Raw genomic sequence first — 105,514 nt, 5'->3', positions numbered from 1 at the left:
CCTCACCCCTCTCTTCAATCCCCCAGAGCCGCTTCCGCTCATTCCTGCCCGGCCTTGGGAAGACAGCAGCCAGCAGGAGAGACCCTGAGTCCTCCCGGCCCTGCTCCACGCCCCCGACCTGCCCGCCCAGCGCAGGCGCCCCTGTGCAGCAGGTGCAGCTCCGCGTCTCTCCACTGGGCGTTCCCGTCTGTATCAAACGTGCTTTATTGCTCTTCTTTTATTAAAAAAAAAAAAAAAAAATTCTGTATCCCAGTTGCTTCCCTGCTTCCTAGCTATCACTCATTTCTTTTTCAAGATTGATTTATGGGGCCGGCGCTGTGGCGGGTAAAGCCGCCGCCTGTAGTGCCAGCATCCCACATGGGCGCCGGATTGAGTCCCGGCTGCTCCACTTCCGATCCAGCTCTCTGCTGTGGCCTGGGAAAGCAGAAGATGGATCAAGTCCTTGGGCCCTGCACCTGCGTGGGAGACCCGGAGAAGGCTCCTGGCTCCTAGCTTTGTATTGGCACAGCTGTGCCCATTGCAGCCATCTGGGGAGTGAACCAGTAGATGGAAGACCTCTCTCTCTCTCTCTCTCTCTCTCCTTCTCTCTGTGTAACTGTGACTTGATTTATTTGAGAAGCAGAGTGAAATTCCGCTGCCCTGGGCCCTTGCCCCTCAGCGAGAGGGGGCCCTGTCGCCACATCACCCACGCAGCGGCCTCGTCGCTGAGCCCGTCGGAGCCGTGGGGCGTCCCTGTTCACTCCCTGCCCCTCCCAGACTCAGGACTTCCTGCTCAGTCCCTGCTGGTTGTGCAGGCACCGCAAGGGCTGGCCGGGGAAGAGCCAGGAGGCCGGCGTGTGGCACCGAGGACCGGAGCCGGCCTCGCCTCACGCTGCTTTTCACCACTCGCCGCCCACTCGCCGGTGACCTCATGCAGGCTCACCGCTTTCAATGCCGCCCGGGTAATGACGGCCCCAAGGGCACGCCGTCTGCCCAGACCTCTGCCCACAGGTGCAGACCGCACACAGGGCAGCAAAGGAGCCGGTGTTGGGGCGCAGCGGGTTAGCCGGGTTCCAGTCTGGCTGCTCCGCTTCCCAGCCAGCTCCCCCATGTGCCTGGGAAAGCAGCCGAAGGTGGCCCGAGCGCGGGGGGCCCTGCCACCCACACGGGACACCAGGGAGGAATTCTAGCCCCTGGTCCACACCTGGCTGTCGTGGCCACCCAGGGAGCGAACCAACAGTCGGAAGCTCTCTCTGTCTCTCCCTTGGTCATTCTGCCTTTTGAATAAATGAATAAATCTTTTTTTTAAAAAGTTCATACAAGTGGAATTAACAGATCAGTTTATGTTGGTGCAAAACAATTTGAAATCCATGCATAGCGTTGTGGGTTTTTTTTTTTTTTTAAACATTTTATCCGCCTAGCGGCGCCGGCACCCCGGGTTCTAGTCCCGGTCGGGGCGCTGGATTCTGTCCCTCTTCCAGGCCAGCTCTCTGCTGTGGCCAGGGAGTACAGTGGAGGATGGCCCAAGTGCTTGGGCCCTGCACCCCATGGGAGACCAGGAGAAGCACCTGGCTCTTGGCTCCTGCCATCGGATCAGCGCAGCGCGCCGGCCGCGCCGGCCATTGGAGGGTGAACCAACGGCAAAGGAAGACCTTTCTCTCTGTCTCTCTCTCTCACTGTCCACTCTGCCTGTAAAAAAAAAAAAAAAAAAAAATTATTTGAAAGACTTCCCGAGAGGGAGAGGCAGAGGCCGATAGAGATCTTCCATCCGCTGGTTCACTCCCCAGATGGCCGCCGTGGCCAGGCAGAAGCCAGCAGCTAGAGCTTCATCCAGGTCTCCCAGGGTCCCCCTCGTGGGTGCAGGGCCCCAGCACCTGGGCCCCATGGTGTTTTCTTTCCCATCAACTATTTGAAGACCTCCTTCCTTCTAAGTTCATCTCTGCCTGGACCCAGTGGGCCACTGGGGCTCGGTGCGTTCACCCACAAACACCTAAACGAGGCCCACAAACTGCTCTTCCTGCTGTCCTTCTAAGGCCACGGGGGTGGGGCTGGCGCTGTGGCACAGCAGGTTAAGCCATGGCCTGCAGCACCAGCATCCCATATGGGCACCAGTTCAAGTCCCGGCTGCTCCACTTCCAATCCAGCTCCCTGCTGATGGCCTGGGAAGGCAGTGGAAGATGGCCCAAGTGCCTGAGCCCCTGCACCCACGTGAGAGACCCGGATGAAGCTCCTGGCTCCTGGCTTCAGCCTGGCTCAGCCCTGGTTGTTGCAGCCATTTGGGGAGTGAACCAGCGGATGGACAATCTCTGTCTCTCCTCTCTCTAACTCCGCCTTTCAAATAAATAATTAAATATTAAAAAAAAAAAACCTAGGGTTATGCCTGAACACTCTCACACCCCACATTTAATCTACAAGTCCCTGTGGCCTCTACCGTCTTCGTTTTTAAAGATTTATTTATTTGAAAATCAGAGTTTGGGGCCAGTGCTGTGGTGTAGAAGTAAAGCTCCCGCCTGTAGTGCTGGCATCCCAGATGGGTGCTGGTTCGAGTCCCGGCTGCTCCACTTCTGATCCAGCTCTCTGCTATGGCCTGGGAAAGCAGCAGAAGATGGCCCAAGTCCTTGGGCCCCTGCACCTGCGTGGGAGACCTGGAAGAAGCTCCTGGCTTCAGATTGGCCCAGCTCCAGCTGTTGCAGCCATTTGGATTTGGGGAGTGAACCAGCAGGTGGAAGACCTCTCTCTCTCTGCCTCTCTCTAAACCTGCCTTTCAAGTAAATAAATAAACCTTTGGAGGAAAAGTTACAGAGAGAAGGGGTAGAGATCAGTCTTCTATCTGCTGGTTCAGCCCCCAAATGGCCGCAACGGCCAGCCCAGAGCCAGGAGCTTCTTCTGGGTCTCCTACGTGGGTGGCAGGGGCCCAACTGCTGGGCCATCTTCCACTGCTTTATTAGCAAGGACATTAGCAGGGAGCTGGATCAGAAGTGGAGCAGCTGGGACTCGAACCAGAGCCTTACCCACTACACCACAGCGCCGGCCCCTGGCCTCTGTCTTCAAGATGCACATAGCCAGTGCGCAGCCACTTCTTACCACCCCAGTCCAAGCCTCCGTCCCTGCTCCGCGTTCCTGGGAAAGCCTCCAACCCTGGTTTTCTTCCCTGGGGCGGATCCTCAGCAGAGCTGCAGGACACCACTGTGGAAGCACCCACGGCCTCCCTTTTCAAACTTTTCCTTCCTGCAAGCCGGGCGCCCGGCGCTGTGGCGCAGAAGTTTAAGCTGTGCCAGTTCCAAGTCCCGGCTGCTCTCGTCCCATCCAGCGCTCGCCAACAGCCTGGGCAAGCAGCAGGGGATGGCCCAAGCGCTGGGGCCCCTGCCACCCGCGTGGGAGACCCCGAGTTCCAGTCTCCTGGCTGCAGACTGGACCAGCCAGGGCTGTTGTGGTCATCTGGGGGAGTGAACCAGCTGAAGGAAGACCTCTAACTCTTTCAGAAAGTCGCTTTTAAAAAAACAGGAAGTGTCCCAGCGCGGTACAGGGTATAGGGCGCCGGCTCTGCACCCCTTTCCTCTCCCTGCCCATCTGCTGCGCATGCCCCACAGTGGTCTCTGGGCCATTCTGCAACCGTCCACTAATCCCGCTCTGATCCTGGCCCCGTGGATTCGGGCATCAGCTTCCCCACCAATCCCAAAACGGAGCCACAGCCTCGTCGCCCACCTCCCTGCCTGGTTTTCCCCACAGCGCTGATCACTATCTAAGGCACGGTTCACTTGTTTATCTCCTTCCTTAACTCCCTCCTCCTAAGAGGGAGTTAAGAGCCACGAGACAGGACCTCCTGCCCTTGCTGCTGTAGATCGCGCAGCTCCAACTCCGTGGCCACTCATTGCCCGCCGCTGTGGACGCTCCCCGCGTCAGATCCACGGTCGGCCGCTGGCCGCGGGATTGCTGCTCACGTGACTGCGGAGGCCCCGCCCCGCCGGCTAGGAAGGGAAGATGGCGGCGCCCCAGGTGCCTTCGTAGAGAGGGCAACCAGCGAGAGGACGCCGGGCTGCCAGAGCGCCCACGTCGCCGCGGTTTCTCTGCGGTTGCGTCCTGGGAAGGCGCGAATTCCGGGGCTACGTGCTGGTCCTCCTTTCCACCATTTTTCCAGAGAGGGGGAAAAAAACACAACTATTAGAGGCTGCTTGGTCTGAGCTGCCCGTCTCCTCCCCAGGATTCTCCGGAATCCTAGGCGTGTAGGAGAAGGTTGTCGAATTCATATCCTGGGTTTTCTCCTCTGCTGTCAACGAACTGGGTGACTTGAGCCCAGCGTCCAGTTTTCGGGGTCCCCCCCCACACACACCTGGCCTCTTAGGAGACAGGGACGTGCAGTCCGCCCCGCCCCCGTGCTAATTCCCGGGCGGGCGGCCCCGCCCCCCAGCTCCCGCAGCAGGCTCCCCCCATTAGACTCGAGAACCTGCCCCCCCACCCCCCAGGTCCCTGGGGCAGATGAGCCCTGGGCCACCGCCCCTACAATTTCCTGCAGACCCGGCAAACAAAAGGCTGGGGAAGAAAGGCGAGGCCGAGCCGGGCGCCCTTCCTGCGGGAACAGCTGATGGAGCAGAAAGGCGCGGGAGGGAGCGGGGGGGCGGGGGGGATGCGACGCGACTCCGGGGTTCCCAGCGGGCGGCTGCGGGGGCCAGGGCCCTGGCGAGGGGGGCCTCCCAGGCCGCTGGACGCGGAGGGCGCAGGCGGGACTTGTGGGCTTGCTGCTGCCCTGCTGGGGTGATGTCAACCTTAGGGAATGGAGGGGGTGGGGGGCCCGGGCTCCAGGTGAGCTCTCTGGCCCCTGGGCTGGAAAGTGGGGGCTGGGAGAGGCCTGCAGCCCTGCGTCATCTCCTCCGGGGCCCAGCCTAGCTCCCCCTGGCCCGACCTGCCACCCTCGGCGCTGGCCCCACCCAGGTCTGGCTTCCTGCTCCTCTTCCCCGCCCCCCACTCACACAGCTTTCCCTGCGGAGCCCCACGAACCGGCCCAGGTCTCCTGTCCCTGCAGGACCCTGGGGGAGCCCAGCCCCAGCTAGTGCCCCGTCCCCCTGCCTGCCCCGCCCCCATTCCCATCAAGGACACAATGGTGAGGAAAGGACCACGTTCAGTGGGTGGGGGGATGCTGGCATGGGGTGGGGGGGGCTCGGCCTCATATCCTGTCAGGCTGCCAGGGGAAGAGAGGAAACAAACGACTTCCCCCCCGCTGGGACAATGAGCCCCCCTGCCTCTCCCGCACCCTCCCACCTTTCCAGCCCGGCTCGGCCCCTGGCCCCTTAGCCTGGCTGCGCTCCACCTCCGTGCCCGGGCCTCTGCGGCGAGCTCTGCCCTTCCCCTTCCCGGCCCTATCAGCTGAGCGGACGTCGGCGCCCAGGGGCCTGCCCCCACTGCCAGCGCGGGGTTGGGGGGCAGGGTGGGCGGGGTGCAAGTGTGGCCCCAAGGCAGAGGGAGACCTGGGCCCCGCGAGAGATGGAGGAGGCGGCATTGAGGGGGTCTTCCCTTGCGGGGGGGGGAGCCCGTTCTGCACGCAGGGTGCAGGGGACACCAGTGTGCCTGTGACGGGTCACTAACCCTCCAGACCTGTCTCTGCTCCCCGTGGGCGCCCTCCCACTCCCCATCCTGCCTCCCCAGCAGGTCCTGATGCTGCCTTGGGCGGGATGACGTTTGTTTCATGTAGAAGTGCAGTGGTGAAGCCTTCCTGGGTCTGGCTGTGCCCGCCGCCCCCTACCCCAGATCCCCAGCCTGGGGCGGCCTTGGAGCACTCCTGGGCTGTGCCGCCTGGCAGGTGCAGGGCGACCCCACACCCAGTGCGCCCCCGTTTTAGCCGTCCTCCTTGGTTTCAGTCTTGCATTCCGCAGCCATGGCTCCAGGTCCTGGCCGCGGTGGCCCGGGCAGGCCCGTGCTCCCCTCTCTGGTCCGGAGCAGCCGCCGAGCTTCCGAGCTTCCGTATTTGCCGTTCCTCCTGTCTTACACCCCCTCCCCTTCCCCAGAGAACGCCCTGGAGGCTGCAGGCTGGGTGAGCCCTGCCTCCTCCCGGATCCCACGGCCTTCATTCAGGCACGCGGTAAAGGCTGCTGAATTAATGAAAGAATGATGAGCCAGGAAAGGAATCATCACCCACTCTCCGTGGGCGGGGCCTGCATCACAGGGGAGCCGGGAGCAGCGTCCACAAGGCTGCTTTCCTGAAACCTGGAGCCACACACGAGAGATGTGCAGTGACCACTGGACTCACAGAGCCCGCGCACGCCTCGATGGTGACAAGTCCTGGAAGCCTCGCAATACTCACACCAGGGCACGGTCTGCGTCCGTAGACTCTCAGGTTTACACAGTTTTGGAGCCTGTCCTTAGGGAGGCGTGATGGCTAAGATGCAGATCGGGACGCCCACGTCCTATATGGGAGTGCCTCGGCTCCACTCCCAGCTCCACTCCCGGTTCCAGCTTCCTGCTAACGCAGGCCCTGGGAGGCAACAGGTGTGATGATGGCTCAAGTCCTTGGGCCCCTGCCACCGGTGTGGGAGAACCAGAGGGAGCTGCTGGCTCCCGCCTTCAGCCTGGCCCAGCCCTGGCTGTTGCATGCAATTGAGGGAGTAAACCAGAAGATGGAAGATCTCATGTCTCTCTCTCTCTCTCCCTTCAAAATAAAAATTGATTATTTAAAATCTAAAAAAAAAAGTGGAAACTGTTATGAATAAAGCTAGGAATGAAAATTAATATATCTAGATTGATAAAAGAAAGCACAGCCGTTGGCACCTGCTCAAAAGGGGGCCGGCGCTGTGGCGCAGTGGGTTAAAGCCCCTGTCTGCAGGGCGGCATCCCATATGGGCACCGGTTCTAGTCTCGGTTGCTCCTCTTCCAGTCCAGCTCTCTGCTGTGGCCCGGGAAGGCAGTGGAAGATGGCCCAGGTGCTTGGGCCCTGCACCCACATGGGAGACCAGGAGAAGCACCTGGCTCCTGGCTTCAGATTGGCACAGCCTTGACCGTTGCAGCCATTTGGGGAGTGAACCAGCAGATGAAAGACCTCTCCCTCTCCCTCTCCCTCTCTGTAACTCTGCTTTTCAAATAAATAAAATCAATCTTTAATTTAAAAAAAAGTGACAAATAACTATTACGAGAGCTAAATAAGGACCACCGCTTGCCATAAATGAGCTTCGTAACCCCGCCACTGGGCTGCTGTACTTCTACCTTCCTACTTGGAGGTGTACGGTTCCGCCCCCTCTTCCTGTGATAACGTCTTTATGGTGTCATGTTATGTATGAATTCTGAAAGGCAGAAAGAGCACAGGAACACGGAGTTCCCAGCCCCTGTGTCACTCCCCAAGGGCGTGGGTGCCCCAGGGGTCGCAGCTCCGACAGCCGGGGCATCCCTGGGGCAAGGGCTGGAGGCCAGGGCGGGGCGTGGAGCCCATGTCCTCCTGGGGTCTTCATCTCCCCCCACCCCCAACATTCTTTTCTGTTTTCTGTGTGTTTCCGCCTTGCTCTGGTGTGGCTGACTAAATTTCTCTCTTACTGAGGGGTTTATACACCTGCCGCAGGACTCCAGGTCCCATCAGCACCTGGGCTTTTGGACCAGTGCGGGTTGTCGCTCGGCTGTGCCTCCGCTCAGATCCTTGCTACAGAAGCCGATGGCACTCATTAACCAGGGCCCTGGAAGGAGCCAGGCAGGTGAGGGGCGCTGAAGCTTAAGAACCTGAGCTTGGAGTTGAACTTGAACTTTGGACACAGCAGAGTTAGGTAGCCCAGAAGAGGGAAGGCTGGAATTTGAAGTTACAAGTTCAGCCATTTATGGTAAAAGGGGATAATGCGTCGTGTGTCATTTATGATAGACAGCAAAAGTCGTAAACCCGAGATCGCTCAGGAAGGCCCGGCACCCCGTGAATGGCAAGAAGCCAGCGGCTGTTCAGGGAGGCTTCCAAAATTCCTGTGGAAAAGTGGAATTAAAGGATATGTATATTTTGATGCAAAAAGAAATGTTTGCAATCTTCCATAGGCGGCAGCTTCAGAAAGTGTGTGGGAAATGCATACTATGAAAAAACCAGGCATGGATTTAAAACAAAACCTTTTGTACAAGTGCTGGTGGTGTGTGGCTCTGGTCACAGCCCAACAGATGAGGAAGGGGGACACTGGCGTGCGCCGAGTGCCCCAAGGATGTGGTGGGGAGGCCCCAGGGTTGGTTTGGGTTTGCGGAACAAGAACGGTGAAGGGGTGGCAGATTAAGCAGCTGCTAATGCTGGCGTACCACCCGAGCGCCGGTTCGAGTCCCGCCCGCTCCTGCCCCTGGGAAGGCAGCAGAAGATGGCCCCAGTGGCTCCAGCCCCTGCCACCCCTGTGGAAGACCCTGCTGATGGGGCTCCTGTCTCCTCCTGGCTTTGGCCGGGCCCAGCCCTGGCTCTCGTGGCCTTCTGGGGAGTGGACCAGCTGCTGGAAAATCTCTCTGACATTCTGCCTTCCGAATATTTATATATAGAGAAAAAGGATAGGTTCGGGTAGTGACGGGCACCTTCACCTGTGACAGGTGACACGCGGCCAGGAACGTGGTCCCAGGGGTCTGAGGGTGGAGAAGTGGTCTCATACCGCCCCCGGCTGGGTGGTGGGCACTGGCGGCCTGCCGTGGGATGAGTGCTTGTTTTCTAATGGAGGGGCCTGGTCCCCAGGGGACAGACACAAGGGGTCTGAATCCCAGGTGAGCAGCCCCTCTGCCTCATCAACCCCTCCCTTGTTCTCTGGGCGGGCAACAGGACCACTTCTCTCTGCAGCCCCCTCCCCATCAAACTTGTATCCCCCACTAAACGAGAAAAAACAAGCAATCAAGGGGGAGATGGAAGACCCCCTCTGGAGGCAGGGGGCTGGGTGCAGAAAGCCGCCCCCCCAAGGAGAGGTGGGGTGGGTGTGTGTGGAAAACCTGGAGGGCCGAGCTGCCCTACAGACCGGGGAGGGAGGAGGGGATTCCCGGCCCGGCCGGTCTGCCTGGCTCCAGCTCGGCCGGCTGTTTCCTGCCCTCGCTGACCCCCCACCCCGGAGCAGGACCCAGTCCGGAGGACGAGGAAGGGCAGGGGTGTGGGGGGCACCTCTTGCGACAGGAAGATAAGTGCGCTGGGACAAGGGGTCACTGCAGCCTCGCTGTCCTCCCCGGGGGCTCAGGGTGCCTGGCAGCCCCCCAAGTATGCAGGCCTCCTCCCTCCGTCCCTGGGCGCCTCAGCTCCCCCTGACTGGTCCCCCTTAAGGACTTTTTAGGTCTAAGCCTTTCCTTCCAAGTCCGCGGGTGACCCACGCGCTAGGTGCCTCGGGGGAGAAGGGGGGCTGGCGGCAGGAGCACGGCTTTTCCGCACCCTCCCCCCAAGTGATGGATGGGGGGCGTTGGCAAAGAGGAAGGGCCCCTCCCAGCCAACCCGAGGGCCCCCAGGAGCCAGACAGGAAGCAGCCTCAGGAAAGACAGCCGGAGTAGACCCAGCTCCAGCCCCTGGGGTCACGGCTGCAGGCGGCGGGGGAGCCCCCGAAACGTGGCGGTGAGAGTGCGAGGGGGGACGTGGAACCCCGCCAGGGCCCCTCGCCCTCCCGACACACCCACCTTCCGTGCACCTCGCTCCCTCGACTTTTCCCTCTCCCCACCTTGGCCCACGCCCCAGCGTCTCTGCGCCGGGGTGCGCGCACAGCGGGTTCCCTGCACTTAATTTTATGCAACGCTGCTGGCACTGCTGTCGCGGGGTCTGTTGGGCGATCCTCCCCCTTCCAAACAGCTTGCACCAGTTTCCCCCAGAACGCAGCCCCCTGCGCCAACTAGGGGCAGTGGGAGCACCTGGGCGCGCGGTCTCGCAAGATTAGAGTGGGCTTTGTGCGTGCAGCGCACACGCACGCGTGCCCGCGCGGCCCTCCGCGTCGCGGAACGTACTTCCCCGCTCCGTGGTGCCTGCGGGACTCGGGCCTTTCCCAGGGGTTCCCGGGGCCCCGGCCCCAACACGCGCCGTCCGGGGCAGGGCGCACGGCTGCCGGGCACGTCTGGGCGGTCCCCCGGCTCCTCGCCAGCCGCCCCTCCCCCCTCGCCAAACTTTCTCCCAACTTCCCGACCTGCTCCGCTCGGCGCCCCGCTCCGCTTCCCTCATGAATTATTCAGCAGCGCGCGCTCCAATCAGCGCGCCCGAGCCCCTCTGGCTGAGCCCGGGCTGGGGGGGGGAGCTGCCCCGCCCCCCCGAGCGCCCCTCCCTCCCGGGCCAGGCGCCGCCCGGCCCAGTCCCGGCCCGGCCCAGCCCCGGCTCGGCCCGCCCGGCTCCGCGCCGCAGTCTCCCTCCCTCCCACTCCGTCGGCGCTCGGGCTCCCACCCTCCCCGTCCGCGCACTCGGCCCAGCTGCGCGAGCGGCGCCACTCCAGGGAGGGGGGGAGACCGCGAGCGGCCGGCCCACCCCCAGCCAGCCGGGGCGGGACCCCGAGGCCCCGGGGGGACCCCGACTCCAGCCACGTCTTGCGCTGCGCCCGCCCGCCCGCCCGGCGCGACCACTGCCAGGACGCCCCCCGGCCGGCCGGGCGCCCGCGCGCGCGCGGCGGAGACGCGGGGCCACACCTGGGCGCCGCCGCCCGGTGCCCGGCGCGCCCGCATGGGCCCGCGCTGAGGGCCCCGACCGAGAGTCCCGCGCGGGAAGTCGGCGTCCGCCCGCCCAGGGAGGGCTCAGAACTGGGGGGGCTAGGGCCCCCCAAACTCGGATCGGATCCAGCTCGGAGTGCGGCGGCGCCATGGAGCTCCGGGCGCTGCTCTGCTGGGCTTCCCTCGCCGCCGCGTTGGAAGGTGAGTTTCCCTAGGGGCGTCCCGCCACTTCTGGGCCCCCCAAAGTTGGGCTTGGGAGTCGAGGGGCCGCGCTCTCCGCATCCCGATCCCGGCACCCCCATTCCCAAACACTTGGGACCAATAGCGCAGGGGCGGGAGGGGGCGGGGAGGAGGCGCCCGGCGGGGAGTGGAGCTTTCTTTTGTTTGGGAGAGAGATGGAGTCGCGCTGCAGCCCGGGACGTGCCCCTGCCGCGGCTCCCCCAGACTTAACTCCCGATGCCAACGGCGCTCGGCAGCCGCCCCTTCCTCCCCACCCCAGGCTCCCAAACTATCCCCAAAGTTTCTGCCTCCCTCCCCTCCTCTCCCGCACCCCGCCGGGGCTCCTTGGGGCTGGAGGGCAGGCGTGCAGAACTTCACGCTGGGCCTTTTCATTAGCGTCCACACCTGGGGCTGCAGCCGGCGCCGGGGCCCCTTCCAAAGCTCCAGGCTGCACCCCACCCCGCTGAATGCCACCAAGACCCCAGTCCTAGGAGCCCCGTGCGGCCCTCCCTCGGGCTGGCCACCACCTCCTGGGCTCTCCAAATTGCTACTTCTTCCTGCACTTGCCCCTTTTCCCCAGCGGGGTCCCCTGGAGGGGGTGGGGGGGCCAAGAGCACTTCCAGACCTCCCCTGGCCCTAATCACCATGAGCTGCCTCCCCTGTCCCCCGCCCCCTCCACTGCCTGGAATCAAAGGGGTCTCTGGGGGGTGGGCCATGGGGGGCTGCCCAAGGGAAGGAATCAAAAGCGGTTGGAAGGCTCCTCTCCTGCAGGGCTGGGGCTGGGAAGCTCTGCTCCGGGCCAGGGATCAAAGGCAGGGTGTGGGGCCGAGCAAGGCGAGGCCTGTGCAGCTCCCAGGAGAGAACAGGGGGCAGAGGCGGCACCGGGATGAACCTGTGGCTGGGAGCAAAGATGCCAAGTTCAGGAAATGCAGTTCTGAAACTGTTATCTGAGTGCATCCCAAGCCCAGTGTAAATGTTACTTTACTGCAGGGGGTGGGAGATAGGATTGTCCCATTTCACAGATCAGGAAACTGAGGCTTGGACATGTTAATGTATCCAAAGTCATGTGACCCCCTCCAAGGAAGGCGAGGGGTGGGAAGCAGAAGAGGAAGGAGAGGTGGTGACAGGAACAAGAAGGGAGGGGGGCCGAGCCAAGAGAGGCAGGTGAACTGACAGTGAGGCCGGAGCCAGCTGGAGTGGGAGAGAAAGTGAGGTAGGGAAGACAGCCCTGAGCAGAGACAGTGTGCAAATCAGAGACAGGAAAACGCTATCCAGGCCGAACAATGGAGGGTGGAGACAGCAGCCTCTTTCCACCCCCTTCCCAGAACCCGGGCATCCTGTCCCCAGCATGCCGGGCTGTCTCCTGACACCCATGGGGGCCCCCGGGCCTCACCTCGGGCTGGCTGGCTTCCCACCCAGCCCCTACCCGGTGGCCACCTGGCCAGCGCCTGGGCCCTGGGAGGAGGTCACCCCACCCACCTTGCCTGCAGCCTTCATGGGGAGGGTGTGTGCCCGGGCCCAGCTGTGCTGCTAAGTCCCCTGGGTGCCGCCTCTCCCTCTCCGTGCCCATCCTCCTGCCCCCCGCCCTCCACTGCCAGGGCCCGTGGGGCTCCTCCTCGGCCCCCGACCCCTCCCTGCCCGCCACTGCTGCCGCAGGGCCAGGTGTGCTCATGCCCCCCCCCCCAGCCGCTCGTGCACACCCCTGCAGCCTCCTCCCCTCTCCCTTCCCGTAACCAAATCCAGATGTGAGGCCTTTGCAGGGGCCGGGCCGGGCTGGGCCGGGAACCCAAGCGTCCCAGCCCCCTGCACTTCCTCCGAAGGTGGCACGCTGCTGGGGGAGGCGGGAATGAGAGGAGGGGGCTCCACCGCTGTGAGGGAGGGAGAGACTGGGCTGTGGCTGCGGGAGGGGGTTGGGGCTGGGAGAGGAGCAGGGTGGGGATGGCCTGAGTTGGACTTTGGGACAGGCATGTGGGGCGTGAGATGGACGTGTGCGTGACAGCAGCCCCCTGGCCGGGGCAGGGCAGGGCTCGGGCAAGACCCGTGTCTGAGCCGCCGACCCATGTTCCCTTGCAGGCTGCTGCTCTCCACTCCTCCCACAGGACACAGCCTCTCTGGGGGTGTCCTGAGGGCCTGCTGGTGCCCGCCAGCTGCCGGGGGTGGAGCTGACACTCAGAGCAGAGGCTTGGGCGGGGTGGGGGCGGTGCAGAGGGCAGGTCCCCCCCTGCTCTGGGAGCCGGGGTGCTGCACCTGTCTCATCCCCCAGCAGCCCTGTCTGCCCGACCCAGACTGACTGTCTCCCTGTCGTCTTAGAAACCCTACTGAACACCAAGATGGAAACTGCCGATCTGAAGTGGGTGACGTTCCCGCAGGTGGAGGGGCAGGTACGAGCTGGACCTGGGAGCTGGGGCTGTGGAGGGAAACCGAGGCAGGAGGGAATACCCCTCACCACCACCACCTGTGCCCGCTGCCCCCCCCAGCCTAGCAGGTGTCCCCGTGGGCCCCTCCCCAGGGACCCCCATGCCCACGCACGCCCTTCCCCTGTGCAGTGGGAGGAGCTGAGCGGCCTGGACGAGGAGCAGCACAGCGTGCGCACCTACGAGGTGTGCGACGTGCAGCGCGCGCCGGGGCTGGCGCACTGGCTACGCACGGGCTGGGTCCCTCGCCGCGGCGCCGTGCACGTGTACGCCACCTTGCGCTTCACCATGCTGGAGTGCCTATCGCTGCCCCGCGCCGGCCGCTCCTGCAAGGAGACCTTCACCGTCTTCTACTACGAGAGCGACGCCGACACGGCCACGGCCCTCACGCCGGCCTGGATGGAGAACCCCTACATCAAGGTGCGCAGGCGTCCCCCCTCCCCCCACCCCTGGGGCTGGGCCATGGCCTCCAGGGAATGGGTCGGGCTTCCTGGGAGCAGGTGCACCCCTGGACAGGCTGCCCGGGAAGCCCTCCCCGTCCTGTGCCAAGGCCAGGCCTTCAAGCTGCTCCCGTGGTCACCTGGGCCCCGCTGTGCTCCGGCCCCGCTGCCTCCCCCCACTCCTTGGCTGCCTCGGCTTTTTGCAGCCCCCGCCCTAGCTGCCCCCTCCCCGACTCTCGCGCCAACCCTGCCTGTGCGCCGCGTCCCCGCGCCATGGCGGATTCTCCCACCCTGGTCTCATCAGACTCCATCACTCCTCTGTGGTTCTCTGAGGTCAGGGCCCAGCGGGGCAGGTGCGCAGGACAGAGGCTGGGATTAGCGGAGGAGGCCAAGGGGAGGGTGAGCCGGGAGGATGGCGCCCTGGGTCCTTGCGGAAGTGTGGACTGCAGCAGAGTCTGTCCCGGCCCCTGCAGGTGGACACGGTGGCCGCAGAGCACCTGACCCGGAAGCGGCCCGGGGCCGAGGCCACTGGGAAGGTGAACATCAAGACGCTGCGTCTGGGCCCGCTCAGCAAGGCCGGCTTCTACCTGGCCTTCCAGGACCAGGGCGCCTGCATGGCCCTGCTGTCCCTGCACCTCTTCTACAAGAAGTGCGCCCAGCTCACTGTGAACCTGACCCGCTTCCCGGAGACCGTGCCCCGGGAGCTCGTGGTGCCCGTGGCGGGCAGCTGCGTGGCCGACGCTGTCCCTGCCCCTGGGCCCACCCCCAGCCTGTACTGCCGGGAGGACGGCCAGTGGGCCGAGCAGCCGGTCACGGGCTGCAGCTGTGGCCCCGGGTATGAGGCCGCCGAGGGAAACACCAAGTGCAGAGGTAAGGGCCGGAGCCTGCCCGTGAGGACGCCTGTGGCGGAGGTTGGGGGTTCTGTCCCCTGCTGTTGGACCAACATACGGGCCTCTCTGGAGCATCCTTGGTGTTCCCAGAGCCCCCGGCAGAGTTCGAAGCCCCCTCTCACTTCCAGACCACCCCCCCCCCCAGCTCCTCTGCTTCTTGCATTCTTCTCAAGGCTGGTCCAGGATGCAGGACGGTCCTTGGGCAGGGGACGCCTTGTCAGGCTCGGGACAGAGGTGTCGTGGGCTCTGCGCTTTTTAATTTATTTTATTGATTTGAAAGGCAGAGTTAGAGGGAGAGACACAGAGAGAGATCTCCATCCACTGCTTCGCGTCTTAAGCTGGATTTTGTAAAATTGTAGGGAACCCTTGAGCTTTGTTGCAGGGGACAGGTGCCTCCCTTGTCACTCATTCTCCACCTGAACTTGACCACTCGTTCCACCCGGGGCGCCAACAGCGCAGGGCCTGAGGCTTGGGCATCGGCCACGTTGCCGTCACCGGCACTGACAACCCACTCCGGGTGTCCCCAGAACCGCAGGGCGTGGTTCTCGCTCACCGTGAATTTGATGTCACAGAAGCTTCTATGTCTTGTTACTAAAGAAACGCACCTGCTCCTCCATCCTGACCTTGTCTGTTCACCTTTTGCTCTCTGCGTCTCAGCTTCCTTTGTAGTCCTGGGTATTTAATGATGCCCATTTACTTATTCAGAAGGTTTTCCTTTAAAATTTTATTTTGTTTATTTGAAAAGAGTTAGGTAGAGCCAGAGAAAGAGAGGTCTTCCATCCATTGTTTCACTCCCCAATTGCCCACAACAGCCGGAGCTGCGCCAATCTGAAGCCAGGAGCTTCTTCCGAGTTTCCCACACAGGTGCAGGAGCCCAAGGACTGGATCCAGCTGGATCAGAAGTGGAGCAGCCGGGACTCCAACCAGCGCCCACATGGGATGCCAGCACTGCCGGCCATGCGCCAGCCGCTTAATTACTTTTTTGAAAGGCAGAGTTACAGGGATAGAGGGAGAGAGCGCGCGAGAGATCTTCCATCTGCTGGTTCACTCCCCAAGTGGCTGCAACGGGTGGGGCTGAGCCAGGCTGAAACCAGAAGCCTGGAGCTCTGTGCAGGTCTCCCAGGTGGGTGGCCAGAGCCCTCTGCTGCTCTCTCAGGCGCATTAGCAGGAGCCGGTTCAGAGGCAGAGAAGCCAGGACTGACTGGCGCCCACATGGAATCCCGGCATTGATGTAACTCACTACGCTGCCGTCCCAACCCTGTGCTGTCCGTTTAAAGTCATTGTTCTGAGCGGGGGCTTCACCAGGCGGCCAAGGTCAGAGTCAGAAAGGGGCTGGGGCCGCTGCTGTGTCGTGGTGAGTTAGCTGCAGCCTGCCGTGCCAGCATCCATCTGGGTGCCGGTTCGAGTCCTGGCTGTTCCACTTCCCAATCCAGCTCCTTGCTAATGCACACGGGGAAGCGGTGGAAGATGGCCCAAGCGCTCGGGCCCCTGCACCTGCATGGGAGACCCAGAAGAAGCTTTGGCTTTGGCCTGGACACTGTGGCCCCTTGGGGAGTGAACCAGCAGATGGAAGATCTCTCTCTGTCTCTGTCTCTCTGTAACTCTGCCTTTCAAATACATAAATCTTAGGAAAAGAAAGGGTAGACGCTGTGCTGGGGAGGGAGGGTCGCCTTCTCCTCCCAGCGGGGAGGATTCTGTGAGATCTTTCGCCTCTTTTCCCCCTTGGCACTTCATGCAGCATTAAAAGCAGCTTTTTTCCCCCTGATACTTAGAACTTTATTGCTACATTAGAAACAAAGCTGTAACCATGCAAGTTCCCGAGGAGGAAGTCATGGAAGGCTCTGGCTCTGTTGCAGAGGTTAAAGCCCCTTTGTCCTGTAGGGGGTGCAAGGACACACAGAGGTCATCAGGGGTGACACAGTGGGTGCCATCCAGAACATACGGACAAACGGGACGTTTAAAAAGGAACCTTAGGGAGGCCGGCGCCGTGGCTCAATAGGCTAATCCTCCACCTTGCGGCGCCGGCACACCGGGTTCTAGTCCCGGTTGGGGCGCCGGATTCTGTCCCGGTTGCCCCTCTTCCAGGCCAACTCTCTGCTGTGGCCAGGGAGTGCAGTGGAGGATGGCCCAGGTGCTTGGGCCCTGCACCCCATGGGAGACCAGGAGAAGCACCTGGCTCCTGGCTCCTGCCATCAGATCAGTGCGGTGCGCCGGCTGCAGCGGCGGCCATTGGAGGGTGAACCAACGGCAAAAGGAAGACCTTTCTCTCTGTCTCTCTCACTGTCCACTCTGCCTGTCAAAAAAAAAAAAAAAAAAGAAAAAAGGAACCTTAGGGAACCAGGGCTACTCTGAGCTCTCTGCAAGGGAGCGTGGGTGGTAAGAAATCAGAACGTGCCTAGAACCTGCAAAGACATAGGTGTACGAAAGAATCCCAAAACCAAGACTCTTTTTTTATTTTTAAAGATTTATTTATTTATTTGAAAGAGTTATACAGAGGAGAGGCAGAGCGAGAGAGAGAGAGAGGTCTTCCATCCGCTGGTTCACTCCCCAGTTGGCTGCAACAGCCGGAACTGTGCCGATCCGAAGCCAGGAGTCAGGAGCTGCTTCTGGGTCTCCCGCACAGGTGCAGGGGCCCAAGGACTTGGGCCACCTTCTACTGCTTTCCCAGGCCGTAGCATAGCAGAGAGTTGGATCAGAAGTGGAGCAGCCAGGACTAGAACCAGCGCCTATATGAGATGCCGATGCTGCAGGCGGCGGCCTGACCCGCTGCGCCACAGCGCCAACCCCCAACCAAGACCCTTGAGCTGTGTTGAAATTCGCCGTTGGAGGAGACCTGCGTTTGTGACGGGAGCGACCCTCCTGCTGGATGGTTTCCTTTGCGGGGGAGCACTGCTCTCCAGTGTCCGGCTTCAGCTTTGATTTGTCAGACTTCTGCTAAGCCTGGCCTGTCGCTCACCTAGCCTAAGGCGAGGCAAGGAGACTGCGTAAAAGCCGTCCGCTGGGCGTTCACTGCTGCTGTCTCTGGACCAGGCTAAGAGCAGCTTTGATGATCCTCTCTCTCTGTCTCTCTGTCTCAGCCTGTGGCCAGGGCACCTTCAAGCCCCTGTCGGGCGAGGGCTCCTGCCAGCCGTGCCCGGCCAACAGCCACTCCAACACCATCGGGTCAGCTGTCTGCCAGTGTCGCATTGGGTACTTCCGGGCGCGCACAGACCCCCAGAGCGCACCCTGCACCAGTAAGTGACCAGCACCGCGGGCCGGGTGGAACAGGCCGTCGCCGCGGGGAGAGGTCCAGGCTGCCCCATCCGCCGCCCCCTCCCCGCCCTGAGGCTCTGGTGGTCTCCGCAGCCCCTCCCTCCGCCCCACGGAGCGTGGTTTCCCGCCTGAACGGCTCCGCCCTGCACCTGGAGTGGAGCGCGCCCCTCGAGTCCGGCGGCCGGGAGGACCTCACCTACGCCGTCCGCTGCCGCGAGTGCCGCCCGGGAGGCTCCTGCACGCCCTGCGGGGGGGACCTGACCTTCGACCCTGGCCCCCGGGACCTGGTGGAGCCCTGGGTGGCGGTCCGCGGGCTGCGTCCTGACTTCACCTATACGTTTGAGGTCTCCGCCTTGAACGGGGTGTCCTCCTTAGCCAGCGGGCCTGTCCCGTTTGAGCTGGTCAATGTCACCACTGACCGCGAAGGTGAGACGGCCGGAGGGGGCGGGGTGGGGCATGGGCATAGGGAGGACCCGGGCTTCCCAGGCAGGGGGCAAGGGGCAGAGCGCGTGAGGAAGACACCAAGGCAGGCTGCCCGGAGAGCCGAGGAGGGAAGTCAGGAGATAGCCGGAGGGCGGGGACAGGTGCGGGGCCCCATGCGTCTGTCTCCCCATCCCGCAGTGCCTCCCGCGGTGTCCGACATCCGGGTCACGCGCTCCTCGCCCAGCAGCCTGAGCCTGGCCTGGGCCGTGCCCCGGGCACCCAGCGGCGCTGTGCTGGACTATGAGGTCAAGTACCACGAGAAGGTGAGGCCACGCTCGGGCCCGGCGGTCTGGGCGGGCCGGGGGCGCCTGGGTGTCGGGGCTGCTGCCCGCGGGCGGTGGGACCTCTGGCCGGCTCCTGGCGGGCTGCTCTGTAGAATAGAGGACTCACCCGGAGCTGCTGCCGGACGTCCTGCAGATACGGACGCGTATCTGGAACCTTCAGAGCACGGTGGAGAGTTCTGTACCTGGGCCGGAACACAGGCGCCAGCGCTGCCCTTTAGAGTTGCTTGCTGGTTATGTATATGAAGTGTAAATGAAACATACGTGAATGTCCTGGTTAGACCTGGATTTCAACCCCAAGACAGCTCATGGTTGTCTATGCAAATATTCCCAAACCACACCGTAGTCCCCGGCGCTCGGGCTGTGCACTGAGTGCCAAACACAGCCGGTGCCTGCACGCTGGAGCTCAAGGCCTCTTCGGCCTCAACAGCACGTGACGCTGGTGATGGACCCGGGGTGTCGGGGGGCAGGGCAAGGAGAGCAGACACTGGGGGCCCTGGCTGACCCCCGACCCCTCCTCCTCCTGGACAGGGTGCCGAGGGCCCCAGCAGCGTGAGGTTCCTGAAGACATCGGAAAACCGGGCGGAGCTGCGGGGGCTGAAGCGGGGAGCCAGCTACCTGGTGCAGGTGCGCGCGCGTTCTGAGGCCGGCTACGGGCCCTTTGGCCAGGAGCACCACAGCCAGACCCAGCTGGACGGTGAGCCTGGGGGGACGCGGTGGGGGTGGGAGGCCTCGCCTCTGTCCCACAAAAAAAGCCACGACCTCACACCTCTCCTCCTCCTCCTCCTCTTACTCCTCCTCCTCCTCCTCCTCCTCTTGGCCAGGAGGCACGGCCCAGCAGGGCAGCGTAGGCGGCTGGGTGTGAAGTCCACCTTGGCTGCTTGCTGGCCTCAGTGACCTTGAACAGCAACTTGAGCCCAGGCCCCCGCCCCCACCCCCTCATCCGGTCAAATGGGGGCGTCTTGAAGCCCCAGTGGGAGGAGCTTTGAGGATGGAGTGGGCAGGCCCCGAAGTGTGCTGCACCGGCTTCTTATTTATTTTATTTGAAAGGCAGAATTATAGAGGCAGAGAGAGAGGTCTTCCATCCACTGCTTCACTCCCCAAATGGCTACAATGGCCAGGAGCTTCTTCCGGGTCTCCCATGCGGGTGCAGGAGCCTAAGGACTTGGGCCATCCTCTACTGCTTTCCCAGGCAATAGCAGAGAGCTGGATGGGAAGTGGAGCAGCCAGGACTCAAACTGGCACCCACATGGGATGCTGGCACTGCAGGCTGCGGCTTTACCCGCTACGCCACAGCGCCGGCCGCACGCACCGCTCCTTCTCTAAGCCTTGCTGCTGTTTCTAAGTATGCAACTGAGATGTAATTCCCACCCATTTAAAGTACACAAATTTTTTAAGATTTATTTATTTATTTGCAAGGCAGAGTTAGAGAAAAAGAGAGAAACAGAGACAGATCTTCCATCTACTGGTTCATTCCCCAAATGGCTGCAACAGCCTGGACTGGGCCAGGCTGAAGGCAGGAGCCAGGAGCTTCATCCAGGTCTCCCACGTGGGTACAGGGGCCCAAGGACTTGGGCCATCCTCCACTGCTTTCCCAGGCCACAGCAGGGAGCTGGATCGGAAGTGGAGCAGCCAGGTCTCGAACCGGCGCCCATATGGGATGCCGGCACTGCAGGCAGAGGCTTAGCCCACTACGCCACAGCGCCGGCCTCCTGGGAGCATTTAGTACACTCACAGAATGATGCAAGCCTCACCATAGTTCATCACGGGTGCTTTTCTGCACCCCCAAAAAGAGACGGCGTATCCCTCGGCCTCCTCCCAGTACCACCAGACCCGGGCAAACCCTCACCTGCTTCTGTCCGTATGGAGTGGGATATTCTGGGGTGTCCTAAACAGAGGCGTGCGCCACGCGGCCTTGCCTGCAGGGGCTTTCATTCAGCCCGAGTGTGCGAGGCCCCCGCGTGTCGGCCATGTGTGAGGTCGTCTCTTCTGATATGGCTGAGCCCTCCCCGCGGCATTGGTACAGCGCGTCGTCCTCATCTTCATTTTCCCACCGGGTGGTTTTCCACCTTGGGCTCTGCATCCTTTTTAATTCTTTGCCTGTGGGACCCCTCATGCAAACGAGACTTAGTGTACGACGGATCTTCAAAATGTTCATGCAGGATTCGTATTTGGGGCCGCGTTGTGCAGCCGGTTACGCCATGGCTCATGACACTGGGATCCCACGTCCGAGCGCTGGTTCTTGGCTGCTCCGCTTCCCATCCAGCTCCCTGCTGGTGCACGAGGGCAGGCCGCACAGATGACCCAGGCTCTCGGGCCGCTGCAGCCGTGTAGGAGACACGGAAGGAGTTCCTGGCTCCTGGCTTCAGCGCGGCGCAGCCCCAGCTGTTGTGGCCATTTGGAGAGTGAACCAGTGGATGGAAGGTCTCGCTCCCTCTCTCTCTGATGCTCTTTCAAATAAATATTTTTAAAAGTCTCGTATTTTTAAAAAAAACTGCAGGGATTTATGTTAGGAAAGATTTATTGGAGAGGCAGAGTTAGAGAAAGATCTTCATCTGCTGGTTCACTCCCCAAATGGCCACGGCGGCTGGAGCAGAGCTGATCCGAAGGCAGGAGCCAGGAGCTTCTTCCAGGTCTCCCATGCAGGTGCAGGGGCCCAAGGACTTGAGCCACCCTCCACTGCCTTGCCACCTGGGAAGCCGAGGTGGGATGCCAGCACCCAACCAGAGGCGTAGCCTGCTACTCCAGAGCGCCGGCCCTGATGAGCTTATCTCTTCTTTCCGTTTTGCCGTGAGCTTTCTGAAGTCCCCTCATATCGCTCACTGGACAAAATCCAAGCTGTTCTGGGAGTGATAAGGTTGGGAACTGGGGCGGCGCCCACAGCCCGTAGGGGAAGAGTTTGCCGTCCACTGTCGGCTCCACACTCTGCCCCGCCCCGCCGTGTCCTCGGGAGCCCTCAGCTCCCGGGGGGCCCGAGTCGCCTGCTGAGCAGCCCCTCCTCCACAGAGACGGACAGCTGGCGGGAGCAGCTCGCCCTGATCACGGGCACGGCGGTCGTGGGCGTGGTGTTGGTGCTGGTGGTCATCATCATCGCCATTCTCTGCCTCAGGTGAGGCCCCGGAGGCCCCCAGAGGCCCTGCGCCTTCTCCCTCCCTGCCCCTCCCTGCCCCGGGCTCCTCTGCGGGGGCGTGGGGACCGGCGCCTGGGTTTACCCCGTGCTGCTTTCCCGTCCCCAGGAAGCAGAGCAGCGGTAGAGATGCGGAATACTCGGACAAACACGGGCAGTATCTCATCGGGCACGGTGGGTCAGGCCGTCCTCGGGGCTGCAGGGGCGGGGGACCGTCCCAGGTGGGGGGGCCGTCCCCGCCCAGCTCACGGGCCCAGCATCATTCCGCAGGTACTAAGGTCTACATTGACCCCTTCACTTACGAAGACCCCAATGAGGCTGTGCGGGAGTTTGCCAAAGAGATCGACGTCTCCTATGTGAAGATCGAAGAGGTGATTGGCGCAGGTAAGAGGAAGGGTCCCGGGCGCAGCGGCGGGGGTGGGGCCGCGCCGGGCGGGAGGTGGCTGAGCCCTGCCCTGCCTGCCGCAGGTGAGTTTGGAGAGGTGTGCAGGGGGCGGCTCAAGGCCCCCGGGAAGAAGGAAAGCTGCGTGGCCATCAAGACCCTGAAAGGCGGCTACACGGAGCGCCAGCGGCGGGAGTTCCTGAGCGAGGCCTCCATCATGGGCCAGTTCGAGCACCCCAACATCATTCGCCTCGAGGGCGTGGTCACCAACAGCGTGCCCGTCATGATCCTCACGGAGTTCATGGAGAACGGCGCCCTGGACTCCTTCTTGCGGGTGAGCTGCCTGCCGTGCTGGCCTGGGCGGCCAGCAGCAGAGGCCAGGCGGGCTCGGGGCCCACAGCCCCTTCCCCGCCCTGCAGTCTGCTGCCCTTGGGTTCCTGTGAGGGAGAGGCCGAGTTCCTGGGAACCCCCTTTTCCCTCGGCCTCCTTGGGAAGCTCCGCTGACCCATCCAGCAGGTGTTTGTCATTCTTCCGTTTTTAAGAAATTGGGTTCTCACGCTTGTCTGAAAGCAGAGAGGTGGAGATCTCTCTGCTGGTTCATCCCTGGGCTAGGTCAGGCCAGAGCCAGGAGCTGCAACTCCCTCCAGGTCTCCCGTGTGGCTAGCAAGGACCCAAGTACTCGAGCCATCCCCTGCTGCCTCCCGGAGTGCATGTTAGCAGGGAGCCGCAGGGGAGGCAGCGCTGGGGTTCAAACCCAGGCCCTCCTGCGTGCGGACGCGAGCGTCAGCCAAGCGCCTGCCCCGTTCTTTCGGCAAATATTTACCGAGTGCCTCCTGTGTGTGTGCTAGCCGCCGTCCTGGCCCTGGGAGGCGAGCCAAGGACGTGGTGCACGGGGTTTCTGCTCTGAAAGTTAACGAGTAGACAAAGCAGCTCAGACAGGCAGACGGCAAACAGAATCGTGGAAGTGACGGGTCGGCGTGGGAAGGGCCTGTTGATCTCTGTCTTAATGGGTTTTACTGAGTTCTGGTCTTTTTTTAACTTTACTGGGTGTATTTCTTGAAAACATTCTCCTACATAGAACAGCACTGCATGTAACGGGATACCTAGGTCAGGGCTAGGCTTAACAGCTGATGATTTTTTTTTAAAGATTTATTTATTTGGAAGTTGGAGTCACAGATAAAGAGCGAGAGACAGAGAAAGATTCTCTCTGCTGATTCATTCTCCAAACGGCTGCAATGGCCAGGGCTGGGCCAGGCCGAAGCCAGGCACTTCATCCGGGACTCCCATGCAGGTGCAGGGGCCAAGCACTCGGGCTACTATTCACTGCTTTGCCCAGGTGAATTAGCAGGGAGCCGGGTCGGAAGTGGCACAGCCGGGACTGCACTGCAGGTGGCAGCTTAACCCGCTGGGCCACACCCCCCGCCCCTCAGCCCCTGGGAAATGTATTTTTAAGCCTCTCTAAATCCCAAGCACCTCCTAGTCTGGACCCTCGTCCCCTTGTTCTTAGAAACGTCATGGGGTCGTTTCGTTTCTGTTACTCCTCACCAGAGCGGCTCTAATGTCTTGATGAGTTTGCAATTAAACGTCTGGGGCTGTACTACATTTGGGGGGTGCTGCTTCACGTGGTTCCCATCAGGAGTCACCAGCTCTCTCCGGCCCGGTCCCTCCCTGGTGGTCCCAGGAGTCTGTGTTGTGACGCTGGTACCTCCTGAAGGGGGACAGTGGTCGCTGGGAGATCAAGGGACACCTGGGTGGATGAGCAAGGGCCGGAGGTGAGAAGAGGGGAGAGCCGAGTGGGCAGAACTCGGCACACTAAGACACAGGAGGCCCATGTGGCTGAACCTTGGCCACAGAGCAGAGGGGCGATGGTGGGTTGTGACGGGGGGTGCTGGGGCAAGCTTTTGGAGGGATGGGGTGAAAGAGGGAGATGACTGAAGTCCCTTTGGCTGGGTGCTGGGGGCGCGTGTCACCGCTGTCATCCGGGGGTGTGGAGAAGTGGATCTGGGACAGGTGTGGGAGGCTGGACTAGCTGGCAGGTGAGAGGGAGGGTCCGGGAGAGAGCGAGGTCTCCACGGAACGTGTCCAGTGCTGTTCCCACGCGTCTGTACGCTCCCAAGGCCCAGGGAAGGCGCAGGTGTGGAGGACAGATTTGGAATGTGCTCTGTAGACTCGGTGTCTCTGGCCCTGTGGGGCTGCTGAGGGTCCCCTGCACCCTAGCTGAACCCGGAATATGGGGTCAGTTGACTGCGTGGGACAGATTGGTTTGTTTACCTGGTCAAGGTTGGGTTGGCGCTGTGGTCACTGGTCACCCCCGAATTCCTCACCGCTCACCAGTCCTGGAGGGCTGGGTGAGAGTACTGTTGGCAGTCATACACAAGTACACTGATCTAACACATCAAAGCATCAGCTGGACATTTCCTGAGTGTAAAAATGTCGCGTGGTACAAAAACCTTTAAATCTTCATATAGTGGAGGCCAAACGCATAGTAAGAGGTGCGAGTCCGTGGGTGAGACAGGAGGGCTCACCTGGGAGTAGGGAGAGGACTCCGCATGTGACAGGGCGAACCGGTGGTGGGCTGCCCTAACCACACCCCTTTCTCTGTGCGCCCTGCAGCTCAACGACGGGCAGTTCACGGTCATCCAGCTGGTGGGCATGTTACGGGGCATCGCCTCGGGCATGCGGTACCTCGCAGAGATGAGCTACGTGCACCGAGACCTGGCCGCGCGCAACATCCTGGTCAACAGCAACCTAGTGTGCAAGGTCTCCGACTTCGGCCTCTCCCGCTTCCTGGAAGAGAACTCCTCCGATCCCACCTACACGAGCTCGCTGGTGAGGCTGGGGCGCCGGGGGCTGAGCTAGGTTCTTGGGGCGGAGGAGGGTGGGGTCCCGGGGGCCTGGTTCGGGGCAGCATGGCGGGTCCCCCGAGTCCCTCGGCCCACCTGTACCTCCCCCTTCGGCAGGGAGGGAAGATCCCCATCCGATGGACAGCCCCTGAGGCCATTGCTTTCCGGAAGTTCACATCGGCCAGCGACGCCTGGAGCTATGGGATTGTGATGTGGGAGGTGATGTCCTTCGGGGAGCGGCCCTACTGGGACATGAGCAATCAGGATGTAAGTGTGTCCCAGGCCCTACCGGGTTTCCCTGGGGTGGGGGTTCCCAGCAAGTCACCAGTGTTGGGTTCTTGGGATGGGGGGTGGCAGAGTTGATATTTGAGTCAAAATGTCTGACACAGTCCAAGAGCCGCTGGGGTATCTGGCCGTAGCCAGCCTCAGCCCTGGCCAGGGGGGACTGTGGCTCCCAACCCGGCAGTCAGTCGGGGCTCCCTGTGACTTTGCCCCGGCACCTCTTCCCTTCATTCCAGGTGATCAATGCCATTGAACAGGACTACCGGCTGCCCCCGCCCCCAGACTGTCCCACCTCCCTGCACCAGCTCATGCTGGACTGTTGGCAGAAGGACCGGAACGCCCGGCCTCGCTTCCCCCAGGTGGTCAGCGCCTTGGACAAGATGATCCGGAACCCTGCCAGCCTCAAAATCGTGGCCAGGGAGAATGGCGGGTGAGGACCCCAGAGCGAGGGCCCTCCTTGCTGCGCTCAGCTACCACTGAGAGCCCAAACCCCCACTCACCCAGGGGTCCCATCCCTTTGGGGGTGGGTGGGGGCATCCCCAGGCTCACTGTTCTTCCCCACCCTTGCCCGCAGTGCCTCCCACCCACTCCTGGACCAACGGCAGCCTCACTACTCAGCCTTTGGCTCGGTGGGCGAGTGGCTTCGAGCCATCAAGATGGGAAGATACGAGGAGAGCTTCGCAGCTGCTGGGTTTGGCTCCTTCGAGCTCGTCAGCCAGATCTCCACAGAGTAAGTGGTGGCGGGAGGGCAGGGCGAGGCCTCACTTCCCACAAGAACGCTGCTCTACACCACGGCCAGGGGAGCCCTCAGAGCAGTCGCGGCTGCCGGCCCGCGGTGCCCAGCTTGGCCCCTGGTGCCTTCCAGCCTCTCCATCTGTATCTCTGTGCCTCGATCTACATTCCACAGCCGGCTCTCACATTAACAACGCCTGGACTCTGCTTCTGTCTTCCCACCCATAAAAGGAGAAGACGGGCCTGGGTTTGGGAGATGCCTTCCAGCTTTAATGTTAAATGGTTTTACGAGTCCACTGCCTCCCAAATACTGTTTTCCTCCAGGCTTGGCTGAGCTGTTTCTCACTGGGTTTGAAGAAACGGTAGAAGGAATAGAAACCTGGGACAGAGGGGCCCCGACCAGTCTGCCCCAGGGGGGGGAGGCTCCACTCGCACCTGCTCTCTTGTGGCAGGTGCCCCGCCCTTCTACGGCTCCTTCCCCGGCAAAGGGATCTCTGCGGTCCCCTTCTTATCCCCACCTCCTCTCTGGCTGCGCAGGGCTGCCACAGGGCTCCTAAACCCTCAGGAAACTGCTTCCCCACTGTTGACATCAGCTGCACGCTCCTGATTGGCTGGTGCTGCTGAGGCCCGGGAGTGCTCTGCAGCCAGCCAGGGGAGCGCCCCCCGTGTGGCTCACCGGGCCCTCTTCCTTCACAGAGACCTACTCCGGATTGGAGTCACCTTGGCGGGACACCAGAAGAAAATCCTGGCCAGTGTCCAGCACATGAAGTCCCAGGCCAAGCCCGGAGCCCCAGGCGCGTCAGGAGGACCAGCGCCGCAGTTCTGACCTGCAGGAGCCCCCACCCCGGGGACACGGCCTCCCGTTCTTCCTGGGGCAGAGCCGGGAGGGGGACTTGGCAGAGGTCTCCACCCTGGGCCCCGCTGGATTGCACTTTGAACCCATGGGAGTGGGGAGTTGGCAGTTTAGAGACAGGATGTGGGGGTCTTGCCTGCCTGTGGGAGTGGAGAAATCATTCCCCGCCACCCTGGGCGGAGACCCCCAGACCCAGGGTGTGACCTGAGGGACAGGAAGTTCCGCCCCAGGTGCTGCCCTCACCTTGCAGACCAAAGAGCGGGGGCGACTGGCCTGCCCACCGGGCGTGGACGCAGGAGGGGCGTCGGCCCAGTGATGAAGTCATTGGGCTCTGAGGCCCCTGCTTGCTGCTGTCGTCCCCACCTCAATCATTCTCCCTTGTAAATGCCCCTCCCCCATCGGCTGCCTTCATATTGAAGGTTTGGAGTCTTACGTGTTGTTCTCAGTCTTGTTTTTCTGCTTCCCCTTTTGTTTTCGTTCTGTTTCCTGTCTGCTTTCTGTGTTGGAGGGCACCGGTTTCACCATCACCTCCTTTGCCCAAGGTGAAACGGGCCCAGCCGTCGTCTTTCCTGAACGGAGCCTCACTCTCCCCCTGTGCCCCAAGAGTCCCCATGCCGAGTCCCGGCGGGGAGGGGGGTCGAGTGGAGTGAGGCAGTGCAAGGGGCCGGGTGATGGGGATGGTAGCAGCCAGAGAAACATGCCGGTGCTTGGCGGGGTTCTTAAATTATATTTAAAAAGAAACTTTTGTATAAATAAAAGGACAAGGGCCATGTCCCAACTCAGGGTGTCTGGGAGCCAAGGGTGGAGAGTGGGTTCTGGGACTGGGCCCTGGGTTCCCAGCCTCCCCCACTTGCTATTTGGGGGTAGTGGGGTAGGGGCCGGGATGAGTCACTGGCAGCTGCTTCTAACGGCTCCAGCTGCCTCTGCCAAGCGCCTGAGGCACCTCCGGGGTGGGGCTGCCCCCTCCTGCCCCTCCCCTGGCTCCTCGGGCCTGGCAGGGGCTGTGTGAGGGAGAGGAGGCCTGGAGCTCGGGCCCTGCCCTGCAGCTCCCTGAGAACGAGGTAGGGGAAGCAGACAGATGTGAAACAGATGTTGACAGCCGGGATTGGTTTAGCAGGAGGGGAGCAGGCCAGCCTTGGCTGGGGGAGGGGGGCTGGGAATGGCAGGAGACCCCCCACTGCCAGCTGGGCTGGGCAGGGCCTGGGCAGGACAATTCCTCCATTCAGGATGCTGCCCAGGCAGGTTCTCCCGGACTCAGGAAGGGGCGGGAAAACAGTTTATCTTCCCCCAGCTTCTCCCTCCCACCAGGAAGAGGAGGGGGTCGGTCCCATTTTCTTCCAGGCACCTTTTTGGTCCACTCCCTCTGCCCCCACTCGGGGACAGTGGCAGCAGCCTGTGTAGCTGCTTCTCTGTCGCCCCCTGCTGGCAGGTGAGGGTCACTGCACAGTCCAGGACACTGCAACCTCTGCAGGCCCCCAGCCCCCTCTCCCGTGGTGACAGCCCCAGTATTGTACCCTCAGAAGGGGCCGGGAGGGTCCAAGTCCGGACCGAGTGCAGCCCGAGAAGGGTTCTATCTGGAGGATGCCGCTCAGATAAGGCGGCCTGCAGAGCTGGGGCAGGGAGGAGACGGAGCAGGTGTGGGGAGCTCGGAGCCTGCCGACCGTGCTAGCCCCAGGGACGCAGCAGCCGCACTGGGCAGGGCAGCCTGGCCAAGCGCTCCCTCTGTCACCACCCCAGGTTGGGTCTCACTTCATGTTACAGGCTGGGCACAGCACCACCTGAGGCACCCCGTCATCTCAAGCTCCAGTTCCCTGTCCCTCGGCTCTTGCATCCTGAGCCCGCCTTTCCTTCTCAGAGCCCAGACTAGAAGCCCCAACCCCCCCAGGAGCTGCCCGGTGGGAGGCACAAGCCCTGGACTAGGGGCGACAAGCGAGCCCCGTGGCCTCAGGCCGGGGTGGGTCTCCTGCTTGGGTAGAGGTCAGAACTGCACAGGCCACCCCTCGTCCCGATCCCGGAGCAGCCCCTAAGACCTTTTGGCAAGTGAATGAGCAACACAGGGTAGGGGCCGCCTCAGGCTCACTCACCCTTTGGAAAAAACCCAGTTCTGGTTCTCCGTGTCTGCGCGGTGCTTCATCTCATCGCTAGATAGGAAGAGGCCGTCACGTAGCCCAGTGGGGAAGCCCCCCGTGAGGATGCCTGGGGCCCTGTGTCCGTGCCCAGTTCAACACCGGACCCCAGCTTCCAAAGAGGCCCCTGGGAAGCAGCGGTGATGACCCAGATAATGGGGTTCCCAGCTCCCGGTTCAGGCCTGGCCCGGCCCTGGCTGTTGAGGGCATTTGGGAAGTGAACCAGTGGATGGGAGCTTCCTGTTGGCCTCAAATTCAAACAACCAAATAAGACTCCCCAAGACTCAACCTCTCACCACCCTGGTGGGGAGCTCAGAAGCCACAAGAGCAGGCGGGGTTCCTGGGTGAAGCCCCTCCGTGCCCCAGGAGCCAGGGGTGTGGGGCTGCACGTGCCACCCCCAGGTGTTCTAGGGGACGGTCCCCCTCCCCTCTGGGCAGTTTGTGCACCCTCCTTCCTGTAAAACTTGCCTGCCAGACCCAGCCCTGGCCTACCCCATGACCACGTGGAAGTTCACATCTCAAAAATAAGTGATTTTATTGCTTCTCCTTGTCTGGGACAACTCAGAACTGGGCGCCTTTGAGGACACCTGGCTCGGAAGCAGGCTGGGCTCCAGGCTGCCGAGGTGCTGCTGGGTGGCGGGGCTGCTGCTCACCTGCGCCCAGGAGCCGATCTCGGCTCAGACTCTGCGTCTTCTCCCTGGGAGTGGTGCGGGCACAGATGCATCTGCGTGTGGCCCTCTGGGTGCCCTTAGGCCCCAGCCCCCTCCTATTCACTCATCACCCTGGCGCTCCCTGCACCAGCACTCACCTCCACCGCCGCCTCTTCCTGGAGACACACTTTCTGGCCAGCACAGGCACAGTGACCACCAGGGACACGAGCATTCCCAGCAGGATGGCCACCAAGTTGGACGTGTCTGGGAGCCAGGAAGAGAATCAGAGATGTGGGAAAGGAAGAGGTAGGGCCTCTTCCTGGTCTGCAGTTGCCACCCTAGAGGGACCTTCTTCCCCTAAATCGCGGGTGCTCCCCCCTCCCCACAAGGGTGCTGTCACCCTGGGTCCCCTGAGGTAGCCAGGAGATCACTGCTATCAGGCAGGCCCTCGGTGCTTGCTGGAGACGAGGATTTCTGGGCCCACTCCTGACCCACCCAGTTCCAGCCCTTGGGTAAGTCCTGAAATGTGCAGGTCAGACACCCCCCCCCCCAACCTGAGGCAGGATAAAGGTGGAGAACCCCTGGCCCAAAAGCTCAAGGGGATTTGAATTTTGGGGGAAAACCAACAGCAAAAGGTGCCCGAAGCACAGAGGGGCACAGGGGGAGTAATGACAGACCCAGGCACGTAGGGCAGCAAAGTGGAGAGCCAGGTTCGGAAAGAAAATTCCAGAACGCGGCACGGGGACTGAGAGAGTCCATCTCTAGGAACCATAACCTGATCCCTCTGGTAACAATACACATAGGGACAGGTGTTCAGCACGGTGGTTGGGACACTTGCATCCTGAGTCGGTGTCTGGGGTCAAGTCCCAGCTCTGCTCCCGATTCCAGCTTCCTGCTTATGTGCACCCCATTCAAGTAATTAGTTGGTCCCTGACCCCCAGTGGGAGACCTGGACTGAGTTCCTGGCTTGCAGCTTCAGTACAGCCTGACTGTTGTGAACCTGCAAAGAGGAGCTATTTTCTGTCTCTCAAAATACATAAAATAAATTCTTAAAATAATGCACATAACACAGGCTGTATTCATCTGTACAGATGTGCCTTGGCTTCTGTTAGGGTTGTGTTTGATAAGGCCCTCATCACTTGAAAACAGAATGGGGGGCTGGTGTTGTGACATAAGGGATTAAGCTGCCACCTGCAGTGCCGACATCCCACATGGGCGCCAGTTCATGTCCCGGCTGCTCCACTTACGATCTAGCTCCCTGCTGTGGCCTGGGAAAGCAGTGGAAGAAGGCCCAAGTCCTTGGGCCCCTGCACCCATAGGGGAGACCCAGAAGACGCTCCTGGCTCCTGGATTCGGACTGGCCCAGCTCTGGCCATTGCAGCCATTTGGGGAGAGAACAAGTAGATGGGAGACCTTTCTGTCTCTCCCTAACTCTGCCTCTCAAATAATATTCAAAAATGAAAAGAAAATAGAAGCTGAAAATGCACTCACTACACTCAAGCTGCCCAGGATCACAGGGTCCCCTCAGCAGTCCTGTGATCAGAGCACTGACACTCGCCTCCAGTCGGGCTGTCATCCCACACACAGCCCGGTTTCCTTATGGGAACCATGAGAGTGCCGCGAGGCAACAACTGGCTTATCACCAGCCAGGGAAAAGAGCCCAAGTCAAACCCCCTACCACAGTTTCTGCTGAATGCGTGTCACACACATCATCACAATGTCGAAAAATATGAAGTCAAACGACTGTATGTCAGGGATTGTCTGTGTTACATACTACACATTAATAATACATTGTGTCAAGGCTGGCATCCCAAATAGAAGCACTAGTTCAAGTTCTGGCTGCCCTATTTCAGATCCAGATCTAGCTCCCTGCTAATGTGCCTGGGGAGGCAGCAGAAGATGGCCCAAGCACTTGGGGCCCTGCCACCTACTTGGGAGACCAGGATGGAACTCCTGGCTCCAGCCCGTCTCAGCCCTGGCATTTACAGCCATTTGGGAAATGAACCAGTAAATGGAACATCTCTCTCTCCTTCCTTCCATCTCTCTCCCTCTCCCTCCCTTTCATTCCGCATTTCAAATAAATAATGCATCTTTAAAAAAAACCTTATAAACAAATTATCACAATAATGTGTAACTGCACCATGTAACATAGCAGCTATCATAATATACGTCATGTTATCCATGTAGAATGATTCTGTGGCAGCTGTCTGTGGGGAAGGGGCCTGGGTGCAACTCTCACCTGGCTTTGGGGGCAATAGGACATCCCGAGGCTCCGTGCAGAGGTGCCCTCCATACCCGGGTTCACATTTGCAGGTGAAGCTGGTCCCCTGCTCCCGACACCGCCCATCATTCTGACAGGGGTTCCGCAGGCACGGGCTTTCTACAAGGATAGAGCGGTCCCTGGGAAAGGCTTGGCTAGGGGCTGGGGGGCTCCAGGAAGGAGAGCAGCAGCTCCCAGTGCCCAGCCAGGGCTCAACTACCCTGGCTCCCAATCTTGACCCTGGCGTCTGGGGAAATGATTTAACTTCTCCGAACCCCATTCTGCCTATGATAAACTGGATCCGGGATGGGCTCAACAGGGAGTTGAGGGAACAGCAGGTCCTCCCCATGCAGAGAGCAAGACACTAAGTCTCTGTGTCATAAGGCATAAGAGTCCCAGGTTCGGGGACATCCCAGGGCATGGGGGCAGTTGGGAGCCACACAGGTGTCCAGGCTTACCTCGGAAGCAGCCTCGGGTGAGATTCCCCAGGGTGCAGCTCTCCCCTGGTCTGCAGCTGAATGGCTCGCACAGCAGGACCCCCGAGCTGGCACAGGTACAACGCTGAGAGCAATCCGCAGTCACGAAGCTGTGGCCCAGCTAGAGGGAGAGGGCAAGAGGAGGACCTGTTTCCACCTGGGTCTGGCTCGCCTTGTACCACAGCTGCCCTGAGCCCCCAGCACCCAGCCCGGACCTGGTAGTAGATGCCGTTGCTGGTGCAGCCGCAGTTGGCCAAGGGGAGGCTCTGGGCACCACTGAAGGCATAGCCTGGGAGGCTGGCGCAGCCTTCCACACAGGGGCCCTCACAGTCCCTGGGGGCTACCAGGTTGGCACAGGACTCTGGACAGGGCGTCATGCAGCTCTGGTACACGGTGTTGGCTGGACACACCATGGCTGAGGGGACAGAGACACAGTCAGGAACTGGCTGGGGGCCAGGCTGGCCGAATGAGTCCGGGGCCTCTGAGGCTGGAGCTGGAGGAGCTGCTGTGGGCAGGGAAGCAGGAGGAGCAGGCGGCTCTGAGGACCTTTACATCTGGGATGTGAGAGCCTCAGAAAGAACTGGGTGAGCAGAGATGAGATGGGGCGCTGCCGTGAACTTGGTAAAAGACAGGGCAGGAACCCACCCCGTCGGGGAGCAGGGGCAGGGCCTCACCACAGTGGGTGTGGTCACGCCAGCCGGCCAGGGCAATGCCCGCCTCCTGGCAGGTGATGCTGTAGCCACTGAGCACCTGGCAGCGCAACTCCTCGTGCTCTTTGGGGTCCCGGGAAGCACACAGATCAGACACGCAGTGCCTGGGAGAGAAGGGGGCGGCGGGAGAGGCCGTCAAAGAAGGGGTGTCTCAAGGGGACCCCTGGGGCCCTGCACTGAAAGACATCAGATGGTGTGGGGGGAGGGAAGGCCACCGGGAAGCAAGGCTATGGGGAGGCAGAAGCGAGTCCCGCAGCACTCAGGTCCCAGAGCAGGCAATGGCACCCAGAAAGGCCAGGGCAGGTGCTAGGCCATTCCTGCAAGTCCGGGGCCCTCAACTCACTCCTGGAAGGGCTCTGGGGCCACAGTCTGGTGACACGCGGCAAAGGGGCCCTGTGGGTCGACCAGCACCCTGCAGGCCTGGGTGCTGTTGACGAGTGCCAGCTGCTCCTGGCTGCATTCCGACCTGTAAGAGCCTGTCTCTTTCTCTTTTCCATCTGCCTCCACTTGTAGGGCCCTGGAGCAGAGAAGCCAAGTGGCCAGGTGAGGCCCTGGAGGAAGAACAAGGCCTGGGGAGTAGGGCTAAGGCAGGGCACAGACTGGGATTTCCACTGAGCAGGAGAAAGTGACCGAACGTGAGCAAGGGAGGCCAGGCCTGCCTGCAGAGGACAGGGGCAAGTGGCCGGGACAGACGAGGGGGCTTCTTCCTCCCTACCTGGCCCTCTCACCTGCGGAAGCGGAGCACAGAGTCCTCCGTCTTCACCTCCCAGCTGTTGCCAAAGACGTCTACGTTGGTGGTGATGGCGCCATTGGGCAGCATCATCTCGTTTCTCCTGTCCGAGTCATAGTTCCCACACAGGCCGCGCACCAGCCCCTGGTACATGCTGGGCAGCGTGATCACTGCGGGAGGAAGAGGTGCGCCTAGTGGTCCCCCGACTCCTCCAGGCCCCACCCTGGGCCTCAGGGGCCCCATTCCCATGCAAGGGTCCCTCCCCCAGGGTCTGTGCTGTGCTTGTGCCTCCTCCTTTATCCCAGAGATGTCCCTTCTGCGCTCAGGTACCAGCAGCGTTCCTGCCATCGAAGCTGACGACCATCTCGAAGTCGGTGATCAGAAACAGCCGCTGGCCCTGCATGCTGACCTGCAGGCGGTCCTCGGGCTTGTAGGGGACGGCCATCTTCTGGTTGTTCACCTGGACGACGCGGGAGCAGGGCAGCTGGAGCCTCTGCTGCCTCTGCCCACTCACCTCCCCGGGCCGCCACAGGCCTCCCCTGAGGGCAGCTCCTTTGGCGCCCCAGCCTCGTCCTTGCACTGAGCTGGCACAGTGGATGCCCCTCAACTTTCTTCAGCCAGGGCTCCAGCCCCACAGGAGTGCTCGTTCTCCTCCCACTCGCTCTTCCCTCGTCTCTCACAGACTTTGCTCGGCCCCACGGCCCACCTCTGCCTCGCCCAGGAAGTGAACTTGGCTCTGCCTCGACTTCTGGGAGGATCCTCCCCCGACACTGGGAACACGGCCTCCCCAGCCCGCCAGGCCCCGGCTGGCCTCTTTCCTACCACAAGCACCAGGTCCCTCTGGAGCTGGACTTTGTAGCCATAGACAGTGGTGATGATTTCCTGCAGGAAGACCTTGTTCCAGGGCGGGTACATCTTGTTGCGCGCCTGCACAAGCAGGCGCTCCACCCCATCGGGGAGCTTATCCACCGTCTTTATCAGAACGTATGTCATGCGGCCTCGGAAGCCGAAGCTGAAGCGGTCGAAAGTGCGGTAATGGGGGTCCCCGAAGATTGAGCACTGGTCTGACTCTGCCGAGGAGGACAAACACTGAGGGACCTTGCCAGACACGACAGTCTCTGGATTCCCTCCTGCAGACCTGACCTTCAACCTTCTCCTTCCTCACAGCCCAGTGAAATACCCTAGGTCTCTTTCTTCAGAGGATCGGTTATCCCTCCTGGGGGCTGGTGCTGTGGCACAATGAGTTGAGTTGCCACCTGCAACGCTGGCATCCCTTATCGGCGGAGTGCTGGGTTCAAATCCCAGCTGCTCTGCTTCTGATCCAGCTCCCTGCTAATGTGTGTGGGAAGCAGCAGAAACAGTCACAGGGGCTTAGGTCTCTACCACCCATGGAGAAGACCAGGATGGAGTAACCATTCCTGGCTTTAGCTTGCCCAGCTCTGACTGTAGTCAGAGTGGATGGGAAATCTCTTTTGTCACTTTGCCTTTCAAATGAATAAGATAACCACACTGCTACAGTGCTGCTAGGAGCCACACACAGAGGCCAGGCCTCTCCATTCCAGACACCCACCCCTAAGGCCCTAGTTGGCCTGCCCCTCCTCCTCCTGCCTCGTCTCCCCTCTCCCCAGAGGCGCTCCTTACTTTCAGACACGCAGTTGCTGTTGCCATTGGAGTTGAGCTTGCAGTGGGACCTTGAGGGGCAGTGGAAGGCACGGCACTGAATGCTGCCCTCGGTGCAGGCACACTTCTGGCTGCAGCCGCTGGAGACCCAGCTCTTACCAGACTGTGGAAGCCACCAGAAGAGAAGGGGAGTGAGTGCGTCGAGACCAGGTCTCCCTCATACCACTGTAGCTTAAGCCCACTGTCTGAAACCCCCTTATCAGTGGATTCAGTATCTGCAGCTTCGAGCAAGCCAGCACTGAATATTTGGAAAATGAAATCGTGTCTGCTGGGAACGCGTACAGGCTTTTGTCCTGTCCTTAGGCCCTAAGCTACTGCCACAGCACTCACGTGGTGCAGGGGTGTCAGTCACCAGGTGGTCACATAGCACACTGGGGACACGCACGTCACGTGAACGCTGCACTGCTTTATGCAAGGCACTTGGCCTCGGAGGATAGGGAGTCCTGGGACCATCATCCGGGTGGCTAGTGAGGGACAATGTAACTGCAGGCAGCTACAGCACCACTCGGATCTTTATATCTCTGCATCCCCCTAGAAAAAGCATTTTGCATGTTGCTCAGAAGGCACCACCAGACCCATTTCACAGAGGAAAAACTGAGGTCACAGAGCCACGCAGCGGTGGTCATCCTGAACCAGGTCCTGCTCTTCCTGCTACACGGTGTCCTCCTACATCCTGGACACAAAAACCCTAACTGCACACCCTAGCCAAGACGTGCACACCCAAGAGGCTGAGGAAAAAGCAAGCACCACCCTTCAAGTGTGGCCTGCCCACCCCACAGTGGGTGCCCACTCACAGGGATGGAGCCGCCCTGGGCATCCCTGCAGCTGCACTGGTCCTTGGCCACACACTTGTTCTTGCTCAGCACGTAGCCAGGCTGGCAGGTGCAGCCCTCCGCACAGCTGGAAGGGGCTCTGGCGCCCTCACAGCGGCCATCCGGGTCAAAGCAGGAAGGCGAGCAGGAGGGAAGGCAGTTGGTGTAGGTGCTGTAGGCCGGGCATGCCAGAGCTAGGGGTGGAGGAGGAAGGGGCTCAGCGGAGCTGCCTCAGGGCAGTGGGAACTGGGCTACAGAGGAACGGCCACAGGATGGGGGGTTTTCTTCCTTTTCTCATTCATCTACTTCCACCGGACGGGCCCTGAGGGAAGGAAGAACTAAGAATGGCCCTTCCCAGTTTGCAGCATGGGAGACAGAGGTCAGTGTAACAGTGACCTCCATGAGCCGGCGCCGCGGCTCACTAGGCTAATCCTCCACCTTGCGGCGCCGGCACACCGGGTTCTAGTCCCGGTTGGGGCGCCGGATTCTGTCCCGGTTGCCCCTCTTCCAGGCCAGCTCTCTGCTGTGGCCAGGGAGTGCAGTGGAGGATGGCCCAGGTGCTTGGGCCCTGCACCCCATGGGAGACCAGGAAAAGCACCTGGTTCCTGGCTCCTGGCTCCTGCCATCGGATCAGCGCGGTGCGCTGGCCGCAGCGCGCCGGCCGCGGCGGCCATTGGAGGGTGAACCAACGGCAAAGGAAGACCTTTCTCTCTGTCCCTCTCTCTCACTGTCCACTCTGCCTGTCAAAAAAAAAAAAAAAAAAAAAAAAAACAGTGACCTCCATGAGTACAGGCAGTGGACTGTGACGGGCAGGTGTGCAGGAGGTGTGATGAAAGCACAGGGCGGGGAGGTGCTAACTCTGGGGAGCTGAAGAGAAGGTAGTGGTGAACACATGGAAAGGCACACCGCATTCATGGACAGGACAGGGACACGTCTGGTCTCCCTCAGTTAATTCACACACTTAAGATGATCCTGATAGGACAGGCCAACAGGGCTCTGTATGTGTGTGTGTCTTAATAGGACATCATGATCTCAAGGTCAAGATGGAAACATAAGGAAGCTAGAAAGTTTAGGAAACCTCTAAAAAAGAACAGCTGGGGTCATTGTTGTGGTGCAGGCTACAGTCCACCTGCAACCCTGGCACCCCTTATCAGGACATTGTTTCAACTCCAGGCTACCCTGCTTCCCATCCAGCTCCCTACTAATGTGTGTGGGGAAGCAGCAGATGGTCCGCGTCACCCACATGGGAGACTGGGAGGGAGCTCCAGGGTCTTGGTTGTGGACTACCTCCTACCATTGTCATTGCAGGGAATGACAATCTGGGGAGTGAACCAGGGCATGGAAGAGCTTGTTCTCTCCCTCCCTCCCTCCCTCCCTCCATCATTGTTTCAAATAAATAACATGTATCTTTTTTTTTTTTTCTTAAACAAGAGCAAAGGCTACTCAATCAGAAGCTCTGTGGACAGGGCTCAGCAGGTTATGCTGTCAGAAGCTGAAGTGTGGGGCCTGTTCTTTGATTTAATTACAGATTCAGGAGAAGCAGAGAAAGGGAAAACAAGAGATACTGCAGAGATTATGAAATCTTCCAAGTAGGAGTTTTTGTGCAATTAATTAGGAGATATATAAGCAAGAATAATGACATTTTTGGAAAGGAGACTACTGGATGAATACAAATATTACTGGATTAATCTGTATGAATTTGTTTCCTAAGTGACAAAACTGAAACAGGTCACACATCATCTGAGAAAGACAGACCCATGTGTGGATACAATGAGAAGACATCAACCCACAGGCAGGAGACGGTCCTCACAGAAACATGAGCATACCAGCACCCTGGCCTTGGACTTCTGTCTCTACAACTCTGAGAGATAAACTTCCGTTTATCATCTGTAATACTCTGTTATGGCATTCTGACCTGACTACAACACCAAGAATTATAAACTATGCACTGGGGAAAGAAACTAAGAATGCCAAGCTCAGAGGCACTGCTTATTGTTTGAATCATAATAGGTTACTTTCTATTGAAATATCTCCTAAGACTGTGAATGCTACTGTAATGATATAAAAGCACCAGTATTATCTTCTAGGCACTACTATTTTATATTTGAATATTATCTATGTTTATAACTTTCTAAAGTAATTAAAAGTTGAGTGGGTAATTAAAGAAAAGAGCAGTGAGTAGTGAAGGTCCCTATCAAAAATTAAAACACACTTTGAGCCATCAATGCCTGCAGCGTGTTACACTGCTACCTGCAGATACAGCTGGGCCAAGGGAACAGGCGAGAGGGCTGCAATACAGACCCAATGTATAGCACGCACCACATAACAGAGACTGCATACGTGGTGGTGCCATGATGTCCGATGAGACATAAGTGCTGTTTTCACAGTGATCAAACTGCCTAACTGGGGGACTGCCATTGTAGTGTGGCAGATTAAGCCACTGCTTATGACACTGGGAACCCATATGGGCACCAATTCAAGCCTTAGCTGCTTTACTCCCAAATCCAGCTCCCTGCTAATGGCCTAGGAAAGCAGAAGGTGGTCAACGGCTTGGGCCCCTGCACCCACATGGGAGACCCAGATGAAGCTCCTGGCTCCTGGGCTTGGCCTGGCCCAGCCCCTGGCTTGTTGAGGCCTTTTGGGGAGTGAACGAGCAGGTGGAAGATCTTTCTCTCTGCATCTCTCCCTCTCTGTAACCATCTTTCTAATAAGTAATCCTAATAACGTTTTAAAAAACTGCCCAACAAAGCACCCCTCTACACATAGCCCTGTCACTAAGAGATCAGTGACTGTACAGGAAGTCACTATATGACTGTGGCATGTCCATCAGTGGAAAAAGTCAAAACAGTTCATTAATAATGCAGGAACAACTGACTAGCCCTCTGGAAGAAAACAGAAAAATAAAGTGGATTCCTATGTTATTCTATACATCAGGATAAATCACCATGGGATTCTTTTCTAAATATTAAAAAAAAAAAAATGAAGCCACAAAAATTCTGTGAGAAAAGCACGGGCAAACTGTTTCTTCTGTGGGGACAGTTTCTGTATCTAAAGCTAACATTGCACAAGTCATGAGAAGATGAATATATTTGGCCACATAAAAATATTTTCTTTCCTGCAGAGAAAAAAAAAGATTATCTCCAGATGGAAAATTTAGTGTCATTCAGAAAACTCATAAAGCGCTACTTTCCTATAAAAATAAAATGCTCCTAAATTTTTTTTTTTTATTTGAAAGGCAGACAGACAGAGATCTCCCATCCACTGGTTCACTCCCTAAACGCCTGCAGCAGCAGGGCCTGAGCCAGGCCATAGCCCGGAGCAGGGAGCTCAACCCAGGACTTCCATGTGAGGCGGCAGGGACCCAGCCACTTGAACCATCACCTCCTTCCTTCCCGAGTCAACATTAACAGGAGCCAGAAGCAGAAGCAGAGCCGGATTCAAACACGGGCACTCTGATATGGGATGCGGGTTCCCAAGTGGCATCTTAACCGCTGCACCAAATGCACACCCCTAATATACGCAAACGATCCAGTGGAACATGGTGAACGGATAGCAACAAAGAGCTCACAGAAAGGGAAACTCGCGTGGCTCCTACACGCGGGAAAGAACGTGCATCCTTGCTCATAATAAGGAAAGGGCAAAGATTCTTCTTTGTCCCACTTATCAGGGGACAAAAATCCAGAACCGTGACAGGCATGGTGTTGGCGAGGCTCTGGAGCAATGGGCGTCTCGTGCAGCGCTGGGGAGAACGCGAATTCATCTCACAAAGCATCTGGCAGTCCCCTTGGCAGCACTAACGCACGTGGCTCAGCTCCACAACTCTGTTTCAGCCAGTTACGTCACGGACACAGAAAATCCTATATTCAGAGAAAGCCGCCACCTGGGAAGCCAACATCCCATATGGATGCTGGTTCGAGTCCTGGCTGCTCCACTTCTGATCCAGCTCCAGCAGCAGGAGATGGCCTAAGTGCTTGGCCCCTGGCTTGGCCCCAGCCCCATCCTGAATGTTCTGGCCATTTGGGGAGTGACCCAGTGGACAGAAGAGCTGTCTCTCCCTGCCTAATTTTGCCTTTCAAATAAATAAATGTTTTAAAAAGGAAATAAGAAAATCCATATGTATAAGGTTCTCTGCTGTAGTACTCTCTGTAATAGCTTAGCAAAAACAAAAACAAAAACTACTTAGGATTAAACCAGAAAGTCAAAAGGAGACTAGTTAAAACATTCTGATAAAACAGAATGTTATACAGCTGCAAAAGAGAAGAGGAACTCTTTACCTGTCTGACAAGAAAAGATCTCCAAGAGAGATTCTCAAGTGAAAACCATAAGGGGCAAAATACTGTGTCTAGTCTTGTATTTTATAAGAAAACACTGAGAGGGGCCAATGTTGTGGCTTGGTGGGTTAAGCTGCAGATGGCGGTTTGAGTCCCAGCTGCTCCAGTTCTGATCCAGCTCCCTATTAATGGCCTGAAAAAGCAGTGGAGGATGGCCCAAATGTCTGAGCCCCTGCACCTTCGTGAGAGACCTGGAAGACACTCCAGGCTCCTGGCTTTGGTCTGTCAAAGCCCTAGTCATTGTGGCCATTTGGGGACTGAACCAGTGGATGGAAGATCTTTCTCCTACTAACTCTGCATTTCAAATTATTAAAAGACATTAAAAAAAACTATGGAATGCAAATTTCAGTTTGTTAGAATAGGTGCAAATAAGAGGGCTGTGGCAGGCTTGGAGCTTGCAGGCAGCAGGCGATCACACTGTGACAAAGGAGCGGGCAGGAGGCGGCAAGGGGCTGCAATGCGGGGAGGGGCACTGGTGAAAGTGGCTGGGGGGTGCCCATGGGGGACACTCACGGCAGAAGCTGCTGTTCCTCCAGATAGGGGGCTGGAGCCCCTTGCTCTGGCAGGCGGCCCCCAAGGCTTGCAGGGCCTTGCAGAGAGGCTGAAGGGAGCCTCGGAACTCGCAGAGGCTGTTCATGCAGTCCAGCAGGAAGGGCCTGAGGTCCACACGGGAGGCACACTCGGCCCAGGCGGGCGTCTGCAGGGCTGCCTGGCACTGCTCCTGCACCTTCTGGAGGTCGGCCGGGCTGCAGCTGGCCTTCTTGCTGGACCCGCTTGGCCCCTGCTCCTCCTGGGGTTTTCCTTTCCCTTCCTGGGACTTCTGGCAACTAGGAAGGGACAGAGAGGATTCGTGTGGGGCACCCACTGCCCCACCAGTGGCGATGATGTATCCCTCCCATATGATCTGAGACAGGTCCCAGGGATACCCTGGGCCCCGTTTCTTCAAAGAAAGTCCTGGTCAGAGCTCAGACCAAACTTGCATGCAACCTCCATCTCCCCCTTCCATGTTTCTTTTATAGTTACTTGAAAGGCAGAGAGACAGAATGAAACAGAGTCCTTCCCCAAGTGCCCCAACAGCCGAGTTGGGCCAGGCCCACTGGGTCTCCCATGGATGAAAGGCATTCAAATACTTGAGCCATCCCCTGCTGCCTCCCAGGGTGTGCTCAAATGGCAAGCAGAGCCAGGACTCCAGCCCATGGGAAGTGGGTGTCCCAAGCGATGGCTTACCTGCCGAGCCAAACACTTGCCCCCTCCCACATTCCTGGAGAAGAAAGGGAGACCTCACATTTCCCTGAGCAACTCCCCTCCCAACCCAAAAGACACACACCAGGAACACTGCAGCCTTACATGGTGTGCCCTACAGTCTAGCTTGCCAGTTCATGTCACTAGCAAACGGTACAGTCTTAGGGGACAATTACTTTGGGTCAATGTTATTATCTTTCCAACTCTTCACAAATTCAAGGTCACTGGCGGCTAGCTCATCGCTGGGCATCATCAGTTCGTCTTCGGGCTCCCCATTGTAGTTCCCGCAGATGCCACAGACCTGGGTGGGCACAGGGGTTGTTTGGTGTTGGGAGGCCTAACAGCGTTTTGCACAGCACCATCTGGAACCCATTAACAGAAAGGCCCACTCCTGAGTTCTCCTCCGTTCTGAGTCTTGGGTGTGGGAGGACGGGGGCGGGGTGGGGGCGCGCCCACAGGCTGCCTCCCCAGGAACAGAGACAGGCGTTCTCCTCGCCTTTTCATAATAGGCTGCAGGGATTGTGATCTTCAAGACGTGATTGCCGTCAAACTTGATCTGGGCTCCAATCCAGAAGCTGACGATGGTGTGGGTGCGGCTGGAGCTGATGTTGAGCCCCCGGATCTGGGAGGTGGCGGGGAGGGCGACCCGGGTACCGTTGATCTGAAGAGGACGGCAGAGCCTGTGAGGACAACGGGGCACCAGGGCCCTCCTCCCTCCCGGGCCGGCCGCCCTGCCCACTCACCAGCACGAGGTTGCCCTTCTGCAGGGTGACCAGGGAGCCAGAGAACTCTATGTAGACCTGGTGAAGGGACACGGCGTTGGTCCCGCCTGCTGACGACTTCTCATTGCTGGCGCTCACCTTGAAGAACGGCAGGTCCATGTTGGGGTGACACACTTTGGCCAGGACATACGTGCAGGCACCCTGGAGAGGATGGCTGCTGCCATCGAAGCTGAGGTACCGGGAGTCCCCTGTGACCTGGCACACACCCATGCCTGGGAGGGAAGACGGTGCACTGAGGGGCCATCCCGACTCAACGAGAACAGGGCCTCTCAGGAGGGGGTCTGGAGCTGCCCTGGCCTGGACAAGGACAGGGAGCCTTGGGAGGGGAAGAGGACAAGGTTAAGGGGAAGGATCAATGCCCACGGGTCAGGCTGCAGCTGTGCTGGCCTGAGGCTTGGGCACACGGTGGGTGTGACTCTACCAGGGAGGGAGTCATGCTCTCCCCTCTCAAGTTCAAGGCCGCTCGAGGAGAAGCATGGGTGCTGTGCTGTGAATGTTTGCTCCCCAGGATTTCGTGTGTTGCAAACTTCATCCTCAGCCATAGCATTGGCAAGTGGGGTCTGTGGAGGTGACCGGGTCTTGGGGACTCAGCAGTGGGCTCATTTCTGAATGCATCAGTGGATACATGGGCTATCTAGCGAGTGGGCTGTTAAAACGAGAGCAAGTCAATCAGAGCCCTTCAGAGTGCCCACAACAACAAGGCCCTCACCAAAGCAGCTTTGGCGTGCCCAAGCCTCCAGAATTTAGAGTAGTGCTTTTCTCTTCTTCATAAGTTACCCAGTCTCGGGTATTTTGTGATAGCAACCAAAACACCAAGTCACGGGACAGCGAGGGAGCCCTGAGGCACCCTTCACGGAAGTGGGCGGTCATCTCTCAGGAGCTCCTCAGGACACTGGGGTACAACCTGAACCGAGTACTACGGGCAGCACGGAGATGTGGGCAAGTGGGGACGGCTGGCCTTGGCGCGGGGGCCCTACCCGAGTCCCGGCAGCGCAGAAGCCCGTCCACGGCCCAGCACTGCTGGCCAGGCTTGCAGGCGGTTTGGCGGCAGGTGATGTTGTTGTGCAGGGAGCAGGTGCAGAGCCTGGTGCAGGTGTTGTCTGTGTACCAGCTCTCCCTGACCTGCGTGGCGTGGAGGGGGCAGAGAAGACGGAAACCTGGGAGTTGGAGATGGTCAGAGGTCCCGCCCCCAGCTCACCCTTGGGACTCCAGCCTTATGGGGCTGGCCTGGCTCTCCAGCCTTTCTAAGTTTCTGGTGTCTGGCCCCCAGCCTCAGCTGTCCACCCCTTCTCGGCCTCTGAGCCCCTGGGCTACCTGGCTTGCCCAGAACCCTACCCCAAGTGTGGGAGCCGAGAAGGTCAGGATGGCCCCTCCATCGGGCCTCTCACCAGGTGGTAGGATCCCTCGGAGTCGGTGCAGCCACACTGGTTGAGGGGCACACAGGAGGTTCCGCTCAGGATGTAGCCATTCTGACATTCGCAGCCCTCCACACAGGGCAGTGTGATGGGGCAGTCCTTCGGGTGGTTCAGGCTGAGGCAGGTGCCTGGGCAGGGACTCCCACAGGGGCTATAACTGCTGTTGGGTGGGCACTTCAGAGCTGAGAAGAACAAGGGGCGTTATGGAGGCCAGAGGGGCCTTCGCAGCTCCCTGACCTCAGGCCTCAAGTGTCCCGGGGCAGGGACTGGCCCTGTGACGGGGCAGGGCAAGTCAATAATATAATCACGTGAGTCACAGCTGCTCCACTTCTGATCCACCTCCCTGTCAATGGCCTGGGAAAGCGGCAGGCAGTGGCCCAAGTGTTTGGACCCCTGTCGCTCATGTGGGACACCCCAGATGGCATTCTAGGATCCTGGCTTGTGCCTGGCCCTGTCTGGCTATTGTGAACTTGGTTAGTGAATCTCAAAATGAAAGACATCTCTATTTCTTCCCCTCCTTCTGTAACTCTTTCAAATAAACAAATCTTAAAGTAACTCTGGGGCTGTTCAATGGCTAAGGAACAATTGGAACTTTCTCTATCAATGACTAGTCAGGTATCTTGTTTAGCAACAACAAACAGGCTGAAGCCTAGCCTTTCACTGTTCAAAGGAATACTGCTCAGCCGTCAGAAGTGGGAAATTCTGACATGAGTTATGGCACGGATGAACCTTGAGATCATGACGCAGCATGAAGTAAGCCAATCACGAAAGGATGCATCCTGCACGATTCTGCTTCCGTGAGGAGCTTAGGGGAGTCACGTTCACACAGGGAGAAAGTGGAGTCCGGGCTCCCAGGGCTATAGCGCAGGGGCCGGAAGGGAACACTGCATGGGTGCAGAGTTCCAGATTGCTGAGGGGGACCGGAAGCGACGCCTGTAGGGCAGTGCAAACACTGACTGCCGTGTTCTTCAAAATGAAACAAGTGGCAATCTCCCTGCTACGTGTGTTTGTCACAATAAAAACAAGAGTTTCTGAGGCCAATGCTATGGCACCATGGGTTATTCACCACCTGTAATGACAGCATCCCACAAGAGTGCTGGTTCAAGTCCCAGCTACTCCATTTCCAATGTGTCTCCTCCTAACTTGACTGGGAAAGCTAAGTGATGGCCCAAGCACTTGGATCCATGCCATCCTTATGGTTGACTCTGATGGAGTAATTGGCTCCTGGCTCTGGCCTTTCTCATCCCAGGTCTCAACCATTGTGGCCATTTGGGGAGTGAACCTGTACATTGAAGATCTTTTTTTCTCTGCCTCTCTGTAACTCTACTTTTCAAATAAATAATCCTTAAACAAAAGAAACTAAGATGTTTCTGGGGAAGAAGAAAGGCAACAGTTGGCCAAGGTATGAGGAGATGGAAGGAGAAATCAACTAAAGGTAGTTTTCTTAGTAAGTGAGAGTCAGAAGGAAGAGGTTCCAAGGCAGAAGTGGAGACCAGGGCTGGGCCGCACAGAGGCTGCAGGGGAGGATGGAAGACGGGACTTGTGGTCGCCTGCCAGGGCCTGGTTGGGCAGGGCAAAGCAGAGGAGCAGAACTCAGGGCAGAGAGGGGGCAGGGATCCAGGGACTCCAGACTGCAGGAGCAGGTCCTGGGGCACTCACGGCAGAAGGTGTTAGTCCTCCAGGCAATGGCCTGGCCGGCCAGGGAGCAGAGGGATGCGTAGGCCTGCAGAGAGCGGCACAGGGTCAGGCTGTCGCCCTTGGTCCCACACTGGCCATGCACGCAGCTGGTGAAGCTGACCTCTGGGGGCACCACCTTGTGGCACTGAGAGAAGGGCCCTACAGGAGGAGACCAGGCACCCGTGAGACAGCACAACCAGCCCAGGAAGGGGCCGCCACCAGCCAGCCTCTCTGGGGCCAATCTGAAATCCACTTGTTCAAAACCTGGCTTCACTCAGAACCTCCTGCCTCAGATTCAAAGACAGACCTAAGGCAGGTGGTGTAGTGCAGCAGGTTAAACCACTGCACGGACACCCACATCCCATCCCATATATATATATATATATATATATCACAATGCTGAGACAGAGTTTGGCCCAGTTTCCTGCTAATGCACCTGGGGAGCAAGCAGGTGATGGCCCAAGTGCTTGGGCTCCTGCCACCCACATGGGAGTCCTGGCTCCTTGCCTGGCCTGGTTCAGCCCTGGCTATTGCAGGCATTTGGAGAATGAACCAACAGACAGAATATTTCTCTGTGTGTGTCTCAGTCTTTCATACAAAATGAATGAAAATATCTTATTAAAAACAATAAATTGGGGCCAGCACTGTGACCCAGCGGGTTAAAGCCCTGGCCTGAAATGTAGGCATCCCATATGGGCGCTAGTTCCAGTCACAGCTGCTCTCTTCCGATCCAGCTCTCTGCTGTGGCCTGGGAAAGCAGTAGAAGATAGCCCAAGTCCTTGGGTCCCTACACCCACGTGGGAGACCTGGAAGAATCTCCTGGCTCCTGGCTTCGGATTGGTTCAGCTCCAACAGTTGTGGCCATCTGGGGAGTGAACCAGTGGATGGAAGATCTGTCTTTCTCTCTGTAACTCTGACTTTCAAATAGAATAAAATAAATATATAAAAAAAACAATAAATCATATCATAAAAGGACTGTGCAATCACAGCTGCTAAAAAGGTGACCTGAGGGCTGGCGCTGTGGTGTAGTGGGTTAACACCCTGGCCTGAAGCACCAGCATCCCATATGGGCACCGGTTCAAGTCCCAGCTGCTCCATTTCCAATCCAGCTCTCTGCTATGGCCTGGGAAAGCAGTATTAGACAGCCCAAGTCCTTGGGGCCCTGCACCTGCGTGGGAGACCTGGAGGAGGCTCCTGGCTCCGGATCGACACAGCTCCGGCTGTTGTGGCCAACTGGGGAGTGAACCAGCAGATGGAAGACCTCTCTCTCTCTCTCTCTCTCTCTCTGCCTCTCCTCTCTGTGTAACTCTGACTTTCAAATAAATAAATAAATCTTTAAAAAAAGAAAAAGGTGACTCAATGGCCCCGTGCTCCCCTTGCCTTCCCTGGGACCTCCCCCTGCCTCTGGCCTTGCTCCTCGGTCTCTGTCACAGGGTGGACAACAGGCAGATGGCGCTGGGCCTTACCCAGGGGGTTCACGAGGACCTCGCAGTTCTTGTTCCATGTGTCTCCCATGTCCTCGTGGCAGCTGGAGGGTTTGCCGCCCTGGAGGAAGCAGCTGTAGGGGGAGAGGGAAGCACAGAAACCTAGGAGCCCCTGCACAGAAGCAAACATGGCGAGGGACTGAGGAAGGGTCCCTTCAGGCTCCCCCCAGGAGCAAAGGCCAGGAGGTAAAGCAGGGAGGAAAGAGGCCGGTCTCAGGGGCGACTACCCTGTGGACCTTGTCCAGACGATGCCCAGGCACAGGGGAGAGCAGCAGGCTAGGGTGTGGGTGTACAACAACTCGCTCCCAACGGCAGCCTCAGTGAGAGGAAGTGGGGACATCTGTCTGGCCTGCTTCCCGCAAGTCAGGAGATGGCACAGAGGGCCTGGGGACCCCTCCAGGCTGCCCCCAGAGGCCGTGCTGCAGGTCTAGCTCCTCCTGCCTGGCTGCTCCAGCGACTGCTTACCCGGTTTCGGAGCCCTCCTCCAGCTTCCAGGCAGCACCCAGCTGCACAGAGTTCCCAACGGGCCTTTTGTATGGGCCCAGGATGTCATCCAAGCTGTTATTGTTGTAGTTGCCTGCAGGATTGAATGGTCATCAGGGGCCACTTAGGCCACCAGCAGACCCAGCTGGGGCTGCCACCTCTCCTCACTCCTCACTCTTCACCCTGTCAAATCAAACCCTTGCTTCTCCTTCACCTCTACACTCCTGCCTGGTTCCTCAACACAGAATAAGAAGGCCTCAGAAGGTTATGGTAAATTGAAGAAAAGCAAAGTTATTTTGATATCAAAACTTTTATTTAATTCATCTGAAAGATAGAGCAAGAGATAACTTCCAGCCACTGGTTCACTCTCCAAATGTCCACAACAACTTAGGTTGGGCAGAGCAACATTAGCAGCCAGGAACATAATCCAGGGCTCTCTTATGGGGTGGCAAGGACCCAAGTACTGCAGCCACCATCTGCTGCCTCCCAGGGTGTGCATTAGCAGGGAGCTGAATCAGCAGCAGAGGCAGGTTTTGAACCTAGGCCCTTCAGTACGGGATTCTGCGTCAAAAGCAGCAGCTTAACCTGCTGTGCCTTAAGCCTATCACAAACTTAACTTTTAATTCTATTTCATGTTAACTTTTTAATTAAAATTTTTAAAATAATTTTTTAAAAGATTATTTACTTGAAAGGCAGAGCTCCAGAGAGGCAGAGAGGCAGAGAGATTCCACCTGCTGGTTTATTTCCCAGATGGCCGCAATGGCTAGAGCTGTGCCGATCTGGAGCCAGGAGCTTCTGGGTCTCCCATGTGGGTGCAGGGAACCAAGGACTTCATCCACTTTCTACTGCTTTCTCAGGCAACAGTAGGAAGCTAGATCAGAAGTGGAGCAGCTGGGACTCAAACTGGCGCCCATATGGGATGCTGGCATTACAGGCCGGGGTTTCACTCACTGCACCACAGTGCCGGCCCCCCCAGAATTCTTTTAAATGTTGTCTGAGGGGCCAGCACTGTGGCATAGCAGGTGAAGCCATCACCTCGGCATCCCATATGGGCGCTGGTTAGAGTTCCAGCCGCTATACTTCCGATGCAGTTCTCTGCTATGGCCTGGGAAAGCAGAAATGGCCTAAGTCCTTGGGCCCCTGCACCCACGTGAGAGACCCAGAAAGCTCCTGGCTTCAGTCTGGCTCAGCTTGGCTGCTGCAGCCATTTGGGGAGTGAACCAGCAGATGGAAGACCTCTCGTTTTGCCTCTGCCTCTGTGTAGCTCTTTCAAATAAATAAATCTTTTTTAAAAAAGTTGTCTGATTTCATGCTAAATCATTTTTTAATTTATTTTTTTGAGAGGCAGAGTTATAGACAGGAGGAGGGAAGAGACACATAGAAAGAGGTCTTCTATCTGCTGGTTCATTCCCCAAATGGTTGCAACAGCCAAGATGGACCAGACCGAAGCCAGGAGCCAGGAGCTTCGTCTGGGTCTCCCACATGGGTACAGGGGCCCGAGCACTTGGGCCATCTTCCACTGCTATCCCAGGTGGTTAGCAGGGAGCTGCATCACACGGAATTAGACCAGCCAGGACTTGAACCGGTGTGCATAAGGGATGCCGGTGCTATAGGCAGAGGCTTAACCTACTATGCCACAGCACTGGCCCCTATAAACTTTCTGAAGTACCCTCACATGGGCATTCCTTGGAGATCACTGCAGATTCAGTTCCATACCACTGGGATAAAGCAAGCTGCATGAATATTTTGGTTCCCCAGTGCATGTAAAAGTTAGTCACAGGGGCAGGAACTGTGGCGCAGCAGATTAAGGTTCCATCTACAATGCCAGCACCCAATTTCAGAGCTCAAGTTGGAGTGCCGGCGGCTCAGCTTCTGATCCAGCTACCTACTGATGAGACCAGGAAGGCAACCCACATCATAGACCCAGTTGCAGCCTGGCACAGCTCCAGCCACTGCAGCCATTAGAGAGTGAGCCAGAGGATGGAAGATCAGCTCTCAGTCTCTCCTCACTCTTTGAATAAAATCTTTAAAAAATAATTTACATTTGCACCACACTGTAACATATTAAATATGTGATAGTATTATATCTAAGGAGAAAAAAAGGGACCTATATTAGAATTAAAACAAAAACCTTTCAGCTATACAAAGCTAACAATCATCAAAGCCACTGGGGAATTAGACTTGGTTTGCACAGCACTGTCCAAACCTTCAACTGTAAAAACACAGTATCTGTGAGGCACAATACAGCTAGGTGCAGTAAGACAGGGTACACCTGTGATCAGGTGGCAGGCACCTACGACACCCAAGAGAGATGTGTGGTGGCCACGGCACCTGTCCCTTGTCCCACCTTGCCCAAGGGTGCTGGGGAACTCACCACACAGCCCACAGAGCTGGCCAGCATACGAGGAGGGCACCGTCACTTCTACCAGGTGGTTCCCGTCATAGCGGACATGAAGCCCAAAGTTAGTGTAGAGGAGCATGAAGTTGCCACTGGGCCTAATGGTCACCTGGCCCCGGGAGGGCCACACGGGTAAGGCCACCCGACGGCCATTCAGCTGCAGAGGCCAGGAGGACACAGTCAGGGGAGTCAGGAAGGAACACGGGACAAAGACAACACGGGTGTGTCGGGAGGAAGGGGTCTCAGGAGGAGGGGCTGCAGGGTACCACCAGGGCTCTGAGGAGCCAGACAGGTAGACACAAGGGCAAGGAGCAAAGAGGGACTGGGCAGGCCACCTGCTGTGGGGCTGGAAGGTGGGCGGTGGGGTGGGGGTGGGGGTGGGGAGGCACGCACCACGACCTTGTGGCCTTTGACAAGCGAGATTTTGAGGCTGAAGACCTGCACGTGGACAGCTCGGACATAGGAGACCTCCAAGTTGCCATCGCGGATCTCGTTGGTGGCACTCACGACAAAGGAGTTCTCCTGGGGCCGGTGCCTGCAAGGCTGGGTCAGGACGTAGTTGCAGGTGCCCATGAAGTGGTGCAGGGCTCCATCGAAGGTCACGTAGTGGGGGTCCCCTGAGGCACTGCAGGTGGCACTTCCTGCAGAGGAGACACCGGGGCTTGGAGCCTCATGGGGCCTCTTGGCGAGTCCGCGTTGGGATGGGACCTGCAGCCCACCACCAGAGGCCATATTCCTCTGGGAAGTGTCGGCTTGCCCTGGGGATGTCAAAGATTCAGACGACCCTGCCCCGCTGGTCTCTCCAAGTTCTGAGGGTGCTGCCCGGGCCCTGGGCCACGGTCTCACAGCCCCGGCTCCCAGGGGAAGCTGCTTGGGCAGGGCCATTGCCTTGCTTGAGGATGCCCAGGACTCTCGCTCAGCTCCCCCCTTCCCACCCTGACCTCTCACCTTGCGAGTGGCACCCATAGATGCCACTTTGCTGGCTACAGACCTCATGGGGTCCACACTTCCAGGGCTGGCAGCGAATCTGGTTGCTGCCTTCACAGATGCAGAGCTGTTTGCAGTCTGACTTGAACCACTGCTCCCCTACCTGGCGGGAGGAAGAGGTGAGTGGTTTCTTCCAGGTCTAACACAAGAGCTCATGGGGACTGGGACCACTGGTCCACTCATGGGGAGGCCTCCTGAGTTCCACAGGCTCTGTGCTCAGCTGAGAAGCCCAGCATTGGTTCCCTGGTTATCACTCCATCACTCATTTGTTCAAAGCATTTCTGCAGATTATTTATCTGTCTGTATCATGCTGGGTCTAAGGGACCTAGTTCATCAGTAATGAACCTGATGGACAACCTGCCAGTCCTAATAGAATTGCAATCCAGTGGGTAGTGGGAGGGAGTCAACAAGGAAGATAAAGATCACAGATAAAATAAAGCACTCAGGACAGGCACTGTGACATGGATAAGTGGCCGCCTGACAGCCTGGCATCCCAAAGGGGCAAACTGGGGCCCTGGCTATTCCAGCTATTCCATCTCCTGTTCAGCTCCCAGGTAATGTGCCGGGAGAGCTGCGGAAGACAGACTACGATTTTGATCCTACATAGGAAACCCAGAAAAACTTCCCAGCTTGGGGCTTGAGCCTGGCCGACACATAGTTGAGCCTGGCCTACACATAGTGGCCATTTGGGCAGAGTTGCTAAATCACTCGCTCTGATTCTTTCTTTCAAGTAGATAATAAAATCATAGGAAAAAGGGTGGCAGGAGACCAGGTGACAAAACCGGGGTCTCAGATTCTGCAAGGCAGAGCTGTGTTGTGAATCCAACCCGAACTGCAAGAAAACAGCCAGAGGCCACAGAAAGGAGTCAGATCCCAGCCCCAAACCACACTGCCTTTCACCCCGGCCCAGCCTGGCACTGGCCTGGGGAAAGGACTTTGTCCTTTGTGGCCCAGGCGCACTGCTCACCTTGAAGTAGCCCCTCGAGGGGTCGAGACACCCACACTGGGCCGAGGGCACGCACTCCAGGCCGCTGAGGATGAAGCCAGGGTTGCATTCGCAGCCTTCCAGGCACTGTTCTGGGCAGGACATGCCCACGTACCCCGTGTGGCAGGTTTTGGGGCACGGCGAGGTGCACAGGGAGTATCTGCTGTTGGGCGGGCAGGCCAGGGCTGTGGAGCAGTAGAGGGTGCCTGAGGCAGCAGCCACCAACAGGGGGCGCATGCGCACAGACCCCGCTGGAAGCCCAGCTCAATTTCCAGGAGAGCAAGCGGCTTCCAGAAGCTGGGACCCATGGGACACCACTGCAGAGACCCACCCCGGGCAGGCAGGCAGGCAGGCAGGGGCAGGCTGACCCAGGGGCTACCTCAGCTCTGAAGCAGCTTCCTCAGCAACCCGGGCCAGCCCAGGGCCTGTGAGGCGGCCAGGAGGCCTCGCCTGCCAGTCTGCATTATAAGCACGCCCCATGTGGCCTCCGGTGGCTAGAACCCGTCCAGGTTAACAAACAGCAGCTGTCTTCAGTGAGGTCTGTGCCTGCTACAGGTATGCCCCAAGCCTGGGCAGCCCTCACCTGCCTCTGGAGGAGGGGGCCCCCGCTTCCTCTCCCCTGCCTCAGGGCGCAACTCACGACAGAACTGGGGCTCCCTCCAAGGCTTCACGGCATAGCCAGCGTCCTGGCAGGCGGCGGTCACAGCCGACATGTGGGCGCACAGCATCAGCTGCAGGCCCTGGAAGTTGCACGTGTCGAACACACAGTTGTCAAAGAAGGACGAGGCCTTCAGGTGGAGCAGGCAAGTCCTGAGGACCGAGGCCACGGTCAGAGGGCAGGGGGCAGAGGGCTCCCCCTCGCCCCTGCCGGGAGGCCCCCCCAGTCTCAGGGGGCCCAGCCTGCCCTCCTACTCGAACACTCCGCGCGAGTCCACAAGCTGGCCACAGAACTGGGGCCCGGACATCTTTGTCTGCAGGGCCGTGTCACAGGACGGGGGGTTTGCCTGGTTCTTCTGGCACCTGGAAGAGGCCAAACAAGTCCCCTCAGGGCCACGCCTCCTTCCTGTTCAGGCCAGCAGCACAGGGGCCACCCCCAGAGGACAGAGAACCCCAGGGCCAAAAGGACTGGAGGACTGGAAAGCTTCCGGGGCGGCCGGCACGGGCCTGGGGGCCCTCACTCCTTGTCCTCGTCCTGGGCCCACTGCCAGCTGTTGCCCAGCTCCTCCTCGCTCTGAGCAGGCTGGCCGTCTGCCTTCAGGTTGTCGTTGCTGCTGTGGCCGTCGTAGTTTCCACACAAGCCACACAGCTTTTGGAAGTAGGCGCTGTGGGGACAAAGACAAGGGGAGCGGTGAGCAGGAGGGGGTGCAGGAGGAGGCAGGAGGCGTCTAGGGGCCTGAGACACGCACACAGCCAACATGGGTTCTGCAACAGGAGCCACGCCCTCACCCCACTGTCTAGCAGTAACAAAGCTCCAGCGTAGTCTTGCAGGTGCTGGTCTGCACGGGAATTCCACGTTCCCTCCAGAGGGAGACCATGTGGCCACCCTTTGGCGTCTCCAGAGCCCACTGGCGACTCCCAGCATGTTCCCACAGCCTGTGAGTGCAACCTGCTGCCACCACACTGCCCCAAGCCACTGCCTCTGTCCCCGCCCCCACCAGGAGGTCCGCCCCTTGAGCTAGGGGCCTCCTCCCCACCTGGAGAGACATGAATGACTGCACATCTGTGCTGGGCTGGGGAGAAGGGCGTGTCCTGGGGCGAGCAGGGAGAAGTGGCACCTGCCCGGCTGGGTGCCCCCTCACCTGGGCACAGTCACAAGCAGCTGCTGGTCGCCGTCCCACCTGACCCGCAAACCAAAATCCGTCTGCAGCTCCACAAACCGTCCACTCGGACCCAGGAAGACGCCTTTAGCAGGCATTGCTGGGAGGGTGACTCGCTGACCCCCGACCTGGAAAGCGAGGCCAAAGGAAGACACAGCATCAAGGATGACCCCAAGGCCCCAGCTCCGCGGCATCCCAACAACCTCCTCCACCTACAGCGGTGTGGCCGCCCCATCACTGCCTCATTTTGGGTCTCTTAGAGGCTCATGGGCTGCAGGCCCTGGCAGGGCGGGTGGGGCAGGGACTCACCAGCGTGCGTCTGCCCTTGAGCAAGGTGACCACGGTCTCTGACAGGGTCACGTCAACCCTGCTCAGGCAGGACATGCCCTCCTGTCCGCGTTCCTCATTCTTCGCCGTCACCCTGAAGAAGGAGTCTGGGTGGGGACAGGGAGGAAGAGAGCGCAGCATTTCTGAGCACCCGCCATGGGCGGGGGCCCTGCGGGTGAGGAGGCCTTGGGCGGGAGCAGGGCATGTGTGCCCTCCTCCAGAGCAGCCAGTCACTGCCCCGGGTCTAGCTGCCTTCTGTGGCCTGTCCCTTTTCCAGTGACAGCAAGCCCTTGAAATCCCTGCTTTTGGAGTCGACATCTCAACTCCAGCTTCCAGAAAGCTGATTCTGATAGGCCTCTCTCCCATTGCTTCTTCCAGCCATGTCCTGCCACCCAGGTACCCCCTGCACAGCAGCTGGGACCCCAACCCTGACCCTGGTGGTGCTGGGCATCTCTGGGACCTTGTTACCTGTCGACTTGCTGCAGGGTTGGGCCACGATGTAGGTGCATTTGCCCATGAAGCCGAAGTGTCTCCCATCAAAGGTGACATAGTGAGGGTCTCCGTAGACAAAGCAGGTGGCCGTACCTGCCGAGAATGGAAGGGTACATTGGATGCTGCCTCCACCGGCCCACCAGGCTGGGACCCACATCCCAGTGTGCCCCTGATGGCTCCCCACCTGCTCTTCTCCAGAAAGGGGTAGGGGTTCAGGGGTCACACTAGCTGGGTATTGGCTTGTTGCCAGGGCTAGCACGTGGGAGGCTCTCACCATAGGGCTGGCATTCGTACTGGCCATTCTTCAGCTGGCATTTGGTGTGTGTTTTGCACTGGGAGATCTGGCACTCAATCCGACCACCTGGCCAGCAGTGGCAAAGCTCCGTGCAGTTGGGGCTGAACCACTCTGCCTCAGGCTGGGAGCAAGGGATCTGGAGTCACAACCCCATGGCTTCTGGGGCCCTTCTCCCTTCTCCCCTGTGGCTTTGTTCATACTTCCTCTTCCCACCCACCCAGAACATTGATGTGTGCTGCTGTCTCATCCCAGAATGCTCTTCCCTCCCCTCTCTAAATCACTCCCACGGAGCCAGCAGAGCTCAGTGCGAGGGTGATCTTCACAGGCCTTGCTGGCTAGGTCACCCTCGGGACTGCATGGCTTCCTTCCTGGGACTCACCATGGTGGTACTTATTTAATCTTACGTATTTATAGGGTATTAGTTCCATAAACGTGTTCAATATGTGATGATCAAATCAAGTTTAGTACATCTTTCTACTTATTTTTTTTTAAGATTTATTTATTTATTTCAGAGGTAGAGTTACAGAGAGAGAGAGAGAGAGAGAGAGGAAGGTCTTCTTTCCGTTGGTTCATCCCCTAAATGGCCGCTATGGCTGGCGCACCACACTGATCCGAAGCCAGGAGCCAGGTGCTTCTTCCTGGTCTCCCATGCGGGTGCAGGGACCCAAGCACTTGGGCCATCCTCCACTGCCTTCCCGGGCCACAGCAGAGAGCTGGCCTGGAAGAGGGGCAGCCGGGACAGAATCCGGTGCCCATATGGGATGCCGGCGCTGCAGGCAGACGATTAGCCAAGTGAGCCACGGCACCGGGCCCTCTACTTATTTTTTAAACTTTGTATTAATGCAGTAATTGAACCCACTTATAGGGTACAGTGATATTTCAATACACATATAAAATGTGATTTAACATTTTCCTCTCCTAGTCATTGTTTATATTTTAAAGTGATTTGAGAGAGAGAGAGAGATCTTCCATGGCTAGTTTACCACCCAAATGCTCATAGCAGCCGGGACTGGGCCTTGCTGAAGCTGGGTCAGGTCTCAGTCAGGTCTCCCATGTGTGTGGTAGGGACTCAGCAGCTTCAGCCATCACCTGCTGCCTCCCAGGGTGCACATTAGCAGGAAGCTGGAATCAGAAGCGGAACTGGGGCTTGAACCCAGGCACTCAGATATGGGATGTGGGCTTCCCAAGCAGCATCTTAACCACTGCACCAAACTCCCATCCTTGTCCTAACTGTGTTATGTTTATTTATTTATTTATTTATTTTTGACAGGCAGAGTGGACAGTGAGAGAGAGAGACAGAGAGAAAGGTCTTCCTTTGCCATTGGTTCACCCTCCAATGGCCGCCGCGGCCGGCGCGCTGCAGCCGCCGCACCGCGCTGATCTAAAGCCAGGAGCCAGGTGCTTCTCCTGGTCTCCCATGGGGTGCAGGGCCCAAGTACTTGGACCATCCTCCACTGCACTCCCTGGCCACAGCGGAGAGCTGGCCTGGAAGAGGGGCAACCGGGACAGAATCCAGTGCCCTGACTGGGACTAGAACCTGGTGTGTCGGCGCCGCTAGGCGAAGGATTAGCCTGCTGAGCCGCGGCGCCGGCCGTTATGTTTATTTTTGATTGACTGCAAGCACCCCAGGTGAGGGACCATGTCTGTCTTTACTCACCCGCCTGACCCCATCATGTCACAGCAGAGAGCTCTCATTCAATAAATATTTGCTGAATGACAGAGTCAGGAGAGGCCCAGTGTGTCACTCTGAATCTGAAAACCTAAGAGGGCGAGGACCATGCCCTAACCATGGTGACTCCAGGGACCCAATGCCAGGCAGGCAGAATGTACTAACTACAGGTTTGCTGAGCGCATCCATGAGTTCACCGTAAGTTAATCTGCACCTCTCCGGGCAGATAAAAGAGATCCTCGACGCTCATGGTTGTGATGCTTCTTTCCACCCAGGCTGTGGCTGAAGTTAATCCCGACCCTGACTCCGGGAGACCCCAGACATTGGTTAAAGGGGATTTGGGGAGGAAATGGTCCAAGTAGGGACAGTAGGAACCCTGATACCAGTGCGAAGAACCCCTGGAGCTGGAAAGAAACACAGGGCTCCAATGAATAGTTTAATGCACCTTTAATTAATAGGTTGCCTGTGATATTTCTCCTAAGTCACTATTAGGAACAATTAACATGTATTAAGTAATTTGTATGGTGCGGGATATAATTTCATCCTTACACCAATCTTACATAAGGTAGGAAGTCTTACTGGGCATAGACACAGAAATAGACTCAAAGAGCCAAACACTTGCCCGAGGTCACCCAGCAAATGAGGCTTGGGCTCAGGATTCATGTTCAGTCCTGCCTGACATTAGATGGCCACCAGCCACATGTGGCTCTGGGAAGTGCGGCCAGTCCAGGCTGACTGATGCTGTCAGCATTAGGTGAGCACTGGAATTTGAAGACATAAGATGGAGAGAAAAGCAATAATGCAAACACTCTCATAGTAATTCTTTGATTATACACTGAAATGATAGCTGAGATTGCATACTGCCAACCCTCTGTATCCAAAGGGTCAGCATTTGCAAGTTCAACTAACTATGGATTGAGAATACTTAGGGAAAAAAATCACTTTCTGTACTGAATCTGCACTTATTGCTTTTCTCCTGGGGCCAGCACAGGGGGCTCAGCACAGGGGGCCTGCAATGCTGGCCTCCCATATCAGAAAGCCAGGTTCACGTACTGGCTGCTCTGTTTCTGTCCCAGCTCCAGGCTGATGAGCCTTGGAAAGCAGCAGCAGATGGGCCTGAATACTTGGGCCCCTGACACCCACATGGGAGACCCAGACAGAGTTCTGGGATCCTGACTTTGGCCTGGCTCAGCCCCGGGGGTTGTGACCATTTGGGGAGTGAACCAGCAGATGGAAGATCTTTTTATCATTTAAATAAGGGACTTGAGCATCCACAGAATTTGGTATCCAAAGGAGGATCCTGGAACCCACACCTCACAGATTCCAAGGAACAACAGCAGGTATTGGGGAGCAGTCACGTGGTGCTTCCTTTAATGACAGGTAAGTTCCAGGAGGGGCATTGGTGAGTGAGTTTAGTCCTCCTGTAAGATAGCTATGATGCCACTGGGCAATATAATGGCATGGGACCATGGTCATTTACATAGCTTGCCTCATCAGACATTGTTTCAGTGATGTGTAACTGTAATTTAACCTGTTTCTTTGTGTTTTTTTTTTTTTTAAGATTTATTTATTTATTTGAAAGGCAGAGTTAGAGAAGGAGAGACAAAGATCTTCCATCCACTGGTTCACTCCCTGAATGGCTACAACAGCCAGAGCTGGCCTGATCCAAAGCCAGGAGCTATAAGCTTCTTCTGGGTCTACCACATGGTGGAGCCCAGACACTTGGACCACCCTCAGCTGCCTTCCCAGGTGCATTAGCAGGGAGCTGGATCAGAAGTGGAGCAGCTGGGTCTTGAACTGGCACCCGGATGGGATGTTGGCGCCACAGGTGGCAGCTTTACCTACTACACCACAGTGCTGGTCTTTTTTTTTTTTTTTTTTTTTTTTTTTTTTTTTTTTTTGACAGGCAGAGTGGACAGTGAGAGAGAGAGAGACAGAGAGAAAGGTCTTCCTTTGCCGTTGGTTCACCCTCCAATGGCCGCCGCGGCCGGCGCACTGCGGCCGGCGCACCGCGCTGATCCGATGGCAGGAGCCAGGAGCCAGGTGCTTTTCCTGGTCTCCCATGGGGTGCAGGGCCCAAGCACCTGGGCCATCCTCCACTGCACTCCCTGGCCACAGCAGAGGGCTGGCCTGGAAGAGGGGCAACTGGGACAGAATCCGGCGCCCCGACCGGGACTAGAACCCGGTGTGCCGGCGCCGCTAGGCGGAGGATTAGCCTAGTGAGCCGCGGCGCCGGCCCACAGTGCTGGTCTTAATACTGGTTTTTAAACCCAGCTGTTGGGAAGGCACAATGACATGCGTGCTTGCTCTACCACTGTCACAGATGGTGCTGACCCAGAGCCTGTATCCTTCATAGCCTCAGCTCTGTGCAATTTCCCCAGGGGACTTTCAATTAAGGGTGGCAAGGACAGTAACTTTTTTTTTTTTAACCAAAAAAATGCCTTCTTTTTTAGTCTTCAAAAAACCTCTTTTCTTTTTCCAAAACCATCACAATCAACTTATAAGAATGGGCATGAAACGTATCTTCAAAGCATTTCTCTTTCACAGGGAACTTAGCCTTATAAGATCTAAACATTAAAAAGTAATAAAGCAAAAATTCTGGGATCTGGACTGCGGCTTGGGGGGTTAAGCCGCCACTTACAATGCTAGCATCCCATACAAGTGATGAGGTTTTTTTGTTTGTTTGCTTTGTTTGTTGTTTTTTTATTTATTTATTTATTTTTTGACAGGCAGAGTGGACAGTGAGAGAGACAGAGAGAAAGGTCTTCCTTTGCCGTTGGTTTATCCTACAATGGCCACCACGGCCAGTGTGCTGCGGCTGGCACATCACGCTGATCCGATGGCAAGAGCCAAGTGCTTCTCCTGGTCTCCCATGGGGTGCAGGGCCCAAGCACCTGGGCCATCCTCCACTGCACTCCTGGGCCATAGCAGAGAGCTGGCCTGGACGAGGGGCAACCAGGACAGAGTCCAGTGCCCCAACCGGGACTAGAACCCGGTGTGCCGGTGCCGCAGGCGGAGGATTAGCCTAGTGAGCCGCGGCGCCGGCCACAGTGCTCGTTTGAGTCCCAGCTGCTCCGCTTCAATTCAGCTCCCTGGGTAATGCACCTGCAAAAGCAGCAGAAGATGGCCCAAGTGCCTGTGCCCCTACTCACCCATGTGGGAGACCTAGATGAATTTCCAGGCTCCTGGATTCAGCCTGGCCCAGCCCAGGCCATTGTGGCCATTTAGGGAGTAAATAAGCAGATGGGGAAGCTCTCTCTATATATAACTCTGCCTTTCAAATAAATAAGCAAATCTTTTTTAAAAAAAAAAAGCATCTAGCATAAGTCAAGGAAATCCACTCATACTTTAGGCCCTTCTCCAAGCACCAGCACTGTTAACATAATTTCCATTTAAGAAAAATCCGATTCAACTGATCCTTCTTCCTTGTAGCGTCATTTCAAACTCAGTGACATCTTCCAATACCACAGTGACACAGCTCTCAAATCCCAGAAGAATACTAGCAATTTCCCTATCGCTCTTCATCACAAAGTGAATTCCTGACCCTCTACATTCACCCACAAGCTCTAAGGCAGCAGCTGCAACAGGTTAGGAGCAGCAGTAGCTGCCGTAACTGCCATGGCTGCAACGGAAGTGGCCTGTGTCCATCAACATTAGTACTTCTCTCTTTCTAACCCATCGGAACATGCACACTCATTTGGTGGGAGAGAATGACAGAGGTAGCAGGACTGGAAGAAGGACTCAGCACAGGATGGTGCAGTGACTCACTGCTTTTGGGCCCATCCCAGCATCCTGGTGGAACGAGACTCAGGGTAGGAGCAGGAAGGGTCAACACCACGGGCGGAATGAATGACTCTCCCATGGCATGACCACTGCTTTGAGCTGACCCCTTGGGATGGTGCCACAGATCCAGAGTCACCTCCCCTGGGGAACAGAGCAGAACCCAGACGTCCTGGTGGTCCTACCTCGTAGTTGTTGTTGTTGTACAAGCAAGGGCAGGAAGAGGCTTTGATGCAGCTGTTGTTGCTAAACACGAGCCCGGGATCGCAGACGCAGCCTGGCTGGCAGGGTGGCTTGCAGCTGGCCTTGGGATGCTTGCAGGATGCAGGGCAGGCACAGGACTCATAGTGGGCATTTGCAGGGCAGCTCACTGCAGAGGAGACACAGCCTGCATCAAGACTCCCCCCACAGCTTCCCTCGCGGGGGCCTCCTGTCTCTCCTCTACTCCCAAACTCAAGTTCTCTAAGAATGAGGCCTATGTTACTCAGCCTGGAGAAGAACAAAGGTCTGATGCACACGGCAGCCGGCGTCAGCCATGAAGAGAGCTGTCAGAGAGCCAGCCCAAAGGCCTACATGGGACATGCTGCACGTCCACAAAATGTTCAGGACAGGCCAATCGGTGGCTGTAGAGAGGTTAGTGGTCACCAGAGGCTGGGAAGCAGGGAGAATGGGGAGTGACTGCGAGTGAGCGTGGGGTTTCGAGGGTGATGGAAATATCTGGAATTAGAAAGTGAGAACGGTTGCACAACCTTGAGAACATATTTGAACCCACTGGGTAACAGAGCTCAATAAACACAAGACTCCTAACAACACCCACCCGCTCTTGCTGTCCATTGTCACCATGGCTGTTCATCTTGATGCTAGGAATGCAGGTTTTCTTCCAGAAGCTTCCCTCTCCCTGACTCTCCTAGTTTCTGTCTCTCACGTGGGGCTCTTTGGCCAACGCGGCACCCACCTCTTACCTGTGGTGGGACTGGGAGTGGTGGTGGTGCTCAGGGTCGTACTGGTTAGAGAGGTGCTTGGGGTGTGTGTGGTTGGTTCAAGGGATGTGAGGGTGGAGCGGGCTGTTGTAGGGGGTGTGGTCTCTTCAGTGGGGACAGTGGGCTTTTCTGTGGCAACAGTGGGCTCTTCCATGGGGACAGTGGGTGGTTCTGTGGCAACAGTGGGCTTTTCTGTGGGGACAGTGGGTGGTTCTGTGGGGATGCTGGTCTCTTCTGTGGGGACAGTGGGCTTTTCTGTAAGGACTGTAGGCTTTTCTGTGGGGATAGTGGGTGGTTCTGTGGGGACAGTGGGTGGTTCTGTGGGGACAGTGGGTGGTTCTGTGGGGATGGTGGTCTCTTTAGGGGGCTCAGTGATCTCTTCAGGCAGCTCGGTGGTCTCTTCAGGCAGCTCGGTGGTCCCTTCAGGGAGCTCGATGGTCCCTTCAGGGGGCTCGGTGGTACCTTCAGCGGGGACTGTGGGCTGTTCTGTGGGGATAACTAAAGTTTTGATAGGAATCACTGGTGGCACAGGTACTACAAAGAAAAGAGAAAATTAGTTTAGTCACAATCACAATGCCACATTTTCCCCCACATCTGATGGGAGCAGGTGGGCTCACAGGGGCAACTGACTCACACCTCTCCTACTCCCAATCTCCAACCTCACTTACTTAACCTCCAACAGACACTACTCTTAATACATGGCAGAGAAGCCAGTGTTGTGGCAAAGCAGGTTGGGTTGCCACCTGCAACACCAGCATCCCATATGGGCACTGGTTCTAGTCTCGGCTGCTCCTCCTCTCTGCTAAGGTCTGGGAAAGCAGTAGAAGATGGCCCAAGTGCTTGGGCCCCTGCTTCCCCATGGGAGACCCAGAAGAAGCTCCTTGTTCCTCACTTCATATTGGTCCAGCTCTGGCCATTGTGGCCATTTGAGGAGTGAACCAGCGGAGGGAAGACCTTTCATCTCTCTCACTGTCTGTAACTATCTCTCAAATAAATACAATATTTTTTAAAGTGAGATTTATTTTATTTATTTGAAAGTGTTATAGAGACAGGGAGAAATGGGACAGGGGGTGTCTTCCATCCGCTGGTTCACTCCCCAAACGGCCACAACAGTCGGAGCTGAGCCAATCCAAAGCCAGGAGCCAGGAGCTTCTTCCAGGTCTCCCACATGGGAGCAGGGGCCCAAGCACTGGGGCCATCCTCCGCTGAATTCCCAGGTGTATTAACAGGAAGCTGGATTGGAAGTAGAGCAGCCGGGGCTCAAATCGGCACCTTTATGGAATGCCGCACGATGCTGCAGACCAGGGCTTTAACCCACTGTGCCACACCACCATCCCCCTAGCTGTTCCACTTCTGATCCAACTCTCTGCTAATATGCCTGGGAAAGCAGCAAAAGATGGCCCAAGTCTTTGGACTCCTGCACCCATGTGGGAGACCCAGATGTAGTTCTGGGCTCCTGGCTTCAGCCTGACCCAGCTCCAGCTGGTGCTGCCATTTGCAGAGTGAACCAGTAGATAGAAGATCTCTTCGTCTCTCCCTCTCTGTAACTCTGCCTTTCAAATAAATAAGACACTGTTTTGTTTTTGTGACTCCTGCCTTCGGGATCTCTCAGGAAGGGATCCGGGATCCAGCTACAGAAACCCGTAGCATCAAAGACACATCCACTCAAGCAAGTACCATGATGTGCGGGAGAGGGCAAGGGGGGCAGAGCACAGAAAACCGGCTGGCCAAGGGTGGGATCAGGCATGAGGGGACGTTCAGAGGCAGGCATCTCAGGGCGGGAGACCCCCTGCCTAGGACCTCAGGCTGCATCTTACCGTGGCAGGTCCCATGGTTGATCAAGATGAAACTCATAGCCACAACGAAGGCCGTGTTGCTGCCCCTGATGGCCTCAAAAACCAGCTGAAGGCAAAGAGAAAGAAAAATGAGTCCTAGTTCTAAAAATGCCACCATTTTACAGCCACCACAGTCCTACTTCCTGTTTCCTGCTTCCCTGGGATGCTAAGTTCTCATCTGCTCCACCCCACCTTCCAGCTTCGCAGCCCTGGCTGAGCCCCCGCTGTCTGCACCTCTCACCTGCATGGGCTGTTGATGTCCCGAGGGGATGGTGACAGAGGCATTCAGCCAGTCCGGGCTCTGAGACCCCACGCGGTTCCAGAGAGAAACTGGGGTGCTGCCTGCGGGACTCCCCAGCAGGAACTGAAGTGTGGTGCCCTCCCCGAGGCCGTACATGTGGTAACTGAACTCCACACAGACGTCACCCGGGGCACAGAAGGGCCGGCTCACCAGCCGGACGGACTGCCCAGGCCGGGAGAACTTGTCAGCCTCCAGGTAGATGTAGTGGTGCCCTGGACAAGAGAAGCGAAGCAGAGAAATGAGAGACCCACACAGGGCAGGCCCACTGCTGCCATGCAAGTGCTTGCTTTCCAGGTGGGGACCTCAGCAGGCGCCCAGACGCCCCACGTCCACGCACATCATTGTTTCTGCTCACTTCTGCCGTAGGAAGGCAGGCTTGGGAGCCAGTGTTGGGGAGCAGCAGGCTAAGCCATGGCCTGGGATGTGCCATCCCATATGTATAAGAGGGCCAGTTCAAGTCCTGGCTGCTTTGTGTTTTTTTTTTTTTAATAATTATTTATTTTATTTATTTGAAAGACTGAATTACAGATAGAGGTAGAGCCAGAGAGAGAGAGGTTTTCCATTCCACTGGTTCACTCCCCAAATGACCGCAGCAGCCAGAGTTGAGCTGATCCGAAGCCAAGAGCTTCCTCCAGGGGCCCAAGGACTTGGGCCATCTTCTACTGCTTTCCCAGGCCACAGCAGAGAGCTATCAGAAGAGGAGCAGCTGGGACACGAACCGGCGCCCATATGGGATGCCGGTGCTGCAGGCTGGGGCTTTAACACGCTGTGCCACAGCGCCGGCCCTGCTGCTCTGCTTCTGACGCAGCTTCCTGCTAATGTGTGTGAGAAGGCAGTGGACGAGAACCCAAGTATTTGGGCCTCTGGCACCCACATGGGAGACCCTGATGGAGTTTCAGGCTCCTGGCTTTAGTCTGGCCCAGCCCTAGCTATTGCAGTCTTTTAGAGAGTGAACCAGGATACAAAAGATCATCACGTTCCTTCTCTGTCTCTCCTTCTCTCTCTCTGTAACTGCCTTTCAAGTAAATAAAATAAATCTTTAAAAAACAAAAAAAGGAAGGCTGGATAAGAAAGGGAAAACCATACCAGCAACCCACATTCTGTGAGTGGCTACACCCATATATGTCTTGACCAGAAATGAGATTACGGATGTTTGAAGCCTTGGGCTCAACAAAACAAGGTGCCTGGAATTTTCGGGGGGCTTCCACGATCCCATAGCCATGAGAATCCTCCACTGACTCTACTCCGTCACCTCCATAGCTCTGGCCCCGTGATGATTTCCCAATAAACGCCACCACGTCCAACAGCTCTCCGCACCAACACCACCCTGCTGCCAGTCCCCTAGCCGGGAGCAGGCTCAGTGACGCACTGGCTTGAGGGCCCCTCCGTCTCCTCACCTGTGTGAGGGGACTCTCTCATGAGGCTTCTTTCCTGGGCCAGCATATCTTTATCAGTCCAGGCCCAGCGTCCACCATCCTCAGATGCCTGCAGCCAGTCACAGAAGGGGTGGGCTGCATCTTCAAAGACACACTGGGGAAAGCTCTCTAGGGCATGCAAGTGGGGGATTCAAGAAACTCAAGCTGTGCTCTCCAGGACTCCACCCTCCCACCCACCACCCCCAAGTCCTGGGGGGACCTCCCAGGCCCTGCTCTCACCCCCACAGGGAGCAATGCTGATGGCATCCACCGCCACAGCCGGCTCTGGGACATCTCCAAACACGCCCACCACAGTGAACTGAAGAGCAGGGGAGTGGGCAGCAGTGAGGGGGGAGGTGAGTAAACATCCCAGCTCCCAACTCCCAGACCCCCACAACCTGAATTCGCTCTGCTCTGGGCCCTGGGCCCCCTGCTTCTGGCACCCAGGCCTTCGGTCTATTTCAGCCTCCCAGGCACTCTACCTGTATCTGTCCCGGTCCCGAATAATTGACAGACACAGGCTGCCAGTTGGGGCTGGGCTGCCCGGAGAAGAGGGTGTGTTTCCGGATGCTTCCTACAACGGGAAGAATCAGAGACAGACAGGAGTTTCAGTGCCCTGGGAAATGACTTCAAACCTCTCTCCAGCTCATGACTCGCAGAGAGAATAGTGGGAACTACTCCCCCAAAACGCAAGCGCGTCCCTGCCTCTCGCTCTCCTGGCCTTCTACCTATGCTTCCAGGGGGCTCCCAGCCCCTATCTCCACACCAAGGAATCATCTCACACCTATCCCACAGACCCTGAGGGGTCCACACCAATCCAACCCGGAGGGCAAGGCCAGGAATTCTCTCTAACCCAAGACTGAAGCGAGGACGCTGAGGGCTGCCCCAGGAGACTGGCCCCAGAGGGTGTAGTGGAAGGAGAGGGTCAGGCAGCCGGCCGACTGGCTCAGGGGGCTCAGGAGGACAGATTTCTGCCGCGGCTTTGCGTTCTTGGGGTCCAGGAGCATGTAGAAGCCATCTGCGAAGGAAAAGGCCAGTGAGGTGGGGAGGCTGAATGCGGGCAGTATCGGCAGCAAGGCTAGGGCCCCAGGGAGTGCAGAACCTGGCACTGGGGAGCAACACAGCCTTAGAATCAGGCAGCTCTGGGCCGGCGCCGCGGCTCACTAGGCTAATCCTCCGCCTGCGGCGCCGGCACCCCAGGTTCTAGTCCCGGTCGGGGCGCCGGATTCTGTCCCAGTTGCTCCTCTTCCAGTCCTCCTGGCTTCACACCAGTGTGGTGCTGGCCGTAGCGGCCATTAGGGGAGTGAACCAAAGGAAGGAAGACCTTTCTCTCACTGTCTAAAACTCTCTGTCTCTCTCTCTCTAACTCTGCCTGTCAAAAATAATAATAATAAAAAAAAAATCAGACAGCTCTGAGCCAGGCCCACGCCCGGCCTTGCGCCCTCCCGGAAGTGCCTGGGCACAGTAGCGACAAACGCCGCCACAGGAAGCGCGGGCCGGGCCTTGTCTGCAGGGCAGCAGCCAGACTCTTCCTCCTTCATGTCCACTTAGAGCCACTGTCGCTTCCTTTTCTTGATCCTCCTCTCCTCCCTCAAAGATACGGCCGTCCGCCCACACGGGTGAGAGAAAGCCGACGCCCGCCCGGTGGCGAAGAACATGGCCGCTGGGTCGAGGGAGCGCGCACGCATGCGTGCTCGTGCCCGGCGACCGCGAGGCGCATGCGCGCTGACAGCTGGGCTAGGGCGTGGAGGCTGTGAGCCCCAGGAGCCAGCCAACAGGGTGGCCGCGTGGGCAGGGACGCGAGTGGGAGACAAATGAGCGGAAATCCCTAGGAAGGAAGGGAATTGGCAGAGAAGGCGAGGAGAGAGTCGGTGGAGAATTCCTGAAGACCTTTCTGGAAGGCACGCCTCAGGAGGGGCAGGGGAGGGGCAGGGGGTCGGGAGTGGACCCCTCGGGAGGAGAGGGAGAGAGAAGATGTGCAGATGAGGAAGGAGAAGGCCAAGACTGAGAAGTGGGAAATGCAGGGGGTTCGGGAGGAGGGAGGAGGCGTGACCCCGGGGGCAGAGCAGGGCAGGGCCCCCCCAGGGAAAGGCAGGAAGGGGCAGGTCTGCTGGGAGGAGCTCCTAGGGTGTGCTTTCTGCGATGACACTTGATCTGCTAGAGGCGTAAGGCTGCGGGCGCTGGCTCCAGAGTGTCCCAAGGCGGTCACTGTAGCCCAGGAAGTGAGAGGAGGGCGGGCTGGCCAGTACTCACTGCCAGGGTTGGAGAAGTCATCCTGAGGCCCCACGCCTGGCTGCCAAGATGACCCCTTCTTCTGGGTCCACTTGGCCCCGGAGGCGGTGGGGACCCAGCTCCAGCCGCAGAGGTCATTGAGGGTGTCAAAGTTGCACATTTGTGTCACGCAGACTAGAAGAACAAAAGGGAGGGGACGATACCTCCATCTGGGGCCGGAATTCCGAGTTCCGGTCTGGGTGCCGTGGTGAGCCGTGCGTGGTGGGGCTTGCGAGACAGATCTGCCTTGTGGCTCTGCTCCCAGAATAGATGACTAACGCTGCCTGGGCCTCAGTTTCTCCATCTCTAGATTGGGACCAGCAGGGACCCCCTCACGTGTGCTCGGTGTGCCTAGCCCAGTCCCTGTGTTCATTCCTTTCACCCAGCTTCTGGAATTTTCCTTGCCTTGAATTTGCCACCCTCGCATCTCTAACACCAGCTTAGAGGGCTGACGCTATGTGGACAGGGGAACAGATGAGGACCCACTGACCAGGTTTGCCTGGGACTGAGGGCTTCCTGAGATGGGGATTTTCAGTGTTAAAACTGGGCCAGCCAGGGCCAGCTGGGACAGATGGTCCCTCTAGAACACAACTTCAGGTTCAAAGAGAAACTCAGGGCTGGCGCTGTGGCATAGCGGGTCTGTGCCTGCATCCCATATGAGTGCTGGTTCGAGTCCTGGCTGCTCCACTTTCGATCCAGCTCTCTGCTATGGCCTGGGAAATTAGTAGAGGATGGCCCAAGTCCTAGGGTCCCTGTACTCATTGGAAGACCTGGAAGAAGCTCCTGGCTCCTGCCTTTGGATCGTGCAGCTCTGGCCATTGGTGGCCATCTAGGGAGTGAACCAGCAGATGGAAGACCTCTCTCTCTCTCTCTCTGCCTCTCTGTAACTCTGCCTTTCAAATAAATAAATAAATCTTTAAAAATAAATAAATAAATAAGGGAATCTCCCTTGGGGGCCAGCTGCCTCGGGAGTCAAAGTTGTAGGGTTCCATGAAGCCAGCAGGAAGCTCACAGCCCAACTCTGAGACGCCGGAGCCCAGGGCCCTGGGGCCCTCCTGCACCTCGGCAGGTGTGCAGGGGCTGGGAGAGGAGGCAGGACACCTGACTCACCGTGATTGCAGGTGCCCCGGTGGATGGAGAGGGCATCCAGAGCGATGTCCAGGTAGGCGGTGTTGCCCCTGGTCCCCTCGAATATGAGCTGTGGGTCAGAAGTCAAGGGCACCACAGTTCTGTGAGCCCCTCAGCCAGGCCTCCCACCCTTTTGCCTCTGCCTCCTGTTCCTTCCTGTATTCCAGTGGCTCAGCCCCGGCGCCTGCTCCATAGTGCAGCCCCTTCCCGCAGGTCCCCCACCCACCCACCCCAACAAAACCAGGATTCGCGCTGGGGCCCTGGGCTCTGCCCTTGACCTCACCCGGCTGGGCAGGGCGAGCTCCGCGGGCATGGTGACCGTGGTGGGCATCCAGGAGGGGCTCTGGGTGTTCACGTGTTTCCAGAGCACACTGGGGCGTTTGCCCTGGTTGCCGGCCAGCAGCAGCAGCCGCAGCTGTGCGCCCCAGGACAGCCCGAACATGTGGTAGGCGAAGTGTACGCAGAGGGGGCCTTGCTCCCACAGGTCAGGGCTGCGCAGGCGAGCCACCCCGCCCTGGGGGAAGTGGCTGGAATTCATGTGCAGGTAGTAGCCATCTGGGGACGGAAGGGCGGGGACAGATGCTGAGGCCCTGACCTCCCACGCACCCCTTTCTCAAAGCCCAGGTGTCCGCCTCCCCTCTCCCTTCACACAGATGGACCCATGCCCAGCTCCCAGGGGGCCCCTCACCTCCATTGGGGTACCCTCCGGGGGGCCCAGTGGTGCCAGTCAGGGAGGGCCCACTGGCTCGAATCCAGTCTCCGTCGTCTGCAGATACTTGGGACCAGTCACAGAGGGGTTTGGAGTTATCCTCAAAATCACACTGGGTGAGAACAGCTGGGAAGAAAGAGTAGCTGTGAGGGCAGAGGGCAGGCTGCCCTGGGAGAGGGGCATCAGCTCCGAGAAGGCTGCCACTAAGATCTGGGGTCCAGATCTGGGAGGGAGGATTTTAGGGGGAACTCGGCCGGGTACAGGAGCAGAAAGACAAGGTTAGGAGTTGTAGACTGAGACAGGGGCTAGACTTGGCTGCACAGGCAGGCTGTGTCTGCACAGTATGAATTGTGTGGTTTGTAAATTGAATGTGAGTCGGTGGGGCCAGGCTGGCGCCCACGGGCTGCCCTTCATGCTCCTGTTGCTGGCGGGGCGTTGCGCCTGGGCTGACCACTCCCGGCCTGGGGACTGGTGCTTGGTGCCAGAGCCGGGTCCTGAGGAGGGGGAGGGAGTCTCACTCACAGTTGCCCCTCGAGCCGTGAGGTATCACCTTCCATTCCAGAGACTTCTGGTTCTGTGCGCTTGGTCTGGAGAAAGGGAAAATGTAGCCATTGTCATCCGCAAGAAGGAGACTCAGGGATGGAGACTTCCTGCAGGGCCCTGCACGGCGCCTTTTCCTTTCTCTCTGTGGCTGTGCTACCCGTGCCCAGGCACCGGATGTGCAGAACCTGCTCTCTTTAAGGTGTTCATAACACTCGCCCCCTCCCCGCCTTCAAAAAGCTGCTACCTGCCTCCACACGCTGCGTCACAGGCTTCTGCCCGTTCCCTCAGGGCCTCACCTCTCTCCTCCTCTCCCGGCCTCAGCTCTGTCTCCCATCTCAGCTCTGTCCCACCCTCAGAGCCCCCTCCTCAGTTTCAAGCTCTGAGTGTGCCAGTGTGGTGATACAGCATGTTAAGCTCCCACCTGGGACATGTGCGTCTCATACCGGCGTGCCTGAGGTCCAGTTCTGCCTTAGCGTCCACCCGGCTGCCCACTAACGCACACCCTGAGAGGCAGCAGGTGGTGGCTCAAGTGCCTGCATCCCTACCACCACCACATAAGAGACCCAGATGGAGCTTCAGGCTCTTGGCTTCAGCCTGGCCCAGCTCTGGCTATTGTGGGCATTTGGGGAGTGAACCAACAGATGGAAAATCTCTTTCTCTCCTCTGTGTCTTTCTATATATCTATCTCTCTGCCTTTCAAATGAATATAAATAAAACTTTAAAGGGGGGGGTCCTGGCATTGTGGTATAGCGGGTAAAGCTGCCACCTGCATCCCATATGGGTGCCGGTTCGAAACCTAGCTGCTCCTCTTCCCATCCAGCTCTCTGCTGTGGCTTGGGAGAGCAGTAGAAGATGGCCCAAGTCCTTGGGTCCCTGCACCTGAGTGGGAGACCCAGAAGAAGCTCCTGGCTCCTGGCTTCGGATCAGCCCAGCTCTGGCCGTTGTGGCCATCTGAGGAGTGAACTAGCGGATGGATGACCTCTCTCTTTCTCTCGCTCTCTCTCTCTGCCTCTCTGTAAGTCTGCCTTTCAAATAAATAAATAAATCTAAAAAAAAAAAATCACAACTCCAGGGGCTGGCCCTGTTGCATAATGGGTAAAGCCACTGCCTGCGATGCCAGCATCCCATATGGGCGCCAGTTTGAGTCTTGGCTTCTCTACTTCCAATCCAGCTTCCTGCTAACGTGCCTGGAAAAGCAGCGGAAAATGTGCTAACCCGAAGTCAGGAGCTTCTTCCAGGTCTCCCATGCAGGTGCAGGGGCCCAAGGACTTGGGCCATCTTCTACTGCTTTCCCAGGCCATAGCAGAGAGCTGGATTGGAAATGGAGCAGCCGGGTCTCGAATCAGTGCCCATATGGGATGCCGACACTGCAGGGGGCAGCTTTACCCACTATGCCATAGCGCTGGCCCTGACTCTCATTCTCATTTGTTGCTGTTAATCAATAAGCCTCACCAGTGCCCGCCCTGCTCGCCAGGCCTCTGTTTCCTCACCAGTACCTGACCTGCTTGCCAGGCCTCTGTTTCTTCCTTAGCCCCACCACCACCACCACCACCACCACCACCACCACCACCACCGTCAGCTCCCTCGGCTGTTCCCCAGCCACCCTGGTTTACCACTCCCCTGGAGCCCCGCTCACCTATCAGAGGCAGCCACGTGGCACAGGCCACCCACCAGCAGCACCAGTGTCCACACTGGAGAAGCCATGAGGGACCTCAGAGGTGGCTCCCAGGGGCCGGCAGGGACACAGGGAGGGGCCCAGAGCACGTTCACACACCCCTGACCCTGCTCGCCTGGCGTCCTTACGAGGACGCCATGGAAAACGGACAGTCGAAACACGGAGAAGCACGGGGGAAGGAAAACTGAGGGCCAGCGCTTACCAAGCCCAGTGGAAGAGCTGTGGATTGAAATCAGGGGGGAGTAAAAAGGAGAGAAAAGCAAGAGGCTTGGAGGATCAGTTCAGGAAACCTGACATCAAACAAGGAAAATGTCCCAGAACGGAGACACTCAAGCGTCTAGATGGATGGGCTCCTCGAGGGAGGAACGCAGAGCCCTGTGGAAGGCAAGTCCCAAACTTTCAGAGTGCCAAGGGCAAGGGGGAGACCAGAAAGCCCTTGAGACAGAGGAGAGCAGGTCACACAGTCAGGAGCACGAGCCAGCGTGGCGTCCGCCTCACTGTGGCAACCGCGGATTCCAAGGCAGCGCAACATTGTCTGCAGAATTCCGAGGGAAAATCGCTTCAAAGCTAGAATTCTATAACTGGTGATGGTGGCAGAGGCCCCTGGAGTGTGGCACCAGGGAAGCTCTGAGAACCGCTATGGGCCGAGAGTTGAGCACAGCCCAGAGGGAGAAGTGCAGGCAGCTGATGCGTATGGGAGACACTTGGCTTTCCCTGCCTGGGAGGAGGCACTGCTCACAACACCGGCTGCTCCACTTCCCACCCAGCTCCCTGCGGATGAGCCTGGGAAGGCAGCCGAGGATGGCCCAAGTGCCTGAGTCCCTTCACCCACGCGGGGGACCCAGATGGATTTCCTAGTTCCCAGTTTCAGCCTGGCCCAGCCCCGACCTAATGTGGTCAGTGGGGTGTGAACCACTGGGCAGAATCTCTCTCTCTCTCTCTCTCTCTCTCTGTCATTTTGCCTTTCAAGTTAAAAAAATAAAAAAGTGTGAAAACCTCTGGTTCTGCCTTGAAGAATAAATCCTGGCTTAAAAGATTTAAAAAAAAAATTGTACAACTTCCATGTTGACCAGAAGTTTAAAGATCAATAGTATGGGGTATTGGACAGGAGGCAGGAAAGCAAAGTTACATATGGTGACCACAGGACAGTATCCTGGTGAGAACGTCTTAGAAGACAATTTGACAATGACTATTAAACTTTCGAATGTACCTATCTTTTTAAAACAAGACTTTTTTTTTTTTTTCATTTGAAAGGCAGAGTTACAGAGACAGAGATCTTTTATCCACCGGTTCACTCCCCAGGTGGTAGAGATGGGGCTGGGCCAGGCTGAAGCCAGGAACCAGGAGCTGCTTCCCGGTCTCCCATGTGGGTGCTGGACTGGAAGTGGAGCAGCCAAGGTTCAAACTGGTGCCCGGATGGGACTCCAATGTTGCAGATGGCAGCTTAACCCACTGCACCACAATGCCACCCCCAAAGCGCCCATCTTTGACCCAATATTTCCTTTCTAAGAATCTTCTTGCCAAAATCCATGTACATCTGCAAAAATGCATATATCCCTTAAAGATTTTAACTTTATTAATAAAGAACAGATTTTATGAATTTCGTAGATACGATTCCAAGAATTAAACACTTTCCTTCCTTCTTCCTTCCTTTTTTTATTTTTTGTTTTTGCAATAATGTGCTTTGTTTACAATCACAGGATCAAAAGTCCTCTAAACAAAGAGCTGTAGGCCGGCGCCACAGCTCACTAGGCTAATCCTCTGCCTGCGGCGCCAGCACCCGGGATTCTAGTCCCGGTTGGGGTGCCAGATTCTGTCCCGGTTGCTCCTCTTCCAGGCCAGCTCTCTGCTGTGGCCCGGGAGTGCAGTGGAGGATGGCCCAAGTGCTTGGGCCCTGCACCCCATGGGAGACCAGGAGAAGCACCTGGCTTCTGGCTTCAGATCAGTGCGGTGCACCGGCCACAGCGGCCATTGGGGGGTGAACCAACAGAAAAGGAAGATCCTTCTCTTTCTCTCTGTCTCTCTCTCTCACTGTCCACTCTGCCTGTCCAAGAAAAAAAAAAAAAAAAGAGCTGTAAAGGTGCCAGTGCTGTGGTGGAGTAGGTTAAGCCTCCACCTGTGGCGCCAGCATCCCGTATCTGGGGAGTGAACCATGGATGGAAGACCTCTCTCTCTCTCTCTCTCTCTCTCTCTATCTCTCCCTCTCTCTTACTCTGCCTCTCAAATAAACAAATAAATCTTTAAAAAAATAAAAAAGCATATTTTAAGATAAATACAAAAAAGAGCTCTGAACTAAAAGGCAGGTAAACCCCTGTTCTGCAGGGGCACAGACAAGCGCTACAGACAACAGATTACAGGATGGCAGTTTAGCTCAATATGCATTAAGGGGTTTTTTTGTACTCTATATTAGCTGCAACCGACCAGATAAAACATATACTATTTGTCTTTTTGGCTCTGGCCCTTAAAGATGTTAATTGTGGGGGCCAGCTCTGTGGCTTAGCAGACAAAGGGGCTGTTTACAGTGCTGGCATCCCATACGGGTACCAGTTCAAGTCCTGGCTGCTCCAATTCCAATCCAGCTCCCTGCTAATGCACTTGGGAAAGCAGTGGAAGACGGTCCAAGTCCTTGGGCCCCTGCTCGGATGTTGGACACTCAGAAGAAGCTCCTGGCTTTGGATCGGCCCAGCTCCAGCCATTGCAGCCATAGTGGATGGAAGACCTCTCTCTCTCTCTCTGCCTCTGCCTCTGTGTAACTCTGCATTTCAAATAAATAAATAAACCTTTTTAAAAGAGAGAGAGAAATTTGTACACCCATGGTGGAAGAAATCCCCAGGTCCATCCACAGATAAACAGATAAGCAATGTCAGGTATCCATACAATGAGATAACACTCAGCCTTAAAAAGGAAGGAAATCCTGACGTGCTACAACGTGGAGGACGCTACACTAAGTAAAGTTGGGCAGGAACAAAGGACTACTACTACTGCTACTGCAGGATTCCACCTAAGGAGGCCGCCGGAGCAGCCCAACGTAGAGACAGGAGACTGGCTGTTGTCAAGGGTGAGGAGGGAGATGTGTTTAACGGAGCTCCTATTCGGGAAGATGAAAAAGTTCTGGAGAGGGTGGTGATGTGAACAGAACCATGTAGTTAACGCAAATTGTACTGTGCACGTAACACCGCTGAACCGCACACTTGGAGATGGTGTAGGCGGGGCAGGCATTTGGCACACAGTAAAGATGCCCCTTGGGAAGCTCACATCCATATCAGAGTCCTGGTTCCACTTAAAACTATTTATTTATTTATTTGAAAATCAGAGTTAGAGAACGAGATCTTCTATCTGCTGGTTCACTCCCCAAGTAGCTGTAACAGCCAGGGTTGAACCAGGCCCAGATCAGGAGCCAGGAGCATCAGCTGGGTCTCCCAGATAGGTGGCAGGGGCCCAGGCCCCTAGCCATCCTCCACTGCTTTTCCCAGGCCATTAGCAGCGAGCTGGGTTGGAGGAAGAGCAGCCAGGACATGAACTGGTGCTCATATGGGATGCCAGTGTCTCAGGCTACAGCTTTGCCCACCACTCCTCAGTGCTGGCCCTCTGGCTCCACTTCTGACTTCAGCTTCCTGCTGTGTGCACAAAGGCAGGCAGTGGGTGGTGGCTCAAGCAGCTGGATTTCTGCCACCCATGTGGGAGGCTCAGGCTGAGTTACTGGCTCCTGGCTTCAGGTTGGTCCATGCCCAGCTGTTGTGGGCATTAAGGAAGTAAACTGGAATATTTCTGTCTGCCCTTAGAGTAAGTAACAATAATTTTTAAGAAATGATTAAGGAGCCAGCACTCTGACGTAGCGAGTAAAGCCGCCACCTGCAGTGCCAGCATCCCATAGGGATGCCGGTTTGAGTCCCGGCTGCTCCACTTCTGATGCAGCTCTCTGCTATGGCCTAGGAAAGCAGTAGAAGATGACCCAAGTCCTTGGGCCCCTGCACCCGCATGGGAGACCCAGAGGAAGCTCCTGGCTCCTAGCTTCAGATCGGTGCAGCTCTGGTCATTGTGGTCATTTGGGGAGTGAACCAGCAGATGGAAGACCTCTCTCTCTCTCTCTCTCTCTCTCTCTCTGCCTCTGCCTGTGACTCTGCCTTTCAAATAAATAAATATACCTTAAAAAAAGAAATTAAGATGGTAAATTCTGTGTTATGTGTACCACAATTCATAAATAATTATTGAAGTATTACTTGATAACTTATTTATTTATTTATTTATTTTTTTTTTTTTTGACAGGCAGAGTGGACAGTGAGAGAGAGACAGAGAGAGAAAGGTCTTCCTTTTGCCGCTGGTTCACCCTCCAATGGCCGCCGCTGCAGCTGGCGCACCGCGCTGATCCTGGCAGGAGCCAGGAGCCAGGTGCTTTTTCCTGGTCTCCCATGGGGTGCAGGGCCCAAGCACCTGGGCCATCCTCCACTGCACTCCCTGGCCATAGCAGAGAGCTGGCCTGGAAGAGGGGCAACCGGGACAGAATCCGGCGCCCCAACCGGGACTAGAACCCGGTGTGCCGGCGCCGCAAGGTGGAGGATTAGCCTATTGAGCCACGGCGCCGGCTGAATTTTTTTAAGATTTATTTATATGAAAGGCAGAGTTAAGGAGAGAGAGAGAGTTCTTCCATCTGCTAGTTCACCCCCCAAATGGCCTGAGCTGGGCCAATCTGAAGCCAGTAGCTTCTTCCGAGTCTCCCATGTGAGTGGCAGAGGCGCACGCACTTGAGCCTAAAGTGTATCTAAAGTGTCAGAGGGACAGAGATACAGATCTTCTACCTGCTGTTCACTCCCCAGTGACGACAATGGCCAGGGGTGGGCCAGGTCAAAGCCTGGAGCCTGGAACTCTGTTCGGGTCTCCCACATGGGCGACAGAGACCCAGGCACTTGGGCCTCATTGCTGCTTTCTCAGGCCAATTAGCAGGGAGCTGGAAGGGAAGCAGAGCAGCCAGGACTCTGATATGGGATGCCTACAGATGGTGGCTTCCCCCACTGTGCCACAACACCAGCACCAATACTATTATAATCTATTCAAGACTCAAAAATAATGGAGGCAGGAGTGGTAAATCCATACATTCCAATGCTGGAAGAGGGTCTAGAACTATTGAATTATTATTTTTTAAAGATTTATTTATTTATTTGAAAGTCAGTTACACAGAGAGAGGAGAGGCAGAGAGAGAGAGAGAGAGAGAGAGAGAGAGAGAGAGAAAGAGAAAGTCTTTCATCCACTGGTTCACTCCCCAGTTGGCCGCAACAGCAGGAGCTGTGCTGATCTGAAGCCAGGAGCCAGGAGCTTCTTCCAGGTCTCCCATGTGGGTGCAGGGGCCCAAGGACTTGGGCCATCCTCCACTGCTTTCCCAGGCCACAGCAGAGAGCTGGATCGGAAGTGGAGCAGCCACAACTAGAACCGGTGCCCATATGGGATGCCAGCAGTTCAGGCCAGGGCTTTAACCCACTGCACCACAGTGACGGCCCCTAGAATTATTATTAAAGTGAAACAGGAAGTCATGAGGAAAAAAAAAAGATATGGTGCAATACTATTTAGGTAAAATCCCCCCAAAAAGGTGCTATTGCAGAACAGGGCCAAGATGCCACACATGGAGTCACTGACAACTGCTAGACCTGGCAAGGGGGTGGGGATTCCTGTGTGCTGTGCACAAAGAACATGCCACTGCATGCCTGCAAAATAGCACTGGGACATTACAGAAGGTCAGAGCCAAGCAAGGGGCCAGACTGGAGGATCTGAGCAGGGAATGGAAGCTGAGAGAAGAGATCCTCTTGGGGGTTGGGAACAGTGTCTTAGAGGTGCTTGGCTGTAAAAAGAGGCGACCTGCACAGCAGGTGCAGAAATGAGTGGCAAGACAGGAGAACATGGGGGCTGGCATTGTGGTGCGGTGGGTAAAACCACCACCTGCAGTGCGGGCATCCCATATGGGTCCTGGTTCATGTCCTGGCTGCTCCACCTCCAATCCAGCTCCCTGCTAACGTGCCTAAGAAAGCAGTGGAAGATGGCCCAAGTGCATGGACCCCTGCACCTGTGCGGGAGACCCAGAAGAAGCTCCTGACTTTGGATCAGCCTAGCTTCAGCCATTGCAGCCATTTGGGGAGTGAATGGCTCTCTCTACCTCTCTAACTCTGACATTCAAATAAATAAAAATAAATCTTAAAAAAAAGAACCAATGATGGCCGGCGCTGCGGCTCAATAGGCTAATCCTCCGCCTAGCGGCGCTGGCACACAGGGTTCTAGTCCCAGTCGGGGCGCTGGATTCTGACCTGGTTGCCCCTCTTCCAGTCCAGCTCTCTGCTGTGGCCCGGGAGTGCAGTGGAGGATGGCCCAAGTGCTTGGGCCCTGCACCTGCATGGGAGACCAGGAGAAACACCTGGCTCCTGGCTTCGGATCAGCGCGATGCACCCGCCACGGCGGCCATTGGAGGGTGAACCAATAATTTATTATTTATTTATTAAATAAATAATAAAATTATTTATTTATTAATAAAGCGGAGTGACACACAGAGAGAGATTGTCTTCTATCCACTGGTTCACTTCTCAAAAGCCCACAACAGCCTGGGCTGGGCCAGGCTGAAGCCAGGAGCCAGGAACTCCGTGTGCATCTCCCACATGGGTGCTGGGACCCGAGCACCTATGTCACCATGTGCTGTCTTCCCGGACCTGGAAGCAGAGCTGGATGGGAAGTGGAGCAGCTGGGACTCAAACCAGTGCTCTGATTTAAGATGGGGCCTAACCACTGTGCCATGTTGCCTGCTCCAAATAATTGATTTTTTTTTTAAATTTATGCTTCCCTTTCTTTCTTTTTTCTTGTTCCTTTTTTTTTTTTTTTTTTATTTTGACAGGCAGAGTGGACAGTGAGAGAGAGAGACAGAGAGAAAGGTCTTCCTTTTGCCGTTGGTTCACCCTCCAATGGCCGCCGCGGCCGGCGCGCTGCGGCCGGCGCACCGCGCTGATCCGATGGCAGGAGCCAGGAGCCAGGTGCTTTTCCTGGTCTCCCATGGGGTGCAGGGCCCAAGCACCTGGGCCATCCTCCACTGCACTCCCTGGCCACAGCAGAGGGCTGGCCTGGAAGAGGGGCAACCGGGACAGAATCCGGCGCCCCGACCGGGACTAGAACCCGGTGTGCCGGCGCCGCTAGGCGGAGGATTAGCCTAGTGAGCCGCGGCGCCGGCCCTTTTTTTTTTTTAAGATTTATTTTATCTATTTGAAGACAGAGTTACAGAGTGAGGTAGAGATAGAGAAAGAGGTCTTCCAACTGCTGGTTCACTCCCCAGAGGGCCGCAATGGCCAGAGCTGTGCCAATCGAAGCCAGGAGCCAGGAGCTTCTTCTGGGTCTCCCACGTGGGTTCAGGGGCCCAAGCACTTGGGCCATCTTCTACTGCTTTCCCAGGCCATAGCAGAGAGCTGGATCAGAAGTAGAACAGCCGGGACTAGAACCGGCGCCCGTATGGGATGCTGGCACTTCAGGCCAGGGCTTTAGCCTGTTGTGCCACAGCACCGGCCCCTAACTGATCTCTTAAAAAGCAACCCCCCTATACCTGCCACTCAGCCAAGTCCAGATGCCCACATCCCACCACACCCAGGTGTTCCCCAAACCTGCAGTTTCATCTCTGGGCAGCCGCCTGCACCCTTAGTGTCCTGCGGATACCCCGGGTGCCTGGCCTCTGACTCTGATGGCGACAGTGATGGCTGAGCAGCCATGGGGGTGGTCAGCACAGTCTTGCAGCATGTGTCCAGGAGGCAAGTCAGAAAGCCACCGTGCAGCCTCCGAGACCCCTGCTGTCCCAGGGAGGCTGGAGAGCTGTGTCACGAAACCCCAGGAGGCAGGGGTCAGATCCGAGGAGAGAGTCTCCAATCCTTATCCAGCCCTCCTCCACACCGGGTTAGCAGAGTAACCACAGAGGCACAGAGCCCAGAAATGGTTAACCAGGGAAGGGCCCAGGAGACAGCTGACCCCCTGCCCCTCCTGGTTGGGCAATGAGGCCTCTGCATTTGCTGACCTCCTCTGGCCCAAGAGCGGGGAGGTCACAGCTTCCAATCTGCCTGGAGGTGGGGGTTGGGAACTCAAGGCGAGCTGGGAAGGAACCACTGGGCCCTGCGTTTTGGGGAGCCAGGTAGGGGCAAGGCCCCGAGACTGGTAGCCTTGAGGAGACTGGAGCCGCAGGAATCTGTGTGAGAGACCCTGGGATGTGGGAAGCCCTGGAAACCACTGCAGAGAACAGGAGCCTGGTCCTGGCTTCGCTGTGTGCCCCGGCCACTCTGCCTGCCCTTTTTTCTTTTTAAGATTTATTTATCTGGCAGAGTTACAGACAGAGAGAGGGAGAGAGAGAGAGAAAAGTCTTTCACCCACTGGTTAACTCCCCAAATGGCTGCAATGGCTAGAGCTGGGCCAATCCAAAGCCAGGAGTCAGGAGGTTCTTCCAGGTCTCCCACGCAGGTGCAGGTGCCCAAGGACTTGGGCCACCCTCTACTGCTTTCCCAGGCCATAGCAGAGAGTTGGACTGGAAGTGGAGCAGCCAGGACTTGAACTGGCGCCCAAGTGGGATGCCGGCACTGCGGGTAGAGGCTTATTAACCCACCACGCCACAGCGCCAGCCCCTTTGCCTGCCCATTCTGAGCCTCAGTGTTTGTGAGCTGGAAGCAGGGAGCCGCAGTTAACACAGCCAAGAGCCAAGGTGTTTGAAAATCAGAAATCACATGATCTTCAAAAATAATTCTTTAAAAATCGGGGTGAATGTTTGCAGGCATTTGGCCATTTGAGAAACTACTGGTGTGTGGTTTTCTCTTGCCAATATTCTTTCATAATGTCCCAGTTTCATGATGGAACTTTAGTAAAATCAGCCATGACCAGTTTGAAATAATATCATTAACACTCGGGTTAGATTCCAGCAGCTGGGCCTGGTGCTGTGGCACAGGTTAATCCTCTGCCTGTGGCATCAGCATCCTATAGGGGCACCAGTTCTAGCCTCGTCTGCTCCTCTTACAATCCAGCTCTCTGCTATGGCCTGGGAAAGCAGTAGAAGATGGCTCAAGGCCTTGGGCCCCTGCACCCACGTGGGAAACCCGGAAGAAGCTCCTGGCTCCTGGCTTCGGATCGGCCAGAAGCCAGGGAGTGAATCAGCAGTTGGAAGATCTCTCTCTCTGTCTCTACCTCTCACTGTCTGTAACTCTCTCAAATAAATAAATAAAATCTTTTTAAAAAAGATTCCAGCAACTAACAAATCTTATTTTTTTTTAGGTTTATTTATCTCTATTTATTTGAAAGGCAGAGCAAGAGAGAGAGAGAATCTTCTATCTCCTGGTTCACTCCCCAAATGCCTGCAATAGCCAGGGTTAGGCCAGGCTGAAGCCAGGAGCCAGGCACTCCATCTGGGCCTCCCAAGCACTTGAGCCATCACCTGCTGCCTCCCAGGGTGCTGAGCAGCTGTGTCAGAGGCAGCAGCGGAACTGGATCCCAGACACTTTGATATGGGATGCAGGATCCCGAGCGGCATCTAAACTCACGGCACCTCAGCACTTGCCCCTAACACACCCCTTAAAGCTGGCTCAGCAGGGAGATGTTTTGGTAAAAGTTCAGGCGAGTCGTGAGCGGGGGTCAGGCAGGTGCATGTGGGCGGTCTGATTCTGCAGCGCAGGCAGAGGGCTAGAGTTAGGATGGAGAGTGGCGCTGGGCCCTGGTACTGGGAGACGTGGGGCAAGCTGGGTGGGAGGAGCCTTCTGCCCATCCATGGAAGCAGCCGGAACTGGAGGGAGGGGATGGAGTGGCTGTTTTGCCTCCTCCCTCCCCGCCGCTCCCCCCTCCCTGGTGATCCCGACATCAAAGAACCTGGCTTCTGTTCCTGACCTGGATGAGGCCTTAGTTTCCTCCTCTGGAAAATGGGGCTCCTCTGCCTCCCCTGCCTTCCTCATGTAGTTAGGAGGGAAAATGGAAGAATGCCCAGGAAAGCACCTTGTGACTGGCCCAGCTCACTGCAAGAGGAAGGGCACCATTGAACAATGACGCGGCCTGCTGACTCACAGCTGTGCTGTGCTGGCCCCTGTCCCCAGCACCAAGGCAGAAGAGCTGTTTCTGTCTGGGGTGGGTAAAGCCATCGCCTACAACACCGGCAGCCCATATGGGCCAGGTTCAAGTTCCCACTGCTCCACTTCCGATGCAGCTCTCTGCTAATGACCTGGGGAAAATGGCAGAAGATGATCCAAGTGCTTGGACCCCCTGCACACACATGGGAGACCCAGATGAAGCTCTGGCTCCTGGTTTCGGCCCGGCCTTTGTGGCCATGTGGGGAGTGAACCAGCGGATGGAAGACCCTACCCCCAACTCTGACTTTCAAATAAATAAATCCTTAAGGAAAAAATAATTAGAAGAGCTGGCTCCGTCACTTACCTGGTCAAACTTGGTTTCCCCATCTGAGAAATGGGATGATACCTCTCACACTCCTACTCCATGAAGTTATGGCAAAAATCACAGCCCATGATGCATCCGCTGAGATTCACCGGACCTTACCCGCCTGGACTCTGGGCAGCCTGCATTGTAGCACCCAGTCCCATACCAAGTTGCCTGTGCCTAAATCAATGTGCTTTTGTCCCTGGGGGGCTGCCGGCTCTCAGGGACACCAGGCTCCGAGTGTCATTTCACATTCCCTAGCAGTTAGTAGGAACGCCCTACACATGGAGTCACTGAGTTATGCCTCCCGTGTTCCTAACCTACTTGCCCATGACACCTGGTCTAGCTCAGGTGTGAAAACCACTAGCCCATAAAAACAAAGAGCAGCTAAAAGTGCAGAGGGAAGTAGAGGAATAAGGTCAGTGGCTTGGAATCCTGGAGAAGAGAGGACGTCTGAGCACTAGGCAACAAATCGGGCTGGGAGGTGGGCAAGATTTGGGGGTGATAAGTCTTAAATCTCATGTATAGGTCTCAGCTCTGTTTATTAGCTAAATGCTGTAAGTTCAGAACAAGCCTAGGAGCTCCAGGTTCATCAGCCTAAGTGGGAGATGCCTTGCTTACTGACCCACAGCAGGTGAGGGGGAGGAGCAAAAGTCAGGTGCCACGTGGAAACCACAATACACGTTTGTATGGAAGTGTACCAGGTGAGAACCCTAAGGATTCGCTTATTTCTCTAACAGTTCCCAAGAAGACCTGTAGAGGGCACTGTGGCCCAGGAGTCGGCTTGGCAAGAATAAAAATTCTCTTTTGGTTCCGCGCCCTTGCTGGCTCCTCCCACCTCAGCTCCACCTCTACTCCCCACCCCCTCCCCACACAGACAACCGGCAAATACCCTTCAACCCCGAAAATGCCGGGTGCTACAGATTGCAAAACGCTCTCTCTTCTGTGCACGCGTAGGGGGCAGGCTGCCTTATCCACTTTTTGACATGCTTCTAAGCAGAGACACTGCTCCCACATACCAGGGAACCTCAAAAAGTTTACAGAAAGCGGAATTAACAGATAAGTTTATTTTGGTGCAGTTTTTGAAATCTATGCATAGTTTTTTCATAACGTGCATTTTCCATACCTTCATATGCATGGATTTCAAAAGTTTTTGAATCGGCCAGCGCCACGGCTCACTAGGCTAATCCTCCACCTGCAGCGCCAGTACCCCCAGTTCTAGTCCCGGTTGGGGCGCTGGTTCTGTCCTGGTTGCTCCTCTTCCAGTCAAGCTCTCTGCTGTGGCCTGGGAAGGCAGTGGAGGATGGCCCAAGTGCTTGGGCCCTGCACCTGCATGGGAGACCAGGAGGAAGCACCTGGCTCCTGGCTTCAGATCGGCGCAGCATTTATTTGAGAGGGAGAGAAAGAGAGGTGGGGGGAGAGAGGGCTCGCCTATCCTCTGATTCACTCCCCAAATGCCCACAACAACCAGGGCTGGGCCAGGCCAAAGCCTAGAGCTGGGAACGCAATCTGTACACCCAAGTACTTAGCCGTCTGTCACTGTTGCTTCCCAGAAGTTGCATTGGTAGGAAGCTGGCCTTGGGACAGAGGCAGAACTCAAAGCAGCAGGTGGTAGCTCCCTTCCTGGGGTCCCTACTCCAGGGTCCCTGGTGTGACTCATTTTGCTCCTCACACACCCTCTGAGCAGGTTTCCATCATCCCTGCCATCGCCTGCCGCCCCCCGCCCCGCATGCACATTATCTGGAACTGGGTGTGGATCCAGAGCTCCGAAGCCGGGCGCTCTGCTATGGGGTGGGGGTAGGGTCCCAAGCAGCATCTTAACAGCTAAGCCAAACGCCTGCCCCTAAATGTAGCCTTTCATTCCATTTTCCATGAATTTTTTAAAAAGTCCCCTCGTAGGGAGTGACGGCCAGGACTGGGGACCTGGTCCAGTTTTGTGGTATCTTTGGCTGTCTGCGCAGGCCTTATTTCTGGGGAGGAATCTGCAGTCACTGTCAGAGTAAAGGGTTGAGTTCGAGGCAGGAACCAAGAGTGGAGGTTGCGTTCATTCGTTCCATGTCCCTTGTCCCAGGGCAGTAAGGGAGCAGGCAGGAATTAAGTGCCAGGAATAAGCAGATGAGGGAAGAGAGTGTAGGGGGGATTGAGGATCCCTGTTTCCTTGAGCTTAGGCAAATTTATTTCTTTTAAAAATTTATTTGAAATGCAGAAGAACTGAGAGAAAATAAAAACAGAGGGATCTCCTGTTTGCCGGTTCACCCCCCAATTGCTCTCAACAGCCAGGGCTGGGCCAAGCCCAAGCCAGGAGTTAGGAACTCAGTCTGGGTCTCCCATCTGGGTGACAGGGACCCAAGTCCTTGAGCCACACCTGCTGCCTCCCGGGCTGCGAATTAGCAGAAAGCGGAGTCTGGATTCGAACCCAGGCACTCGGATATGAGATGCCAGCGTCCCACGTGGTACCTTCACCACCGTGCCAAAGGGCCTGTCGCTGCGTCACTTCTTCATCCGTGTGATGGGAATGGCAGCAGGAGCTGTCTCACAGGCACACGATGAGGTCGCAGGCGGACACACCAGGAGCGGCACTTGTCCCAGAGCAGGTGAGCAGTAAGGTGCACCTCTGTCTGCTGCCTCTTCTGCGAGTCTCAGGGCGGAGCCTCAGTCCCCGGGGCAAGGAGAGAGGGCAGCTGCATGGACAGGGACTTGCGCGCTGCAGCATGCCAAGGGAATGCCAGGAGTCCTGCTACCCACTTCCTTGATGGCAGACACGGTCACTCACGGCTTGTCCTGGGCTCCTGGCAGCTGCCTACTGAGACGCAGCCTTGAATGGGGCCACCTTATTGACCAACGTGGGCAGAGCTAGTGGCCTCAGGCCCAGTGGGGTCAGGAGGTCAGACAGGCTGTGTGAGGCAGCACGTAGGGCCCAGCCCCCTCCACCGCTGGTTTCCCAGACCTGACGCCCAGCTGCCCGGACAGGGGCCGTGCCCAGGAAGCAGGGGGTGGTTTCAGTTCTTGCTGGTGATATTAGAACGTACACCAAACATGGACCCCCATGAGAACCAGGGACCAGCCCCTATTCCATGTTCATGGCTCCCCCTACCCCCATTGTCCAGCGGTGGGTGCTTGCTGTCACAGGAATCCCCACGGGACCTGGAGAATTGACGGCCGGCTCATCACTTGAATCTCCTGTCCATCCTGTCCTTGCGTGCAGGGTGCAAAAGGAAAAAGTATTTGCCTCCAAAGCTAGCCGCAGTTCTGCGAGGCACCGAGTGAGCTCAGGTGCCTCCCCAGCGTGGCCTTGTCCTTGGCTTGAAAGCTGACCTCCGAGTCCTCCTTCCATCTCAGTCCTCTGGCCTCTGAGGTGTCACCTGCTGGCACTGCAGTGTCCGTGAGACTGGCGGGCGCTGCGGTGACAGCCCCGTGGCGGGGGTGGGGAGCGGTGGGGGGAGGCAGGCACAGGCCGTGGTGGTCAGGGCGGAGGCACCCGGTCACCTGTCCCCTCTCCTGCAGGCCTCCCCCGTGTACAGCTTCAGCTTCCCCCGGAGGAAATTGGAGTAGATGCGAAAGAGCTTGCACAAGGTGTCAGCAGCGACTGTGCGGAGAGGAGCTGCAGAGGAGGCGGCCTCTGGAGGGGAGACGGCTTCCTTCTGCCGGGGAGAGAACAGGGAGTCATGGCAGTCCAGCAGGGAAGCGGGCGTGGGGACAGAACGGGGTCCTTCGCATCTTTGTTTTAATTTATTTTATTTGAAAGGCAGAGTTACAGAGAGAGAGGGACACACACACACACGCAATCTTCCACCCTCTGGTTCACTCCCCAGATGGCCACAACAGCCAAGGCTGGGCCACTGGCACTCCATCCAGGTCTCCCACATTGGGTGCAGGGGCCCAAGCACTTGGGCCATCTTCTGCTGCCCTCCCAGGTGCATCGGCAGGGAGCTGGATCAGGAGCGGAGCAGCAGGGACTAGAGCCGGCGCCCATATGGGATGCCGGCATCCAAGGCAAAGGCTTACTTGACCTGCTGCGCTACAACGCCTCCCCCTGCCCCAATACCCTTGTCATCTTACAGGAAGCGCAGACAGAGTGCACCCGACTCACCTGGACTCCCAGTGCCCGGAGCAGGGAAGTGAGGCTGCGCAGGCCACTGACAGCCTTGTCCACGTGCACCTGCAGGGTCTCCGGCAGCTGGGAGGAGTTGGCCAGCAGGGCCTGGCTACGCAGCATGGCTTCCGACAGCAGAGCCAGGCCCTGCCAGACTTCTACAGCATGCCGCCCAGCCTGCAGGGAGCGTAGCCATGGAGTCAGCTGACCCAAGCCACCCCCTCTCTCCTCCCCCTCAGCAGCTCCCCCACCCAAGCAGAGCAAACAGAGGCTGTGCAACAAGGTCTGTTGAATGAATGAGTGATGTAGCCCTCATCTCTGCCACCCTGTCTCTCCATCATCCCTCAAGTGAGGGTCCCCCGGTGGAAGGGGAAGATGGGCTCACCTCCGACTTCTTCCAGTGGTGGAAGTTGACCTTGGTGTCCGGCACGGTGATGTTCTCCCCCAGGCTGCAGCCTTCGGCACAGCCCATCTGAAACACACAGCAGGGGTCAGGGCACCCTGGCGGGGGGGGGGGGGGGGGTGCTCTGGCTCTGCCCCTGCCCCATACTATCCAGGTATGCTTTGGGCACCGCCAACTTCATCATTGTTATGGGGGGTGGGAGAGAGGATTGGACTGACTGCCTGCCCCCACCCTGAACCAAATGCCCAAAGGATCCAGGTTCCTGGTGGGACCCCTGGGAGCCCCAGGAGCGCCCGGAGGGGAGGGGGACCTCACCGTGACATTCTCAGCCTCTTTGGCCTCCAGGATGTACCGCTCCAAGACTCGGCTGTCACAGATGAGGCGTGCCGGGGCGCCCAAGACCGGGAGGCCCAGAGCGAGGACGAGCAAGCACAGCAGGGCGAGAGGCAGCAGGGCAAGGCGTCCTGGAAGACAGCCGAGCGCGGGTGAGGCGGGGGGCTCGGCGCGGCGGGGGCGCGCGGCCCGCCCCGGCCCCCAGCCGGTCCCGGCCGCCCCCGACCTTGCGGGCGCCCAGGCGCTGCCTCCCTCGCCTTCATTCAATCCGGCCGCCGCCGGCGCCGCACACCCCACCCCCAGCTACCGGCATCCACTTCTCTCCGGCCAAACTTCAATCCCGGAGTGCAGAGGCGGCCCCGTCTCGCAGATCCCGGTGGTGGGCTCCAGGACCCAGGTATCCGCGTCTCAGCTTCTTCCCCACCCACAGAGCGGCGCCTGTCCGCCCCCCCAACCCCGAACCCCTAAACCTTGTGCCTATCCACGCGGACTCCCCAAGTCCGGCCGGCACGTGGAGGCTGCCCCACCCCCCTACTCTCCGGGGTCCTGGGCAAGTCGCAGGTCCTTGAACCCGGCCACCTCTTGGCCAGCAGCCCGGGCGGCAAATCCCTACTCAAACAGGGGCCCGGCCGGCGGCAGCTCCCGCAGCCCGCGACACTCACCGCGCGCCCCCATCTCCGCGCCTGGCCGGGACCCTCAGCGACCTGGGGCTCGTCCGGCGCTCTCGGCGGGAGCCCTCATCCCGAGACGCGGCCGGGCAGGACCAGCTGCACGGGCCCGAAGGAGGGGGTCACTGTCCGGGGGGCGCGGCGCAGCCACCGGCGGGGTTGGCCCGGGGACTCTGCGGCTGCGGCCGGTGGTCGGGGCTGTTATCTGCATGTGTGCGTGCGCCGGTGGGGGTGGGCGTGAGGCTGTGTGCGTGAGGGGTCGCCCGGGGTGGGGGTCAGCCGGGGTCGGAGCAGGGGGCAGGACGCCTGGGTCGGGGGCTCGGCGAGGCGGGAGCAGGGCCGCGCCGGCGCGCGTGCAGGGCAGGGTCCGCCCCGGCGCCTGGGCTCCGGGAGGGGAGAGCGCAACCGGTACGCAGCCGAGGGCCACGCGGAAAGCCGGGCCGGGACAGGAGTGCCCCCCCCCCTCCCCGGGACGGGGCTGCGGACCCAGACACCTGCCCCCGGGGGGCGTCCCAGTCTTGGCCAGGGGCTCCCAGCTACGGGTGGGTCCTCCAGAGGTGGCTGGCCCCCGGAAGCTTCTCGCAATCCCTGCAGGCTCTCTGGAACCCGACGGAGGCGAACCGAGCTAGGAGTTTGGAGTTATTCTCCCCCCAAATCCTCGCTTTCCGGGACCTCCCGGAAACCCAGAAAGGTGATTTCTAGGGCCCAGGGCACACGTGCAGGTTGACGTCTGTTTTTGTGACCTGTGATACGGGTTCACCTCCGCGGCAAAGTTGGTAAGAATCCTGGAATAGAGTGAGGGGAGTTGGGGTTCGTTTCTGAAACTTCAGAAAGCCGTTTCCTCTCACCTGTCTGCTAGGTGAGGTGAGAGAACCCGCCCTACCTCCCTCAGGGGTGATGGAAGATGGCTGAGTCCCAGAACACAGGTGACCACACGAGGCTAATTCCAAAAGATTATGGGAAAAGGAACTAAAGAGTATGTATTTGGGTACCCAAAAAAAAAAAATCCGAAATCCATGCATATGAGGGGCCAGGGTTGTGGCATGGCGGGTAAAGCTGTCGCCTGTAACACCGGCATCCAGGAATGCCTGTCCTTGAGGTGTCGATCAACAGGTGATGAGTGGACACGGCAGATGTGGTCTGCCTGCACCAAGGAACATGATGCAGCCACCGAAAATGAAACACCATGTAGCACCATGGTACCGGGAACATTGTGAAGTGGCATGAAGCTGACCCAGACAGGCACCCCTGTCACTCGTGTGGAAGCTGAAAACATCGGTCTCAGAAGAAAATGGAACAGTGGCCACGACGGGCTAGAAAGGGTGCTGGGAGGATGGACAGCAGGAGAGTCGGGGGCTAGGATAGGAGGGTGGGCTGCAGGACAAGCCCCAGTGTTCCGTGCTCCGTCGGGGGCTGGAGCTCACGTCAGTGTGTTGTACATTTTGTAGAGAACGAGAAGAGAGGAGTCTGAAGCTTCCCAACTCAGAGATGATAAATGTTTGGTTGAGGAGAGGGAAAGGCTAATGACCTTGATTTTCTCACCCTGCATTGTGTCCATTTTCCGAATGGTCACACTGTGTCCCATAAATATGTAGCATTACCATGCCTCTATTTTTTTTTTTTTTGATTTTTTTTTGACAGGCAGAGTTATACAGAGAGAGAGACACAGAGAGAAAGGTCTGCCTTTTCCGATGGTTCATCCCCCCAAATGGCCGCTACAGCCAGCGTACTGTGGCTGGCGCGTGCCAATCTGAAGCTAGGAGCCAGGTGCTTCCTCCTGGTCTCCCAGGTGGGTGCAGGGCACAAGCACTTGGGCCATCCTCCACTGCCCTCCTGGGCCACAGCAGAGAGCTGGACTGGAAGAGGAACAACCGGGACAGAATCTGGCACCCCAACCGGGACTAGAACCCCGGGTGCTGGTGCCGCAGGCGGAGGATTAGCCAAGTGAGCCACGGCGCTGGCCTCATTTATTTTTGAAAGACTGCCTTATTTACTTGCAAGGCAGAGTGACAAAGGGAGAGACAGAGAGATCTTTCATCTAAATGGCCTAACAGCTAGGGCTGAGCCAGGCCGAAGCCAGGATGCTGGAACTGCCTAGCTCTCCAAAGTGTGTCCTTGGGCCATCTTCCACTGCTTACCCAGGTGCGTTAGCAGGGAGCTGGATTGGAAGCTGAGCAGCCAGGACTTGGACTGGGCTCTGAGATGGATCCTGGAGTAGCAAGCAGAGGTTCAGGCTGATGTGCCAGTTTTGAAAACATCAGAAGAATGCCTGCCCTGGTGGAGCTGACATGGTCCTGGGGCTGCAAGCGAAATCTAGACTGAGGCTCCTGGGCCCAGTGCTGTGGTGTAGCGGGTAAAGCTGCTACCCAAAACACCAGCATCTCATTTGGGCACCGATTGGAGTCCTGGCTGCTCTACTTCCTTTTTTTTTATTTTATTTTATTTTTTTTAAGATTTATTTATATATTTGAAAGTCAGAGTTACACAGAGAGAGAGAGAGGTCTTCCATCCATTGATTCACTCCTCAGATGGCCGCAACGGAACTCTGCCGATCCGAAGCCAGGAGCCAGGAGCTTCTTCTGGGTCTCTCACATGGGTGCAGGGGCCCAAGGACTTGGGCTATCTTCTACTGCTATCCCAGGCCATAGCAGAGAGCTGGATCAGAAGAGGAGCAGCCGGGACTCGAACCGGCGCCCATATGGAATGCCAGCGCTTTAGGCCAGGGCTTTAACCTGCTGCTCCACAGCGCCAGCCCCTTCTCTACTTCCTGCTAATGAGCCTGGGAAGGCAGCAGAAATGGCCCAAGTACTTGGGCCCCTGCCACCCACGTGGGAAACCTGGATGGAGCTCCAGGCTCCTGGCTTCGGCCTGGCTCAGTGCTGGCTGTTGTGGCCATTTGGGGAATGAACCAGAGTGCAAGAGCGCTCTCTCTCTCTCTCTCTCTCTGTTTCTCCCTCTCTGTCCATAACAAATAAATAAATCTTAAAAAAAAAATACAAGACAGAAGCTCCCTCTTTTTTTAAGAGTCTTTTAGTAACAGTTGCACATAAACTTTTTTTTTTTTTTAAGATTTATTTGAAAGGCAGAGATACAGAGAGAGAGAGAGAGAGATCTTCCATTTGCTGGTTTACTCCCCAAGTGGCCACAACAGCCAGGGCTGGGCCAGGCAGAAGCTAGGAGTCAGGGGCTTCTTCTGGGTCTCCCACATGGGTGCAAGCACTTGGGCCATCTTCTACTGCTTTCCCAGGTGCATCAGCAGGGAGCTGGATTGGAAGTGGAGCAGCTGGGACTTGAACCGGCGCTCATGTGGGATGCTGCAGGCGGAGGCTAAACCTTCCCCAAGACAGAGGCTCTCAGGCAGCAATAAGGAATGAAGACGCCTAAGGGATTGCGGGTTTGGATGAGGCTGTCGGGGATGCCGGGGAGCCATAAGGGGTTGCGTGTATTGGGAGAAACTATGATTTAGAAAGGGCTTGGACAGATTGGGGGGGGGTGAGTTTCTGGAGGGGGAGGTCAGCTCACCTTGAACCTGCCCTGGGCCCTCCCTAAATCCGGGTTTCCAGTCACGGAGCCCAGTTCTGCTCCCTTCCCAGAGCCCAGCTGTGGGACATGCACACGCACACACGTCCACACACGTCGGCATGTGCACTCTGTCCCGACCCCCTCCCCAGGCCCTGGTCCCCCGGGGCCCCTGACTCCTGCGTCATTACTGCCCTGACCTGCTGGGCTGGACACCGCCTGGGGGAGGGGCGGGGCGTCTGTGGGACTGGCTCCTCCCCTCACAGCAGCTCGCTGGAGGGCACCCCCCCCCCACCGCCGCCGCCCCTGGCTGCCGCAGGCCATGATGCTTTGTGAGAGCTGTGACAGCCGCTTGGCAGAGAAGTCGGGTCAGAGGCTCTTGTTGCCCCCACCTACCCACTCCCGGAGCTGCACTGCTCCTGCTGGGGGCAAGGGCCAGTCTGGTGTTTGGGGTCGAGAAGAGTCCGTCCATCTGCTCTCCAGAGCAGGATGAAAACTACATGGGGCTACCTGGGGCTCCCCACCCACATCCTCCTGCTTGCATCCCTCTGCCTGGTGCTGACCCCATCAAACCATCCCTCGCACAGGCAGGAACCTGCAGGGGTCCCCATTGCCATAGGGCTCAGCCCCTCCCCGTGCAGCCGGGCACCTGACGTCCAGGCAGTCCTCCCACGTGGCTGGTGTCCACTCCCCCCTTCACAGGAGCTTGGACCTGGCTCACTCCGGGCCTTCCACCTGCATCGCCCTCCTGCATTAGCCCCCAGTTTCCCTTCTTAAAGATGAACCTATTTATTTGAAAGGCAGAGCGCAGAGAGAGGGAGAGACAGAGACAGAGAGAGATCTTCCATCTGCTGGTTCGCCCTCTAAATGTCTGCAACAGCCAGGGCTGGGCCAGGTCAAAGCCAGGAGCCAGGAGCTGCACATGGGTGGCAGGGGACCATCTCCTGCTCTCCCAGGCACATCAGCAGGGAGCTGGATGGGAAGTGGAACAGCCAGGACTCGAACCAGTGCTTATACGGGACGCTGGGTTGCAGGCGATAGCTTAACCTGCTGCGCCACAAGGCAGACCCATCCCCCTTTTTCTTAAAGCCCAAACCCAAGCATTTCCTCCTCCATGAAGCCTTCCCAGATCCTCCAGCAGGAAGTAACCTCCTTCTTCCTCACTGCCATAATTGACGTAGACACCTCAGGCCTCTCACTGCCAGGCCCACCATGTACAGCTGTCAAAGTTGAACACTGAACAACTCCAGGGGGCATTCATAGGGGGTCTGCCGGGAATGGCACCCTAGAGGCTGTGCAGAGCAGGTGCCTCGGTACTGAGAGGAGACAAGTGAGGATGGTGAAGGGGACGTCTCAGACACCGATGCCCGTGTGTGGTCATAAAACACGTGTGGATGGTATCGTGTGGTCCCTGTGGCGGCCAGGAAGCCACGCCTGCTCAGACCTGGGATCCTGGGGACTGGTGAGGCCTCCATCGGCTTCGTGATGGGGCAGGGGCTGGGAAGGGACAGCTGTGACGACGAGAGGCCAGCGGGGGTGGAGGCAGGCGCTGTCCCACAGATTCCTCCTGGCAGCCAATTCGGATCAGAAGTCCAAGGAGAACCAAATTTATAGCCCCCCAGAGCCGTCCCAGGCTCCCGGCTGCACGGAGCCCCAGCTGCCTGGAGTCAGACTCGGGAGCGGAGGCCTCCGGCTATCCTCCCTCCTCCCTTCCAAGCAGCGAGGTCAGCCCGTGGCCCAGAAGACCTTCTGTGCTGGGAAGTGAGGCGGCCGGGGTCCTGGGGTTGTGAGGCGGGGGTGGGAAACAAGAAAGACGCAAGAATGCTGGGAGAAAGGATTCCTGTCGGAGAACCAGAGCGAAGTCCTTCGCCAGGGTCAGCCTAGAGAAACTGAGGCCAAGGCGGTTACCTTGGTCACGGAGCAGCTGAGCCGAGCAGCCGTCCTGAGCCAGCAGCTCTGTGGCCCAGTGGCTGTAACGGGCTGTGTGGTACACGGAGCTTGGATCGGTGACCTGAGCTCTGTGTCGAGGTGCCACGCGCAACCCGTGGACACACAACTCTATCGCTGAGTCCAAATGATAGCAATCGTTTCCCGTGGCCGAAGTGGGATTATACAAGGGTACTTCACGATGTTCGTGGAAAGTGGAATTAAGAGAGAAATTTAGGGGTGAGCGCTGTGGCCTGGGGAAACCACATCTCATATTGCAGTGCCGGTTCGAGTGTCAGTTCCCTGCTAATGCACTGGGAAACCAGCAGGTGACGGCCCAAGCACTTGAGTTCCTGCCACACACGATGCAGCTCCTGGCTCCTGACTTTACCCTGGCCCAGTCCCAGCTGTTGTGGGCATTTTGGGGAGTAAGCCAGTAGATGGAAAATCTCTCTCTCTCTGCTCTGTCATTCTGCCTTTCAAATAAACAGATAAATAAATAAACAAAACTTTAAAAAACAAAAGGATTTGGTACAAACATTTTGAAATCCATGTTTTGATATGAGCCTGGTACCTTTACTTTTTTTTTTTTTTTTTTTAAGATTTATTTACTGGGGCCGGCGCTGTGGCGCAGTGGGAGAAAGCCCTGGCCTGAAGCGCCAGCATCCCAAATGGGCGCCAGTTCTAGTCCTAGCTGCTCCTCTTCTGCTCCAGCTCTCTGCTATGGCCTGGGAAAGCAGTAGAAGATGGCCCAAGTCCCTGGGCCCCTGCACCCACATGAGAGACCCGGAGGAAGCTCCTGGCTCCTGGCTTCGGATCGGCGCAGCTCCGGCCATTGTGGCCATCTGGGGAGTGAACCTGCAGATGGAAGACCTCTCTCTGTCTCTACCTCTCTGTCAGTAACTCTACCTCTCAAGTAAGTAAATAAATTTTTTTAAGATTTATTTATTTATTTATTTGAAAGAGTTAGAGAGAGAGGTAGAGATAGAGAGAGGTTTTCCATTGGTTGGTTCACTCCCCAAATGGCCACAACAGCTGGAGCTGGGCCAGACTGGAGCCAGGAACCAGGAGCTTCTTCCAGGTCTTCCATGTGGGTGCAGGGGCCCAAGCACTTGGGTCATCCTCTGCTGCCTTCCCAGGCCATAAGCAGAGAGCTGGATAGGAAGAGGAACAGCCAGGACTAGAATCAACACCCATATTGGATGCTGGTGCCAGAGGTGGAGGCTTAGGCCAATATACCACAGTGCTGGCCCTAGTACCTTTACTTTTTTTTTTTTTTTTTTTTTTTTGACAGGCAGAGTGGATAGTGAGAGAGGGAGACAGAGAGAAAGGTCTTCCTTTGCCATTGGTTCACCCTCCAATGGCCACCACAGCTGGCGTGCTGCGGCCGGCGCACCGCGCTGATCTGATGGCAGGAGCCAGGTGCTTCTCCTGGTCTCCCATGGGGTGCAGGGCCCAAGCACTTGGGCCATCCTCCACTGCCTTCCCGGGCCACAATAGAGAGCTGGCCTGGAAGAGGGGCAACCGGGAAAGAATCCAGCGCCCCGACCGGGACTTGAACCCGGTGTGCTGGCGCCGCTAGGTGGAGGATTAGCCTATTGAACCGCGGCACCAGCACCTTTACTTTTAATCCAGGATCTTGCTCCCTGCCTATGACCTGAGATAAGAATTTTTTTTTAAGATTTACTTTTGGGGGCTGGCACTGTGGCATAGTGGGTAAAGCTACTGCCTTCAGTGCTGGCATCCCATATGGGTGCCGGTTCAAATCCCGGTTGCTCTACTTCTGATCCAGCTCTCTGCTATGGCCTGGGAAAGCAGAAGATGGCCCAAGTCCTTGGGCCCCTGCACCCTTGTTGGAGACCTTGAGGGAGCTCCGAGCTCCTGGCTCCTGGCTTCGGATCAGTGCAACTCCAGCCATTGCCGCCATCTGGGGAGTGAACCAGTGGATGGAAGACCTCTCTCTCTCTCTCTCTCTCTCTCTCTCTCTCTGCCTCTCCTTCTCTCTGTGTGTAACTCTGACTTTCAAATAAATAAATAAATCTTTAAAAAAAAGATTTATGTTTGGGGCTGGCATTATGGCTTAGCAGGTAAAGCTGCTGCTTGTGATGCCAACATCTCATATGGGCACCAGGTCATGTCCCGGCTGCTCCACTTCCAATCCAGCTCCTTGCTATGGCCTGGGAAAAGCAGCAGAAGATGGCCCAAGTGCTTGGGGCCCTGAACCCATGTGGGAGACCTGGAGAAGGCTATTGGCTCCTGGTTTCAGCCTGGCCCAGCACTGGCCGTTGTGGCCACCTGGAGAGTGAACCAGCAGATGGAAGATCTCTCTCTCTCTCTCTCTCTCTGAACTCTTTCAAAATAAACAAATCTTTTTTTTTTTTTTTTTTTTTTTAAGAGAGAGAAAGAATCTTCCATTTCCTGGTTCACTCCCCCAGATGGCCACAATGGCCAGGACTGGGCCAGGCTGAAGCCAGGAGCCAGGAACTCCATCCAGGTCTCCCATGAGGTGGCAGGGGCCCAAGCACTTGAGCCATCCTCTGCTGCCTTTCCAGGCATTAGCAGAGAGCTGGGTCAGAAGTGGAGCGGCTGGGGCTCAAACTGGTGCTCATATGGGATGCTGGCGTCGCAGGCTGCGGCTTACTCTGCAGCACCACAACACCGGCTTCCACACGTGAGTGTGGGCCACCCTGCATGGAAAACACCCATCATGAGCGGGCCAGAGGGTTACTTAGAGAGAGAGAGAGAGAGAGAGAGAGAGAGAGAAGCCTGGATGCCTCCCCCTCCATGCTCAGCCTCTCGTGCTGCAGGGGTGGCGCCTACCTTGTATAAACAGGATGGGGTCTTAGCATATGTGAAGCCACCTGGGGTTTTTATGGTACCTCCTGGTGGGGTTTAACATCCATGAGGTCATCATGGTGTCTCCTCCTTCCACTGCCAGATGAGACACAGGTGTTCCCTGGGGAGATGGTCGTTTTAGACTGACAGGTAGAGATGACATCACCTTGCAGGGCTGCGAGGATTCCAGCTCACCCAGACCTAACGCCGCACCGGCTTCTCCAGAATCCACGTTTCCCGGGAACTCTCCGAAGACCCCTCGTACAACACTTGGCACGTGGTAGGCGACGACCACTACTGCTACCCCTGTCCTCTCGCTGTCTGCTTTCTTCTATCTGCCCTTTCTCTGGAGGCCTGGAGACGGCATTCTACACTGCTGTTGCTCAGCCTCCCCCAGCACCCTCCCTGCCCCTCTTGTGCCCTGGGGATGGATTTATGGCACTTTGTCTCTGGTATTGTCACGGTGCCCCCATGCCACCCACTGCAAAAAGTCATCAAGATAACGGGCTGGGCGGAGGTGTTTTCGGGGTCTCTGTGCTGGCTGCATTTAGGAGAAACTTGCCCTTGAACGTGGCTGAGCGAGAAGGCAACACTGCACTGTGACAGTCACTGTGGGGAGCAAACCGGACTAGACTAAGTTACTGGAATTAAGACTTATTCTATGCATCTGCTCTCCCACAATATGGCGCTGGGAGAGAAGTAAACAGCTTCCGCACAGCTGCCTCCAGTTCAACCAATAAACTGTAGGACTTGCTACTGATTGGAGGAGAGCAGCGTACTCGGCGTGTGGGCAGCCGAGTTGGGATTGGCAGAGGAGGACTATAAAGGAGGAGAGAGACGGCATGCACCAGGAACATCTAAGGGGAACACCTGTGCAGCCCCCGAGAAAGCCGGCCGGCGGTGTGCCGCTCCCCTGCGGAAGTGGGGAATGTGGCCGGGGGAACCGCCCTTCCACGGAGGTGGAAGGGACGGTAGCCAACCCGGGAAGAACCAGCAGCAAACCCGGGGAGGGCCGAGCAGACGAAAGAACAGCGCAGGGTCCTGTGTCGTTCCTCCACGAAGAGGGGGAGCGACATAATGGTGCCGTGACTCGGATATGAAGCCTAGGCAGGGCTTAGTGTCGTTCCTCCACGAAGAGGGGGAGCGACAGTCACCACTGGGGCTGGAGAAGAGCAGACAGACATCAAGGCAGTCTTTCTAAAATTTATTTTATGGGGCCGGCGCCGCAGCTCACTAGGCCAATCCTCCGCCTTGTGGCGCCAGCACACCGGGTTCTAGTCCCAGTCGGGGTGCCGGATTCTGTCCCGGTTGCCCCTCTTCCAGGCCAGCTCTCTACTGTGGCCAGGGAGTGCAGTGGAGGATGGCCCAAGTGCTTGGGCCCTGCACCCCATAGGAGACCAGGAAAAGCACCTGGCTCCTGCCATCGGATCAGCGCGGTGCGCCGGCTGCAGCGCACTGGCCACGGCGGCCATTGGAGGGTGAACCAATGGCAAAAGGAAGACCTTTTTCTCTGTCTCTTTCTCTCACTGTCCACTCTGCCTGTCAAAAAATAAAAATAAATAAAAAAAATTTATTTTATGGGGCTTGGTGCTGTGGCATAGCAGGCTAGGCCTCTGCCTGTGGTGCCAGCATCCCATATGGGCACTGGTTCTAGTCCCAGCTGCTCTACTTCCGATCCAGCTCTCTGCTATGGCCTGGGAAAGCAGTAGAAGATGGCCCAAGTCCTTGGGCCCCTGCATCCATGTGGGAGACCCAGATGAAGCTCCTGGCTCTTGGCTTCGGATCTGTACAGCTCTGGCCATTGCAGGATTTTGGGAAGCGAACCAGCAGATGGAAAATGGATCTCTCTCTCTCTCTCTCTGCATCTCTGCTTAGAAAGTCCTGACTTAAACAAAACAGGGAGGGTGTTGGGTGCAGCAGTTAAAATGCTGCTTGGGACGCCTGCAGCCCACACCAGAGTGTGGGTTTGAGTCCCACTTCCACTCCCAATTCAGCTTCCCACTAACGCACCTGGGAGACAGCACACAATGGCTCAAGTACTTGAGCTCCTGCCACCCCCGTGGGAGGCCCTGTTGGAATTCCTGGCTCCTGGCTTCCAACCGGCCCAGCCTCAGCTATTGTGGGCACTTTGGAAGTGAACCAGCAGGTGGAAGAGATATCTCCCTCGTGCTTGCTCTTGCTTTCAGATACATAAAAACTGAATAAACATTTTTTTAAAAAATCACTTCTTGATGTTATCACATCGTTTTATAACTCCACAATCACTTTGCCTAACAAAGCATTAATCAGAAACATTTATTATAGAAACATTTATTATAGAAACAGTTATTTATTATATAAACAGTAAACACTTAACTTCTTATTACAGAAATAATACATGCTCATCGAACAACTAGAAAACACTGCTCAACTCAACTGTGTAAATTACGTAGCACCCATCACGCCATCCGGAAGGTGGAGTTGCAAGTGGCCATTTTCCCAGAGTTCCCTTGTGGTGGGATGACCACTGCCTCATCCCCAAGACTCTATGAGGTTGGACGCTTACTGGTTGTCCAACTCCTCCAGAGGCTCAAGGGCTTATGGGACGTGGGACATGTTGCTCTACCCCCCCAACACCTGAGCAAGCCCCAGGAGCTCACCTGGGAGCAGACCCAGGTCCTCTCTGGAGGGTCATCAGCCCACTGTAGCCAGTTCTTGTGTCCCAAGGGCCGCGTCCCCACCCCCAGCTGTGAAGCAAGTGCTGTGGTTTGGATATGGTCTGGGTTTGTCCTCAGTGTGGTGATGTTAAGGTGGTGAGACCTTGAAGAGGTGTGGCCTAGTGGGAAGGCACGGGGACATCCCCCTTGGAAGGAACTGTGGGACCCTGGGTATTCCTTGTGTGGGGTAGTTATACTGGAGCAGGTGTTCAGTGGCTAACACACTGCACCCCATGTCAGAGTGCCTGGTTTCAATTCCCGGTCCTAAGTCCAGCTTCCTGCCGATGCAGACCCTAGGAGGGAGCAGTGATGGCTCGAGCAGTTAGGTTCCTGACACCCACATGGGAGACCTGGACGGAGCTCCCAGTTCCTGGCCCCAGCCCCAGCCCAGCTCTGACTGCTGCTGGCATTCGGGGAGTGAACCAGTGGGTGGGAGCCCCTGTGTCTCTCGCACATGAGTAAATCACAAGAATGACCCCCGACTCTCTGGCTCTTTGTCTCACCATGTGATCTTAGCACTGCTGGGCCGTCCGTCTGTCCTGGGGCCTTCACCAGAACCAAGCCCATGCTGGTGCCATGCCCTTGGACTTCTGGAACTGAGAGCTAAGTCAGCCTCTTCTCTGTGTAAAGTACCCACCCTCTGTTAGTGTAACCGAAAACTAACCGAAGCCACAAGTACCCCAGATTTGCGACTTACACACACACACGAATCCTTTCCTTCTCCCCATTCCCATTAAGGAGCCTAGAACGGGCCGTCCCCGCTAATGCACCTGGGAAGGCAGCGGACGATGCTCCAAGTGCTTGGGCCCCTGCCACCTCATGGGAGACCCGGATGGAGTTCCCGGCTCCAGCTCTGGCTGTTGCAGGCACTTGGGGCGTGAACCAGCAGGTGGAAGATCTGTCTCTCCCTCTCCCTGATGCTCTTCCTTTCAAATAAATAAATCTTTTTTTTTTTTTTTTTTTTGACAGGCAGAGTTAGACAGGGAGAGAGACAAAGAGAAAGGTCTTCCTTCCATTGGTTCACCCCCCAAATGGCCGCCACGGCTGACGCGCTACGCCCATCTGAAGCCAGGAGCCAGGTGCTTCCTCCTGGTCTCCCATGTGGGTGCAGGGGCCCAAGTACCTAGGCCATCCTCCACTGCACTCCTGGGCCACAGCAGAGAGCCAGACTGGAAGAGGAGCAACCGGGACAGAACTGGTGCCCTAACCGGGACTAGAACCCAGACTAGAACCCGGTGTGCCGGCACCGCAGGCTAAGGATTAGCCTAGTGAGCCGTGGCGCCGGCTTCTTTCTGACTTTATAAGGCGACTTTACAGTTTCCATTGCTCCCGGCGGGCCTGGTGCCTAACACAGACCCCTGCATGGAGCGAGATGGGTCACAGTCAGCCGCCTCTCTTCTCCATGACAAGCACCTGGATTTATTTTATTTATTTATTTATTTATGTATTTGACAGGCAGAGTGGACAGTGAGAGAGAGAGAGAGAGAGAAAGGTCTTCCTTTTGCCATTGGTTCACCCTCCAATATCCGCCGCGGCCGGCGTGCTGCGGCTGGCGCACTGCGCTGATCCGATGGCAGGAGCCAGGTGCTTCTCCTGGTCTCCCATGGGGTGCAGGGCCCAAGCACTTGGGCCATCCTCCACTGCACTCCCAGGCCACAGTAGAGAGCTGGCCTGGAAGAGGGGCAACCGGGACAGAATCCAGCGCCCTGACCAGGGCTAGAACCCGGTGTGCCGGCGCTGCAAGGCGGAAGATTAGCCTATTGAGCCGCGGCGGCCAGCACCTGGATTTCAATGCTGGCCTCTGGGGATGGTTCTGAAGCAGGAAGTCACTTCCTATTCATTGTGGGCTCTGCCCCTGTAGAGTGAGAAGGAGGGAGCCAAGGGGCCCAGCCTTTGCACACACCTCTGCCCCTCCTCCCATTTTCCCAGGCTGGGACGGACATCACCACGCAGAGCCAGGAGGCAGGTGCTTCTCTACGGAGGGGGACGCAGACGGAACTGGAGAGCCCTCAGGGTTCCTTCCCCGCCCCTCCCACCATGTGTGGGCCCCAGGGGATGAAGGGGCCGTGTCCACACCCCCGACCTGCTCCACACTCCCAGAGCAAGCCCCCAGACCCTCTCTGCCTCCAGTGGCGACATCTAGGGGCTGTTTCTGCGGAGCTGCCACGGAGGGAAGCCCTCCTGGCAAGCAGTGAGAAAACATGTACTAGAAACAACACATAAACAGTGTGGGAGCCAGAGCTGCCAAAACAAACCAAACAGCAGGGCTGCCTGCCACCGCCTGGCCTGGGCCCCGGCCAGGCACGCGGAAACCAAAATACATACGTGCAGGGAGACACACAGGCCGTCCGGCTTCCCGAAGCTTCCCGCCCCGCAGTGGGGGAAAGCAGGGTGAGGGAGCTGGCCGTCAAGGCCAATGGCACGGGGTGGCCAGATGGAGGTGGCAGCAGCCTCCTGCCTTGTTGGCATTCCCTCCATTGACCCCTTCGCCACACACACCCTCTCCTTTCTCTGCTCCGCAAACTCCTACTCACCCTTCAACACCCAGGTCAAAGGAGAAACTCCTCTGGACTCCAGCGGGAGGTGAGCCCTTTCGGCGTCCACATTTCTTTATCACAGGTCCTCTTGATAACAACGCAATCCATCTTACTCATCCACCCTCAGATGGCGAGCACCTTGAGAACAGGGTCTGTGCCACACACACACAAGCCTGGCTTTCATGCTTCCAAACCGACCTACTTCCACTCGGCCTAGGATTAAATCGTCACTGGCCCTTAGAGGCGTTGAAGTTCTGTGACCTCCAACAACAGCCGGAAGTCCAGCTTTCGTCCTATCTGGCCCATGTGTATAGTAGTCACCCCCTGGAGATGGTTTCTGGAAACTTCCCCATACCAAAATCCATGGGAGCTCAAGTCCCTTATGTAAGATGGCAAACTTGGGGTACAGCGGGTTCAGTCGCCACCTGTGACACCAGCATCCCTATCAGGGTGCTGGCTTGAGTCCCGGCTGCTCCTCTTCCAATCCAGCCTCACACACCTGGAAAAGCGGTGGACGATGACCCGAGTGCTTGTGCCCCTGCCACCCATGTGGGAGACCTGGATGGAGCCTGCCACTACTGGCTTCAGGCTGCCCCAGCCCTGGCTACTGCAGCCATTTGGAGAGTGAACCAGTAGATGGAAGATCTCTGTCTCTCCTTCTCTGCCTTCAAAATAATAAAATTATGCAGTATTTGCATAGATTCTACATACCTCCTCACCTACACTTTAGATCGCTACACTTCTTAAAATACCTAACACAATATAAATATTATAAGAGTTGCCATTTTGTTTAGGAAAGAACAAAAATTTCAAGTCTGCGCACGTTCAGGACACAGTGTTTTCAGGACAAATGTTTTCAGTCCGTGGTTGCCTGAATGCATGGATGTGGAACCCAATGCAGGGCTCACTGTCCACACATCCCTGACCGAAGCACCTTCCACAGAGCATTCCAGTGAAACGGCACTTAAAAAAAAAAAAAAAGGCAGTAGAAGATGACCCAAGTCCTAGGACCCCTGCACCCACGTGGGAGACCCAGAAGAAGCTCCTGGCTCCTGGCTTCGGATTGGCCCAGCTCCAGCTGTTGCAGCCATTTGGGGAGTGAACCAGCAGATGGAAGACCTCTCTCTCTCTCTGCCTCTGTAACTCTGCCTTTCAAATAAATAAATCCTTAAAAAAAAAAACTGGCTTTACCCAATATACTGATCTCAAGGGCCACACCAGGGTCACCACCCATCTTTACAAACACTGTTGTGGTAACCCTCATTTTTTAAAGATTTGATTATTAATTTGAAGGCAGAGTTTGTAGAGAGGGAGAAACAAAGACTCTCCCATCCGCTGATTCACTCCCCAGCTGGCCACAACAGCCGGAGCTGGGTTGCTCCAAGGCCAGGAGCCTCGTCTGGGTCTCCCACGAGGGCGCAGGGGCCCAAGCACTTCCGCTGCTTTCCCAGGCGCACCAGCGAGGAGCTAGAACGGAAGTGGAGCTACCGGGACAGGAACCAGCGCCCGCGTGGGGTGCCGGTGCTGCAGGCAGCCAGGGCACCAACCGCACCACAATACCGGCCTGAGGTGACTCTCATTTGGTAAATATAAAAAAACAGGCCATCTCACAAAGATCCAAACGAGTGTTTATTGTCTGTGAGCAGTTATGGGAGTGGGGGGGGCCTTCCTGTGTCACTGAAGCAGCCCGGCCAGAGCACCTGTGGGTCACCAGGCCACAGCCACCCGGGAGCCTCTTGCAAGGGTTCAGGTCCAGGAGCCCCCGGCCCACCCCGAGTTGGTCGGCTCCCTCCCATTCTTAAACCCCCGCCTTCCCCGAGCCTGGCACATCCCGATTGTCCAGCCGCCCCGCTGAGGTCACTTTCTCGAGAGCCTGGACAACTTGCTCCGGCTGCTGTCAGCGCGGGATCACCCGTGCAGGCAGGAACCGCACCCGGGTCCCCTTGGAAAGCCCCCTCCTTCCCCTACTGCAGCGGGGAAGAGGCCGGGCTGGGGGTGGCAGGGCCACTAGCACTTGCTGTCCCTACTGCATGGGACAGCAGCCACAGATGCCGGGAAGACCCACTGTGTGGGCCCAACAAGATAACAGGCCTTGTCCTCCGTGGCTCCGGCTGGAGGAGCCCCCATCTGGGCCCGGCTGTGCAGGGGGGCGGGAAAAGGGCGGCAGGGGTGGGACAAGGGACAGTCAATCAATCACTTGGGCGTGACCCTGAAGACTCGGATGTGGATGGCCGAGTTGTTGCGGATTCGAGTGAGCGGCTCCCGCGCGTCGGTCTCCGGCTCCAGCTCGTCCACCAGCTCCACGGTGGAGGTGTTGGCGGCCACCTGCAAGGACCCGAAGCTGCCGGCCTGCAGCTGCAGGGCGATGTTGATGGCGCGGTTGATGGCCAGGCCCAAGCCATGAATGTAGATCTCCGTGCACGCGTTCTGGCCCCGCGCGCCTCCGTCCAGCAGCTTCTGGCAGCGGGCCAGCTGCGCCTTAAAGTCCGTCTTCATGTTGACGTAAATGTCATTGGGCCTCCGGGGCAGGCGGTGGGGCAGCCGCTTGCGGAGGGTGTACTCCACCGGGTCCAGCTCCGCCTCCACGGGCCCGCGGGGCTCTCGGTTTTCCGCCATGCCGTGCGCCCTGGCACGGGAAAACGGACATCAGGAAGGGAGCGCGCTCGACGACCCCCGTCCCCTCCGCCCTCAGCCCCCCTTTTCCCCTCCCACGCGCCGTCCACCCCGCGCCGGGCCACTCGAGGGTGCCGCCCGCTACCCACCGGCCGCAGGGACGGGAGATGCACGGCGGCTGGCAACACGCTCACCCCCGCGGTCGCGCGCCCTGGCGACGAGGGCCTCCGGCGAAGGCTGCGCAGTGCGCACGCGCGCCGGTCGCGCGCGACCCGCGAATCACCTTCCCGGCCTCCGTTCTCCCCGCCCCTTTCCCGAGCGCTCTCGCGACGGCGCGACGCGTTTGGGTAACGCGAGGCTTCCGGGCGGGATCTACCACGTAGACGCCTCAGGGGCGGGGCCCGAGTCCAAGCTGGGGCGGAGCTCCCGAGAGGGCGGGGTCGGCTGCCTCCCGCCAAGTCCCAAGTTCTCGGCCCGCGGAGGGGTCTCCCGGGGGTGGGAGAAGCAAGTTGGCTGGGGGTCCTCTACGAGGGCTTCCGAAGCGAGCAGGGAGTAGGGTGAACTCAGAAGGCCTCGATGGCGAAGAGGCCTGGAGGCGAGTCAGGGACTCCCGCGTCCCCAGCAGTTCCTCCGGTCTGATGGGCAGCGCCGGCCTCCCGCCCAAGGCCGGACCGGGGACTGAGCGGCAAGGCCACCTCGCCGGAGGACGGGGCTCCGAGACCCCCGCCCCCTCCCGCAGGTCGCGCGATCCGGCCTCATCCCCAGACTCCGCCGGGGACCTCCCGACTGTCCCCGTGCGCGCTGACCACCCTACACCCCTCAGCTATCTCAGGCCGGCTGCAGCCGCTGCCCCCACGGGGTGGCAAGGATGTGCCGCCCCCTGGTGGGCAAGGAGTGGTGGCCACGCGCGGGGTTCCGGACTCCCCAGGGCGTGGGGAGGGGGCGCTCCAGCTTCTGGGCTGGACCCTCGGGCATGCCCTGCCTCAGTTTCCCCATATCCCACATGCCGTCTCGTCAGCTGTACCCTGGTATAAATGAGCTGGCGCGGCTCTTCTCCGGCCGCAGAGGCCAGAGTCTGAAGCCATTTGAGCAAAGATTGCAAAGAGCTCAGATTCCCGAGGACTTGGCTCCCAGCACCATGTAAGCCCCGTGCCGTCAGTAGCTTCCGATCCATTCCACAGGGGTGAGGTTGAAGTGGTCAACAGAATAAAGACGTCCGTTCTCTCCGAATTAGTCTACAGATTTCATGCAAGAATCTTGGTAGATCTAAACGAGCTATTTCAAAAAGTATTTGAAAGGCAGGGAGACAGAGAGAGAGAGAGAATCTTCCATCTGCTGGGTCATTCCCCGGATGGCTGCACTGGTCGGGGCTGGGCTGGGCCATGCCCAAGCCAGGAGCCAGGAACTCCATTTGGGTCTCCCACCTGAGTGGCAGGGGTCCACATGCTGGGGCCATTATGCGCTGCTTTCCCAGGCACGTCAGCAGGGAGCTGGGTTGGAAGTGGAGCAGCCGGGGCTTGACTTTGTGACGCTGCCACTTGGGACGCCTGAATCCCTATCAGAGGGATACCCCCTGTATCCTGCCTCACACCCAGCCTCCTGTTGGTGGGTCTGGAAGGGCAGCAGATACAGCTCACATAGGGGACCAGAATGGAGGTCCTGGCTTCATTGAACCTATTGACAGAACATCTGTCTTCGTCTCTCTCTTTCAAATAAATAATCAATTTTTTTTTTTTTTTTTTTGACAGGCAGAGTGGACAGTGAGAGAGAGAGAGACAGAGAGAAAGGTCTTCCTTTGCCGTTGGTTCACCCTCCAATGGCCGCCGCGGCCGGCGCGCTGCGGCCGGCGCACCGCGCTGATCCGATGGCAGGAGCCAGGAGCCAGGTGCTTTTCCTGGTCTCCCATGGGGTGCAGGGCCCAAGCACCTGGGCCATCCTCCACTGCACTCCCTGGCCACAGCAGAGGGCTGGCCTGGAAGAGGGGCAACCGGGACAGAATCCGGCGCCCCGACCGGGACTAGAACCCAGTGTGCCGGCGCCGCTAGGCGGAGGATTAGCCTAGTGAGCCGCGGCGCCGGCCTTAAATAATCAATTTTTAAAAAAAGAAAATGGGGGCCAGCACTATGGCGTAGTAGGCTAAGCCTCTGCCTGCGGCGCCAGCATCCTATATGGCTGCCGGTTCAAGTCTCAGCTATTCCACCTCCGATCCAGCTCTCTGCTTACGGCCTTGGAAAGTAGTAGAAGACGGCCCAAGTGTT

At 57.5% G+C, this 105,514-nt stretch overlaps 4 protein-coding genes and 1 pseudogene across 7 annotated transcripts; 1 reads left to right on the top strand and 4 right to left on the bottom strand.

Moving 5' to 3' along the window:
• The first annotated feature begins 10,214 nt into the window (after positions 1 to 10,214).
• EPHB4 (EPH receptor B4) lies at positions 10,215 to 27,190 on the top strand. The gene is made up of 17 exons (XM_002711919.6): positions 10,215 to 10,761; positions 13,090 to 13,160; positions 13,326 to 13,613; positions 14,107 to 14,503; positions 17,601 to 17,756; positions 17,869 to 18,201; positions 18,397 to 18,521; positions 19,071 to 19,236; positions 21,546 to 21,648; positions 21,776 to 21,840; positions 21,937 to 22,050; positions 22,135 to 22,382; positions 24,662 to 24,877; positions 25,009 to 25,158; positions 25,410 to 25,603; positions 25,748 to 25,903; positions 26,602 to 27,190. Exons 1-17 carry the CDS (start codon positions 10,710 to 10,712, stop codon positions 26,729 to 26,731), a joined length of 2,964 nt encoding a protein of 987 aa, XP_002711965.1. The 5' UTR covers positions 10,215 to 10,709; the 3' UTR covers positions 26,732 to 27,190.
• A 67-nt stretch (positions 27,191 to 27,257) lies between these two features.
• Positions 27,258 to 82,304, bottom strand: ZAN (zonadhesin). Of its 4 annotated transcripts, XM_089321037.1 has the most exons (46): positions 81,634 to 82,304; positions 69,528 to 69,592; positions 68,985 to 69,131; positions 68,580 to 68,851; positions 68,279 to 68,366; positions 67,151 to 67,303; positions 65,751 to 65,915; positions 65,380 to 65,471; positions 65,138 to 65,216; positions 64,880 to 65,026; positions 63,423 to 63,694; positions 63,164 to 63,248; positions 61,329 to 61,880; positions 60,552 to 60,736; positions 54,897 to 55,038; positions 54,599 to 54,715; positions 54,113 to 54,237; positions 53,786 to 53,931; positions 53,165 to 53,308; positions 52,899 to 53,006; positions 52,627 to 52,796; positions 51,969 to 52,171; positions 50,963 to 51,104; positions 50,408 to 50,655; positions 49,991 to 50,171; positions 47,599 to 47,710; positions 47,116 to 47,207; positions 45,632 to 45,808; positions 43,946 to 44,154; positions 43,535 to 43,679; positions 42,519 to 42,769; positions 42,272 to 42,436; positions 41,952 to 42,076; positions 41,047 to 41,360; positions 36,185 to 36,396; positions 35,352 to 35,493; positions 34,533 to 34,780; positions 34,041 to 34,170; positions 33,709 to 33,880; positions 33,324 to 33,497; positions 32,945 to 33,084; positions 32,486 to 32,685; positions 32,253 to 32,391; positions 31,774 to 31,914; positions 29,693 to 29,798; positions 27,258 to 29,581 (listed from the first exon to the last, which is right to left on the bottom strand). In XM_089321037.1, exons 1-46 carry the CDS (start codon positions 81,654 to 81,656, stop codon positions 29,446 to 29,448), a joined length of 7,581 nt encoding a protein of 2,526 aa, XP_089177163.1. In that variant the 5' UTR covers positions 81,657 to 82,304; the 3' UTR covers positions 27,258 to 29,445. The 4 variants fall into 4 exon arrangements, with proteins under 4 accessions (XP_089177163.1, XP_089177164.1, XP_089177165.1 ...); XM_089321038.1 differs by lacking the exons at positions 67,151 to 67,303; positions 68,279 to 68,366; positions 68,580 to 68,851; ... (1 more) ...; positions 69,528 to 69,592; positions 81,634 to 82,304 and adding an exon at positions 66,000 to 66,764; XM_089321039.1 differs by lacking the exons at positions 54,897 to 55,038; positions 61,329 to 61,880; positions 63,164 to 63,248; ... (9 more) ...; positions 69,528 to 69,592; positions 81,634 to 82,304 and having other exon boundaries at positions 60,552 to 60,680.
• LOC149120341 (U6 snRNA-associated Sm-like protein LSm5 pseudogene) lies at positions 59,928 to 60,527 on the bottom strand (annotated as a pseudogene).
• Positions 82,305 to 85,115: 2,811 nt separating the features above from the next.
• On the bottom strand, positions 85,116 to 87,137 carry EPO (erythropoietin). The gene is given in 5 exon segments (NM_001082090.1): positions 85,116 to 85,274; positions 85,724 to 85,903; positions 86,112 to 86,198; positions 86,445 to 86,593; positions 87,125 to 87,137. Coding segments are annotated over 5 exon segments (588 nt in total).
• Positions 87,138 to 102,250: 15,113 nt separating this feature from the next.
• Positions 102,251 to 103,561, bottom strand: POP7 (POP7 ribonuclease P/MRP subunit). Its single transcript, XM_008257990.5, has 2 exons — positions 103,406 to 103,561; positions 102,251 to 103,269 (listed from the first exon to the last, which is right to left on the bottom strand). Exon 2 carries the CDS (start codon positions 103,257 to 103,259, stop codon positions 102,837 to 102,839), a length of 423 nt encoding a protein of 140 aa, XP_008256212.1. The 5' UTR covers positions 103,260 to 103,269; positions 103,406 to 103,561; the 3' UTR covers positions 102,251 to 102,836.
• Between the last annotated feature and the right edge of the window lie 1,953 nt (positions 103,562 to 105,514).

Source organism: Oryctolagus cuniculus, chromosome 19, assembly GCF_051225735.1.
Source record: "Oryctolagus cuniculus isolate XC-2025 breed Fujian yellow rabbit chromosome 19, ASM5122573v1, whole genome shotgun sequence".
In the NCBI taxonomy this organism is placed as follows: Eukaryota; Metazoa; Chordata; class Mammalia; order Lagomorpha; family Leporidae; genus Oryctolagus; species Oryctolagus cuniculus.
The sequence above is the reverse complement of the archived record's forward strand: the minus strand, read 5'-3'. Positions and strand labels throughout refer to the sequence as shown.

What these genes read in the sequence shown, in the direction of transcription:
- POP7 (XM_008257990.5), bottom strand. Translation starts at nt 103,259, where the DNA reads ATGGCGGAAAACCGAGAGCCCCGCGGGCCCGTGGAGGCGGAGCTGGAC.
- ZAN (XM_089321037.1), bottom strand. Translation starts at nt 81,656, where the DNA reads ATGGGGAAACCAAGTTTGACCAG. An exon ending in CAGCATTGCTCCCTGTGGGG is followed by an intron (nt 65,027 to 65,137) that starts GTGAGAGCAGGG and finishes TGCATGCCCTAG; the next exon opens with AGAGCTTTCCCCAGTGTGTC. An exon ending in CCAGCTCTGTGGGCTGTGTG is followed by an intron (nt 47,711 to 49,990) that starts GTGAGTTCCCCA and finishes TCAATCCTGCAG; the next exon opens with GCAACTACAACAATAACAGC.
- EPHB4 (XM_002711919.6), top strand. Translation starts at nt 10,710, where the DNA reads ATGGAGCTCCGGGCGCTGCTCTGCTGGGCTTCCCTCGCCGCCGCGTTG. An exon ending in TCCCGCAGGTGGAGGGGCAG is followed by an intron (nt 13,161 to 13,325) that starts GTACGAGCTGGA and finishes TCCCCTGTGCAG; the next exon opens with TGGGAGGAGCTGAGCGGCCT. An exon ending in CCCTGGACTCCTTCTTGCGG is followed by an intron (nt 22,383 to 24,661) that starts GTGAGCTGCCTG and finishes TGCGCCCTGCAG; the next exon opens with CTCAACGACGGGCAGTTCAC.